Here is a 144,179-nt window from a genome sequence, read left to right as displayed (position 1 = left end):
CATACTTGTTGGCCAGATCCTTGGTTTTCTCTGGTTTGAATCACGTAATAACGTGGTACCACAGTGAAACAGTCAATTAAACCTGGTTTCGATCAATATTTTAGAGGATAACACCGGTTAGGTCTGGGTTAGGTCTGGGTTATGCCCGCATCTGGCTCATGATTTTACCTTCTTCGCGTACTTGTTGTACAGATCCTGGGTTTTCTCTGGTTTGAATCACGTAGTAATGTGGTACAACACTGAAATAGTCAACTAAACCTGGTTTCGATCCACATTTTCGAGGATTACACCGGCTAGGTCTGGGTTAGTTCTGGGTTATGCCCGCATCTGTCTCATGACTTTACCTTCTTCGCATACTTGTTGGCCAGATCCTTGGTTTTCTCTGGTTTGAATCACGTAATAATGTGGTACCACAGTGAAACAGTCAATTGAACCTGGTTTCGATCAATATTTTAGAGGATAACACCGGTTAGGTCTAGGTTAGGCCTGGGTTATGCCCGCATCTCGCTCATGATTTTGCCTCTTTCATGTACTTGTTGGCCAGATCTTGTGTTTTTTCGGGTTTGAATCATATAGTAATGTGGTACCACACTGAAACAGTCAATTATACCTGGATTCGGTCAGTATTTTAGTCGGTAACACCGGTTAGGTCTGGGTTAGGTCTGGGTTATGCCCGCATCTGGCTCACGATTTTGCCTATTCCGCATTCATGTTGGCCAGATCCTTGGTTTTCTTTGGTTTCAATCACGTAGTAATGTGGTACCACACTGAAATAGTCAACTAAACCTGGTTTCGATCCACATTTTCGAGCATTACACCGGCTAGGTCTGGGTTAGTTCTGGGTTATGCCCGCATCTGTCTCATGACTTTACCTTCTTCGCATACTTGTTGGCCAGATCCTTGGTTTTCTCTGGTTTGAATCACGTAATAATGTGGTACCACAGTGAAACAGTCAATTAAACCTGGTTTCGATCAATGTTTTAGAGGATAACACCGGTTAGGTCTGGGTTAGGTCTGGGTTATGCCCGCATCTGGCTCATGATTTTACCTTCTTCGCATACTTGTTGTACAGATCCTGGGTTTTTTCGGGTTTGAATCACGTAGTAATGTGGCACCAGACTGAAACAGTCCATTTAACTTGGTTTCGATGAATGTTTTAGAGGATTACAACGGTTAGGTCTGGGTTAGGTCTGGGTTATGCCCGCATCTGGCTCATGATTTTGCCTTCTTCGCATACTTGTTGGCCAGATCCTGGGTTTTTTAGGGTTCGAATCACGTAGTAATGTGGTTCCACACGGAGACAGTCCGTTAAACTTGGTTTCGATCAATATTTTAGAGGATAACTCCGGTTAGGTCTGGGTTACGTCTGGGTTATACCCGCATCTGACTCATGATTTTGCCTTGTCCGCATTATTGTTTGCCAGAGCCTTGGTTTTCTCTGGTTTGAATCACGTAGTAATGTGGAGCCACACAGTAACAGTCAATTATACATGGATTCGGTCAGTATTTTAGTCGGTAACACCGGTTCGGTCAGGGTTAGGCCTGGGAAATGCCCGCATCTGGCTCATGATTTTGCCTTCTTCGCATACTTGTTGGCCAGATCCTGGGTATTTTCGGGTTTGAATCACATAGTAATGTGGAACCACACAATAACAGTCAATTATACCTGGATTCGGTAAGTATTTTAGTCGGTAACACCGGTTAGGTCTGGGTTAAGCCTGCGAAATGCCCGCATCTGGCTCATGATTTTACCTTCTTCGCATACTTGTTGGACAGATCCTGCGTTTTTCCGGGTTTGAATCACGTAATAATGTGGTACCACACTGAAACAGTCCATTAAACTTGGTTTCGATCAATATTTTAGAGGATAACACCGGTTAGGTCTGGGTTAGGTCTGGGTTATGCCCGCATCTGGCTCATGATTTTGCCTTCTGCGCATGCATGTTGGCCAGATCCTAGGTTTTTTGGGGTTTGAATCACGTAGTATTGTGGTACCACACTGAAACAATCAATTAAACCTGGTTTCGATTCACATTTTTGAACATAACACCGGTTAGGTCTGGGTTAGGTCTGGGTTATGCCCGCATCTAGCTCATGATTTTGCCTACTTCGCAAACTTGTTGGCCAGATCCTGCGTTTTTTCGGGTTTGAATCACGTAGTAACGCGGTACCAAACAGTTACAGTCAATTAAACTGGGATTCGGTCAGTATTTTAGTCGGTAACACCGGTTAGGTCTGGGTTAGGTCTGGGTTATGTCTGCATCTGGCTCATGATTTTGTCTTCTTGGCATACTTGTTGGCCAGATCCTTGGTTTTCTCTGGTTTGAATCACGTAGTAATGTGGTACCACACTGAAACAGACAATTAAACCTGGTTTCGATCAATATTTTAGAGGATAACACCGGTTAGGTCTGGGTTAGGTCTGGGTTATGCTCGCATCTGGCTCATAATTTTGCATTCTTCGCATACTTGTTGGCCAGATCCTGCGTTTTTTCTGGTTTGAATCACGTAGTATTGTGGTACCAAACAGTTACAGTCAATTAAACTCGGATTCGGTCAGTATTTTAGTCGGTAACACCGGTTAGGTCTGGGTTAGGCCTGGGTAATGCCCGCATGTGGCTCATGATTTTGCCTTTTCCGCATACTTGTTGGCCAGATCCTTGGTTTTCTCTGGTTTGAATCACGTAATAATGTGGTACCACAGTGAAAGAGTCAATTAAACCTGGTGTCGATCAATATTATAGAGGATAACACCGGTTAGGTCTGGCTTAGGTCTGGGTTATGCCCGCATCTCGCTCATGATTTTGCCTTTTCCGCATACTTGTTGGCCAGATCCTTGGTTTTCTCTGGTTTGAATCACGTAGTAATGTGGTACCACACTGAAACAGACAATTAAACCTGGTTTGGATCAATATTTTAGAGGATAACACCGGGTAGGTCTGGGTTAGGTCTGGGTTATGCCCGCATCTGGCTCATGATTTTGCCTTCTTCGCAAACTTGTTGGCCAGATCCTGGGTTCTTTCGGGTTTGAATCACGTAGTAATGTGGTACCACACTGAAACAGTCAACTAAACCTGGTTTCGATCCACATTTTCGAGGATTACACCGGCTAGGTCTGGGTTAGTTCTGGGTTATGCCCGCATCTGTCTCATGACTTTACCTTCTTCGCATACTTGTTGGCCAGATCCTTGGTTTTCTCTGGTTTGAATCACGTAGTAATGTGGAACCAGACTGAAACAGTCCATTAAACTTGGTTTGGATGAATGTTTTAGAGGATAACACCGGTTAGGTGTGGGTTAGGTCTGGGTTATGCCCGCATCTGGCTCATGATTTTGCCTTCTTCGCATACTTGTTGGCCAGATCCTGGGTTTTTTCGGGTTTGAATCACATAGTAATGTGGAACCACACAATAACAGTCAATTATACCTGGATTCGGTAAGTATTTTAGTCGGTAACACCGGTTAGGTCTGGGTTAAGCCTGCGAAATGCCCGCATCTGGCTCATGATTTTACCTTCTTCGCATACTTGTTGGACAGATCCTGCGTTTTTCCGGGTTTGAATCACGTAATAATGTGGTACCACACCGAAACAGTCCATTAAACTTGGTTTCGATCAATATTTTAGAGGATAACACCGGTTAGGTCTGGGTTAGGTCTGGGTTATGCCCTCATCTGGCTCATGATTTTGCCTTCTGCGCATACATGTTGGCCAGATCCTAGGTTTTTTGGGGTTTGAATCACGTAGTATTGTGGTACCACACTGAAACAATCAATTAAACCTGGTTTCGATTCACATTTTTGAACATAACACCGGTTAGGTCTGGGTTAGGTCTGGGTTATGCCCGCATCTGGCTCATGATTTTGCCTTCTTCACATACTTGCTGGCCAGATCCTGGGTTTTTTTCGGGTTTGAATCACGTAGTAATGTGGAACCACACACTAACAGTCAATTAAAGCTGGATTCGGTCAGTATTTTAGTCGGTAACACCGGTTAGGTCTGGGTTAGGTCTGGGTTATGCCCTCATCTGGCTCATGATTTTGCCTTCTGCGCATACATGTTGGCCAGATCCCAGGTTTTTTGGGGTTTGAATCACGTAGTATTGTGGTACCACACTGAAACAATCAATTAAACCTGGTTTCGATTCACATTTTTGAACATAACACCGGTTAGGTCTGGGTTAGGTCTGGGTTATGCCCGCATCTGGCTCATGATTTTGCCTTCTTCGCATACTTGTTGGCCAGATCCTGGGTTTTTTTCGGGTTTCAATCACGTAGTAATGTGGAACCACACACTAACAGTCAATTAAAGCTGGATTCGGTCAGTATTTTAGTCGGTAACACCGGTTAGGTCTGGGTTACGTCTGGGTTATGCCCGCATCTTGCTCATGATTTTGCCTTCTGCGCATACATGTTGGCCAGATCCTAGGTTTTTTGGGGTTTGAATCACGTAGTATTGTGGTACCACACTGAAACAATCAATCAATCCTGGTTTCGATCAATATTTTAGAGGATAACACCGGGTAGGTCTGGGTTAGGTCTGGGTTATGCCCTCATCTGGCTCATGATTTTGCCTTCTGCGCATACATGTTGGCCAGATCCCAGGTTTTTTGGGGTTTGAATCACGTAGTATTGTGGTACCACACTGAAACAATCAATTAAACCTGGTTTCGATTCACATTTTTGAACATAACACCGGTTAGGTCTGGGTTAGGTCTGGGTTATGCCCGCATCTGGCTCATGATTTTGCCTTCTTCGCAAACTTGTTGGCCAGATCCTGCGTTTTTTCGGGTTTGAATCACGTAGTAACGTGGTACCAAACAGTTACAGTCAATTAAACTGGGATTCGGTCAGTATTTTAGTCGGTAACACCGGTTAGGTCTGGGTTAGGTCTGGGTTATGTCTGCATCTGGCTCATGATTTTGCCTTCTTGGCATACTTGTTGGCCAGATCCTTGGTTTTCTCTGGTTTGAATCACGTAGTAATGTGGTACCACACTGAAACAGACAATTAAACCTGGTTTCGATCAATATTTTAGAGGATAATACCGGTTAGGTCTGGGTTAGGTCTGGGTTATGCCCTCATCTGGCTCATGATTTTGCCTTCTGCGCATACATGTTGGCCAGATCCCAGGTTTTTTGGGGTTGGAATCACGTAGTATTGTGGTACCACACTGAAACAATCAATTAAACCTGGTTTCGATTCACATTTTTGAACATAACACCGGTTAGGTCTGGGTTAGGCCTGGGTAATGCCCGCATGTGGCTCATGATTTTGCCTTTTCCGCATACTTGTTGGCCAGATCCTTGGTTTTCTCTGGTTTGAATCACGTAATAATGTGGTACCACAGTGAAAGAGACAATTAAACCTGGTTTCGATCAATATTATAGAGGATAACACCGGTTAGGTCTGGCCTAGGTCTGGGTTATGCCCGCATCTCGCTCATGATTTTGCCTTTTCCGCATACTTGTTGGCCAGATCCTTGGTTTTCTCTGGTTTGAATCACGTAGTAATGTGGTACCACACTGAAACAGACAATTAAACCTGGTTTCGATCAATATTTTAGAGGATAACACCGGGTAGGTCTGGGTTAGGTCTGGGTTATGCCCGCATCTGGCTCATGATTTTGCCTTCTTCGCAAACTTGTTGGCCAGATCCTGGGTTCTTTCGGGTTTGAATCACGTAGTAATGTGGTACCACACTGAAACAGTCAATTCAACCTGGTTTCGATCAATATTTTAGAGGATAACACTGGTTAGGTCTGGCTTAGGTCTGGGGATTGCCAGCATCTGGCTCATACATTTGCCTTCTTCGCATACTTCTTGGCCAGATCCTGGGTTTTTTCGGGTTTGAATCACGTAGTATTGTGGTACCACACTGAAACAATCAATTAAACCTGGTTTCGATTCACATTTTTGAACATAACACCGGTTAGGTCTGGGTTAGGTCTGGGTTATGCCCGCATCTGCCTCATGATTTTGCCTATTCCGCATTCTTGTTGGCCAGATCCTTGGTTTTCTCTGGTTTGAATCACGTAGTAATGTGGTACCACACTGAAATAGTCAACTAAACCTGGTTTCGATCCACATTTTCGAGGATTACACCGGCTAGGTCTGGGTTAGTTCTGGGTTATGCCCGCATCTGTCTCATGACTTTACCTTCTTCGCATACTTGTTGGCCAGATCCTTGGTTTTCTCTGGTTTGAATCACGTAATAATGTGGTACCACAGTGGAACAGTCAATTAAACCTGGTTTCGATCAATATTTTAGAGGATAACACCGGTTAGGTCTGGGTTAGGTCTGGGTTATGCCCGCATCTGGCTCATGATTTTACCTTCTTCGCATACTTGTTGGACAGATCCTGCGTTTTTCCGGGTTTGAATCACGTAATAATGTGGTACCACACCGAAACAGTCCATTAAACTTGGTTTCGATCAATATTTTAGAGGATAACACCGGTTAGGTCTAGGTTAGGCCTGGGTTATGCCCGTATCTCGCTCATGATTTTGCCTCTTTCATGTACTTGTTGGCCAGATCTTGTGTTTTTTCGGGTTTGAATCATATAGTAATGTGGTACCACACTGAAACAGTCAATTATACCTGGATTCGGTCAGTATTTTAGTCGGTAACACCGGTTAGGTCTGGGTTAGGTCTGGGTTATGCCCGCATCTGACTCACGATTTTGCCTATTCCGCATTCATGTTGGCCAGATCCTTTGTTTTCTTTGGTTTCAATCACGTATTAATGTGGTACCACAGTGAAACAGTCAATTAAACCTGGTTTCGATCAATATTTTAGAGGATAACACCGGTTAGGTCTGGGTTAGGTCTGGATTATGCCCGCATCTGGCTCATGATTTTACCTTCTTCGCATACTTGTTCTACAGATCCTGGGATTTTTCGGGTTTGAATCACGTAGTAATGTGGAACCAGACTGAAACAGTCCATTAAACTTGGTTTGGATGAATGTTTTAGAGGATAACACCGGTTAGGTCTGGGTTAGGTGTGGGTTATGCCCGCATCTGGCTCATGATTTTGCCTTCTTCGGATACTTGTTGGCCAGAACCTGGGTTTTTTAGGGTTCGAATCACGTAGTAATATGGTTCCACACGGAGACAGTCCATTAAACTTGGTTTCGATCAATATTTTAGAGGATAACTCCGGTTAGGTCTGGGTTACGTCTGGGTTATACCCGCATCTGGCTCATGATTTTGCCTTGTCCGCATTATTGTTTGCCAGAGCCTTGGTTTTCTCTGGTTTGAATCACGTAGTAATGTGGAACCACACAGTAACAGTCAATTATACCTGGATTCGGTCAGTATTTTAGTCGGTAACACCGGTTTGGTCAGGGTTAGGCCTGGGAAATGCCCGCATCTGGCTCATGATTTTGCTTTCTTCGCAAGCTTGTTGGCCAGATTCTGGGTTCTTTCGGGTTTGAATCACGTAGTAATGTGGTAAAACATTGAAACAGTCAATTAAACCTGGTTTCGATCAATATTTTAGAGGACAACAAAGGTTAGGGCTGGGTTAGGCCTGGGAAATGCGAGCATCTAGCTCATGATTTTGCCTTCTTCGCATACTTGTTGGCCAGATCCTGGGTCTTTTCGGGTTTGATTCACATAGTAATGTGGAACCACACAGTAACAGTCAATTATACGTGGATTCGGCCAGTATTTTAGTCGGTAACACCGGTTAGGTGTGGGTTAGGTCTGGGTTATGTCTGCATCTGGCTCATGATTTTGCCTTCGTGGCATACTTGTTGGCCAGATCCTTGGTTTTCTCTGGTTTGAATCACGTAGTAATGTGGTACCACACTGAAACAGCCAATTAAACCTGGTTTCGATCAATATTTTAGAGGATAACACCGGTTAGGTCTGGGTTAGGTCTGGGTTATGCCCGCATCTGGCTCATGATTTTGCCTTCTTCGCAAACTTGTTGGCCAGATCCTGGGTTCTTTCGGGTTTGAATCACGTAGTAATGTGGTACCACACTGAAACAGTCAATTAAACCTGGTTTCGATCAATATTTTAGAGGATAACACTGGTTAGGTCTGGCTTAGGTCTGGGTAATGCCAGCATCTGGCTCATAAATTTGCCTTCTTCGCATACTTGTTGGCCAGATCCTGGGTTTTTTCGGGTTTGAATCACGTAGTATTGTGGTACCACACTGAAACAATCAATTAAACCTGGTTTCGATTCACATTTTTGAACATAACACCGGTTAGGTCTGCGTTAGGTCTGGGTTATGCCCTCATCTGGCTCATGATTTTGCCTATTCCGCATTCTTGATGGCCAGATCCTTGGTTTTCTCTGGTTTGAATCACGTAGTAATGTGGTACCACACTGAAATAGTCAACTAAACCTGGTTTCGATCCACATTTTCGAGGATTACACCGGCTAGGTCTGGGTTAGTTCTGGGTTATGCCCGCATCTGTCTCATGACTTTACCTTCTTCGCATACTTGTTGGCCAGATCCTTGGTTTTCTCTGGTTTGAATCACGTAATAATGTGGTACCACAGTGAAACAGTCAATTAAACCTGGTTTCGATCAATATTTTAGAGGATAACACCGGTTAGGTCTAGGTTAGGCCTGGGTTATGCCCGCATCTCGCTCATGATTTTGCCTCTTTCATGTACTTGTTGGCCAGATCTTGTGTTTTTTCGGGTTTGAATCATATAGTAATGTGGTACCACACTGAAACAGTCAATTATACCTGGATTCGGTCAGTATTTTAGTCGGTAACACTGGTTAGGTCTGGGTTAGGCCTGGGAAATGCCCGCATCTGGCTCATGATTTTACCTTCTTCGCATACTTGTTGGCCAGATCCTGGGTTTTTTCGGGTTTGAATCACGTAGTATTGTGGTACCACACTGAAACAATCAATTAAACCTGGTTTCGATTCACATTTTTGAACATAACACCGGTTAGGTCTGGGTTAGGCCTGGGAAATGCCCGCATCTGGCTCATGATTTTACCTTCTTCGCATACTTGTTGGCCAGATCCTGGGTTTTTTCGGGTTTGAAACACGTAGTATTGTGGTACCACACTGAAACAATCAATTAAACCTGGTTTCGATTCACATTTTTGAACATAACACCGGTTAGGTCTGGGTTAGGTCTGGGTTATGCCCTCATCTGGCTCATGATTTTGCCTATTCCGCATTCTTGATGGCCAGATCCTTGGTTTTCTCTGGTTTGAATCACGTAATAATGTGGTACCACAGTGAAACAGTCAATTAAACCTGGTTTCGATCAATATTTTAGAGGATAACACCGGTTAGGTCTGGGTTAGGTCTGGGTTATGCCCGCATCTAGCTCATGATTTTACCTTCTTCGCATACTTGTTGTACAGATCCTGGGTTTTTTCGGGTTTGAATCACGTAGTAATGTGGCACCAGACTGAAACAGTCCATTTAACCTGATTTCGATGAATATTTTAGAGGATAACACCGGTTAGGTCTGGGTTAGGTCTGGGTTATGCCCGCATCTGGCTCATGATTTTGCCTTCTTCGCATACTTGTTTGCCAGAGCCTTGGTTTTCTCTGGTTTGAATCACGTAGTAATGTGGAACCACACAGTAACAGTCAATTATACCTGGATTCGGTCAGTATTTTAGTCGGTAACACCGGTTAGGTCAGGGTTAGGCCTGGGAAATGCCCGCATCTGGCTCATGATTTTGCCTTCTTCGCAAACTTGTTGGCCAGATTCTGGGTTCTTTCGGGTTTGAATCACGTAGTAATGTGGTAACACATTGAAACAGTCAATTAAACCTGGTTTCGATCAATATTTTCGAGGATAACAAAGGTTAGGTCTGGGTTAGGCCTGGGAAATGCCGGCATCTAGCTCATGATTTTGCCTTCTTCGCATACTCGTTGGCCAGATCCTGGGTTTTTTCGGGTTTGATTCACATAGTAATGTGGAACCACACAGTAACAGTCAATTATACGTGGATTCGGTCAGTATTTTAGTCGGTAACACCGGTTAGGTCAGGGTTAGGCCTGGGAAATGCCCGCATCTAGCTCATGATTTTGCCTTTTCCGCATACTTGTTGGCCAGATCCTGTGTTTTGTCGGGTTTGAATCACGTAGTAACGTGGTACCAAACAGTTACAGTCAATTAAACTCGGATTCGGTCAGTATTTTAGTCGGTAACACAGGTTAGGTCTGGGTTAGGTCTGGGTTATGCCCTCATCTGGCTCATGATTTTGCCTATTCCGCATTCTTGATGGCCAGATCCTTGGTTTTCTCTGGTTTGAATCACATAGTAATGTGGTACCACACTGAAATAGTCAACTAAACCTGGTTTCGATCAATATTTTCGAGGATTACACCGGCTAGGTCTGGGTTAGGTCTGGGTTATGCCCGCATCTGTCGCATGACTTTACCTTCTTCGCATACTTGTTGGCCAGATCCTTGGTTTTCTCTGGTTTCAAACACGTAATAATGTGGTACCACAGTGAACCAGTCAACTAAACCTGGTTTCGATCAATATTTTAGAGGATAACACCGCTTAGGTCTTGGTTAGGCCTGGGTTATGCCCGCATCTCGCTCATGATTTTGCCTTTTTCATGTACTTGTTGGCCAGATCTTGTGTTTTTTCGGGTTTGAATCATATTGTAATGTGGTACCACACTGAAACAGTCAATTATAGCTGGATGCGGTCAGTATTTTAGTCGGTAACACCGGTTAGGTCTGGGTTAGGTCTGGGTTATGCCCGCATCTGGCTCACGATTTTGCCTATTCAGCATTCATGTTGGCCAGATCCTTGGTTTTCTTTGGTTTGAATCACGTAGTAACGTGGTACCACACTGGAACACTCTACTAAACTTGGTTTCGATGAATATTTTAGAGGATAACACCGGTTAGGTCTGGGTTAGGTCTGGGTTATGCCCGCATCTGGCTCATGATTTTACCTTCTTCGCATACTTGTTGTACAGATCCTTGGTTTTCTCTGGTTTGAATCACGTTGTAATGTGGTACCACACTGAAATAGTCAACTAAACCTGGTTTCGATCCACATTTTCGAGGATTACACCGGCTAGGTCTGGGTTAGGTCTGGGTTATGCCCGCATCTGTCGCATGACTTTACCTTCTTCGCATACTTGTTGGCCAGATGCTTGGTTTTCTCTGGTTTGAATCACGTAATAATGTGGTACCACAATGAAACAGTCAATTAAACCTGGTTTCGATCAATATTTTAGAGGATAACACCGGTTAGGTCTAGGTTAGGCCTGGGTTATGCCCGCATCTCGCTCATGATTTAGCCTTTTTCATGTAATTGTTGGCCAGATCTTGTGTTTTTTCGGGTTTGAATCATATTGTAATGTGGTACCACACTGAAACAGTCAATTATACCTGAATTCGGTCAGTATTTTAGTCGGTAACACCGGTTTGGTCTGGGTTAGGTCTGGGTTATGCCCGCATCTGGCTCATGATTTTGCCTTCTTCGCAAACTTGTTGGCCAGATCCTGGGTTCTTTCGGGTTTGAATCACGTAGTAATGTGGTACCACACTGAAACAGTCAATTAAACCAGGTTTCGATCAATATTTTAGAGGATAACACTGGTTAGGTCTGGCTTAGGTCTGGGTAATGCCAGCATCTAGCTCATGATTTTGCCTTCTTCGCTTACTTGTTGGCCAGATCCTGTGTTTTGTCAGGTTTGAATCACGTAGTAACGTGGTACCAAACAGTTACAGTCAATTAAACTCGGATTCGGTCAGTATTTTAGTCGGTAACACCGGTTAGGTCTGGGTTAGGTCTGGGTTATGTCTGCATCTGGCTCATGATTTTGCCTTCTTGGCATAATTGTTGGCCAGATCCTTGGTTTTCTCTGGTTTGAATCACGTTGTAATGTGGTACCACACTGAAACAGACAATTAAACCTGGTTTCGATCAATATTTTAGAGGATAACACCGGTTAGGTCTGGGTTAGGTCTGGGTTATGCCCGCATCTGGCTCATGATTTTGCCTTCTTCGCAAACTTGTTGGCCAGATCCTGGGTTCTTTCGGGTTTGAATCACGTAGTAATGTGGTACCACACTGAAACAGTCAATTAAACCTGGTTTCGATCAATATTTTAGAGGATAACACTGGTTAGGTCTGGCTTAGGTCTGGGTAATGCCAGCATCTGGCTCATAAATTTGCCTTCTTCATATACTTGTTGGCCAGATCCTGGGTTTTTTCGGGTTTGAATCACGTAGTATTGTGGTACCACACTGAAACAATCAATTAAACCTGGTTTCGATTCACATTTTTGAACATAACACCGGTTAGGTCTGGGTTAGGTCTGGGTTATGCCTTCATCTGGCTCATGATTTTGCCTATTCCGCATTCTTCATGGCCAGATCCTTGGTTTTCTCTGGTTTGAATCACGTAGTAATGTGGTACCACACTGAAACAGACAACTAAACCTAGTTTCGATCCACATTTTCGAGGATAACACCGGTTAGGTCTGGGTTAGGCCTGGGAAATGCCAGCATCTGGCTCATGATTTTGCCTTCTTCGACTACTTGTTGGCCAGATCCTGGGTTTTTTCGGGTTTGAATCACATAGTAATGTGGAACCACACAGTAACAGTCAATTATACGTGGATTCGGTCAGTATTTTAGTCGGTAACTCCGGTTAGGTCTGGGTTAGGCCTGGGAAATGCCCGCATCTGGCTCATGATTTTACCTTCTTCGCATACTTGTTGGACAGATCCTGCGTTTTTTCGTGTTTGAATCACGTAATAATGTGGTTCCACACAGAATCAGTCCACTAAACTAGGTTTCGATCAATATTTTAGAGGATAAAACCGGTTAGGTATGGTGTTAGGTCTAGGTTGTGCCTGCATCTGGCTCATGATTTTGCCTTCTTCGCAAACTTGTTGGCCAGATCCTGGGTTCTTTCGGGTTTGAATCACGTAGTAATGTGGTACCACACAGAAACAGTCAATTAAACCTGGTTTCGATCAATATTTTAGAGGATAACACTGGTTAGGTCTGGGTTAGGTCTGGGTAATGTTTGCATCTGGCTCATGATTTTGCCTTCTTGGCATACTTGTTGGCCAGATCCTTGGTTTTCTCTGGTTTGAATCACGTAGTAATGTGGTACCTCACTGAAACAGACAATTAAACCTGGTTTCGATCAATATTTTAGAGGATAACACCGGTTAGGTCTGGGTTAGGTCTGGGTTATGCACGCATCTGGCTCATGATTTTGCCTTCTTCGCAAACTTTTTGGCCAGATCCTGGGTTCTTTCGGGTTTGAATCACGTAGTAATGTGGTACCACACTGAAACAGTCAATTAAACCTGGTTTCGATCAATATTTTAAAGGATAACACTGGTTAGGTCTGGCTTAGGTCTGGGTAATGCCAGCATCTGGCTCATAAATTTGCCTTCTTCGCATACTTGTGGCCAGATCCTGGGTTTTTTCGGGTTTGAATCACGTAGTATTGTGGTACCACACTGAAACAATCAATTAAACCTGGTTTCGATCAATATTTTAGAGGATAACACCGGTTAGGTCTGGGTTACGTCTGGGTTATGCCCGCATCTGGCTCATGATTTTGCCTTCTTCGCATACTTGTTGGCCAGATCCTGGGTTTTTTCGGGATTGAATCACGTAGTAATGTGGTACCACATTGAAACAGTCTATTAAGCCTGGTTTCGATCAATATTTTAGAGGATAACACTGGTTAGGTCTGGGTTAGGTCTGGGTTATGCCCTCATCTGGCTCATGACTTTGCCTATTCCGCATTCCTGTTGGCCAGAACCTTGGTTTTCTCTGGTTTGAATCACGTAGTAATGTGGTACCACACTGGAACAGTCCATTAAACTTGGTTTCGATCAATATTTTAGAGGATAACACCGGTGAGGTGTGGGTTAGGTCTGGGAAATGCCAGCATCTGGCTCATGATTTTGCCTTCTTCGCATACTTGTTGGCCAGATCCTGGGTTTTTTCGGGTTTGAATCACATAGTAATGTGGAACCACACAGTAACAGTCAATTATACGTGGATTCGGTCAGTATTTTAGTCGGTGACACCGGTTAGGTCTGGGTTAGGCCTGGGAAATGCCCGCATCTGGCTCATGATTTTACCTTCTTCGCATACTTGTTGGACAGATCCTGCGTTTTTTCGTGTTTGAATCACGTAATAATGTGGACCCACACTGAAACAGTCCATTAAACTAGGTTTCGATCAATATTTTCGAGGATTACACCGGCTAGGTCTGGGTTAGGTCTGGGTTATGCCCGCATCTGTCGCATGACTTTACCTTCTTCGCATACTTGTTGGCCAGATCCTTGGTTTTCTCTGGTTTCAAACACGTAATAATGTGGTACCACAGTGAACCAGTCAACTAAACCTGGTTTCGATCAATATTTTAGAGGATAACACCGCTTAGGTCTAGGTTAGGCCTGGGTTATGCCCGCATCTCGCTCATGATTTTGCCTTTTTCATGTACTGGTTGGCCAGATCTTGTGTTTTTTCGGGTTTGAATCATATTGTAATGTGGTACCACACTGAAACAGTCAATTATAGCTGGATGCGGTCAGTATTTTAGTCGGTAACACCGGTTAGGTCTGGGTTAGGTCTGGGTTATGCCCGCATCTGGCTCACGATTTTGCCTATTCAGCATTCATGTTGGCCAGATCCTTGGTTTTCTTTGGTTTGAATCACGTAGTAATGTGGTACCACACTGGAACAGTCTACTAAACTTGGTTTCGATGAATATTTTAGAGGATAACACCGGTTAGGTCTGGGTTAGGTCTGGGTTATGCCCGCATCTGGCTCATGATTTTACCTTCTTCGCATACTTGTTGTACAGATCCTTGGTTTTCTCTGGTTTGAATCACGTTGTAATGTGGTACCACACTGAAATAGTCAACTAAACCTGGTTTCGATCGACATTTTCGAGGATTACACCGGCTAGGTCTGGGTTAGGTCTGGGTTATGCCCGCATCTGTCGCATGACTTTACCTTCTTCGCATACTTGTTGGCCAGAACCTTGGTTTTCTCTGGTTTGAATCACGTAATAATGTGGTACCACAATGAAACAGTCAATTAAACCTGGTTTCGATCAATATTTTAGAGGATAACACCGGTTAGGTCTAGGTTAGGCCTGGGTTATGCCCGCATCTCGCTCATGATTTAGCCTTTTTCTTGTAATTGTTGGCCAGATCTTGTGTTTTTTCGGGTTTGAATCATATTGTAACGTGGTACCACACTGAAACAGTCAATTATACCTGAATTCGGTCAGTATTTTAGTCGGTAACACCGGTTTGGTCTGGGTTAGGTCTGGGTTATGCCCGCATCTGGCTCATGATTTTGCCTTCTTCGCAAACTTGTTGGCCAGATCCTGGGTTCTTTCGGGTTTGAATCACGTAGTAATGTGGTACCACACTGAAACAGTCAATTAAACCAGGTTTCGATCAATATTTTAGAGGAAAACACTGGTTAGGTCTGGCTTAGGTCTGGGTAATGCCAGCATCTAGCTCATGATTTTGCCTTCTTCGCTTACTTGTTGGCCAGATCCTGTGTTTTGTCAGGTTTGAATCACGTAGTAACGTGGTACCAGACAGTTACAGTCAATTAAACTCGGATTCGGTCAGTATTTTAGTCGGTAACACCGGTTAGGTCTGGGTTAGGTCTGGGTTATGTCTGCATCTGGCTCATGATTTTGCCTTCTTGGCATAATTGTTGGCCAGATCCTTGGTTTTCTCTGGTTTGAATCACGTAGTAATGTGGTACCACACTGAAACAGACAATTAAACCTGGTTTCGATCAATATTTTAGAGGATAACACCGGTTAGGTCTGGGTTAGGTCTGGGTTATGCCCGCATCTGGCTCATGATTTTGCCTTCTTCGCAAACTTGTTGGCCAGATCCTGGGTTCTTTCGGGTTTGAATCACGTAGTAATGTGGTACCACACTGAAACAGTCAATTAAACCTGGTTTCGATCAATATTTTAGAGGATAACACTGGTTAGGTCTGGCTTAGGTCTGGGTAATGCCAGCATCTGGCTCATAAATTTGCCTTCTTCATATACTTGTTGGCCAGATCCTGGGTTTTTTCGGGTTTGAATCACGTAGTATTGTGGTACCACACTGAAACAATCAATTAAACCTGGTTTCGATTCACATTTTTGAACATAACACCGGTTAGGTCTGGGTTAGGTCTGGGTTATGCCCTCATCTGGCTCATGATTTTGCCTATTCCGCATTCTTCATGGCCAGATCCTTGGTTTTCTCTGGTTTGAATCACGTAGTAATGTGGTACCACACTGAAACAGACAACTAAACCTAGTTTCGATCCACATTTTCGAGGATAACACCGGTTAGGTCTGGGTTAGGCCTGGGAAATGCCAGCATCTGGCTCATGATTTTGCCTTCTTCGACTACTTGTTGGCCAGATCCTGGGTTTTTTCGGGTTTGAATCACATAGTAATGTGGAACCACACAGTAACAGTCAATTATACGTGGATTCGGTCAGTATTTTAGTCGGTAACTCCGGTTAGGTCTGGGTTAGGCCTGGGAAATGCCCGCATCTGGCTCATGATTTTACCTTCTTCGCATACTTGTTGGACAGATCCTGCGTTTTTTCGTGTTTGAATCACGTAATAATGTGGTTCCACACAGAATCAGTCCACTAAACTAGGTTTCGATCAATATTTTAGAGGATAAAACCGGTTAGGTATGGTGTTAGGTCTAGGTTGTGCCTGCATTTGGCTCATGATTTTGCCTTCTTCGCAAACTTGTTGGCCAGATCCTGGGTTCTTTCGGGTTTGAATCACGTAGTAATGTGGTACCACACAGAAACAGTCAATTAAACCTGGTTTCGATCAATATTTTAGAGGATAACACTGGTTAGGTCTGGGTTAGGTCTGGGTAATGTTTGCATCTGGCTCATGATTTTGCCTTCTTGGCATACTTGTTGGCCAGATCCTTGGTTTTCTCTGGTTTGAATCACGTAGTAATGTGGTACCTCACTGAAACAGACAATTAAACCTGGTTTCGATCAATATTTTAGAGGATAACACCGGTTAGGTCTGGGTTAGGTCTGGGTTATGCACGCATCTGGCTCATGATTTTGCCTTCTTCGCAAACTTTTTGGCCAGATCCTGGGTTCTTTCGGGTTTGAATCACGTAGTAATGTGGTACCACACTGAAACAGTCAATTAAACCTGGTTTCGATCAATATTTTAAAGGATAACACTGGTTAGGTCTGGCTTAGGTCTGGGTAATGCCAGCATCTGGCTCATAAATTTGCCTTCTTCGCATACTTGTGGCCAGATCCTGGGTTTTTTCGGGTTTGAATCACGTAGTGTTGTGGTACCACACTGAAACAATCAATTAAACCTGGTTTCGATCAATATTTTAGAGGATAACACCGGTTAGGTCTGGGTTACGTCTGGGTTATGCCCGCATCTGGCTCATGATTTTGCCTTCTTCGCATACTTGTTGGCCAGATCCTGGGTTTTTTCGGGATTGAATCACGTAGTAATGTGGTACCACATTGAAACACTCTATTAAACCTGGTTTCGATCAATATTTTAGAGGATAACACTGGTTAGGTCTGGGTTAGGTCTGGGTTATGCCCTCATCTGGCTCATGACTTTGCCTATTCCGCATTCCTGTTGGCCAGAACCTTGGTTTTCTCTGGTTTGAATCACGTAGTAATGTGGTACCACACTGGAACAGTCCATTAAACTTGGTTTCGATCAATATTTTAGAGGATAACACCGGTGAGGTGTGGGTTAGGTCTGGGAAATGCCAGCATCTGGCTCATGATTTTGCCTTCTTCGCATACTTGTTGGCCAGATCCTGGGTTTTTTCGGGTTTGAATCACATAGTAATGTGGAACCACACAGTAACAGTCAATTATACGTGGATTCGGTCAGTATTTTAGTCGGTGACACCGGTTAGGTCTGGGTTAGGCCTGGGAAATGCCCGCATCTGGCTCATGATTTTACCTTCTTCGCATACTTGTTGGACAGATCCTGCGTTTTTTCGTGTTTGAATCACGTAATAATGTGGACCCACACTGAAACAGTCCATTAAACTAGGTTTCGATCAATATTTTAGAGGATAACACCGGTTAGGTCTGGGTTAGGTCTGGGTTATGCCACCCATCTGGCTCATAATTTTGCCTTCTGCGCATACATGTTGGCCAGATCCTGGGTTTTATCGGGTTTGAATCACATAGTAATGTGGAACCACACAGTAACAGTCAATTATACCTGGATTCGGTCAGTATTTTAGTCGGTAACACCGGTTAGGTCTGGGTTAGGCCTGGGAAATGCCAGCATCTGGCTCATGATTTTGCCTTCTTCGCATACTTGTTGGCCAGATCCTGGGTTTTTTCGAGTTTGAATCACATAGTAATGTGGAACCACACAGTAACAGTCAATTATACGTGGATTCGGTCAGTATTTTAGTCGCTAACACCGGTTAGGTCTGGGTTAGGCCAGTGAAATGCCCGCATCTGGCTAATGATTTTACCTTCTTCGCATACTTGTTGGACAGATCCTGCGTTTTTTCGGGTTTGAATCACGTAATAATGTGGTACCACACTGAAACAGTCCTTTAAACTAGGTTTCGATCAATATTTTAGGGGATAACACCGGTTAGGTCTGGGTTAGGTCTGGGTTATGCCCCCATCTGGCTCATGATTTTGCATTCTGCGCATACATGTAGGCCAGATCCTGGGTTTTTTTCGGGTTTGAATCACGTAGTAGTGTGGTACCACATTGAAACAGTCTATTAAACCTGGTTTCGATCAATATTTTATAGAATAAAACCGGTTAGGTCTGGGTTAGGTATGGTTTATGTCCACATCTGGCTCATAATTTTGCCTTTTCCGCATTCCTGTTGGCCAGAACCTTGGTTTTCTCTGGTTTGAATCACGTCGTAATGTGGTACCACACTGGAACAGTCCATTAAACTTGGTTTCGATCAATATTTTAGAGGATTACACCGGTTAGGTCTGGGTTAGGTCTGGGTTATGCCCTCATCGGGCTCATGATTTTGCCTATTCCGCATTCTTTATGGCCAGATCCTTGGTTTTCTCTGGTTTGAATCACGTAGTAATGTGGTACCACACTGAAACAGACAACTAAACCTAGTTTTGATCCACATTTTCGAGGATAACACCGGTTAGGTCTGGGTTAGGCCTGGGAAATGCCAGCATCTGGCTCATGATTTTGCCTTCTTCGACTACTTGTTGGCCAGATCCTGGGTTTTTTCGGGTTTGAATCACATAGTAATGTGGAACCACACAGTAACAGTCAATTATACGTGGATTCGGTCAGTATTTTAGTCGGTAACTCCGGTTAGGTCTGGGTTAGGCCTGGGAAATGCCCGCATCTGGCTCATGATTTTACCTTCTTCGCATACTTGTTGGACAGATCCTGCGTTTTTTCGTGTTTGAATCACGTAATAATGTGGTTCCACACAGAATCAGTCCACTAAACTAGGTTTCGATCAATATTTTAGAGGATAAAACCGGTTAGGTATGGTGTTAGGTCTAGGTTGTGCCTGCATCTGGCTCATGATTTTGCCTTCTTCGCAAACTTGTTGGCCAGATCCTGGGTTCTTTCGGGTTTGAATCACGTAGTAATGTGGTACCACACTGAAACAGTCAATTAAACCTGGTTTCGATCAATATTTTAGAGGATAACACTGGTTAGGTCTGGGTTAGGTCTGGGTAATGTTTGCATCTGGCTCATGATTTTGCCTTCTTGGCATACTTGTTGGCCAGATCCTTGGTTTGCTCTGGTTTGAATCACGTAGTAATGTGGTACCTCACTGAAACAGACAATTAAACCTGGTTTCGATCAATATTTTAGAGGATAACACCGGTTAGGTCTGGGTTAGGTCTGGGTTATGCATGCATCTGGCTCATGATTTTGCCTTCTTCGCAAACTTGTTGGCCAGATCCTGGGTTCTTTCGGGTTTGAATCACGTAGTAATGTGGTACCACACTGAAACAGTCAATTAAACCTGGTTTCGATCAATATTTTAGAGGATAACACTGGTTAGGTCTGGCTTAGGTCTGGGTAATGCCAGCATCTGGCTCATAAATTTGCCTTCTTCGCATACGTGTGGCCAGATCCTGGGTTTTTTCGGGTTTGAATCATGTAGTATTGTGGTACCACACTGAAACAATCAATTAAACCTGGTTTCGATTCACATTTTTGAACATAACACCGGTTAGGTCTGGGTTAGGTCTGGGTTATGCCCTCATCTGGCTCATGATTTTGCCTATTCCGCATACTTGTTGGCCAGATCCTGGGTTTTTTCGGGTTTGAATCACATAGTAATGTGGAACCACACAGTAACAGTCAATTATACGTGGATTCGGTCAGTATTTTAGTCGGTAACTCCGGTTAGGTCTGGGTTAGGCCTGGGAAATGCCCGCATCTGGCTCATGATTTTACCTTCTTCGCATACTTGTTGGACAGATCCTGCGTTTTTTCGTGTTTGAATCACGTAATAACGTGGTTCCGCACAGAATCAGTCCACTAAACTAGGTTTCGATCAATATTTTAGAGGATAAAACCGGTTAGGTATGGTGTTAGGTCTAGGTTGTGCCTGCATCTGGCTCATGATTTTGCCTTCTTCGCAAACTTGTTGGCCAGATCCTGGGTTCTTTCGGGTTTGAATCACGTAGTAATGTGGTACCACACTGAAACAGCCAATTAAACCTGGTTTCGATCAATATTTTAGAGGATAACACCGGTTAGGTCTGGGTTAGGCCTGGGAAATGCCAGCATCTAGCTCATGATTTTGCCTTCTTCGCATACTTGTTGGCCAGATCCTGTGTTTTGTCGGGTTTGAATCACGTAGTAACGTGGTACCAAACAGTTACAGTCAATTAAACTCGGATTCGGTCAGTATTTTAGTCGGTAACACCGGTTAGGTCTGGGTTAGGTCTGGGTAATGTCTGCATCTGGCTCATGATTTTGCCTTCTTGGCATACTTGTTGGCCAGATCCTTGGTTTTCTCTGGTTTGAATCACGTAGTAATGTGGTACCTCACTGAAACAGACAATTAAACCTGGTTTCGATCAATATTTTAGAGGATAACACCGGTTAGGTCTGGGTTAGGTCTGGATTATGCACGCATCTGGCTCATGATTTTGCCTTCTTCGCAAACTTGTTGGCCAGATCCTGGGTTCTTTCGGGTTTGAATCACGTAGTAATGTGGTACCACAGTGAAACAGAAAATTAAACCTGGATTCGGTCAGTATTTTAGTTGGTAACACCGGTAAGGTCTGTGTTAGGTCTGGCTTATGCCCGAATGTGACTCATGATTTTGCCTTCTTCGCAAACTTGTTGGCCAGATCCTGGGTTCTTTCGGGTTTGAATCACGTAGTAATGTGGTACCACATTGAAACAGTCAATTAAACCTGGTTTCGATCAATATTTTAGAGGATAACACCGGTTAGGTCTGGGTTAAGCCTGGGAAATGCCAGCATCTGGCTCATGATTTTGCCTTCTTCGCATACTTGTTGGCCAGATCCTGGGTTTTTTCGGGTTTGAATCACATAGTAATCTGGGACCACACAGTAACAGTCAATTATACGTGGATTCGGTCAGTATTTTAGTCGGTAACACCGGTTAGGTCTGGGTTACGTCTGGGTTATGCCCGCATCTGGCTCATGATTTTGCCTTCTTCGCATTCTTGTAGGCCAGATCCTTGGTTTTCTCTGGTTTGAATCATGTAGTAATGTGGTACCACACTGAAACAGTCAATTAAACCTGGTTTCGATCAATATTTTAGAGGATAACACCGGTTAGGTCTGGGTTAGGTCTGGGTTATGCACGCATCTGGCTCATGATTTTGCCTTCTTCGCAAACTTGTTGGCCAGATCCTGGGTTCTTGCGGGTTTGAATCACGTAGTAATGTGGTACCACACTGAAACAGTCAATTAAACCTGGTTTCGATCAATATTTTAGAGGATAACACCGGTTAGGTCTGGGTTAGGTCTGGGTTATGCCACCCATCTGGCTCATAATTTTGCCTTCTGCGCATACATGTTGGCCAGATCCTGGGTTTTTTCGGGTTTGAATCACACAGTAATGTGGAACCACACAGTAACAGTCAATTATACCTGGATTCGGTCAGTATTTTAGACGGTAACACCGGTTAGGTCTGGGTTAGGCCTGGGAAATGCCAGCATGTGGCTCATGATTTTGCCTTCTTCGCATACTTGTTGGCCAGATCCTGGGTTTTTTCGGGTTTGAATCACATAGTAATGTGGGACCACACAGTAACAGTCAATTATACGTGGATTCGGTCAGTATTTTAGTCGGTAACACCGGTTAGGTCTGGGTTAGGCCTGTGAAATGCCCGCATCTGGCTCATGATTTTACCTTCTTCGCATACTTGTTGGACAGATCCTGCGTTTTGTCGGGTTTGAATCACGTAGTAACGTGGTACCAAATAGTTACAGTCAATTAAACTCGGATTCGGTCAGTATTTTAGTCGGTAACACCGGTTAGGTCTGGGTTATGCCCTCATCTGGCTCATGATTTTGCCTATTCCGCATTCTTGATGGCCAGATCCTTGGTTTTCTCTGGTTTCAAACACGTAATAATGTGGTACCACAGTGAAACAGTCAACTAAACCTGGTTTCGATCAATATTTTAGAGAATAACACCGGTTAGGTCTAGGTTAGGCCTGGGTTATGCCAGCATCTCGCTCATGATTTAGCCTTTTTCATGTAATTGTTGGCCAGATCTTGTGTTTTTTCGGGTTTGAATCATATTGTAATGTGGTACCACACTGAAACAGTCAATTATACCTGGATTCGGTCAGTATTTTAGTCGGTAACACCGGTTAGGTCTGGGTTAGGTCTGGGTTATGCCCGCATCTGGCTCATGATTTTGCCTTCTTCGCAAACTTGATGGCCAGATCCTGGGTTCTTTCGGGTTTGAATCACGTAGTAATGTGGTACCACACTGAAACAGTCAATTAAACCTGGTTTCGATCAATATTTTAGAGGATAACACTGGTTAGGTCTGGCTTAGGTCTGGGTAATGCCCGCATCTGGCTCATGATTTTGCCTTCTTCGCAAACTTGTTGGCCAGATCCTGGGTTCTTTCGGGTTTGAATCACGTAGTAATGTGGTTCCACACAGAATCAGTCCATTAAACTAGGTTTCGATCAATATTTTAGAGGATAAAACCGGTTAGGTATGGTGTTAGGTCTAGGTTGTGCCTGCATCTGACTCATGATTTTGCCTTCTTCGCATACTTGTTGGCCAGATCCTGTGTTTTGTCAGGTTTGAATCACGTAGTAACGTGGTACCAAACAGTTACAGTCAATTAAACTCGGATTAGGTCAGTATTTTAGTCGGTAACACCGGTTAGGTCTGGGTTAGGTCTGGGTTATGTCTGCATCTGGCTCATGATTTTGCCTTCTTGGCATACTTGTTGGCCAGATCCTTGGTTTTCTCTGGTTTGAATCACGTAGTAATGTGGTACCACATTGAAACAGTCAATTAAACCTGGCTTCGATCAATACTTTAGAGGATAACACCGGTTAGGTCTGGGTTATGTCTGGGTTATGCCCGCATCTGGCTCATAATTTTGCCTTCTGCGCATACATGTTGGCCAGATCCTGGGTTTTATCGGGTTTGAATCACATAGTAATGTGGAACCACACAGTAACAGTCAATTATACCTGGATTCGGTCAGTATTTTAGTCGGTAACACCGGTTAGGTCTGGGTTAGGCCTGGGAAATGCCAGCATCTGGCTCATGATTTTGCCTTCTTCGCATACTTGTTGGCCAGATCCTGCGTTTTTCCGGGTTTGAATCACGTAATAATGTGGACCCACACTGAAACAGTCCATTAAACTAGGTTTCGATCAATATTTTAGAGGATAACACCGGTTAGGTCTGGGTTAGGTCTGGGTTATGCCACCCATCTGGCTCATAATTTTGCCTTCTGCGCATACATGTTGGCCAGATCCTGGGTTTTATCGGGTTTGAATCACATAGTAAAGTGGAACCACACAGTAACAGTCAATTATACCTGGATTCGGTCAGTATTTTAGTCGGTAACACCGGTTAGGTCTGGGTTAGGCCTGGGAAATGCCAGCATCTGGCTCATGATTTTGCCTTCTTCGCATACTTGTTGGCCAGATCCTGGGTTTTCTCTGGTTTGAATCACGTAGTAATGTGGTACCACATTGAAACAGTCAATTAAACCTGGTTTCGATCAATACTTTAGAGGATAACACCGGTTAGGTCTGGGTTATGTCTGGGTTATGCCCGCATCTGGCTCATAATTTTGCCTTCTGCGCATACATGTTGGCCAGATCCTGGGTTTTATCGGGTTTGAATCACATAGTAATGTGGAACCACACAGTAACAGTCAATTATACCTGGATTCGGTCAGTATTTTAGTCGGTAACACCGGTTAGGTCTGGGTTAGGCCTGTGAAATGCCCGCATCTGGCTCATGATTTTACCTTCTTCGCATACTTGTTGGACAGATCCTGCGTTTTTTCGGGTTTGAATCACGTAATAATGTGGTACCACACTGAAACAGTCCATTAAACTAGGTTTCGATCAATATTTTAGAGGATAACACCGGTTAGGTATGGTGTTAGGTCTAGGTTGTGCCTGCATCTGGCTCATGATTTTGCCTTTTCCGCATACTTGTTGGCCAGATCCTGTGTTTTGTCGGGTTTGAATCACGTAGTAACGTGGTACCAAATAGTTACAGTCAATTAAACTCGGATTCGGTCAGTATTTTAGTCGGTAACACCGGTTAGGTCTGGGTTATGCCCTCATCTGGCTCATGATTTTGCCTATTCCGCATTCTTGATGGCCAGATCCTTGGTTTTCTCTGGTTTCAAACACGTAATAATGTGGTACCACAGTGAAACAGTCAACTAAACCTGGTTTCGATCAATATTTTAGAGAATAACACCGGTTAGGTCTAGGTTAGGCCTGGGTTATGCCCGCATCTCGCTCATGATTTAGCCTTTTTCATGTAATTGTTGGCCAGATCTTGTGTTTTTTCGGGTTTGAATCATATTGTAATGTGGTACCACACTGATACAGTCAATTATACCTGGATTCGGTCAGTATTTTAGTCGGTAACACCGGTTAGGTCTGGGTTAGGTCTGGGTTATGCCCGCATCTGGCTCATGATTTTGCCTTCTTCGCAAACTTGATGGCCAGATCCTGGGTTCTTTCGGGTTTGAATCACGTAGTAATGTGGTACCACACTGAAACAGTCAATTAAACCTGGTTTCGATCAATATTTTAGAGGATAACACTGGTTAGGTCTGGCTTAGGTCTGGGTAATGCCCGCATCTGGCTCATGATTTTGCCTTCTTCGCAAACTTGTTGGCCAGATCCTGGGTTCTTTCGGGTTTGAATCACGTAGTAATGTGGTTCCACACAGAATCAGTCCATTTAACTAGGTTTCGATCAATATTTTAGAGGATAAAACCGGTTAGGTATGGTGTTAGGTCTAGGTTGTGCCTGCATCTGACTCATGATTTTGCCTTCTTCGCATACTTGTTGGCCAGATCCTGTGTTTTGTCAGGTTTGAATCACGTAGTAACGTGGTACCAAACAGTTACAGTCAATTAAACTCGGATTAGGTCAGTATTTTAGTCGGTAACACCGGTTAGGTCTGGGTTAGGCCTGGGAAATGCCAGCACCTGGCTCATGATTTTGCCTTCTTCGCATACTTGTTGGCCAGATCCTGGGTTTTCTCTGGTTTGAATCACGTAGTAATGTGGTACCACATTGAAACAGTCAACTAAACCTGGTTTCGATCAATACTTTAGAGGATAACGCCGGTTAGGTCTGGGTTAGGCCAGTGAAATGCCCGCATCTGGCTAATGATTTTACCTTCTTCGCATACTTGTTGGACAGATCCTGCGTTTTTTCGGGTTTGAATCACGTAGTAATGTGGTACCACACTGGAACAGTCCATTAAACTTGGTTTCGATCAATATATTAGAGGATAACACCGGTTAGGTCTGGGTTAGGTCTGGGTTATGCCCGCATCTGGCTCATGATTTTGCCTTCTTGGCATACTTGTTGGCCAGATCCTTGGTTTTCTCTGGTTTGAATCACGTAGTAATGTGGTACCACATTGAAACAGTCAATTAAACCTGGTTTCGATCAATACTTTAGAGGATAACGCCGGTTAGGTCTGGGTTATGTCTGGGTTCTGCCCGCATCTGGCTCCTGATTTTACCTTCTTCGCATACTTGTTGGACAGATCCTGCGTTTTTCCGGGTTTGAATCACGTAATAATGTGGTACCACACTGAAACAGTCCATTAAACTTGGTTTCGATCAATATTTTAGAGGATAACACCGGTTAGGTCTGGGTTAGGTCTGGGTTATGACCCCATCTGGCTCATGATTTTGCCTTCTGCGCATACATGTTGGCCAGATCCTAGGTTTTTTCGGGTTTGAATCACGTAGTAATGTGGCACCACATTGAAACAGTCAATTAAACATGGTTTCGATCAACATTTTAGAGGATAAAACCGGTTAGGTCTGGGTTGGGTATGGGTTATGTCCACATCTGGCTCATGATTTTGCCTTTTCCGCATTCCTGTTGGCCAGAACCTTGGTTTTCTCTGGTTTGAATCACGTAGTAATGTGGTACCACACTGAAACAGACAATTAAACCTGGTTTCGTTCAATATTTTAGAGGATAACACCGGTTAGGTCTGGGTTAGGTCTGGGTTATGCCCGCATCTGGCTCATGATTTTACCTTCTTCGCATACTTGTTGGACAGATCCTGCGTTTTTCCGGGTTTGAATCACGTAATAATGTGGTACCACACTGGAACAGTCCATTAAACTTGGTTTCGATCAATATTTTAGAGGATAACACCGGCTAGGTCTGGGTTACGTCTGGGTTATGCCCGCATCTGGCTCATGATTTTGCCTTCTTCGCATTCTTGTAGGCCAGATCCTTGGTTTTCTCTGGTTTGAATCACGTAGTAATGTGGTACCACACTGAAACAGTCAATTAAACCTGGTTTCGATCAATATTTTAGAGGATAACACCGGTTAGGTCTGGGTTAGGTCTGGGTTATGCCCGCATCTCGCTCATGATTTTGCCTTCTTCGCATACTTGTTGGCCAGATCCTTGGTTTTCTCTGGTTTGAATCACGTAATAATGTGGTACCACAGTGAAACAGTCAATTAAACCTGGATTCGGTCAGTATTTTAGTTGGTAACACCGGTAAGGTCTGTGTTAGGTCTGGCTTATGCCCGCATCTGTCTCATGACTTTACCTTCTTCGCATACTTGTTGGCCAGATCCTTGGTTTTCTCTGGTTTGAATCACGTAATAATGTGGTACCACATTGAAACAGTCCATTAAACTAGGTTTCGATCAATATTTTAGACGATAACACCGGTTAGGTCTGGGTTAGGTCTGGGTTATGCCACCCATCTGGCTCATAATTTTGCCTTCTGCGCATACATGTTGGCCAGATCCTGGGTTTTTTCGGGTTTGAATCACACAGTAATGTGGAACCACACAGTAACAGTCAATTATACCTGGATTCGGTCAGTATTTTAGACGGTAACAACGGTTAGGTCTGGGTTAGGCCTGGGAAATGCCAGCATCTGGCTCATGATTTTGCCTTCTTCGCATACTTGTTGGCCAGATCCTGGGTTTTTTCGGGTTTGAATCACATAGTAATGTGGGACCACACAGTAACAGTCAATTATACGTGGATTCGGTCAGTATTTTAGTCGGTAACACCGGTTAGGTCTGGGTTAGGCCTGTGAAATGCTCGCATCTGGCTCATGATTTTACCTTCTTCGCATACTTGTTGGACAGATCCTGCGTTTTTTCGGGTTTGAATCACGTAATAATGTGGTACCACACTGAAACAGTCCATTAAACTTGGTTTCGATCAATATTTTAGAGGATAACACCGGTTAGGTCTGGGTTAGGTCTGGGTTATGCCCGCATCTGGCTCATGATTTTACCTTCTTCGCATACTTGTTGGCCAGATCCTTGGTTTTCTCTGGTTTGAATCACGTAATAATGTGGTACCACAGTGAAACAGTCAATTAAACCTGGATTCGGTCAGTATTTTAGTTGGTAACACCGGTAAGGTCTCTGTTAGGTCTGGGTTATGCCCGCATCTCGCTCATGATTTTACCTTCTTCGCATACTTGTTGGACAGATCCTGCGTTTTCCGGGTTTGAATCACGCAGTAATGTGGCACCACATTGAAACAGTCAATTAAACATGGTTTCGATCAACATTTTAGAGGATAAAACCGGTTAGGTCTGGGTTGGGTATGGGTTATGTCCACATCTGGCTCATGATTTTGCCTTTTCCGCATTCCTGTTGGCCAGAACCTTGGTTTTCTCTGGTTTGAATCACGTAGTAATGTGGTACCACACTGAAACAGACAATTAAACCTGGTTTCGATCAATATTTTAGAGGATAACACCGGTTAGGTCTGGGTTAGGTCTGGGTTATGCCCGCATCTGGCTCATGATTTTACCTTCTTCGCATACTTCTTGGACAGATCCTGCGTTTTTCCGGGTTTGAATCACGTAATAATGTGGTACCACACTGAAACAGTCCATTAATCTTGGTTTCGATCAATATTTTAGAGGATACCACCGGTTAGGTCTGGGTTACGTCTGGGTTATGCCCGCATCTGGCTCATGATTTTGCCTTCTTCGCATTCTTGTAGGCCAGATCCTTGGTTTTCTCTGGTTTGAATCACGTAGTAATGTGGTACCACACTGAAACAGTCAATTAAACCTGGTTTCGATCAATATTTTAGAGGATAACACCGGTTAGGTCTGGGTTAGGTCTGGGTTATGCCCGCATCTCGCTCATGATTTTGCCTTCTTCGCATACTTGTTGGCCAGATCCTTGGTTTTCTCTGGTTTGAATCACGTAATAATGTGGTACCACAGTGAAACAGTCAATTAAACCTGGATTCGGTCAGTAGTTTAGTTGGTAACACCGGTAAGGTCTGTGTTAGGTCTGGCTTATGCCCGCATCTGTCTCATGACTTTACCTTCTTCGCATACTTGTTGGCCAGATCCTTGGTTTTCTCTGGTTTGAATCACGTAATAATGTGGTACCACATTGAAACAGTCAATTAAACCTGGTTTCGATCAATATTTTAGAGGATAACACCGGTTAGGTCTGGGTTAAGCCTGGGAAATGCCAGCATCTGGCTCATGATTTTGCCTTCTTCGCATACTTGTTGACCAGATCCTGGGTTTTTTCGGGTTTGAATCACATAGTAATGTGGAACCACACAGTAACAGTCAATTATACGTGGATTCGGTCAGTATTTTAGTCGGTGACACCGGTTAGGTCTGGGTTAGGCCAGGGAAATGCCCGCATCTGGCTCATGATTTTACCTTCTTCGCATACTTGTTGGACAGATCCTGCGTTTTTCGTGTTTGAATCACGTAATAATGTGGATCCACACTGAAACAGTCCATTAAACTAGGTTTCGATCAATATTTTAGAGGATAACACCGGTTAGGTCTGGGTTAGGTCTGGGTTATGCCACCCATCTGGCTCATAATTTTGCCTTCTGCGCATACATGTTGGCCAGATCCTGGGTTTTTTCGGGTTTGAATCACATAGTAATGTGGAACCACACAGTAACAGTCAATTATACGTGGATTCGGTCAGTATTTTAGTCGGTGACACCGGTTAGGTCTGGGTTAGGTATGGGTTATGTCCACATCTGGCTCATGATTTTGCCTTTTCCGCATTCCTGTTGGCCAGAACCTTGGTTTTCTCTGGTTTGAATCACGTAGTAATGTGGTACCACACTGAAACAGACAATTGAACATGGTTACGATCAATATTTTAGAGGATAACACCGGTTAGGTCTGAGCTAGGTCTGGGTTATGCTCGCATCTGGCTCATGATTTTGCCTTGTCCGCATTCTTGTTTGCCAGAGCCTTGGTTTTCTCTGGTTTCAATCTCGTAGTAATGTGGAACCACACACTAACAGCCAATTATACCTGGATTCGGTCAGTATTTTAGTCGGTAACACCGGTTAGGTCAGGGTTAGGCCTGGGAAATGCCCGCATCTGGCTCATGATTTTGCCTTCTTCGCATACTTGTTGGCCAGATCCTCGGGTTTTTCGGGTTTGAATCACATAGTAATGTGGTACCACACTGAAACAGACAATTAAACCTGGTTTCGATCAATATTTGAGAGGATAACACCGGTTAGGTCTGGGTTAGGTCTGGGTTATGCCCGCATCTGGCTCATGATTTTACCTTCTTCGCATACTTATTGGACAGATCCTGCGTTTTCCGGGTTTGAATCACGTAATAATGTGGTACCACACTGAAGCAGTCCATTAAACTTGGTTTCGATCAATATTTTAGAGGATAACACCGGTTAGGTCTGGGTTACGTCTGGGTTATGCCCGCATCTGGCTCATGATTTTGCCTTCTTCGCATTCTTGTAGGCCAGATCCTTGGTTTTCTCTGGTTTGAATCACGTAGTAATGTGGTACCACACTGAAACAGTCAATTAAACCTGGATTCGGTCAGTATTTTAGTTGGTAACACCGGTAAGGTCTGTGTTAGGTCTGGCTTATGCCCGCATCTGGCTCATGATTTTGCCTTCTTCGCATACATGTTGACCAGATCCTGGGTTTTTTCGGGTTTGAATCACATAGTAATGTGGAACCACACAGTAACAGTCAATTATACCTGGATTCGGTCAGTATTTTAGACGGTAACACCGGTTAGGTCTGGGTTAGGCCTGGGAAATGCCAGCATCTGGCTCATGATTTTGCCTTCTTCGCATACTTGTTGGCCAGATCCTGGGTTTTTTCGGGTTTGAATCACATAGTAATGTGGGACCACACAGTAACAGTCAATTATACGTGGATTCGGTCAGTATTTTAGTCGTTAACACCGGTTAGGTCTGGGTTAGGCCTGTGAAATGCCCGCATCTGGCTCATGATTTTACCTTCTTCGCATACTTGTTGGACAGATCCTGCGTTTTTTCGTGTTTTAATCACGTAATAATGTGGATCCACACTGAAACAGTCCATTAAACTAGGTTTCGATCAATATTTTAGAGCATAACACCGGTTAGGTCTGGGTTAGGTCTGGGTTATGCCCCCATCTGGCTCATGATTTTGCCTTCTGCGCATACATGTTGGCCAGATCCTGGGTTTTTTTCGGGTTTGAATCACGTAGTAATGTGGTACCACATTGAAACAGTCTATTAAACCTGGTTTCGATCAATATTTTACAGCATAAAACCGGTTAGGTCTGGGTTAGGTATGGTTTATGTCCACATCTGGCTCATGATTTTGCCTTTTCCGCATTCCTGTTGGCCAGAACCTTGGTTTTCTCTGGTTTGAATCACGTAGTAATGTGGTACCACACTGGAACAGTCCATTAAACTTGGTTTCGATCAACATTTTAGAGGATAACACCGGTTAGGACTGGGATAGGTCTGGGTTATGCCCGCATCTGGCTCAAGATTTTGCCTTCTTGGCATACTTGTTGGCCAGATCCTTGGTTTTCTCTGGTTTGAATCACGTAGTAATGTGGTACCACATTGAAACAGTCAATTAAACCTGGTTTCGATCAATACTTTAGAGGATAACACCGGTTAGGTCTGGGATAGGTCTGGGTTATGCCCGCATCTGGCTCATGATTTTGCCTTCTTGGCATACTTGTTGGCCAGATCCTTGGTTTTCTCTGGTTTGAATCACGTAGTAATGTGGTACCACACTGAAACAGACAATTAAACATGGTTACGATCAATATTTTAGAGGATAACACCGGTTAGGTCTGGGTTAGGTCTGGGTTACGCTCGCATCTGGCTCATGATTTTGCCTTGTCCGCATTCTTGTTTGCCAGAGCCTTGGTTTTCTCTGGTTTGAATCACGTAATAATGTGGTACGACACTGAAACAGTCCATTTAACTTGGTTTCGATCAATATTTTAGAGGATAACACCGGTTAGGTCTGGGTTAGGTCTGGGTTATGCCACCATCTGGCTCATAATTTTGCCTTCTGCGCATACATGTTGGCCAGATCCTGGGTTTTTTTCGGGTTTGAATCACATAGTAATGTGGAACCACACAGTAACAGTCAATTATACGTGGATTCGGTCAGTATTTTAGTAGGTAACACCGGTTAAGTCTGGGTTAGGCCTGTGAAATGCCCGCATCTGGCTCATGATTTTACCTTCTTCGCATACTTGTTGGACAGATCCTCGGTTTTTTAGGGATCGAATCACGTAGTAATGTGGTTCCACACTGTAACAGTCCATTAAACTTGGTTTCGATGAATATTTTAGTGGATAACTCCGGTTAGGTTTTGGTTACGTCTGGGTTATACCCGCATCTGGCTCATGATTTTGCCTTGTCCACATTCTTGTTTGCCAGATCCTTGGTTTTCTCTGGTTTGAATCACGTAGTACTGAGGAACCACACAGTAACAGCCAATTATACGTGGATTCGGTCAGTATTATAGTCGGTAACACCAGACAGGTCTGGGTTAGGTCTGGGTTATGCCCGCATCTGGTTCATGATATTGCCTTCTTCGCATACTTGTTGACCAGATCCTGGGTTTTTTCGGGTTTGAATCACATAGTAATGTGAGACCACACAGTAACAGTCAATTATACGTGGATTCGGTCAGTATTTTAGTCGGTGACACCGGTTAGGTCTGGGTTAGGCCTGGGAAATGCCCGCATCTGGCTCATGATTTTGCCTTCTTCGCATACTTGTTGGCCAGATCCTCGGGTTTTTCGGGTTTGAATCACATAGTAATGTGGTACCACACTGAAACAGACAATTAAACCTGGTTTCGATCAATATTTTAGAGGATAACACCGGTTAGGTCTGGGTTAGGTCTGGGTTATGCCCGCATCTCGCTCATGATTTTGCCTTCTTCGCATACTTGTTGGCCAGATCCTTGGTTTTCTCTGGTTTGAATCACGTAATAATGTGGTACCACAGTGAAACAGTCAATTAAACCTGGATTCGGTCAGTATTTTAGTTGGTAACACCGGTAAGGTCTGTGTTAGGTCTGGCTTATGCCCGCATCTGGCTCATGATTTTGCCTTCTTCGCATACATGTTGACCAGATCCTGGGTTTTTTCGGGTTTGAATCACATAGTAATGTGGAACCACACAGTAACAGTCAATTATACGTGGATTCGGTCAGTATTTTAGTCGGTGACACCGGTTAGGTCTGGGTTAGGCCTGGGAAATGCCCGCATCTGGCTCATGATTCTACCTTCTTCGCATACTTGTTGGACAGATCCTGCGTTTTTTCGTGTTTGAATCACGTAATAATGTGGATCCACACAGAAACAGTCCATTAAACTAGGTGTCGATCAATATTTTAGAGGATAACACCGGTTAGGTCTGGGTTAGGTCTGGGTTATGCCACCCATCTGGCTCATAATTTTGCCTTCTGCGCATACATGTTGGCCAGATCCTGGGTTTTTTCGGGTTTGAATCACACAGTATAGTGGAACCACACAGTAACAGTCAATTATACCTGGATTCGGTCAGTATTTTAGACGGTAACACCGGTTAGGTCTGGGTTAGGCCTGGGAAATGCCAGCATCTGGCTCATGATTTTGCCTTCTTCGCATACTTGTTGGCCAGATCCTGGGTTTTTTCGGGTTTGAATCACATAGTAATGTGGGACCACACAGTAACAGTCAATTATACGTGGATTCGGTCAGTATTTTAGTCGTTAACACCGGTTAGGTCTGGGTTAGGCCTGTGAAATGCCCGCATCTGGCTCATGATTTTACCTTCTTCGCATACTTGTTGGACAGATCCTGCGTTTTTTCGTGTTTTAATCACGTAATAATGTGGATCCACACTGAAACAGTCCATTAAACTAGGTTTCGATCAATATTTTAGAGCATAACACCGGTTAGGTCTGGGTTAGGTCTGGGTTATGCCCCCATCTGGCTCATGATTTTGCCTTCTGCGCATACATGTTGGCCAGATCCTGGGTTTCTTTCGGGTTTGAATCACGTAGTAATGTGGTACCACATTGAAACAGTCTATTAAACCTGGTTTCGATCAATATTTTAAAGCATAAAACCGGTTAGGTCTGGGTGAGGTATGGTTTATGTCCACATCTGGCTCATGATTTTGCCTTTTCCGCATTCCTGTTGGCCAGAACCTTGGTTTTCTCTGGTTTGAATCACGTAGTAATGTGGTACCACATTGAAACAGACAATTAAACATGGTTACGGTCAATATTTTAGAGGATAACACCGGTTAGGTCTGGGTTAGGTCTGGGTTATGCTCGCATCTGGCTCATGATTTTGCCTTGTCCGCATTCTTGTTTGCCAGAGCCTTGGTTTTCTCTGGTTTGAATCACGTAATAATGTGGTACGACACTGAAACAGTCCATTTAACTTGGTTTCGATCAATATTTTAGAGGATAACACCGGTTAGGTCTGGGTTAGGTCTGGGTTATGCCACCATCTGGCTCATAATTTTGCCTTCTGCGCATACATGTTGGCCAGATCCTGGGTTTTTTTCGGGTTTGAATCACATAGTAATGTGGAACCACACAGTAACAGTCAATTATACGTGGATTCGGTCAGTATTTTAGTAGGTAACACCGGTTAAGTCTGGGTTAGGCCTGTGAAATGCCCGCATCTGGCTCATGATTTTACCTTCTTCGCATACTTGTTGGACAGATCCTCGGTTTTTTAGGGATCGAATCACGTAGTAATGTGGTTCCACACTGTAACAGTCCATTAAACTTGGTTTCGATGAATATTTTAGTGGATAACTCCGGTTAGGTTTTGGTTACGTCTGGGTTATACCCGCATCTGGCTCATGATTTTGCCTTGTCCACATTCTTGTTTGCCAGATCCTTGGTTTTCTCTGGTTTGAATCACGTAGTACTTTGGAACCACACAGTAACAGCCAATTATACGTGGATTCGGTCAGTATTATAGTCGGTAACACCGGACAGGTCTGGGTTAGGTCTGGGTTATGCCCGCATCTGGTTCATGATATTGCCTTCTTCGCATACTTGTTGACCAGATCCTGGGTTTTTTCGGGTTTGAATCACATAGTAATGTGAGACCACACAGTAACAGTCAATTATACGTGGATTCGGTCAGTATTTTAGTCGGTAACACCGGTTAGGTCTGGGTTAGGCCTGTGAAATGCTCGCATCTGGCTCATGATTTTACCTTCTTCGCATACTTGTTGGACAGATCCTGCGTTTTTTCGGGTTTGAATCACGTAATAATGTGGAACCACACAGTAACAGTCAATTATACGTGGATTCGGTCAGTATTTTAGTCGGTGACACCGGTTAGGTCTGGGTTAGGCCTGGGAAATGCCCGCATCTGGCTCATGATTTTACCTTCTTCGCATACTTGTTGGACAGATCCTGCGTTTTTTCGGGTTTGAATCACGTAATAAAGTGGTACCACACTGAAACAGTCCATTAAACTAGGTTTCGATTAATTTTTTGGAGGATAACATTGGTTAGGTCTGGGTTAGGTCTGGGTTATGCCCGCATCTGGCTCATAATTTTGCATTCTTCGCATACTTGTTGGCCAGATCCTGGGTTTTTTCGGGTTTGAATCTCGTAGTATTGTGGTACCACACTGAAACAGACAATTAACCCTGGTTTCGACCAATATTTTAGAGGATAACACCGGTTAGCTCTGGCTTAGGTCTGGGTTATGCCCGCATCGGGCTCATGATTTTGCCTTTTCCGCATACTTGTTGGCCAGATCGTTGGTTTTCTCTGTTTTGAATCACGTAGTAATGCGGTACCACAGCGAAACAGTCAATTAAACCTGGTTTCGATCCACATTTTAGAGGATAACACCGGTTAGGTCTGGCTTAGATCTGGGTTATGCCCGCATCGGGCTCATGATTTTGCCTTTTCCGCATACTTGTTGGCCAGATCCATGGTTTTCTCTGGTTTGAATCACGTAGTAATGTGGTACCACAATGAAACAATCAATTAAACCGGGTTTCGATCAATATTATAGTGGATAACACCGGTTTGGTCTGGCTTAGGTCTGGGTTATGCCCGCATCGGGCTCATGATTTTGCCTATTCCGCATACTTGTTGGCCAGATCCTTGGTTTTCTCTGTTTTGAATCACGTAGCAATGTGGTACCACAGCGAAACAGTCAATTAAACCTGGTTTCGATCAATACTTTAGAGGATAACACCGGTTAGGTCTGGGATAGGTCTGGGTTATGCCCGCATCTGGCTCATGATTTTGCCTTCTTGGCATACTTGTTGGCCAGATCCTTGGTTTTCTCTGGTTTGAATCACGTAGTAATGTGGTACCACACTGAAACAGACAATTAAACATGGTTACGATCAATATTTTAGAGGATAACACCGGTTAGGTCTGGGTTAGGTCTGGGTTATGCTCGCATCTGGCTCATGATTTTGCCTTGTCCGCATTCTTGTTTGCCAGAGCCTTGGTTTTCTCTGGTTTGAATCACGTAATAATGTGGCACGACACTGAAACAGTCCATTTAACTTGGTTTCGATCAATATTTTAGAGGATAACACCGGTTAGGTCTGGGTTAGGTCTGGGTTATGCCACCATCTGGCTCATAATTTTGCCTTCTGCGCATACATGTTGGCCAGATCCTGGGTTTTTTTCGGGTTTGAATCACATAGTAATGTGGAACCACACAGTAACAGTCAATTATACCTGGATTCGGTCAGTATTTTAGTCGGTAACACCGGTTAGGTCTGGGTTAGGCCTGGGAAATGCCAGAATCTGGCTCATGATTTTGCCTTCTTCGCATACTTGTTGGCCAGATCCTGGGTTTTTTCGGGTTTGAATCACATAGTAATGTGGAACCACACAGTAACAGTCAATTATACGTGGATTCGGTCAGTATTTTAGTAGGTAACACCGGCTAAGTCTGGGTTAGGCCTGTGAAATGCCCGCATCTGGCTCATGATTTTACCTTCTTCGCATACTTGTTGGACAGATCCTCGGTTTTTTAGGGATCGAATCACGTAGTAATGTGGTTCCACACTGTAACAGTCCATTAAACTTGGTTTCGATGAATATTTTAGTGGATAACTCCGGTTAGGTTTTGGTTACGTCTGGGTTATACCCGCATCTGGCTCATGATTTTGCCTTGTCCACATTCTTGTTTGCCAGATCCTTGGTTTTCTCTGGTTTGAATCACGTAGTACTGAGGAACCACACAGTAACAGCCAATTATACGTGGATTCGGTCAGTATTATAGTCGGTAACACCGGACAGGTCTGGGTTAGGTCTGGGTTATGCCCGCATCTGGTTCATGATATTGCCTTCTTCGCATACTTGTTGACCAGATCCTGGGTTTTTTCGGGTTTGAATCACATAGTAATGTGGGACCACACAGTAACAGTCAATTATACGTGGATTCGGTCAGTATTTTAGTCGGTAACACCGGTTAGGTCTGGGTTAGGCCTGTGAAATGCTCGCATCTGGCTCATGATTTTGCCTTTTCCGCATACTTGTTGGCCAGATCCTTGGTTTTCTCTGGTTTGAATCACGTAATAATGTGGTACCACAGTGAAACAGTCAATTAAACCTGGATTCGGTCAGTATTTTAGTTGGGAACACCGGTTGGGTCTGGGTTAGGTCTGGGTTATGCCCGTATTTGGCTCATGATTTTGCCTTCTTCGCAAACTTGTTGGACAGATCCTGGGTTCTTTCGGGTTTGAATCACGGAGTAATGTGGGACCACACAGTAACAGCCAATTATACGTGGATTCGGTCAGTATTATAGTCGGTAACACCGGACAGGTCTGGGTTAGGTCTGGGTTATGCCCGCATCTGGCTCATGATTTTACCTTCTTCGCATACTTGTTGGACAGATCCTCGGTTTTTTAGGGATCGAATCACGTAGTAATGTGGTACCACACTGAAACAGACAATCAAACCTGGTTTCGATCAATATTTTAGAGGATAACACCGGTTAGGTCTGGGTTAGGTCTGGGTTATGCCCGCATTTGGCTCATGATTTTGCCTTCTTCGCAAACTTGTTGGCCAGATCCTGGGTTCTTTCGGGTTTGAATCACGTAGTAATGTGGTACCACACTGAAACAATCAATTAAACCTGGATTCGATCAATATTTTAGAGGATAACACTGGTTATGTCTGGCTTAGGTCTGGGTAATGCCCGCATCTGGCTCATAAATTTGCCTTCTTAGCATACTTGTTGGCCAGATCCTTGGTTTTTTCGGGTTTGAATCACGTAGTATTGTGGTACCACACTGAAACAATCAATTAAACCTGGTTTCGATTCACATTTTTGAACATAACACCGGTTAGGTCTGTGTTAGGTCTGGGTTATGCCCGCATCTGGCTCATGATTTTGCCTTCTTCGCATACTTGTTGGCCAGATCCTGGGTTTTTTAGCGTTCAAATCACTTAGTAATATGGTTCCACACGGAGACAGTCCATTAAACTTGGTTTCGATCAATATTTTAGAGGATAACTCCGGTTAGGTCTGGGTTACGTCTGGGTTATTTCCCGCATCTGGCTCATGATTTTGCCTTGTCCGCATTATTGTTTGCCAGAGCCTTGGTTTTCTCTGGTTTGAATCACGTAGTAATGTGGAACCACACAGTAACAGTCAATTATACCTGGATTCGGTCAGTATTTTAGTCGGTAACACCGGTTTGGTCAGGGTTAGGCCTGGGAAATGCCCGCATCTGGCTCATGATTTTGCCTTCTTCGCAAGCTTGTTGGCCAGATTCTGGGTTCTTTCGGGTTTGAATCACGTAGTAATGTGGTAAAACATTGAAACAGTCAATTAAACCTGGTTTCGATCAATATTTTAAAGGATAACAAAGGTTAGGGCTGGGTTAGGCCTGGGAAATGCCAGCATCTAGCTCATGATTTTGCCTTCTTCGCATACTTGTTGGCCAGATCCTGGGTCTTTTCGGGTTTGATTCACATAGTAATGTGGAACCACACAGTAACAGTCAATTATACGTGGAATCGGTCAGTATTTTAGTCGGTAACACCGGTTAGGTGTGGGTTAGGTCTGGGTTATGTCTGCATCTGGCTCATGATTTTGCCTTCGTGGCATACTTGTTGGCCAGATCCTTGGTTTTCTCTGGTTTGAATCACGTAGTAATGTGGTACCACACTGAAACAGCCAATTAAACCTGGTTTCGATCAATATTTTAGAGGATAACACCGGTTAGGTCTGGGTTAGGTCTGGGTTATGCCCGCATCTGGCTCATGATTTTGCCTTCTTCGCAAACTTGTTGGCCAGATCCTGGGTTCTTCCGGGTTTGAATCACGTAGTAATGTGGTACCACACTGAAACAGTCAATTAAACCTGGTTTCGATCAATATTTTAGAGGATAACACTGGTTAGGTCTGGCTTAGGTCTGGGTAATGCCAGCATCTGGCTCATAAATTTGCCTTCTTCGCATACTTGTTGGCCAGATCCTGGGTTTTTTCGGGTTTGAATCACGTAGTATTGTGGTACCACACTGTAACAATCAATTAAACCTGGATTCGATTCACATTTTTGAACATAACACCGGTTAGGTCTGGGTTAGGTCTGGGTTATGCCCTCATCTGGCTCATGATTTTGCCTATTCCGCATTCTTGATGGCCAGATCCTTAGTTTTCTCTGGTTTGAATCATGTAGTAATGTGGTACCACACTGAAACAGACAATTAAACCTAGTTTCGATCCACATTTTCGAGGATAACACCGGTTAGGTCTGGGTTAGGCCTGGGAAATGCCAGCATCTGGCTCATGATTTTGCCTTCTTCGCATACTTGTTGGCCAGATCCTGGGTTTTTTCGGGTTTGAATCACATAGTAATGTGGAACCACACAGTAACAGTCAATTATACGTGGATTCGGTCAGTATTTTAGTCGGTAACACCGGTTAGGTCTGGGTTAGGCCTGGGAAATGCCCGCATCTGGCTCATGATTTTACCTTCTTCGCATACTTGTTGGCCAGATCCTGGGTTTTTTCGGGTTTGAATCACGTAGTATTCTGGTACCACACTGAAACAATCAATTAAACCTGGTTTCGATTCACATTTTCGAGGATTACACCGGCTAGGTCTGGGTTAGTTCTGGGTTATGCCCGCATCTGTCTCATGACTTTACCTTCTTCGCATACTTGTTGGCCAGATCCTTGGTTTTCTCTGGTTTGAATCACGTAATAATGTGGTACCACAGTGAAACAGTCAATTAAACCTGGTTTCGATCAATATTTTAGAGGATAACACCGGTTAGGTCTAGGTTAGGCCTGGGTTATGCCCGCATCTCGCTCATGATTTTGCCTCTTTCATGTACTTGTTGGCCAGATCTTGTGTTTTTTCGGGTTTGAATCATATAGTAATGTGGTACCACACTGAAACAGTCAATTATACCTGGATTCGGTCAGTATTTTAGTCGGTAACACCGGTTAGGTCTGGGTTAGGTCTGGGTTATGCCCGCATCTGGCTCACGATTTTGCCTATTCCGCATTCATGTTGGCCAGATCCTTGGTTTTCTTTGGTTTCAATCACGTAGTAATGTGGTACCACACTGAAATAGTCAACTAAACCCGGTTTCGATCCACATTTTCGAGGATTACACCGGCTAGGTCTGGGTTAGTTCTGGGTTATGCCGGCATCTAGCTCATGATTTTACCTTCTTCGCATACTTGTTGGCCAGATCCTTTGTTTTCTCTGGTTTGAATCACGTAATAATGTGGTACCACAGTGAAACAGTCAATTAAACCTGGTTTCGATCAATATTTTAGAGGATAACACCGGTTAGGTCTGGGTTAGGTCTGGGTTATGCCCGCATCTGGCTCATGATTTTACCTTCTTCGCATACTTGTTGTACAGATCCTGGGCTTTTTCGGGTTTGAATCACGTAGTAATGTGGCACCAGACTGAAACAGTCCATTTAACTTGGTTTCGATGAATATTTTAGAGGATAACACCGGTTAGGTCTGGGTTAGGTCTGGGTTATGCCCGCATCTGGCTCATGATTTTGCCTTCTTCGCATACTTGTTTGCCAGAGCCTTGGTTTTCTCTGGTTTGAATCACGTAGTAATGTGGAACCACACAGTAACAGTCAATTATACCTGGATTCGGTCAGTATTTTAGTCGGTAACACCGGTTAGGTCAGGGTTAGGCCTGGGAAATGCCCGCATCTGGCTCATGATTTTGCCTTCTTCGCAAACTTGTTGGCCAGATTCTGGGTTCTTTCGGGTTTGAATCACGTAGTAATGTGGTACCACACTGAAACAGTCAATTAAACCTGGTTTCGATCAATATTTTAGAGGATAACACTGGTTAGGTCTGGCTTAGGTCTGGGTAATGCCAGCATATGGCTCATAAATTTGCCTTCTTCGCATACTTGTGGCCAGATCCTGGGTTTTTTCGGGTTTGAATCACATAGTATTGTGGTACCACACTGAAACAATCAATTAAACCTGGTTTCGATTCACATTTTTGAACATAACACCGGTTAGGTCTGGGTTAGGTCTGGGTTATGCCCTCATCTGGCTCATGATTTTGCCTATTCCGCATTCTTGATGGCCAGATCCTTGGTTTTCTCTGGTTTGAATCACGTAGTAATGTGGTACCACACTGAAACAGACAATTAAACCTAGTTTCGATCCACATTTTCGAGGATATCACCGGTTAGGTCTGGGTTAGGCCTGGGAAATGCCAGCATCTGGCTCATGATTTTGCCTTCTTCGCATACTTGTTGGCCAGATCCTGGGTTTTTTCGGGTTTGAATCACATGGTAATGTGGAACCACACAGTAACAGTCAATTATACGTGGATTCGGTCAGTATTTTAGTCGGTAACTCCGGTTAGGTCTGGGTTAGGCCTGGGAAATGCCCGCATCTGGCTCATGATTTTACCTTCTTCGCATACTTGTTGGACAGATCCTGCGTTTTTTCGTGTTTGAATCACGTAATAATGTGGTTCCACACAGAATCAGTCCACTAAACTAGGTTTCGATCAATATTTTAGAGGATAAAACCGGTTAGGTATGGTGTTAGGTCTAGGTTGTGCCTGCATCTGGCTCATGATTTTGCCTTCTTCGCAAACTTGTTGGCCAGATCCTGGGTTCTTTCGGGTTTGAATCACGTATTAATGTGGTACCACACTGAAACAGTCAATTACACCTGGTTTCGATCAATATTTTAGAGGATAACACCGGTTAGGTCTGGGTTAGGCCTGGGAAATGCCAGCATCTAGCTCATGATTTTGCCTTCTTCGCATACTTGTTGGCCAGATCCTGTGTTTTGTCGGGTTTGAATCACGTAGTGACGTGGTACCAAACAGTTACAGTCAATTAAACTCGGATTTGGTCAGTATTTTAGTCGGTAACACCGGTTAGGTCTGGGTTAGGTCTGGGTAATGTCTGCATCTGGCTCATGATTTTGCCTTCTTGGCATACTTGTTGGCCAGATCCTTGGTTTTCTCTGGTTTGAATCACGTAGTAATGTGGTACCTCACTGAAACAGACAATTAAACCTGGTTTCGATCAATATTTTAGAGGATAACACCGGTTAGGTCTGGGTTAGGTCTGGGTTATGCACGCATCTGGCTCATGATTTTGCCTTCTTCGCAAACTTGTTGGCCAGATCCTGGGTTCTTTCGGGTTTGAATCACATAGTAATGTGGAACCACACAGTAACAGTCAATTATACGTGGATTCGGTCAGTATTTTAGTCGGTAACTCCGGCTAGGTCTGGGTTAGGCCTGGGAAATGCCCGCATCTGGCTCATGATTTTACCTTCTTCGCATACTTGTTGGACAGATACTGCGTTTTTTCGTGTTTGAATGACGTAATAATGTGGTTCCACACAGAATCAGTCCATTAAACTAGGTTTCGATCAATATTTTAGAGGATAACACTGGTTAGGTCTGGGTTAGGTCTGGGTTATGCCACCATCTGGCTCATAATTTTGCCTTCTGCGCATACATGTTGGCCAGATCCTGGGGTTTTTCGGGTTTGAATCACATAGTAATATGGAACCACACAGTAACAGTCAATTATACGTGGATTCGGTCAGTATTTTAGTCGGTAACTCCGGTTAGGTCTGGGTTAGGCCTGGGAAATGCCAGCATCTGGCTCATGATTTTGCCTTCTTCGCATACTTGTTGGCCAGATCCTGGGTTTTTTTGGGTTTGAAACACGTAGTATTGTGGTACCACACTGAAACAATCAATTAAACCTGGTTTCGATTCACATTTTTGAACATAACACCGGTTAGGTCTGGGTTAGGTCTGGGTTATGCCCTCATCTGGCTCATGATTTTGCCTATTCCGCATTCTTGATGGCCAGATCCTTGGTTTACTCCGGTTTGAATCACGTAGTAATTTGGTACCACATTGAAACAGTCAATTAAACCTGGTTTCGACCCACATTTTCGAGGATTACACCGGTTAGGTCTGGGTTAGGTCTGGGTTATGCCCCCATCTGGCACATGATTTTGCCTTCTGCGCATACATGTTGGCCAGATCCTGGGTTTTTTCGGGTTTGAATCACGTAGTAATGTGGTACCACATTGAAACAGTCTATTAAACCTGGTTTCGATCAATATTTTAGAGGATAACACTGGTTAGGTCTGGGTTAGGTCTGGGTTATGCCCTCATCTGGCTCATGATTTTGCCTATTCCGCATTCTTGATGGCCAGATCCTTGGTTTTCTCTGGTTTGAATCACGTAGTAATGTGGTACCACATTGAAACAGTCAATTAAACCTGGTTTCGATCAATATTTTAGGGAATAAAACCGGTTAGGTCTAGGTTAGGTATGGTTTATGTCCACATCTGGCTCATGATTTTGCCTTTTCCGCATTCCTGTTGGCCAGAACCTTGGTTTTCTCTGGTTTGAATCACGTAGTAATGTGGTACCACACTGGAACAGTCCATTAAACTTGGTTTCGATCAATTTTTTAGAGGATAACACCGGTTAGGTGTGGGTTAGGTCTGGGAAATGCCAGCATCTGGCTCATGATTTTGCCTTCTTCGCATACTTGTTGGCCATATCCTGGGTTTTTTCGGGTTTGAATCACATAGTAATGTGGAACCACACAGTAACAGTCAATTATACGTGGATTCGGTCAGTATTTTAGTCGGTGACACCGGTTAGGTCTGGGTTAGGCCTGGGAAATGCCAGCATCTGGCTCATGATTTTGCCTTCTTCGCATACTTGTTGGCCAGATCCTGGGTTTTTTTGGGTTTGAAACACGTAGTATTGTGGTACCACACACTAACAGCCAATTATACCTGGATTCGGTCAGTATTTTAGTCGGTAACACCGGTTAGGTCAGGGTTAGGCCTGGGAAATGCCCGCATCTGGCTCATGATTTTGCCTTCTTCGCATACTTGTTGGCCAGATCCTGACTTTTTCGGGTTTGAATCACATAGTAATGTGGAAGCACACAGTATCAGTCAATTATACCTGGATTCGGTCAGTAGTTTAGTCGGTAACACCGGTTAGGTCTGGGTTAGGCCTGGGAAATGGCCGCATCTGGCTCATGATTTTACCTTCTTCGCATACTTGTTGGACAGATCCTGCATTTTTCCGGGTTTGAATCACGTAATAATGTGGTACCACACTGAAACAGTCCATTAAACTAGGTTTCGATCATTATTTTAGAGGATAACACCGGTTAGGTCTGGGTTAGGTCTGGGTTATGCCCCCATCTGGCTCATGATTTTGCCTTCTGCGCATACATGTTGGCCAGATCCTGGGTTTTTTTCGGGTTTGAATCACGTAGTAATGTGGTACCACATTGAAACAGTCTATTAAACCTGGTTTCGATCAATATTTTAGAGAATAAAACCGGTTAGGTCTGGGTTAGGTATGGTTTATGTCCACATCTGGCTCATGATTTTGCCTTTTCCGCATTCCTGTTGGCCAGAACCTTGGTTTTCTCTGGTTTGAATCACGTAGTAATGCGGTACCACACTGGAACAGTCCATTAAACTTGGTTTCGATCAATATTTTAGAGGATAACACCGGTTAGGTCTGGGTTAGGTCTGGGTTATGCCCGCATCTGGCTCATGATTTTGCCTTCTTGGCATACTTGTTGGCCAGATCCTTGGTTTTCTCTGGTTTGAATCACGTAGTAATGGGGTACCACATTGAAACACTCAATTAAACCTGGTTTCGATCAATACTTTAGAGGATAACACCGGTTAGGTCTGGGTTAGGTCTGGGTTATGCCCCCATCTGGCTCATGATTTTGCCTTCTACGCATACATGTTTGCCAGATCCTAGTTTTTTTCTGGTTTGAATCACGTAGTAATTTGGTACCACATTGAAACAGTCAATTAAACCTGGTTTCGATCGACATTTTAGAGGATAAAACCGGTTAGGTCTGGGTTAGGTATGGGTTATGTCCACATCTGGCTCATAGATGCCAGATTCAGCACCCGGTGCGATACTCACACATGGCAGATCACGCGTACGTGAGCTCGTGGAGTTTCGGAAAGTCGACAAAGGCAAACTGACACATGCCCTCTTTCTCGATTATTCCGAAGCTGCCCGAAGTAATTTCGGTCCGCCTCGTGGGAGGAGAGAGAGAAAGGCTCACATTTGCCTTCTCGCTCTTAACAACTGAAATCCGACCTCCCGTCTACGGCATACGATTTGGAATCTCGAGCCGTGATTCTCGACTGCCCAGGCATTTTTATTTTCCGACCTATGTAGGCGCACATAAGCAAAGTACCCATAATGGAAAAAAAATTTTGTAAAATTTATTTTACGGAAATACACGTTTTGAGACCCCCTGATCATATTTTAATTATTGAAAAAAAAGAAATTTTTTTTTATTATTCCTATGTATGAGTGTACATATGTATATTATTAATACGATTGAGTATAAATGGCTGAATGAATTTAAATGAAACTTTACATTTAAGTTTTATGTTCTCATTTCAAAGTCCGATTAGTCTTTGACTATAATCAGCCCATGGATAATAATGATTATATCCCTTGTTTCATAGTTGTTCCGATACATAGGCGTAATTTATAAAAGATCTTTTAAATGTTTCATATAAATCTTGAGAAGAATTCAATTTTATGTAAAAAAAATTAAATAAACTTTTTCTTTATTTTCTCTAGAGAAGAAAAACTTAAATGAAATCTTATACATTATATGCTTACTTAAATCGCATTGAAAACGAATACCACAAATGTTTTAGAATAATGTGCAAAATGGTTTTACTCGCAAAGGGTTAATTGAGAAATAAATGCTTGGTAATTAAAAACAGCAGTAAGCAGCTTAACCGGCTGGGATTTTCGCTAAAACAAATTGAAAACTCGATTCTAATAAGGGAAAGTTGAAATGGTACCCGATTTTGGGTTAAGTTTTACTGCAAGATATTATTAAAGTTATTACAGCTACTTATCTTCAAAAATAGAACCAAATTCACCAATAAGTAGTATGGTGTGAATGATGGGGTGTTTGGCTGTAAGTTTGAGCTTCTTTTGCTGTGCAGGTTCGGACCCTGCAAAAAGAAATCCTTTTTTTTTTAATAATATTTTAATCGTACACTAAATGTGACATTATATTTTTGTCTGATCTTCGAATATTCTTTTTTAAAGTTGAATTTACCAATTACATTTAACATATGTTATTTTCAATATATGAAGTACATGAATCTGGATGGTATTTTTCGTAAAAACAGTCAAAACATAAAAATTTTAAACACCACATACATCTAATGAAAATTCTGTTTTCACAGAAATTACAAAATTTTGTATTTAACTCTGATGGAAAGACCGCTTCATTTACATTGATATAATGTGAATGATTTTCGGATTTCGATTTACTTGTACCTCGTACTTTTTACCTTGTACTTCAGGTAAAAAGGGATATAACTGGCTAAAACAGTTTTATGATAGTACCTGCTAACTCATGTTACTGTTCTAAAATGAAATGCTATGTTTTGTACCTTTAAAAATATTCGACTATGTCCTTTTCAAATTTAAAATCCAACCCATACTTTGTATCATACTGGCAAACGGGATCACTATTCCTTTGTTTTTAAACGGTTTGATGGTGGGGATCTCGTGACTATTGCTCGTATGTACATTAATAAAAAATTAATGTATCTACGAGCTCTTTTTTCATTACATTAGTTTAAACATTTCAATATTGCACATTGCATAATTAAATAACAATTTTTTACATTTCCCTCCTGATGGAAGAGACCACCACTTTCCCGTGGTTTCCATTGAACGGTATTGTGCACGTTATTACTTTTATGGATCGATACAATCATTTTTTTATGCAGAATTAAGCCAAATCAAACATATAATATTTAGTTCGTCATAACAAATTGATACGGTTAACTCAAAATATATCGAGGAAAATCATTATTTTTTAATTTCCGCAACTATTAATTCTACTTTTTTGTTTATGTTATAAAAATAAGAACTCTTCTTATTGAAAAATGCCACAACGTGCACGATACTGGCAAAGAGTGGACTCTCATTTTAATTTATTAATTTTCAATCTTAAAGAATTTTGATTTTGAAAAATCGTATTATTAATATACATATGGACGCTCATACATGGGTATAATAAAAAAAAAATTTCTTTTTTTTCAATAATTAAAATATGATCAGGGGGTCTTAAAACGTGTATTTCCGTAAAATAAATTTTACAAAATTTTTTTTCCATTATGGGTACTTTGCTTATGTGCGCCTACATAGGTCGGAAAATAAAAATGCCTGGGCAGTCGAGAATCACGGCTCGAGATTCCAAATCGTATGCCGTAGACGGGAGGTCGGATTTCAGTTGTTAAGAGCGAGAAGGCAAATGTGAGCCTTTCTCTCTCTCCTCCCACGAGGCGGACCGAAATTACTTCGGGCAGCTTCGGAATAATCGAGAAAGAGGGCATGTGTCAGTTTGCCTTTGTCGACTTTCCGAAACTCCACGAGCTCACGTACGCGTGATCTAGCATAGTGTGAGAAAGCACCTTCGGTGCTTTTCTGGCATCTCTGATCTGGCTCATGATTTTGCCTTGTCCGCATTCTTGTTTGCCAGAGCCTTGGTTTTCTCTGGTTTGAATCTCGTAGTAATGTGGAACCACACACTAAGAGCCAATTATACCTGGATTCGGTCAGTATTTTAGTCGGTAACACCGGTTAGGTCAGGGTTAGGCCTGGGAAATGCCCGCATCTGGCTCATGATTTTGCCTTCTTCGCATACTTGTTGGCCAGATCCTGGGTTTTTTCGGGTTTGAATCACATAGTAATGTGGAAGCACACAGTAACAGTCAATTATACCTGGATTCGGTCAGTAGTTTAGTCGGTAACACCGGTTAGGTCTGGGTTAGGCCTGGGAAATGCCCGCATCTGGCTCATGATTTTACCTTCTTCGCATACTTGTTGGACAGATCCTGCGTTTTTCCGGGTTTGAATCACGTAATAATGTGGTACCACACTGAAACAGTCCATTAAACTTGGTTTCGATCAATATTTTAGCGGATAACACCGGTTAGGTCTGGGTTAGGTCTGGGTTATGACCCCATCTGGCTCATGATTTTGCCTTCTGCGCATACATGTTGGCCAGATCCTAGGTTTTTTCGGGTTTGAATCACGTAGTAATGTGGCACCACATTGAAACAGTCAATTAAACATGGTTTCGATCAACATTTTAGAGGATAAAACCGTTTAGGTCTGGGTTGGGTATGGGTTATGTCCACATCTGGCTCATGATTTTGCATTTTCCGCATTCCTGTTGGCCAGAACCTTGGTTTTCTCTGGTTTGAATCACGTAGTAATGTGGTACCACACTGAAACAGACAATTAAACATGGTTTCGATCAATATTTTAGAGGATAACACCGGTTAGGTCTGGGTTAGGTCTGGGTTATGCCCGCATCTCGCTCATGATTTTGCGTTCTTCGGATACTTGTTGGCCAGATCCTTGGTTTTCTCTGGTTTCAATCACGTAATAATGTGGTACCACAGTGAAACAGTCAATTAAACCTGGATTCGGTCAGTATTTTAGTTGGTAACACCGGTAAGGTCTGTGTTAGGTCTGGCTTATGCCCGCATCTGTCTCATGACTTTACCTTCTTCGCATACTTGTTGGCCAGATCCTTGATTTTCTCTGGTTTGAATCACGTAATAATGTGGATCCACACTGAAACAGTCCATTAAACTAGGTTTCGATCAATATTTTAGAGGATAACACCGGTTAGGTCTGGGTTAGGTCTGGGTTATGCCACCCATCTGGCTCATAATTTTGCCTTCTGCGCATACATGTTGGCCAGATCCTGGGTTTTTTCGGGTTTGAATCACACAGTTATGTGGAACCACACAGTAACAGTCAATTATACCTGGATTCGGTCAGTATTTTAGACGGTAACACCGGTTAGGTCTGGGTTAGGCCTGGGAAATGCCAGCATCTGGCTCATGATTTTGCCTTCTTCGCATACTTGTTGGCCAGATCCTGGGTTTTTTCGGGTTTGAATCACATAGTAATGTGGGAGCACACAGTAACAGTCAATTATACGTGGATTCGGTCAGTATTTTAGTCGGTAACACCGGTTAGGTCTGGGTTAGGCCTGTGAAATGCCCGCATCTGGCTCATGATTTTACCTTCTTCGCATACTTGTTGGACAGATCCTGCGTTTTTTCGGGTTTGAATCACGTAATAATGTGGTACCACACTGAAACAGTCCATTAAACTAGGTTTCGATCAATATTTAAGAGGATAACACCGGTTAGGTCTGGGTTAGGTCTGGGTTATGCCCCCATCTGGCTCATGATTTTGCATTCTGCGCATACATGTAGGCCAGATCCTGGGTTTTTTTCGGGTTTGAATCACGTAGTAATGTGGTACCACATTGAAACAGTCTATTAAACCTGGTTTCGATCAATATTTTAGAGAATAAAACCGGTTAGGTCTGGGTTAGGTATGGGTTATGTCCACATCTGGCTCATGATTTTGCCTTTTCCGCATTCCTGTTGGCCAGAACCATGGTTTTCTCTGGTTTGAATCACGTAGTAATGTGGTACCACACTGAAACAGACAATTGAACATGGTTGCGATCAATATTTTAGGGGATAACACCGGTTATGTCTGGGTTAGGTCTGGGTTATGCTTGCATCTGGCTCATGATTTTGCCTTGTCCGCATTCTTGTTTGCCAGAGCCTTGGTTTTCTCTGGTTTCAATCTCGTAGTAATGTGGAACCACACACTAACAGCCAATTATACCTGGATTCGGTCAGTATTTTAGTCGGTAACACCGGTTAGGTCAGGGTTAGGCCTGGGAAATGCCCGCATCTGGCTCATGAATTTGCCTTCTTCGCATACTTGTTGGCCAGATCCTGGGGTTTTTCGGGTTTGAATCACATAGTAATGTGGTACCACACTGAAACAGACAATTAAACCTGGTTTCGATCAATATTTTAGAGGATAACACCGGTTAGGTCTGGGTTAGGTCTGGGTTATGCCCGCATCTCGCTCATGATTTTGCCTTCTTCGCATTCTTGTAGGCCAGATCCTTGGTTTTCTCTGGTTTGAATCACGTAGTAATGTGGTACCACACTGAAACAGTCAATTAAACCTGGTTTCGATCAATATTTTAGAGGATAGCACCGGTTAGGTCTGGGTTAGGTCTGGGTTATGCCCGCATCTCGCTCATGATTTTACCTTCTTCGCATACTTGTTGGCCAGATCCTTGGTTTTCTCTGGTTTGAATCACGTAATAATGTGGTACCACAGTGAAACAGTCAATTAAACCTGGATTTGGTCAGTATTTTAGTTGGTAACACCGGAAAGGTCTGTGTTAGGTCTGGCTTATGCCCGAATCTGACTCATGATTTTGCCTTCTTCGCAAACTTGTTGGCCAGATCCTGGGTTCTTTCGGGTTTGAATCACATAGTAATGTGGAACCACACAGTAACAATCAATTATACGTGGATTCGGTCAGTATTTTAGTCGGTGACACTGGTTAGGTCTGGGTTAGGCCTGGGAAATGCCCGCATCTGGCTCATGATTTTACCTTCTTCGCATACTTGTTGGACAGATCCTGCGTTTTTTCGTGTTTGAATCACGTAATAATGTGGATCCACACTGAAACAGTCCATTAAACTAGGTTTCGATCAATATTTTAGAGCATAACACCGGTTAGGTCTGGGTTAGGTCTGGGTTATGCCCCCATCTGGCTCATGATTTTGCCTTCTGCGCATACATGTTGGCCAGATCCTGGGTTTTTTTCGGGTTTGAATCACGTAGTAATGTGGTACCACATTGAAACAGTCTATTAAACCTGGTTTCGATCAATATTTTACAGCATAAAACCGGTTAGGTCTGGGTTAGGTATGGTTTATGTCCACATCTGGCTCATGATTTTGCCTTTTCCGCATTCCTGTTGGCCAGAACCTTGGTTTTCTCTGGTTTGAATCACGTAGTAATGTGGTACCACACTGAAACAGACAATTAAACATGGTTACGATCAATATTTTAGAGGATAACACCGGTTAGGTCTGGGTTAGGTCTGGGTTATGCTCGCATCTGGCTCATGATTTTGCCTTGTCCGCATTCTTGTTTGCCAGAGCCTTGGTTTTCTCTGGTTTGAATCACGTAATAATGTGGTACGACACTGAAACAGTCCATTTAACTTGGTTTCGATCAATATTTTAGAGGATAACACCGGTTAGGTCTGGGTTAGGTCTGGGTTATGCCACCATCTGGCTCATAATTTTGCCTTCTGCGCATACATGTTAGCCAGATCCTGGGTTTTTTCGGGTTTGAATCACATAGTAATGTGGAACCACACAGTAACAGTCAATTATACCTGGATTCGGTCAGTATTTTAGTCGGTAACACCGGTTAGGTCAGGGTTAGGCCTGGGAAATGCCAGAATCTGGCTCATGATTTTGCCTTCTTCGCATACTTGTTGGCCAGATCCTGGGTTTTTTCGGGTTTGAATCACATAGTAATGTGGAACCACACAGTAACAGTCAATTATACGTGGATTCGGTCAGTATTTTAGTAGGTAACACCGGTTAGTTCTGGGTTAGGCCTGTGAAATGCCCGCATCTGGCTCATGATTTTACCTTCTTCGCATACTTGTTGGACAGATCCTCGGTTTTTTAGGGAGCGAATCACGTAGTAATGTGGTTCCACACTGTAACAGTCCATTAAACTTGGTTTCGATGAATATTTTAGTGGATAACTCCGGTTAGGTTTTGGTTACGTCTGGGTTATACCCGCATCTGGCTCATGATTTTGCCTTGTCCACATTCTTGTTTGCCAGATCCTTGGTTTTCTCTGGTTTGAATCACGTAGTACTGAGGAACCACACAGTAACAGCCAATTATACGTGGATTCGGTCAGTATTATAGTCGGTAACACCGGACAGGTCTGGGTTAGGTCTGGGTTATGCCCGCATCTGGTTCATGATATTGCCTTCTTCGCATACTTGTTGGCCAGATCCTGGGTTTTTTCGGGTTTGAATCACATAGAAATGTGGAACCACACAGTAACAGTCAATTATACGTGGATTCGGTCAGTATTTTAGTCGGTAACACCGGTTAGGTCTGGGTTAGGCCTGGGAAATGCCCGCATCTGGCTCATGATTTTACCTTCTTCGCTTACTTGTTGGACAGATCCTGCGTTTTTTCGGGTTTGAATCACGTAATAAAGTGGTACCACACTGAAACAGTCTATTAAACCTGGTTTCGATCAATATTTTACAGCATAAAACCGGTTAGGTCTGGGTTGGGTATGGTTTATGTCCACATCTGGCTCATGATTTTGCCTTTTCCGCATTCCTGTTGGCCAGAACCTTGGTTTTCTCTGGTTTGAATCACGTAGTAATGTGGTACCACACTGGAACAGTCCATTAAACTTGGTTTCGATCAATATTTTAGAGGATAACACCGGTTAGGTCTGGGTTAGGTCTGGGTTATGCCCGCATCTGGCTCATAATTTTGCATTCTTCGCATACTTGTTGGCCAGATCCTGGGTTTTTTCGGGTTTGAATCTCGTAGTATTGTGGTACCACACTGAAACAGACAATTAACCCTGGTTTCGACCAATGTTTTAGAGGATAACACCGGTTAGCTCTGGATTAGGTCTGGGTTATGCCCGTATCGGGCTCATGATTTTGCCTTTTCCGCATACTTGTTGGCCAGATCGTTGGTTTTCTCTGTTTTGAATCACGTAGTAATGCGGTACCACAGCGAAACAGTCAATTAAACCTGGTTTCGATCCACATTTTAGGGGATAACACCGGTTAGGTCTGGCTTAGATCTGGGTTATGCCCGCATCGGGCTCATGATTTTGCCTTTTCCGCATACTTGTTGGCCAGATCCATGGTTTTCTCTGGTTTGAATCACGTAGTAATGTGGTACCACAATGAAACAATCAATTAAACCTGGTTTCGATCAATATTATAGTGGATAACACCGGTTAGGACTGGCTTAGGTCTGGGTTATGCCCGCATCGGGCTCATGATTTTGCCTTTTCCGCATACTTGTTGGCCAGATCCTTGGTTTTCTCTGTTTTGAATCACGTAGCAATGTGGTACCACAGCGAAACAGTCAATTAAACCTGGTTTCGATCAATATTTTAGTGGATAACACCGGTTAGGTCTGGGTTAGGTCTCGGTTATGCCCGCATCTGGCTCATGATTTTGCCTTCTTCGCATACTTGTCGGCCAGATCCTGTATTTTGTCGGGTTTGAATCACGTAGTAACGTGGTACCCAACAGTTACAGTCGATTAAACTCGGATTCGGTCAGTATTTTAGTCGGTAACACCGGTTAGGTCTGGGTTAGGTCTGGGTTATGTCTGCATCTGGCTCATGATTTTGCCTTCTTGGCATACTTGTTGGCCAGATCCTTGGTTTCCTCTGGTTTGAATCACGTAGTAATGTGGTACCACACAGAAACAGTCAATTAAACCTGGTTTCGATCAATATTTTAGAGGATAACACCGGTTAGGTCTGGGATATGCCCACATCTCGCTCATGATTTTGCCATCTTCGCATACTTGTTGGCCAGATCCTTGGTTTTCTCAGATTTGAATCACGTAATAATGTGGTACCACACTGAAGCAGTCCATTTAACTAGGTTTCGATCAATATTTTACGGGGTAACACCGGTTAGATCTGGGTTAGGTCTGGGTTATGCCCGCATCTGGCTCATGATTTTGCCTTCTTGGCATACTTGTTGGCCAGATCCTTGGTTTCCTCTGGTTTGAATCACGTAGTAATGTGGTACCACACAGAAACAGTCAATTAAACCTGGTTTCGATCAATATTTTAGAGGATAACACCGGTTAGGTCTGGGATATGCCCACATCTCGCTCATGATTTTGCCATCTTCGCATACTTGTTGGCCAGATCCTTGGTTTTCTCAGATTTGAATCACGTAATAATGTGGTACCACACTGAAGCAGTCCATTTAACTAGGTTTCGATCAATATTTTACGGGGCAACACCGGTTAGATCTGGCTTAGGTCTGGGTTATGCCCGCATCGGGCTCATGATTTTGCCTTTTCCGCATACTTGTTGGCCAGATCGTTGGTTTTCTCTGTTTTGAATCACGTAGTAATGCGGTACCACAGCGAAACAGTCAATTAAACCTGGTTTCGATCCACATTTTAGGGGATAACACCGGTTAGGTCTGGCTTAGATCTGGGTTATGCCCGCATCGGGCTCATGATTTTGCCTTTTCCGCATACTTGTTGGCCAGATCCATGGTATTCTCTGGTTTGAATCACGTAGTAATGTGGTACCACAATGAAACAATCAATTAAACCTGGTTTCGATCAATATTATAGTGGATAACACCGGTTAGGTCTGGCTTAGGTCTGGGTTATGCCCGCATCTGGCTCATGATTTTGCATTTTCCGCATACTCGTTGGCCAGATCCTTGGTTTTCTCTGGTTTGAATCACGTAATAATGTGGTACCACAGTGAAACAGTCAATTAAACCTGGATTCGGTCAGTATTTTAGTTGGGAACACCGGTTAGATCTGGGTTAGGTCTGGGTTATGCCCGCATCTGGCTCATGATTTTGCTTTTTCCGCATACTTGTTGGCCAGATCCTTGGTTTTCTCTGGTTTGAATCACGTAATAATGTGGTACCACACTGAAACAGTCCATTAAACTAGGTTTCGATCAATATTTTAGAGGATAACACCGGTTAGGTCTGGGTTAGGTCTGGGTTATGCCCGCATCTGGCTCATGATTTTGCCTTCTTGGCATACTTGTTGGCCAGATCCTGGGTTTTTTCGGGTTTGAATCACATAGTAATGTGGAACCACACAGTAACAGTCAATTATAACTGGATTCGGTCAGTATTTTAGTCGGTAACACCGGTTAGGTCTGGGTTAGGCCTGGGAAATGCCAGAATCTGGCTCATGATTTTGCCTTCTGCGCATACATGTTGGCCAGATCCTGGGTTTTTTTCGGGTTTGAATCACGTAGTAATGTGGTACCACATTGAAACAGTCTATTAAACCTGGTTTCGATCAATATTTTACAGCATAAAACCGGTTAGGTCTGGGTTAGGTATGGTTTATGTCCACATCTGGCTCATGATTTTGCCTTTTCCGCATTCCTGTTGGCCAGAACCTTGGTTTTCTCTGGTTTGAATCACGTAGTAATGTGGTACCACACTGAAACAGACAATTAAACATGGTTACGATCAATATTTTAGAGGATAACACCGGTTAGGTCTGGGTTAGGTCTGGGTTATGCTCGCATCTGGCTCATGATTTTGCCTTTTCCGCATTCCTGTTGGCCAGAACCTTGGTTTTCTCTGGTTTGAATCACGTAGTAATGTGGTACCACACTGAAACAGACAATTAAACATGGTTACGATCAATATTTTAGAGGATAACACCGGTTAGGTCTGGGTTAGGTCTGGGTTATGCCACCATCTGGCTCATAATTTTGCCTTCTGCGCATACATGTTGGCCAGATCCTGGGTTTTTTCGGGTTTGAATCACATAGTAATGTGGAACCACACAGTAACAGTCAATTATACCTGGATTCGGTCAGTATTTTAGTCGGTAACACCGGTTAGGTCTGGGTTAGGCCTGGGAAATGCCAAAATCTGGCTCATGATTTTGCCTTCTTCGCATACTTGTTGGCCAGATCCTGGGTTTTTTCGGGTTTGAATCACATAGTAATGTGGAACCACACAGTAACAGTCAATTATACGTGGATTCGGTCAGTATTTTAGTAGGTAACACCGGTTAGTTCTGGGTTAGGCCTGTGAAATGCCCGCATCTGGCTCATGATTTTACCTTCTTCGCATACTTGTTGGACAGATCCTCGGTTTTTTAGGGAGCGAATCACGTAGTAATGTGGTTCCACACTGTAACAGTCCATTAAACTTGGTTTCGATGAATATTTTAGTGGATAACTCCGGTTAGGTTTTGGTTACGTCTGGGTTATACCCGCATCTGGCTCATGATTTTGCCTTGTCCACATTCTTGTTTGCCAGATCCTTGGTTTTCTCTGGTTTGAATCACGTAGTACTGAGGAACCACACAGTAACAGCCAATTATACGTGGATTCGGTCAGTATTATAGTCGGTAACACCGGACAGGTCTGGGTTAGGTCTGGGTTATGCCCGCATCTGGTTCATGATATTGCCTTCTTCGCATACTTGTTGGCCAGATCCTGGGTTTTTTCGGGTTTGAATCACATAGAAATGTGGAACCACACAGTAACAGTCAATTATACGTGGATTCGGTCAGTATTTTAGTCGGTAACACCGGTTAGGTCTGGGTTAGGCCTGGGAAATGCCCGCATCTGGCTCATGATTTTACCTTCTTCGCTTACTTGTTGGACAGATCCTGCGTTTTTTCGGGTTTGAATCACGTAATAAAGTGGTACCACACTGAAACAGTCTATTAAACCTGGTTTCGATCAATATTTTACAGCATAAAACCGGTTAGGTCTGGGTTGGGTATGGTTTATGTCCACATCTGGCTCATGATTTTGCCTTTTCCGCATTCCTGTTGGCCAGAACCTTGGTTTTCTCTGGTTTGAATCACGTAGTAATGTGGTACCACACTGGAACAGTCCATTAAACTTGGTTTCGATCAATATTTTAGAGGATAACACCGGTTAGGTCTGGGTTAGGTCTGGGTTATGCCCGCATCTGGCTCATAATTTTGCATTCTTCGCATACTTGTTGGCCAGATCCTGGGTTTTTTCGGGTTTGAATCTCGTAGTATTGTGGTACCACACTGAAACAGACAATTAACCCTGGTTTCGACCAATGTTTTAGAGGATAACACCGGTTAGCTCTGGATTAGGTCTGGGTTATGCCCGTATCGGGCTCATGATTTTGCCTTTTCCGCATACTTGTTGGCCAGATCGTTGGTTTTCTCTGTTTTGAATCACGTAGTAATGCGGTACCACAGCGAAACAGTCAATTAAACCTGGTTTCGATCCACATTTTAGGGGATAACACCGGTTAGGTCTGGCTTAGATCTGGGTTATGCCCGCATCGGGCTCATGATTTTGCCTTTTCCGCATACTTGTTGGCCAGATCCATGGTTTTCTCTGGTTTGAATCACGTAGTAATGTGGTACCACAATGAAACAATCAATTAAACCTGGTTTCGATCAATATTATAGTGGATAACACCGGTTAGGACTGGCTTAGGTCTGGGTTATGCCCGCATCGGGCTCATGATTTTGCCTTTTCCGCATACTTGTTGGCCAGATCCTTGGTTTTCTCTGTTTTGAATCACGTAGCAATGTGGTACCACAGCGAAACAGTCAATTAAACCTGGTTTCGATCAATATTTTAGTGGATAACACCGGTTAGGTCTGGGTTAGGTCTCGGTTATGCCCGCATCTGGCTCATGATTTTGCCTTCTTCGCATACTTGTCGGCCAGATCCTGTATTTTGTCGGGTTTGAATCACGTAGTAACGTGGTACCCAACAGTTACAGTCGATTAAACTCGGATTCGGTCAGTATTTTAGTCGGTAACACCGGTTAGGTCTGGGTTAGGTCTGGGTTATGTCTGCATCTGGCTCATGATTTTGCCTTCTTGGCATACTTGTTGGCCAGATCCTTGGTTTCCTCTGGTTTGAATCACGTAGTAATGTGGTACCACACAGAAACAGTCAATTAAACCTGGTTTCGATCAATATTTTAGAGGATAACACCGGTTAGGTCTGGGATATGCCCACATCTCGCTCATGATTTTGCCATCTTCGCATACTTGTTGGCCAGATCCTTGGTTTTCTCAGATTTGAATCACGTAATAATGTGGTACCACACTGAAGCAGTCCATTTAACTAGGTTTCGATCAATATTTTACGGGGTAACACCGGTTAGATCTGGGTTAGGTCTGGGTTATGCCCGCATCTGGCTCATGATTTTGCCTTCTTGGCATACTTGTTGGCCAGATCCTTGGTTTCCTCTGGTTTGAATCACGTAGTAATGTGGTACCACACAGAAACAGTCAATTAAACCTGGTTTCGATCAATATTTTAGAGGATAACACCGGTTAGGTCTGGGATATGCCCACATCTCGCTCATGATTTTGCCATCTTCGCATACTTGTTGGCCAGATCCTTGGTTTTCTCAGATTTGAATCACGTAATAATGTGGTACCACACTGAAGCAGTCCATTTAACTAGGTTTCGATCAATATTTTACGGGGCAACACCGGTTAGATCTGGCTTAGGTCTGGGTTATGCCCGCATCGGGCTCATGATTTTGCCTTTTCCGCATACTTGTTGGCCAGATCGTTGGTTTTCTCTGTTTTGAATCACGTAGTAATGCGGTACCACAGCGAAACAGTCAATTAAACCTGGTTTCGATCCACATTTTAGGGGATAACACCGGTTAGGTCTGGCTTAGATCTGGGTTATGCCCGCATCGGGCTCATGATTTTGCCTTTTCCGCATACTTGTTGGCCAGATCCATGGTATTCTCTGGTTTGAATCACGTAGTAATGTGGTACCACAATGAAACAATCAATTAAACCTGGTTTCGATCAATATTATAGTGGATAACACCGGTTAGGTCTGGGTTAGGTCTCGGTTATGCCCGCATCTGGCTCATGATTTTGCCTTCTTCGCATACTTGTCGGCCAGATCCTGTATTTTGTCGGGTTTGAATCACGTAGTAACGTGGTACCCAACAGTTACAGTCGATTAAACTCGGATTCGGTCAGTATTTTAGTCGGTAACACCGGTTAGGTCTGGGTTAGGTCTGGGTTATGCCCGCATCTGGCTCATGATTTTGCCTTCTTGGCATACTTGTTGGCCAGATCCTTGGTTTCCTCTGGTTTGAATCACGTAGTAATGTGGTACCACACAGAAACAGTCAATTAAACCTGGTTTCGATCAATATTTTAGAGGATAACACCGGTTAGGTCTGGGATATGCCCACATCTCGCTCATGATTTTGCCATCTTCGCATACTTGTTGGCCAGATCCTTGGTTTTCTCAGATTTGAATCACGTAATAATGTGGTACCACACTGAAGCAGTCCATTTAACTAGGTTTCGATCAATATTTTACGGGGTAACACCGGTTAGATCTGGGTTAGGTCTGGGTTATGCCCGCATCTGGCTCATAATTTTGCATTCTTCGCATACTTGTTGGCCAGATCCTGGGTTTTTTCGGGTTTGAATCTCGTAGTATTGTGGTACCACACTGAAACAGACAATTAACCCTGGTTTCGACCAATGTTTTAGAGGATAACACCGGTTAGCTCTGGATTAGGTCTGGGTTATGCCCGTATCGGGCTCATGATTTTGCCTTTTCCGCATACTTGTTGGCCAGATCGTTGGTTTTCTCTGTTTTGAATCACGTAGTAATGCGGTACCACAGCGAAACAGTCAATTAAACCTGGTTTCGATCCACATTTTAGGGGATAACACCGGTTAGGTCTGGCTTATATCTGGGTTATGCCCGCATCGGGCTCATGATTTTGCCTTTTCCGCATACTTGTTGGCCAGATCCATGGTTTTCTCTGGTTTGAATCACGTAGTAATGTGGTACCACAATGAAACAATCAATTAAACCTGGTTTCGATCAATATTATAGTGGATAACACCGGTTAGGACTGGCTTAGGTCTGGGTTATGCCCGCATCGGGCTCATGATTTTGCCTTTTCCGCATACTTGTTGGCCAGATCCTTGGTTTTCTCTGTTTTGAATCACGTAGCAATGTGGTACCACAGCGAAACAGTCAATTAAACCTGGTTTCGATCAATATTTTAGTGGATAACACCGGTTAGGTCTGGGTTAGGTCTCGGTTATGCCCGCATCTGGCTCATGATTTTGCCTTCTTCGCATACTTGTCGGCCAGATCCTGTATTTTGTCGGGTTTGAATCACGTAGTAACGTGGTACCCAACAGTTACAGTCGATTAAACTCGGATTCGGTCAGTATTTTAGTCGGTAACACCGGTTAGGTCTGGGTTAGGTCTGGGTTATGTCTGCATCTGGCTCATGATTTTGCCTTCTTGGCATACTTGTTGGCCAGATCCTTGGTTTCCTCTGGTTTGAATCACGTAGTAATGTGGTACCACACAGAAACAGTCAATTAAACCTGGTTTCGATCAATATTTTAGAGGATAACACCGGTTAGGTCTGGGATATGTCCACATCTCGCTCATGATTTTGCCATCTTCGCATACTTGTTGGCCAGATCCTTGGTTTTCTCAGATTTGAATCACGTAATAATGTGGTACCACACTGAAGCAGTCCATTTAACTAGGTTTCGATCAATATTTTACGGGGTAACACCGGTTAGATCTGGGTTAGGTCTGGGTTATGCCCGCATCTGGCTCATGATTTTGCCTTCTTGGCATACTTGTTGGCCAGATCCTTGGTTTCCTCTGGTTTGAATCACGTAGTAATGTGGTACCACACAGAAACAGTCAATTAAACCTGGTTTCGATCAATATTTTAGAGGATAACACCGGTTAGGTCTGGGATATGCCCACATCTCGCTCATGATTTTGCCATCTTCGCATACTTGTTGGCCAGATCCTTGGTTTTCTCAGATTTGAATCACGTAATAATGTGGTACCACACTGAAGCAGTCCATTTAACTAGGTTTCGATCAATATTTTACGGGGCAACACCGGTTAGATCTGGCTTAGGTCTGGGTTATGCCCGCATCGGGCTCATGATTTTGCCTTTTCCGCATACTTGTTGGCCAGATCGTTGGTTTTCTCTGTTTTGAATCACGTAGTAATGCGGTACCACAGCGAAACAGTCAATTAAACCTGGTTTCGATCCACATTTTAGGGGATAACACCGGTTAGGTCTGGCTTAGATCTGGGTTATGCCCGCATCGGGCTCATGATTTTGCCTTTTCCGCATACTTGTTGGCCAGATCCATGGTATTCTCTGGTTTGAATCACGTAGTAATGTGGTACCACAATGAAACAATCAATTAAACCTGGTTTCGATCAATATTATAGTGGATAACACCGGTTAGGTCTGGCTTAGGTCTGGGTTATGCCCGCATCTGGCTCATGATTTTGCATTTTCCGCATACTCGTTGGCCAGATCCTTGGTTTTCTCTGGTTTGAATCACGTAATAATGTGGTACCACAGTGAAACAGTCAATTAAACCTGGATTCGGTCAGTATTTTAGTTGGGAACACCGGTTAGATCTGGGTTAGGTCTGGGTTATGCCCGCATCTGGCTCATGATTTTGCTTTTTCCGCATACTTGTTGGCCAGATCCTTGGTTTTCTCTGGTTTGAATCACGTAATAATGTGGTACCACACTGAAACAGTCCATTAAACTAGGTTTCGATCAATATTTTAGAGGATAAAACCGGTTAGGTCTGGGTTAGGTCTGGGTTATGCCCGCATCTGGCTCATGATTTTGCCTTCTTGGCATACTTGTTGGCCAGATCCTGGGTTTTTTCGGGTTTGAATCACATAGTAATGTGGAACCACACAGTAACAGTCAATTATAACTGGATTCGGTCAGTATTTTAGTCGGTAACACCGGTTAGGTCTGGGTTAGGCCTGGGAAATGCCAGAATCTGGCTCATGATTTTGCCTTCTGCGCATACATGTTGGCCAGATCCTGGGTTTTTTTCGGGTTTGAATCACGTAGTAATGTGGTACCACATTGAAACAGTCTATTAAACCTGGTTTCGATCAATATTTTACAGCATAAAACCGGTTAGGTCTGGGTTAGGTATGGTTTATGTCCACATCTGGCTCATGATTTTGCCTTTTCCGCATTCCTGTTGGCCAGAACCTTGGTTTTCTCTGGTTTGAATCACGTAGTAATGTGGTACCACACTGAAACAGACAATTAAACATGGTTACGATCAATATTTTAGAGGATAACACCGGTTAGGTCTGGGTTAGGTCTGGGTTATGCTCGCATCTGGCTCATGATTTTGCCTTTTCCGCATTCCTGTTGGCCAGAACCTTGGTTTTCTCTGGTTTGAATCACGTAGTAATGTGGTACCACACTGAAACAGACAATTAAACATGGTTACGATCAATATTTTAGAGGATAACACCGGTTAGGTCTGGGTTAGGTCTGGGTTATGCCACCATCTGGCTCATAATTTTGCCTTCTGCGCATACATGTTGGCCAGATCCTGGGTTTTTTCGGGTTTGAATCACATAGTAATGTGGAACCACACAGTAACAGTCAATTATACCTGGATTCGGTCAGTATTTTAGTCGGTAACACCGGTTAGGTCTGGGTTAGGCCTGGGAAATGCCAAAATCTGGCTCATGATTTTGCCTTCTTCGCATACTTGTTGGCCAGATCCTGGGTTTTTTCGGGTTTGAATCACATAGTAATGTGGAACCACACAGTAACAGTCAATTATACGTGGATTCGGTCAGTATTTTAGTAGGTAACACCGGTTAGTTCTGGGTTAGTTCTGGTAACACCTGTGAAATGCCCGCATCTGGCTCATGATTTTACCTTCTTCGCATACTTGTTGGACAGATCCTCGGTTTTTTAGGGAGCGAATCACGCAGTAATGTGGTTCCACACTGTAACAGTCCATTAAACTTGGTTTCGATGAATATTTTAGTGGATAACTCCGGTTAGGTTTTGGTTACGTCTGGGTTATACCCGCATCTGGCTCATGATTTTGCCTTGTCCACATTCTTGTTTGCCAGATCCTTGGTTTTCTCTGGTTTGAATCACGTAGTACTGAGGAACCACACAGTAACAACCAATTATACGTGGATTCGGTCAGTATTATAGTCGGTAACACCGGACAGGTCTGGGTTAGGTCTGGGTTATGCCCGCATCTGGTTCATGATTTTGCCTTCTTCGCATACTTGTTGGCCAGATCCTGGGTTTTTTCGGGTTTGAATCACATAGTAATGTGGAACCACACAGTAACAGTCAATTATACGTGGATTCGGTCAGTATTTTAGTCGGTAACACCGGTTAGGTCTGGGTTAGGCCTGGGAAATGCCCGCATCTGGCTCATGATTTTACCTTCTTCGCTTACTTGTTGGACAGATCCTGCGTTTTTTCGGGTTTGAATCACGTAATAAAGTGGTACCACACTGAAACAGTCCATTAAACTAGGTTTCGATCAATATTTTAGAGGATAACATCGGTTAGGTCTGGGTTAGGTCTGGGTTATGCCCGCATCTGGCTCATAATTTTGCATTCTTCGCATACTTGTTGGCCAGATCCTGGGTTTTTTCGGGTTTGAATCTCGTAGTATTGTGGTACCACACTGAAACAGACAATTAACCCTGGTTTCGACCAATGTTTTAGAGGATAACACCGGTTAGCTCTGGATTAGGTCTGGGTTATGTCTGCATCTGGCTCATGATTTTGCCTTCTTGGCATACTTGTTGGCCAGATCCATGGTTTCCTCTGGTTTGAATCACGTAGTAATGTGGTACCACACAGAAACAGTCAATTAAACCTGGTTTCGATCCACATTTTAGAGGATAACACCGGTTAGGTCTGGCTTAGATCTGGGTTATGCCCGCATCGGGCTCATTATTTTGCCTTTTCCGCATACTTGTTGGCCAGATCCTTGGTTTTCTCTGTTTTGAATCACATAGCAATGTGGTACCACAGCGAAACAGTCAATTAAACCTGGTTTCGATCAATATTTTAGAAGATAACACCGGTTAGGTCTGGGTTAAGTCTGGGTTATGCCCGCATCTCGCTCATGATTTTGCCATCTTCGCATACTTGTTGGCCAGATCCTTGGTTTTCTCAGGTTTGAATCACGTAATAATGTGGTACCACACTGTAACAGTCCATTAAACTTGGTTTCGATGAATATTTTAGTGGATAACTCCGGTTAGGTTTTGGTTACGTCTGGGTTATACCCGCATCTGGCTCATGATTTTGCCTTGTCCACATTCTTGTTTGCCAGATCCTTGGTTTTCTCTGGTTTGAATCACGTAGTACTGAGGAACCACACAGTAACAACCAATTATTCGTGGATTCGGTCAGTATTATAGTCGGTAACACCGGACAGGTCTGGGTTAGGTCTGGGTTATGCCCGCATCTGGTTCATGATATTGCCTTCTTCGCATACTTGTTGGCCAGATCCTGGGTTTTTTCGGGTTTGAATCACATAGAAATGTGGAACCACACAGTAACAGTCAATTAAACCTGGTTTCGATCAATTCTTTAGAGGATAACACCGGTTAGGTCTGGCTTAGATCTGGGTTATGCCCGCATCGGGCTCATGATTTTGCCTTTTCCGCATACTTGTTGGCCAGATCCTTGGTTTTCTCTGTTTTGAATCACATAGCAATATGGTACCACAGCGAAACAGTCAATTAAACCTGGTTTCGATCAATATTTTAGAAGATAACACCGGTTAGGTCTGGGTTAAGTCTGGGTTATGCCCGCATCTCGCTCATGATTTTGCCATCTTCGCATACTTGTTGGCCAGATCCTTGGTTTTCTCAGGTTTGAATCACGTAATAATGTGGTACCACACTGAAGCAGTCCATTTAACTAGGTTTCGATCAATATTTTACGGGGTAACACCGGTTAGATCTGGGTTAGGTCTGGGTTATGCCCGCATCTGGCTCATGATTTTGCCTTTTCCGCATACTTGTTGGCCAGATCCTTGGTTTTCTCTGGTTTGAATCACGTAATAATGTGGTACCACACTGAAACAGTCCATTAAACTAGGTTTCGATCAATATTTTAGAGGATAACACCGGTAAGGTCTGTGTTAGGTCTGGCTTATGCCCGCATCTGACTCATGATTTTGCCTTCTTCGCATACTTGTTGGCCAGATCCTTGGTTTTCTCAGGTTTGAATCACGTAATAATGTGGTACCACACTGAAGCAGTCCATTTAACTAGGTTTCGATCAATATTTTACGGGGTAACACCGGTTAGATCTGGGTTAGGTCTGGGTTATGCCCGCATCTGGCTCATGATTTTGCCTTTTCCGCATATTTGTTGGCCAGATCCTTGGTTTTCTCTGGTTTGAATCACGTAATAATGTGGTACCACACTGAAACAGTCCATTAAACTAGGCTTCGATCAATATTTTAGAGGATAACACCGGTTAGGTCTGGGTTAGGTCTGGGTTATGCCCGCATCTGGCTCATGATTTTGCCTTCTTGGCATACTTGTTGGCCAGATCCTTGGTTTTCTCTGGTTTGAATCACGTAGTAATGTGGTACCACATTGAAACACTCAATTAAACCTGGTTTCGATCAATACTTTAGAGGATAACACCGGTTAGGTCTGGGTTAGGTCTGGGTTATGCCCGCATCTGGCTCATGATTTTGCCTTTTCCGCATACTTGTTGGCCAGATCCTTGGTTTTCTCTGGTTTGAATCACGTAATAATGTGGTACCACAGTGAAACAGTCAACTAAACCTGGATTCGGTCAGTATTTTAGTTGGGAACACCGGTAAGGTCTGTGTTAGGTCTGGCTTATGCCCGCATCTGACTCATGATTTTGCCTTCTTCGCATACTTGTTGGCCAGATCCTTGGTTTTCTCAGGTTTGAATCACGTAATAATGTGGTACCACACTGAAGCAGTCCATTTAACTAGGTTTCGATCAATATTTTACGGGGTAACACCGGTTAGATCTGGGTTAGGTCTGGGTTATGCCCGCATCTGGCTCATGATTTTGCCTTTTCCGCATATTTGTTGGCCAGGTCCTTGGTTTTCTCTGGTTTGAATCACGTAATAATGTGGTACCACACTGAAACAGTCCATTAAACTAGGCTTCGATCAATATTTTAGAGGATAACACCGGTTAGGTCTGGGTTAGGTCTGGGTTATGCCCGCATCTGGCTCATGATTTTGCCTTCTTGGCATACTTGTTGGCCAGATCCTTGGTTTTCTCTGGTTTGAATCAGGTAGTAATGTGGTACCACATTGAAACACTCAATTAAACCTGGTTTCGATCAATACTTTAGAGGATAACACCGGTTAGGTCTGGGTTAGGTCTGGGTTATGCCCCCATCTGGCTTATGATTTTGCCTTCTACGCATACATGTTGGCCAGATCCTAGGTTTTTTCTGGTTTGAATCACGTAGTAATTTGGTACCACATTGAAACAGTCAATTAAACCTGGTTTCGATCGACATTTTAGAGGATAAAACCGGTTAGGTCTGGGTTAGGTATGGGTTATGTCCACATCTGGCTCATGATTTTGCCTTTTCCGCATTCCTGTTGGCCAGAACCTTGGTTTTCTCTGGTTTGAATCATGTAGTAATGTGGTACCAGACTGAAACAGACAATTAAACATGGTTACGATCAATATTTTAGAGGATAACACCGGTTAGGTGTGGGTTAGGTATGGGTTATGTTTGCATCTGGCTCATGATTTACCCTTGTCCGCATTCTTGTTTGCCAGAGCCTTGGTTTTCTCTGGTTTGAATCTCGTAGTAATGTGGAACCACAGCGAAACAGACAATTAACCCTGGTTTCGACCAATGTTTTAGAGGATAACACCGGTTAGCTCTGGATTAGGTCTGGGTTATGTCTGCATCTGGCTCATGATTTTGCCTTCTTGGCATACTTGTTGGCCAGATCCTTGGTTTCCTCTGGTTTGAATCACGTAGTAATGTGGTACCACACAGAAACAGTCAATTAAACCTGGTTTCGATCCACATTTTAGAGGATAACACCGGTTAGGTCTGGCTTAGATCTGGGTTATGCCCGCATCGGGCTCATGATTTTGCCTTTTCCGCATACTTGTTGGCCAGATCCTTGGTTTTCTCTGTTTTGAATCACATAGCAATGTGGTACCACAGCGAAACAGTCAATTAAACCTGGTTTCGATCAATATTTTAGAAGATAACACCGGTTAGGTCTGGGTTAAGTCTGGGTTATGCCCGCATCTCGCTCATGATTTTGCCATCTTCGCATACTTGTTGGCCAGATCCTTGGTTTTCTCAGGTTTGAATCACGTAATAATGTGGTACCACACTGAAGCAGTCCATTTAACTAGGTTTCGATCAATATTTTACGGGGTAACACCGGTTAGATCTGGGTTAGGTCTGGGTTATGCCCGCATCTGGCTCATGATTTTGCCTTTTCCGCATACTTGTTGGCCAGATCCTTGGTTTTCTCTGGTTTGAATCACGTAATAATGTGGTACCACAGTGAAACAGTCAACTAAACCTGGATTCGGTCAGTATTTTAGTTGGGAACACCGGTAAGGTCTGTGTTAGGTCTGGCTTATGCCCGCGTCTGACTCATGATTTTGCCTTCTTCGCATACTTGTTGGCCAGATCCTTGGTTTTCTCAGGTTTGAATCACGTAGTAATGTGGTACCACATTGAAACACTCAATTAAACCTGGTTTCGATCAATACTTTAGAGGATAACACCGGTTAGGTCTGGCTTAGATCTGGGTTATGCCCGCATCGGGCTCATGATTTTGCCTTTTCCGCATACTTGTTGGCCAGATCCTTGGTTTTCTCTGTTTTGAATCACATAGCAATGTGGTACCACAGCGAAACAGTCAATTAAACCTGGTTTCGATCAATATTTTAGAAGATAACACCGGTTAGGTCTGGGTTAAGTCTGGGTTATGCCCGCATCTCGCTCATGATTTTGCCATCTTCGCATACTTGTTGGCCAGATCCTTGGTTTTCTCAGGTTTGAATCACGTAATAATGTGGTACCACACTGAAGCAGTCCATTTAACTAGGTTTCGATCAATATTTTACGGGGTAACACCGGTTAGATCTGGGTTAGGTCTGGGTTATGCCCGCATCTGGCTCATGATTTTGCCTTTTCCGCATACTTGTTGGCCAGATCCTTGGTTTTCTCTGGTTTGAATCACGTAATAATGTGGTACCACACTGAAACAGTCCATTAAACTAGGTTTCGATCAATATTTTAGAGGATAACACCGGTTAGGTCTGGGTTATGCCCGCATCTGGCTCATGATTTTGCCTTCTTGGCATACTTGTTGGCCAGATCCTGGGTTTTTTCGGGTTTGAATCACATAGTAATGTGGAACCACACAGTAACAGTCAATTATAACTGGATTCGGTCAGTATTTTAGTCGGTAACACCGGTTAGGTCTGGGTTAGGCCTGGGAAATGCCAGAATCTGGCTCATGATTTTGCCTTCTGCGCATACATGTTGGCCAGATCCTGGGTTTTTTTCGGGATTGAATCACGTAGTAATGTGGTTCCACATTGAAACAGTCTATTAAACCTGGTTTCGATCAATATTTTACAGCATAAAACCGGTTAGGTCTGGGTTAGGTATGGTTTATGTCCACATCTGGCTCATGATTTTGCCTTTTCCGCATTCCTGTTGGCCAGAACCTTGGTTTTCTCTGGTTTGAATCACGTAGTAGTGTGGTACCACACTGAAACAGACAATTAAACATGGTTACGATCAATATTTTAGAGGATAACACCGGTTAGGTCTGGGTTAGGTCTGGGTTATGCTCGCATCTGGCTCATGATTTTGCCTTTTCCGCATTCCTGTTGGCCAGAACCTTGGTTTTCTCTGGTTTGAATCACGTAGTAATGTGGTACCACACTGAAACAGACAATTAAACATGGTTACGATCAATATTTTAGAGGATAACACCGGTTAGGTCTGGGTCAGGTCTGGGTTATGCCACCATCTGGCTCATAATTTTGCCTTCTGCGCATACATGTTGGCCAGATCCTGGGTTTTTTCGGGTTTGAATCACATAGTAATGTGGAACCACACAGTAACAGTCAATTATACCTGGATTCGGTCAGTATTTTAGTAGGTAACACCGGTTAGTTCTGGGTTAGGCCTGTGAAATGCCCGCATCTGGCTCATGATTTTACCTTCTTCGCATACTTGTTGGACAGATCCTCGGTTTTTTAGGGAGCGAATCACGTAGTAACGTGGTTCCACACTGTAACAGTCCATTAAACTTGGTTTCGATGAATATTTTAGTGGATAACTCCGGTTAGGTTTTGGTTACGTCTGGGTTATACCCGCATCTGGCTCATGATTTTGCCTTGTCCACATTCTTGTTTGCCAGATCCTTGGTTTTCTCTGGTTTGAATCACGTAGTACTGAGGAACCACACAGTAACAACCAATTATTCGTGGATTCGGTCAGTATTATAGTCGGTAACACCGGACAGGTCTGGGTTAGGTCTGGGTTATGCCCGCATCTGGTTCATGATTTTGCCTTTTCCGCATACTTGTTGGCCAGATCCTTGGTTTTCTCTGTTTTGAATCACATAGCAATGTGGTACCACAGCGAAACAGTCAATTAAACCTGGTTTCGATCAATATTTTAGAAGATAACACCGGTTAGGTCTGGGTTAAGTCTGGGTTATGCCCGCATCTCGCTCATGATTTTGCCATCTTCGCATACTTGTTGGCCAGATCCTTGGTTTTCTCAGGTTTGAATCACGTAATAATGTGGTACCACACTGAAGCAGTCCATTTAACTAGGTTTCGATCAATATTTTACGGGGTAACACCGGTTAGATCTGGGTTAGGTCTGGGTTATGCCCGCATCTGGCTCATGATTTTGCCTTTTCCGCATACTTGTTGGCCAGATCCTTGGTTTTCTCTGGTTTGAATCACGTAATAATGTGGTACCACAGTGAAACAGTCAACTAAACCTGGATTCGGTCAGTATTTTAGTTGGGAACACCGGTAAGGTCTGTGTTAGGTTTGGCTTATGCCCGCATCTGACTCATGATTTTGCCTTCTTCGCATACTTGTTGGCCAGATCCTTGGTTTTCTCAGGTTTGAATCACGTAGTAATGTGGTACCACATTGAAACACTCAATTAAACCTGGTTTCGATCAATACTTTAGAGGATAACACCGGTTAGGTCTGGCTTAGATCTGGGTTATGCCCGCATCGGGCTCATGATTTTGCCTTTTCCGCATACTTGTTGGCCAGATCCTTGGTTTTCTCTGTTTTGAATCACATAGCAATGTGGTACCACAGCGAAACAGTCAATTAAACCTGGTTTCGATCAATATTTTAGAAGATAACACCGGTTAGGTCTGGGTTAAGTCTGGGTTATGCCCGCATCTCGCTCATGATTTTGCCATCTTCGCATACTTGTTGGCCAGATCCTTGGTTTTCTCAGGTTTGAATCACGTAATAATGTGGTACCACACTGAAGCAGTCCATTTAACTAGGTTTCGATCAATATTTTACGGGGTAACACCGGTTAGATCTGGGTTAGGTCTGGGTTATGCCCGCATCTGGCTCATGATTTTGCCTTTTCCGCATACTTGTTGGCCAGATCCTTGGTTTTCTCTGGTTTGAATCACGTAATAATGTGGTACCACAGTGAAACAGTCAACTAAACCTGGATTCGGTCAGTATTTTAGTTGGGAACACCGGTAAGGTCTGTGTTAGGTCTGGCTTATGCCCGCATCTGACTCATGATTTTGCCTTCTTCGCATACTTGTTGGCCAGATCCTTGGTTTTCTCAGGTTTGAATCACGTAATAATGTGGTACCACACTGAAGCAGTCCATTTAACTAGGTTTCGATCAATATTTTACGGGGTAACACCGGTTAGATCTGGGTTAGGTCTGGGTTATGCCCGCATCTGGCTCATGATTTTGCCTTTTCCGCATATTTGTTAGCCAGATCCTTGGTTTTCTCTGGTTTGAATCACGTAATAATGTGGTACCACACTGAAACAGTCCATTAAACTAGGCTTCGATCAATATTTTAGAGGATAACACCGGTTAGGTCTGGGTTAGGTCTGGGTTATGCCCGCATCTGGCTCATGATTTTGCCTTCTTGGCATACTTGTTGGCCAGATCCTTGGTTTTCTCTGGTTTGAATCACGTAGTAATGTGGTACCACATTGAAACACTCAATTAAACCTGGTTTCGATCAATACTTTAGAGGATAACACCGGTTAGGTCTGGGTTAGGTCTGGGTTATGCCCGCATCTGGCTCATGATTTTGCCTTTTCCGCATACTTGTTGGCCAGATCCTTGGTTTTCTCTGGTTTGAATCACGTAATAATGTGGTACCACAGTGAAACAGTCAACTAAACCTGGATTCGGTCAGTATTTTAGTTGGGAACACCGGTAAGGTCTGTGTTAGGTCTGGCTTATGCCCGCATCTGACTCATGATTTTGCCTTCTTCGCATACTTGTTGGCCAGATCCTTGGTTTTCTCAGGTTTGAATCACGTAATAATGTGGTACCACACTGAAGCAGTCCATTTAACTAGGTTTCGATCAATATTTTACGGGGTAACACCGGTTAGATCTGGGTTAGGTCTGGGTTATGCCCGCATCTGGCTCATGATTTTGCCTTTTCCGCATATTTGTTGGCCAGATCCTTGGTTTTCTCTGGTTTGAATCATGTAGTAATGTGGTACCAGACTGAAACAGACAATTAAACATGGTTACGATCAATATTTTAGAGGATAACACCGGTTAGGTGTGGGTTAGGTATGGGTTATGTTTGCATCTGGCTCATGATTTACCCTTGTCCGCATTCTTGTTTGCCAGAGCCTTGGTTTTCTCTGGTTTGAATCTCGTAGTAATGTGGAACCACACACTAACAGCCAATTATACCTGGATTCGGTCAGTATTTTAGTCGGTAACACCGGTTAGGTCTGGGTTAGGCCTGGGAAATGCCCGCATCTGGCTCATGATTTTACCTTCTTCGCATACTTGTTGGACAGATCCTGCGTTTTTCCGGGTTTGAATCACGTAATAATGTGGTACCACACTGAAGCAGTCCATTAAACTTGGTTTCGATCAATATTTTAGAGGATAACACCGGTTAGGTCTGGGTTACATCTGGGTTATGCCCGCATCTGGCTCATGATTTTGCCTTCTTCGCATTCTTGTAGGCCAGATCCTTGGTTTTCTCTGGTTTGAATCACGTAGTAATGTGGTACCACACTGAAACAGTCAATTAAACCTGGTTTCGATCAATATTTTAGAGGATAACACCGGTTAGCTCTGGATTAGGTCTGGGTTATGCCCGCATCGGGCTCATGATTTTGCCTTTTCCGCATACTTGTTGGCCAGATCGTTGGTTTTCTCTGTTTTGAATCACGTAGTAATGCGGTACCACAGCGAAACAGTCAATTAAACCTGGTTTCGATCCACATTTTAGAGGATAACACCGGTTAGGTCTGGCTTAGATCTGGGTTATGCCCGCGTCGGGCTCATGATTTTGCCTTTTCCGCATACTTGTTGGCCAGATCCATGGTTTTCTCTGGTTTGAATCACGTAGTAATGTGGTACCACAATGAAACAATCAATTAAACCTGGTTTCGATCAATATTATAGTGGATAACACCGGTTAGGTCTGGCTTAGGTCTGGGTTATGCCCGCATCGGGCTCATGATTTTGCCTTTTCCGCATACTTGTTGGCCAGATCCTTGGTTTTCTCTGTTTTGAATCACGTAGCAATGTGGTACCACAGCGAAACAGTCAATTAAACCTGGTTTCGATCAATATTTTAGTGGATAACACCGGTTAGGTCTGGGTTAGGTCTCGGTTATGCCCGCATCTGGCTCATGATTTTGCCTTCTTCGCATACTTGTCGGCCAGATCCTGTGTTTTGTCGGGTTTGAATCACGTAGTAACGTGGTACCCAACAGTTACAGTCGATTAAACTCGGATTCGGTCAGTATTTTAGTCGGTAACACCGGTTAGGTCTGGGTTAGGTCTGGGTTATGTCTGCATCTGGCTCATGATTTTGCCTTCTTGGCATACTTGTTGGCCAGATCCTTGGTTTCCTCTGGTTTGAATCACGTAGTAATGTGGTACCACACAGAAACAGTCAATTAAACCTGGTTTCGATCCACATTTTAGAGGATAACACCGGTTTGGTCTGGCTTAGATCTGGGTTATGCCCGCATCGGGCTCATGATTTTGCCTTTTCCGCATACTTGTTGGCCAGATCCATGGTTTTCTCTGGTTTGAATCACGTAGTAATGTGGTACCACAATGAAACAATCAATTAAACCTGGTTTCGATCAATATTATAGTGGATAACACCGGTTAGGTCTGGCTTAGGTCTGGGTTATGCCCGCATCGGGCTCATGATTTTGCCTTTTCCGCATACTTGTTGGCCAGATCCTTGGTTTTCTCTGGTTTGAATCACGTAATAATGTGGTACCACAGTGAAACAGTCAATTAAACCTGGATTCGGTCAGTATTTTAGTTGGGAACACCGGTAAGGTCTGTGTTAGGTCTGGCTTATGCCCGCATCTGACTCATGATTTTGCCTTCTTCGCATACTTGTTGGCCAGATCCTTGGTTTTCTCAGGTTTGAATCACGTAATAATGTGGTACCACACTGAAGCAGTCCATTTAACTAGGTTTCGATCAATATTTTACGGGGTAACACCGGTTAGATCTGGGTTAGGTCTGGGTTATGCCCGCATCTGGCTCATGATTTTGCCTTTTCCGCATACTTGTTGGCCAGATCCTTGGTTTTCTCTGGTTTGAATCACGTAATAATGTGGTACCACACTGAAACAGTCCATTAAACTAGGCTTCGATCAATATTTTAGAGGATAACACCGGTTAGGTCTGGGTTAGGTCTGGGTTATGCCCGCATCTGGCTCATGATTTTGCCTTCTTGGCATACTTGTTGGCCAGATCCTTGGTTTTCTCTGGTTTGAATCACGTAGTAATGTGGTACCACATTGAAACACTTAATTAAACCTGGTTTCGATCAATACTTTAGAGGATAACACCGGTTAGGTCTGGGTTAGGTCTGGGTTATGCCCCCATCTGGCTTATGATTTTGCCTTCTACGCATACATGTTGGCCAGATCCTAGTTTTTTTCTGGTTTGAATCACGTAGTAATTTGGTACCACATCGAAACAGTCAATTAAACCTGGTTTCGATCGACATTTTAGAGGATAAAACCGGTTAGGTCTGGGTTAGGTATGGGTTATGTCCACATCTGGCTCATGATTTTGCCTTTTCCGCATTCCTGTTGGCCAGAACCTTGGTTTTCTCTGGTTTGAATCACGTAGTAATGTGGTACCAGACTGAAACAGACAATTAAACATGGTTACGATCAATATTTTAGAGGATAACACCGGTTAGGTGTGGGTTAGGTATGGGTTATGTTTGCATCTGGCTCATGATTTACCCTTGTCCGCATTCTTGTTTGCCAGAGCCTTGGTTTTCTCTGGTTTGAATCTCGTAGTAATGTGGAACCACACACTAACAGCCAATTATACCTGGATTCGGTCAGTATTTTAGTCGGTAACACCGGTTAGGTCTGGGTTAGGCCTGGGAAATGCCCGCATCTGGCTCATGATTTTACCTTCTTCGCATACTTGTTGGACAGATCCTGCGTTTTTCCGGGTTTGAATCACGTAATAATGTGGTACCACACTGAAGCAGTCCATTAAACTTGGTTTCGATCAATATTTTAGAGGATAACACCGGTTAGGTCTGGGTTACGTCTGGGTTATGCCCGCATCTGGCTCATGATTTTGCCTTCTTCGCATTCTTGTAGGCCAGATCCTTGGTTTTCTCTGGTTTGAATCACGTAGTAATGTGGTACCACACTGAAACAGTCAATTAAACCTGGTTTCGATCAATATTTTAGAGGATAACACCGGTTAGGTCTGGGTTAGGTCTGGGTTATGCCCGCATCTCGCTCATGATTTTGCCTTCTTCGCATACTTGTTGGCCAGATCCTTGGTTTTCTCTGGTTTGAATCACGTAATAATGTGGTACCACAGTGAAACAGTCAATTAAACCTGGATTCGGTCAGTATTTTAGAGGATAACACCGGTTAGGTCTGGGTTAAGCCTGGGAAATGCCAGCACCTGGCTCATGATTTTGCCTTCTTCGCATACTTGTTGACCAGATCCTGGGTTTTTTCGGGTTTGAATCACATAGTAATATGGAACCACACAGTAACAGTCAATTATACGTGGATTCGGTCAGTATTTTAGTCGGTGACACCGGTTAGGTCTGGGTTAGGCCTGGGAAATGCCCGTATCTGGCTGATGATTTTACCTTCTTCGCATACTTGTTGGACAGATCCTGCGTTTTTTCGTGTTTGAATCACGTAATAATGTGGATCCACACTGAAACAGTCCATTAAACTAGGTTTCGATCAATATTTTAGAGGATAACACCGGTTAGGTCTGGGTTAGGTCTGGGTTATGCCACCCATCTGGCTCATAATTTTGCCTTCTGCGCATACATGTTGGCCAGATCCTGGGTTTTTTCGGGTTTGAATCACACAGTAATGTGGAACCACACAGTAACAGTCAATTTTACCTGGATTCGGTCAGTATTTTAGAGGATAACACCGGTTAGGTCTGGGTTAGGTCTGGGTTATGCCCGCATCTGGCTCATGATTTTACCTTCTTCGCATACTTGTTGGACAGATCCTGCGTTTTCCGGGTTTGAATCACGTAATAATGTGGTACCACACTGAAACAGTCCAATAAACTTGGTTTCGATCAATATTTTAGAGGATAACACCGGTTAGGTCTGGGTTACGTCTGGGTTATGCCCGCATCTGGCTCATGATTTTGCCTTCTTCGCATTCTTGTAGGCCAGATCCTTGGTTTTCTGTGGTTTGAATCACGTAGTAATGTGGTACCACACTGAAACAGTCAATTAAACCTGGTTTCGATCAATATTTTAGAGGATAACACCGGTTAGGTCAGGGATAGGTCTGGGTTATGCCCGCATCTCGCTCATGATTTTGCCTGCTTCGCATACTTGTTGGCCAGATCCTTGGTTTTCGCTGGTTTGAATCACGTAATAATGTGATACCACAGTGAAACAGTCAATTAAACCTGGATTCGGTCAGTATTTTAGTTGGTAACACCGGTAAGGTCTGTGTTAGGTCTGGCTTATGCCCGAATCTGACTCATGATTTTGCTTTCTTCGCAAACTTGTTGGCCAGATCCTGGGTTCTTTCGGGTTTGAATCACGTAGTAATGTGGTACCACATTGAAACAGTCAATTAAACCTGGTTTCGATCAATATTTTAGAGGATAACACCGGTTAGGTCTGGGTTAAGCCTGGGAAATGCCAGCATCTGGCTCATGATTTTGCCTTCTTCGCATTCTTGTAGGCCAGATCCTTGGTTTTCTCAGGTTTGAATCACGTAGTAATGTGGTACCACACTGAAACAGTCAATTAAACCTGGTTTCGATCAATATTTTAGAGGATAACACCGGTTAGGTCTGGGTTAGGTCTGGGTTATGCCCGCATCTCGCTCATGATTTTGCCTTCTTCGCATACTTGTTGGCCAGATCCTTGGTTTTCTCAGGTTTGAATCACGTAGTAATGTGGTACCACATTGAAACACTCAATTAAACCTGGTTTCGATCAATACTTTAGAGGATAACACCGGTTAGGTCTGGCTTAGATCTGGGTTATGCCCGCATCGGGCTCATGATTTTGCCTTTTCCGCATACTTGTTGGCCAGATCCTTGGTTTTCTCTGTTTTGAATCACATAGCAATGTGGTACCACAGCGAAACAGTCAATTAAACCTGGTTTCGATCAATATTTTAGAAGATAACACCGGTTAGGTCTGGGTTAAGTCTGGGTTATGCCCGCATCTCGCTCATGATTTTGCCATCTTCGCATACTTGTTGGCCAGATCCTTGGTTTTCTCAGGTTTGAATCACGTAATAATGTGGTACCACACTGAAGCAGTCCATTTAACTAGGTTTCGATCAATATTTTACGGGGTAACACCGGTTAGATCTGGGTTAGGTCTGGGTTATGCCCGCATCTGGCTCATGATTTTGCCTTTTCCGCATACTTGTTGGCCAGATCCTTGGTTTTCTCTGGTTTGAATCACGTAATAATGTGGTACCACAGTGAAACAGTCAACTAAACCTGGATTCGGTCAGTATTTTAGTTGGGAACACCGGTAAGGTCTGTGTTAGGTCTGGCTTATGCCCGCATCTGACTCATGATTTTGCCTTCTTCGCATACTTGTTGGCCAGATCCTTGGTTTTCTCAGGTTTGAATCACGTAATAATGTGGTACCACACTGAAGCAGTCCATTTAACTAGGTTTCGATCAATATTTTACGGGGTAACACCGGTTAGATCTGGGTTAGGTCTGGGTTATGCCCGCATCTGGCTCATGATTTTGCCTTTTCCGCATATTTGTTAGCCAGATCCTTGGTTTTCTCTGGTTTGAATCACGTAATAATGTGGTACCACACTGAAACAGTCCATTAAACTAGGCTTCGATCAATATTTTAGAGGATAACACCGGTTAGGTCTGGGTTAGGTCTGGGTTATGCCCGCATCTGGCTCATGATTTTGCCTTCTTGGCATACTTGTTGGCCAGATCCTTGGTTTTCTCTGGTTTGAATCACGTAGTAATGTGGTACCACATTGAAACACTCAATTAAACCTGGTTTCGATCAATACTTTAGAGGATAACACCGGTTAGGTCTGGGTTAGGTCTGGGTTATGCCCGCATCTGGCTCATGATTTTGCCTTTTCCGCATACTTGTTGGCCAGATCCTTGGTTTTCTCTGGTTTGAATCACGTAATAATGTGGTACCACAGTGAAACAGTCAACTAAACCTGGATTCGGTCAGTATTTTAGTTGGGAACACCGGTAAGGTCTGTGTTAGGTCTGGCTTATGCCCGCATCTGACTCATGATTTTGCCTTCTTCGCATACTTGTTGGCCAGATCCTTGGTTTTCTCAGGTTTGAATCACGTAATAATGTGGTACCACACTGAAGCAGTCCATTTAACTAGGTTTCGATCAATATTTTACGGGGTAACACCGGTTAGATCTGGGTTAGGTCTGGGTTATGCCCGCATCTGGCTCATGATTTTGCCTTTTCCGCATATTTGTTGGCCAGATCCTTGGTTTTCTCTGGTTTGAATCATGTAGTAATGTGGTACCAGACTGAAACAGACAATTAAACATGGTTACGATCAATATTTTAGAGGATAACACCGGTTAGGTGTGGGTTAGGTATGGGTTATGTTTGCATCTGGCTCATGATTTACCCTTGTCCGCATTCTTGTTTGCCAGAGCCTTGGTTTTCTCTGGTTTGAATCTCGTAGTAATGTGGAACCACACACTAACAGCCAATTATACCTGGATTCGGTCAGTATTTTAGTCGGTAACACCGGTTAGGTCTGGGTTAGGCCTGGGAAATGCCCGCATCTGGCTCATGATTTTACCTTCTTCGCATACTTGTTGGACAGATCCTGCGTTTTTCCGGGTTTGAATCACGTAATAATGTGGTACCACACTGAAGCAGTCCATTAAACTTGGTTTCGATCAATATTTTAGAGGATAACACCGGTTAGGTCTGGGTTACATCTGGGTTATGCCCGCATCTGGCTCATGATTTTGCCTTCTTCGCATTCTTGTAGGCCAGATCCTTGGTTTTCTCTGGTTTGAATCACGTAGTAATGTGGTACCACACTGAAACAGTCAATTAAACCTGGTTTCGATCAATATTTTAGAGGATAACACCGGTTAGCTCTGGATTAGGTCTGGGTTATGCCCGCATCGGGCTCATGATTTTGCCTTTTCCGCATACTTGTTGGCCAGATCGTTGGTTTTCTCTGTTTTGAATCACGTAGTAATGCGGTACCACAGCGAAACAGTCAATTAAACCTGGTTTCGATCCACATTTTAGAGGATAACACCGGTTAGGTCTGGCTTAGATCTGGGTTATGCCCGCGTCGGGCTCATGATTTTGCCTTTTCCGCATACTTGTTGGCCAGATCCATGGTTTTCTCTGGTTTGAATCACGTAGTAATGTGGTACCACAATGAAACAATCAATTAAACCTGGTTTCGATCAATATTATAGTGGATAACACCGGTTAGGTCTGGCTTAGGTCTGGGTTATGCCCGCATCGGGCTCATGATTTTGCCTTTTCCGCATACTTGTTGGCCAGATCCTTGGTTTTCTCTGTTTTGAATCACGTAGCAATGTGGTACCACAGCGAAACAGTCAATTAAACCTGGTTTCGATCAATATTTTAGTGGATAACACCGGTTAGGTCTGGGTTAGGTCTCGGTTATGCCCGCATCTGGCTCATGATTTTGCCTTCTTCGCATACTTGTCGGCCAGATCCTGTGTTTTGTCGGGTTTGAATCACGTAGTAACGTGGTACCCAACAGTTACAGTCGATTAAACTCGGATTCGGTCAGTATTTTAGTCGGTAACACCGGTTAGGTCTGGGTTAGGTCTGGGTTATGTCTGCATCTGGCTCATGATTTTGCCTTCTTGGCATACTTGTTGGCCAGATCCTTGGTTTCCTCTGGTTTGAATCACGTAGTAATGTGGTACCACACAGAAACAGTCAATTAAACCTGGTTTCGATCCACATTTTAGAGGATAACACCGGTTTGGTCTGGCTTAGATCTGGGTTATGCCCGCATCGGGCTCATGATTTTGCCTTTTCCGCATACTTGTTGGCCAGATCCATGGTTTTCTCTGGTTTGAATCACGTAGTAATGTGGTACCACAATGAAACAATCAATTAAACCTGGTTTCGATCAATATTATAGTGGATAACACCGGTTAGGTCTGGCTTAGGTCTGGGTTATGCCCGCATCGGGCTCATGATTTTGCCTTTTCCGCATACTTGTTGGCCAGATCCTTGGTTTTCTCTGGTTTGAATCACGTAATAATGTGGTACCACAGTGAAACAGTCAATTAAACCTGGATTCGGTCAGTATTTTAGTTGGGAACACCGGTAAGGTCTGTGTTAGGTCTGGCTTATGCCCGCATCTGACTCATGATTTTGCCTTCTTCGCATACTTGTTGGCCAGATCCTTGGTTTTCTCAGGTTTGAATCACGTAATAATGTGGTACCACACTGAAGCAGTCCATTTAACTAGGTTTCGATCAATATTTTACGGGGTAACACCGGTTAGATCTGGGTTAGGTCTGGGTTATGCCCGCATCTGGCTCATGATTTTGCCTTTTCCGCATACTTGTTGGCCAGATCCTTGGTTTTCTCTGGTTTGAATCACGTAATAATGTGGTACCACACTGAAACAGTCCATTAAACTAGGCTTCGATCAATATTTTAGAGGATAACACCGGTTAGGTCTGGGTTAGGTCTGGGTTATGCCCGCATCTGGCTCATGATTTTGCCTTCTTGGCATACTTGTTGGCCAGATCCTTGGTTTTCTCTGGTTTGAATCACGTAGTAATGTGGTACCACATTGAAACACTTAATTAAACCTGGTTTCGATCAATACTTTAGAGGATAACACCGGTTAGGTCTGGGTTAGGTCTGGGTTATGCCCCCATCTGGCTTATGATTTTGCCTTCTACGCATACATGTTGGCCAGATCCTAGTTTTTTTCTGGTTTGAATCACGTAGTAATTTGGTACCACATCGAAACAGTCAATTAAACCTGGTTTCGATCGACATTTTAGAGGATAAAACCGGTTAGGTCTGGGTTAGGTATGGGTTATGTCCACATCTGGCTCATGATTTTGCCTTTTCCGCATTCCTGTTGGCCAGAACCTTGGTTTTCTCTGGTTTGAATCACGTAGTAATGTGGTACCAGACTGAAACAGACAATTAAACATGGTTACGATCAATATTTTAGAGGATAACACCGGTTAGGTGTGGGTTAGGTATGGGTTATGTTTGCATCTGGCTCATGATTTACCCTTGTCCGCATTCTTGTTTGCCAGAGCCTTGGTTTTCTCTGGTTTGAATCTCGTAGTAATGTGGAACCACACACTAACAGCCAATTATACCTGGATTCGGTCAGTATTTTAGTCGGTAACACCGGTTAGGTCTGGGTTAGGCCTGGGAAATGCCCGCATCTGGCTCATGATTTTACCTTCTTCGCATACTTGTTGGACAGATCCTGCGTTTTTCCGGGTTTGAATCACGTAATAATGTGGTACCACACTGAAGCAGTCCATTAAACTTGGTTTCGATCAATATTTTAGAGGATAACACCGGTTAGGTCTGGGTTACGTCTGGGTTATGCCCGCATCTGGCTCATGATTTTGCCTTCTTCGCATTCTTGTAGGCCAGATCCTTGGTTTTCTCTGGTTTGAATCACGTAGTAATGTGGTACCACACTGAAACAGTCAATTAAACCTGGTTTCGATCAATATTTTAGAGGATAACACCGGTTAGGTCTGGGTTAGGTCTGGGTTATGCCCGCATCTCGCTCATGATTTTGCCTTCTTCGCATACTTGTTGGCCAGATCCTTGGTTTTCTCTGGTTTGAATCACGTAATAATGTGGTACCACAGTGAAACAGTCAATTAAACCTGGATTCGGTCAGTATTTTAGAGGATAACACCGGTTAGGTCTGGGTTAAGCCTGGGAAATGCCAGCACCTGGCTCATGATTTTGCCTTCTTCGCATACTTGTTGACCAGATCCTGGGTTTTTTCGGGTTTGAATCACATAGTAATATGGAACCACACAGTAACAGTCAATTATACGTGGATTCGGTCAGTATTTTAGTCGGTGACACCGGTTAGGTCTGGGTTAGGCCTGGGAAATGCCCGTATCTGGCTGATGATTTTACCTTCTTCGCATACTTGTTGGACAGATCCTGCGTTTTTTCGTGTTTGAATCACGTAATAATGTGGATCCACACTGAAACAGTCCATTAAACTAGGTTTCGATCAATATTTTAGAGGATAACACCGGTTAGGTCTGGGTTAGGTCTGGGTTATGCCACCCATCTGGCTCATAATTTTGCCTTCTGCGCATACATGTTGGCCAGATCCTGGGTTTTTTCGGGTTTGAATCACACAGTAATGTGGAACCACACAGTAACAGTCAATTTTACCTGGATTCGGTCAGTATTTTAGAGGATAACACCGGTTAGGTCTGGGTTAGGTCTGGGTTATGCCCGCATCTGGCTCATGATTTTACCTTCTTCGCATACTTGTTGGACAGATCCTGCGTTTTCCGGGTTTGAATCACGTAATAATGTGGTACCACACTGAAACAGTCCAATAAACTTGGTTTCGATCAATATTTTAGAGGATAACACCGGTTAGGTCTGGGTTACGTCTGGGTTATGCCCGCATCTGGCTCATGATTTTGCCTTCTTCGCATTCTTGTAGGCCAGATCCTTGGTTTTCTGTGGTTTGAATCACGTAGTAATGTGGTACCACACTGAAACAGTCAATTAAACCTGGTTTCGATCAATATTTTAGAGGATAACACCGGTTAGGTCAGGGATAGGTCTGGGTTATGCCCGCATCTCGCTCATGATTTTGCCTGCTTCGCATACTTGTTGGCCAGATCCTTGGTTTTCGCTGGTTTGAATCACGTAATAATGTGATACCACAGTGAAACAGTCAATTAAACCTGGATTCGGTCAGTATTTTAGTTGGTAACACCGGTAAGGTCTGTGTTAGGTCTGGCTTATGCCCGAATCTGACTCATGATTTTGCTTTCTTCGCAAACTTGTTGGCCAGATCCTGGGTTCTTTCGGGTTTGAATCACGTAGTAATGTGGTACCACATTGAAACAGTCAATTAAACCTGGTTTCGATCAATATTTTAGAGGATAACACCGGTTAGGTCTGGGTTAAGCCTGGGAAATGCCAGCATCTGGCTCATGATTTTGCCTTCTTCGCATTCTTGTAGGCCAGATCCTTGGTTTTCTCAGGTTTGAATCACGTAGTAATGTGGTACCACACTGAAACAGTCAATTAAACCTGGTTTCGATCAATATTTTAGAGGATAACACCGGTTAGGTCTGGGTTAGGTCTGGGTTATGCCCGCATCTCGCTCATGATTTTGCCTTCTTCGCATACTTGTTGGCCAGATCCTTGGTTTTCTATGGTTTGAATCACGTAATAATGTGGTACCACAGTGAAACAGTCAATTAAACCTGGATTCGGTCAGTATTTTAGTTGGTAACACCGGTAAGGTCTGTGTTAGGTCTGGCTTATGCCCGAATCTGACTCATGATTTTGCCTTCTTCGCAAACTTGTTGGCCAGATCCTGGGTTCTTTCGGGTTTGAATCACGTAGTAATGTGGTACCACATTGAAACAGTCAATTAAACCTGGTTTCGATCAATATTTTAGAGGATAACACCGGTTAGGTCTGGGTTAAGCCTGGGAAATGCCAGCATCTGGCTCATGATTTTGCCTTCTTCGCATACTTGTTGGCCAGATCCTGGGTTTTTTCGGGTTTGAATCACATAGTAATGTGGAACCACACAGTAACAGTCAATTATACGTGGATTCGGTCAGTATCTTAGTCGGTGACACTGGTTAGGTCTGGGTTAGACCTGGGAAATGCCCGCATCTGGCTCATGATTTTACCTTCTTCGCATACTTGTTGGACAGATCCTGCGTTTTTTCGTGTTTGAATCACGTAATAATGTGGATCCACACTGAAACAGTCCATTAAACTAGGTTTCGATCAATATTTTAGAGCATAACACCGGTTAGGTCTGGGTTAGGTCTGGGTTATGCCCCCATCTGGCTCATGATTTTGCCTTCTGCGCATACATGTTGGCCAGATCCTGGGTTTTTTCGGGTTTGAATCACGTAGTAATGTGGTACCACATTGAAACAATCAATTAAACCTGGTTTCGATCAATATTATAGTGGATAACACCGGTTAGGTCTGGCTTAGGTCTGGGTTATGCCCGCATCGGGCTCATGATTTTGCCTTTTCCGCATACTTGTTGGCCAGATCCTTGGTTTTCTCTGTTTTGAATCACGTAGCAATGTGGTACCACAGCGAAACAGTCAATTAAACCTGGTTTCGATCAATATTTTAGTGGATAACACCGGTTAGGTCTGGGTTAGGTCTCGGTTATGCCCGCATCTGGCTCATGATTTTGCCTTCTTCGCATACTTGTCGGCCAGATCCTGTGTTTTGTCGGGTTTGAATCACGTAGTAACGTGGTACCCAACAGTTACAGTCGATTAAACTCGGATTCGGTCAGTATTTTAGTCGGTAACATCGGTTAGGTCTGGGTTAGGTCTGGGTTATGTCTGCATCTGGCTCATGATTTTGCCTTCTTGGCATACTTGTTGGCCAGATCCTTGGTTTCCTCTGGTTTGAATCACGTAGTAATGTGGTACCACACAGAAACAGTCAATTAAACCTGGTTTCGATCCACATTTTAGAGGATAACACCGGTTTGGTCTGGCTTAGATCTGGGTTATGCCCGCATCGGGCTCATGATTTTGCCTTTTCCGCATACTTGTTGGCCAGATCCATGGTTTTCTCTGGTTTGAATCACGTAGTAATGTGGTACCACAATGAAACAATCAATTAAACCTGGTTTCGATCAATATTATAGTGGATAACACCGGTTAGGTCTGGCTTAGGTCTGGGTTATGCCCGCATCGGGCTCATGATTTTGCCTTTTCCGCATACTTGTTGGCCAGATCCTTGGTTTTCTCTGTATTGAATCACGTAGCAATGTGGTACCACAGCGAAACACTCAATTAAACCTGGTTTCGATCAATATTTTAGAAGAGAACACCGGTTAGGTCTGGGTTAAGTCTGGGTTATGCCCGCATCTCGCTCATGATTTTGCCATCTTCGCATACTTGTTGGCCAGATCCTTGGTTTTCTCAGGTTTGAATCACGTAATAATGTGGTACCACACTGAAGCAGTCCATTTAACTAGGTTTCGATCAATATTTTACGGGGTAACACCGGTTAGATCTGGGTTAGGTCTGGGTTATGCCCGCATCTGGCTCATGATTTTGCCTTTTCCGCATACTTGTTGGCCAGATCCTTGGTTTTCTCTGGTTTGAATCACGTAATAATGTGGTACCACAGTGAAACAGTCAATTAAACCGGGATTCGGTCAGTATTTTAGTTGGGAACACCGGTAAGGTCTGTGTTAGGTCTGGCTTATGCCCGCATCTGACTCATGATTTTGCCTTCTTCGCATACTTGTTGGCCAGATCCTTGGTTTTCTCAGGTTTGAATCACGTAATAATGTGGTACCACACTGAAGCAGTCCATTTAACTAGGTTTCGATCAATATTTTACGGGGTAACACCGGTTAGATCTGGGTTAGGTCTGGGTTATGCCCGCATCTGGCTCATGATTTTGCCTTTTCCGCATACTTGTTGGCCAGATCCTTGGTTTTCTCTGGTTTGAATCACGTAATAATGTGGTACCACAGTGAAACAGTCAATTAAACCGGGATTCGGTCAGTATTTTAGTTGGGAACACCGGTAAGGTCTGTGTTAGGTCTGGCTTATGCCCGCATCTGACTCATGATTTTGCCTTCTTCGCATACTTGTTGGCCAGATCCTTGGTTTTCTCAGGTTTGAATCACGTAATAATGTGGTACCACACTGAAGCAGTCCATTTAACTAGGTTTCGATCAATATTTTACGGGGTAACACCGGTTAGATCTGGGTTAGGTCTGGGTTATGCCCGCATCTGGCTCATGATTTTGCCTTTTCCGCATACTTGTTGGCCAGATCCTTGGTTTTCTCTGGTTTGAATCACGTAATAATGTGGTACCACACTGAAACAGTCCATTAAACTAGGCTTCGATCAATATTTTAGAGGATAACACCGGTTAGGTCTGGGTTAGGTCTGGGTTATGCCCGCATCTGGCTCATGATTTTGCCTTCTTGGCATACTTGTTGGCCAGATCCTTGGTTTTCTCTGGTTTGAATCACGTAGTAATGTGGTACCACATTGAAACACTCAATTAAACCTGGTTTCGATCAATACTTTAGAGGATAACACCGGTTAGGTCTGGGTTAGGTCTGGGTTATGCCCCCATCTGGCTTATGATTTTGCCTTCTACGCATACATGTTGGCCAGATCCTAGTTTTTTTCTGGTTTGAATCACGTAGTAATTTGGTACCACATTGAAACAGTCAATTAAACCTGGTTTCGATCGACATTTTAGAGGATAAAACCGGTTAGGTCTGGGTTAGGTATGGGTTATGTCCACATCTGGCTCATGATTTTGCCTTTTCCGCATTCCTGTTGGCCAGAACCTTGGTTTTCTCTGGTTTGAATCACGTAGTAATGTGGTACCAGACTGAAACAGACAATTAAACATGGTTACGATCAATATTTTAGAGGATAACACCGGTTAGGTGTGGGTTAGGTATGGGTTATGTTTGCATCTGGCTCATGATTTACCCTTGTCCGCATTCTTGTTTGCCAGAGCCTTGGTTTTCTCTGGTTTGAATCTCGTAGTAATGTGGAACCACACACTAACAGCCAATTATACCTGGATTCGGTCAGTATTTTAGTCGGTAACACCGGTTAGGTCTGGGTTAGGCCTGGGAAATGCCCGCATCTGGCTCATGATTTTACCTTCTTCGCATACTTGTTGGCCAGATCCTTGGTTTTCTCTGGTTTGAATCACGTAATAATGTGGTACCACAGTGAAACAGTCAATTAAACCTGGATTCGGTCAGTATTTTAGAGGATAACACCGGTTAGGTCTGGGTTAAGCCTGGGAAATGCCAGCATCTGGCTCATGATTTTGCCTTCTTCGCATACTTGTTGACCAGATCCTGGGTTTTTTCGGGTTTGAATCACATAGTAATATGGAACCACACAGTAACAGTCAATTATACGTGGATTCGGTCAGTATTTTAGTCGGTGACACCGGTTAGGTCTGGGTTAGGCCTGGGAAATGCCCGTATCTGGCTGATGATTTTACCTTCTTCGCATACTTGTTGGACAGATCCTGCGTTTTTTCGTGTTTGAATCACGTAATAATGTGGATCCACACTGAAACAGTCCATTAAACTAGGTTTCGATCAATATTTTAGAGGATAACACCGGTTAGGTCTGGGTTAGGTCTGGGTTATGCCACCCATCTGGCTCATAATTTTGCCTTCTGCGCATACATGTTGGCCAGATCCTGGGTTTTTTCGGGTTTGAATCACACAGTAATGTGGAACCACACAGTAACAGTCAATTTTACCTGGATTCGGTCAGTATTTTAGAGGATAACACCGGTTAGGTCTGGGTTAGGTCTGGGCTATGCCCGCATCTGGCTCATGATTTTACCTTCTTCGCATACTTGTTGGACAGATCCTGCGTTTTCCGGGTTTGAATCACGTAATAATGTGGTACCACACAGTAACAGTCAATTATACGTGGATTCGGTCAGTATCTTAGTCGGTGACACTGGTTAGGTCTGGGTTAGACCTGGGAAATGCCCGCATCTGGCTCATGATTTTGCCTTCTTCGCATTCTTGTAGGCCAGATCCTTGGTTTTCTGTGGTTTGAATCACGTAGTAATGTGGTACCACACTGAAACAGTCAATTAAACCTGGTTTCGATCAATATTTTAGAGGATAACACCGGTTAGGCCTGGGATAGGTCTGGGTTATGCCCGCATCTCGCTCATGATTTTGCCTTCTTCGCATACTTGTTGGCCAGATCCTTGGTTTTCTCTGGTTTGAATCACGTAATAATGTGGTACCACAGTGAAACAGTCAATTAAACATGGATTCGGTCAGTATTTTAGTTGGTAACACCGGTAAGGTCTGTGTTAGGTCTGGCTTATGCCCGAATCTGACTCATGATTTTGCTTTCTTCGCAAACTTGTTGGCCAGATCCTGGGTTCTTTCGGGTTTGAATCACGTAGTAATGTGGTACCACATTGAAACAGTCAATTAAACCTGGTTTCGATCAATATTTTAGAGGATAACACCGGTTAGGTCTGGGTTAAGCCTGGGAAATGCCAGCATCTGGCTCATGATTTTGCCTTCTTCGCATTCTTGTAGGCCAGATCCTTGGTTTTCTCAAGTTTGAATCACGTAGTAATGTGGTACCACACTGAAACAGTCAATTAAACCTGGTTTCGATCAATATTTTAGAGGATAACACCGGTTAGGTCTGGGTTAGGTCTGGGTTATGCCCGCATCTCGCTCATGATTTTGCCTTCTCGCATACTTGTTGGCCAGATCCTTGGTTTTCTCTGGTTTGAATCACGTAATAATGTGGTACCACAGTGAAACAGTCAATTAAACCTGGATTCGGTCAGTATTTTAGTTGGTAACACCGGTAAGGTCTGTGTTAGGTCTGGCTTATGCCCGAATCTGACTCATGATTTTGCCTTCTTCGCAAACTTGTTGGCCAGATCCTGGGTTCTTTCGGGTTTGAATCACGTAGTAATGTGGTACCACATTGAAACAGTCAATTAAACCTGGTTTCGATCAATATTTTAGAGGATAACACCGGTTAGGTCTGGGTTAAGCCTGGGAAATGCCAGCATCTGGCTCATGATTTTGCCTTCTTCGCATACTTGTTGGCCAGATCCTGGGTTTTTTCGGGTTTGAATCACATAGTAATGTGGAACCACACAGTAACAGTCAATTATACGTGGATTCGGTCAGTATCTTAGTCGGTGACACTGGTTAGGTCTGGGTTAGACCTGGGAAATGCCCGCATCTGGCTCATGATTTTACCTTCTTCGCATACTTGTTGGACAGATCCTGCGTTTTTTCGTGTTTGAATCACGTAATAATGTGGATCCACACTGAAACAGTCCATTAAACTAGGTTTCGATCAATATTTTAGAGCATAACACCGGTTAGGTCTGGGTTAGGTCTGGGTTATGCCCCCATCTGGCTCATGATTTTGCCTTCTGCGCATACATGTTGGCCAGATCCTGGGTTTTTTCGGGTTTGAATCACGTAGTAATGTGGTACCACATTGAAACAGTCTATTAAACCTGGTTTCGATCAATATTTTACAGCATAAAACCGGTTAGGTCTGGGTTAGGTATGGTTTATGTCCACATCTGGCTCATGATTTTGCCTTTTCCGAATTCCTGTTGGCCATAACCTTGGTTTTCTCTGGTTTGAATCACGTAGTAATGTGGTACCACGCTGGAACAGTCCATTAAACTTGGTTTCGATCAATATTTTAGAGGATAACACCGGTTAGGTCTGGGATAGGTCTGGGTTATGCCCGCATCTGGCTCATGATTTTGCCTTCTTGGCATACTTGTTGGCCAGATCCTTGGTTTTCTCTGGTTTGAATCACGTAGTAATGTGGTACCACATTGAAACAGTCAATTAAACCTGGTTTCGATCAATACTTTAGAGGATAACACCGGTTAGGTCTGGGTTAGGTCTGGGTTATGCCCGCATCTGGCTCATGATTTTGCCTTTTCCGCATTCCTGTTGGCCAGAACCTTGGTTTTCTCTGGTTTGAATCACGTAGTAATGTGGTACCACACTGAAACAGACAATTAAACATGGTTACGATCAATATTTTAGAGGATAACACCGGTTAGGTCTGGGTTAGGTCTGGGTTATGCTCGCATCTGGCTCATGATTTTGCCTTGTCCGCATTCTTGTTTGCCAGAGCCTTGGTTTTCTCTGGTTTGAATCACGTAATAATGTGGTACCGCACTGAAACAGTCCATTTAACTTGTTTTCGATCAATATTTTAGAGGATAACACCGGTTAGGTCTGGGTTAGGTCTGGGTTATGCCACCATCTGGCTCATAATTTTGCCTTCTGCGCATACATGTTGGCCAGATCCTGGGTTTTTTCGGGTTTGAATCACATAGTAATGTGGAACCACACAGTAACAGTCAATTATACGTGGATTCGGTCAGTATTTTAGTAGGTAACACCGGTTAGGTCTGGGTTAGGCCTGTGAAATGCCCGCATCTGGCTCATGATTTTACCTTCTTCGCATACTTGTTGGCCAGATCCTGGGTTTTTTCGGGTTTGAATCACATAGTAACGTGGAACCACACAGTAACAGTCAATTATACGTGGATTCGGTCAGTATTTTAGTAGGTAACACCGGTTAGGTCTGGGTTAGGCCTTTTTTTTTTTTTTTTTTTTTTTTTTTTTTTGTCGTGGGGAAAATCTTCGAAAGACTCCCTCCCACCTCCTTGGGGAGAGGTGGGAGGGGTGTGTGGGATTCCCCGCGCCCGTACAACGACAGGCGCGGGACCTACCCACTAAAAACCCCACGGTGACCCTTCGGCACGCTTTGGGAGGATACCGGGAATCGCTCGAAGCATTCTTCCGGTATCCTCCCCGTGCCCGCGCTTTCGCGCCCATCCCCCGGGGGGACAATCGGTCCCCCCAGTAGACACACTGCCTCATAGCGGCGGGACGGGGCCACTCCATCCCGCCGCTATCCGTCCCGGGGCCGCGTTTAGTGGCGGCTGCGAGCCCCAACTCGCAACCGCCCGCGACCCCGTTTCCACCCCTCGGCGGCCGGGCGTTCTTGGCCGCACCAGACCGCCGAGGGTGCCTCCCCTTGCGTCGGACCGGTATGGGGAGGCACTCCTACCCCCAACCGGTCCGACCCGGCGCCGCCTGGCGGGAGGAGGGTCCGCTCAGGACCCCCCTCCCAGCCTAGGTCATCCGCCACGCCGAGGCGGCCGCCCGCGACGCCTCGCGACCGGGCGACGACCTCGGGCCACCGCACGAGCGCGCGCTTCAGCACGCCGCTGAAGCTCGCGCTCCCTCCCCGCGGCCTCCTTCTGCAACATTACGTTCTCGCAGAAGGAGGCCACGGCCCTCCACTTCTCCTCGCTGCCGAGCATGGCGCGCACCACGCCCGGCAGCGAGACATCCCGCCCGACGACGCCGACCAGGACACGGCGCTCCCCCTCCCACGCGGGGCATACCTCCAGGGTATGATCCGCCGTGTCCTCCTCAGCGTCGCAGTGGCAGCAACGCGCCGTCGGCTCCTTCCCTATCCGGCACAGGTATCTTCCGAAGCTCCCATGCCCGGAAAACACCTGTGCCAGCCGGTAGGTGAAGCTGCCATGGCCTCTGTCCAGCCACTCCTTCAGGAGTGGCCGAACAGCCCCGACAGTCCGGTGCCCCGCGGTTGGCAGAGCCAGCCGCTCCTGCCACGCGAGCAACACGGACTGCCGGGCCTGGCGCTTCAAATCGCCCCAAGCAGGTTCCTGCCCGCCCGGGACCGCCGCCACCCCCGCGCGACGGTCGACGCGGTGCCGGTACATCACCGCGTGCGACCGCGCGAGCAGGTCCATGGGCGGCATCCCCGCTAGCACCGTCGCCGCCTCATGTGACACGGTCCGATACCCGCGGACGACCCTGAGCGCCATGCGCCTCTGCACCCGACGCAGCATAGTCATGCTGCGCCGGGAGGCAGCCAGGTCGTCCGCCCAGACGGGGGCCCCGTATAGGGCCACCGACTGGACCATTGCCACATAGAGGCGACGAACTCGGCCCGCCGGGCCCCCCAGGTTGGGCAGGATCCGGCCCAGAGCCGCAACCATCCTTTCCAACCGGGGGACCAGGCAGCGGAAATGCTCCACGAAACGCCAGTGGCTATCGAGGATCAGCCCCAGATACCTGATCTGGGGCTTCACCTCGATGTCAGCCCCACCCACCCGGATCAGAGGGGGTGGCGGACCCTGCCGAGGTGAATGAAACGCAATCACCTCGGTCTTATGGACCGCCACCGTCATCCCCATCCCCCTGATCTGGTCGACGACGCGTTGCGACCCCTCCTCCGCGCGACGCATGGCCCTCCCCCAGTGCGCCCCGACGGCCAGCACCAGTGTGTCATCCGCATAACACACCGTGCTGACGCCGTCGGGGAGGCCGGCCCGCAACACCGAGTCGTACGCGATGTTCCACAGGAGTGGCCCGAGGACCGACCCCTGCGGAACACCGCAGTACACCTCCCTCCGCATATCACCATCCTGGCCCGGATACTCGATCCACCTGCCGCGAAGATAATCCCCGACGACCGCCCTGAGACAAGGGGGGACTCGATGATATTCGAGTCCCCTCCTTATCTCTTCCCAGGGGAGGGTGTTAAAGGCATTGGCAATATCCAAGGATATTGCCAATGCCACCCCTCCCCGGGAGACGGCCGCCTCCGAGAGGGCCCTCACACGACCTATCGCGTCGATAGTCGATCGGCCCCCCCGGAAACCGAACTGGCAGTCGGCCAGACCGGGATCACCCCGCGACAGGTGCTCGACGAGGCGGGCAGCAATCACACGCTCGAAGAGCTTGCCCACCTCGTCGAGGAGACAAATGGGCCGGTATGCGGAGGGAGACTCCGCGGGCCGGCCCTCCTTCCGGAGGAGGACCATCCTCGCCACCTTCCAACTGGGGGGGAATCGCCCGTCCCTCAGGCAGCGGTCGAACAACCGCCTGAGGTCGGCCCCAAGGACGCCCTGGGTCAAGACCCAAACCCGGCCGGACACACCATCCGGACCCGGGGCCGTGTTACGAACCCCGAGCCGTCTGATGGCCGCTGCCAGCTCCTCCTGCGTGACCCCCAGCTCGGCCGTCCACTCCACTGGGACAGCCGCCGCCGCCGGAGGACGCGGTCCCCTCTCCCCAATTGGGAAGAGTGTATTGACCACGTCCTCCAGCAGCCGGGGGTCAAGACCCTCGGTGACGGGGGGCGCCCACGGGCGGAGCTTATTCAGCACCACCTTATATGGGCGCCCCCATGGATCGTCATCAAGGGTCTGGAGGAGCTCCTTCCATGCCTGGGTCTTGGCCCGTTTGATGGCGACCTGCAGAGCAACCCGCGCCACGCGGTATGCTCCATACAGGTCATCAGCTGCCCTCGCTCGCGCCACGCTGTCGCCTGTACGTTGACGACGGCGCGCGCGGGTGTACTGGCGTCGGGCGCGGACAGTCGCGACTCGCAACTCCGCGATCGCGTCCGACCACCAGTACACCGCCCGGCGAGGAGAAGCCCGCCCGACCCGAGGCATCGCCGCGTCGCAAATACCCGCGACCAATGCCCCGAGCCGGGCGACCTCCTCCTCTATGCTCGGCAACTCGGCCGCTCCCTGCGGCCAAGTTGAAGCGAGGGCAGCTGCCATCAGGGCGTCCTTATCCAGGCGCCGAAGCGCCCAGCGGCGTGGTGGGGTGCCACGCAGGCGGCCGTGTCGGGATGCACTCGCGGCGGCAGAGACCTCCATCCGGATGTACCGGTGATCGGAGAGTGTCTCTGCCCCCGCGACCACGTGCCAACCCGACACCATGCGCACGGCATTGGGGGTCGCGAATCCAACATCCACGATGGACCCCCCATATCGCCGCACGCATGTGTGCTCCGACCCCCGGTTCAATACCCGGAGGTCGAGCCCCGCCGCCCAATCGCCCAGGATCCCGCCGCGAACGGAGGTCCTGGGGGATCCCCAAGCCACCGACTTGGCATTAAAATCCCCCAGGACCAGCACCGGCCGGGCCGCGTAGCGCTGCACGCATGCCGCGACCTCGGCCAAGTACAGCTCGGACGCAGCGTGACCGCTACGGGGCGAAATGTAGCACCCCACCACAGCGACTCCCCCCCAGTCCACGGCGACGAATCCCCGACCGCGCTCCAACAAGGAGAACGGTGGGGACCCGTCGCCCCCTCCCCATACCGTCGCCACCAAGCCGTCCGCGTCGCCCACCCAATGAGGGTGATCAGGGACGCGGTACGGCTCGGCGGCGACCGCCAGGCCAACCCCCCACTCCGCGAGGACTTGGGACATCAAGTCCTGTGCCGCGCGGCAGTGGTTGAGGTTGGCCTGGAGGAGGAGGCGGGGCGGCATTAATTAATGGCCGCGCCAGCCTCCTCCCGGCCGTCCGTCCCCGTAGCACCGTCCACCTCCATGAAGGACGGTGCCACCGCCCTCGGCACCGGAGCCGGTGCAGCCCGCCTCTTCCTCTCCTTCCGGGAGGGGGGGGAGCACTTCTTGCTCCCCACCCTGTGATCGGCTGGCCTCCCCATGTCCGCACACAGCGGGCAGTGGGGGGCCGCCGAGCACTGGCTCGCACGGTGCTCTTTGGCACCGCAGCGGTAACACTGACCGCTGCGGTCCACCGGCGAGGTGCACCACTGCCTCACGTGCCCCAATTCGAGGCAGCGGTGACACTGGAGCGGGCGCGGCGCGAGGATTTCCACTCGCGCCGAAACCCACCCCACCAACACCCTCCCGGATTCCGCCACCTTACGGGCGGCGGAGAGGGGGCACCGGGCCCACACCGACCCGAGGCCGGAGGGCGACCTGCGGATCTCTCCGATCCGCAGGTCCTCCACAGGACAGTCCCCCGCCCTCGCAAGGGCACGGGACACATCCTGTGCGCTGACCGAGTCGTCCAGCCCACAAACGCGCATCTCCGTGCGCTTCGTGGGCCGGGCGACCCGGACACCTCGCTCGCCCAGCTGCTCCCGGAGCCTCTGGGCGAGACGATCCGCCTTCGCGCCGCCCTCTGCACCGGGGATCTCCAGCAAGAGACCCCCGGTCACGGCCCTCTTCGCCCTCACGGAGGCGATGCCCAGCTCTTCCAGGGAGATATTCTCCCTGGCGAGCCGCATCGCATCCGCGAGGGTCAGGTCGCCCCCCTGCGCAACGGTCAGCGTCACCGCTGCCGTTTTTGGGGGACGACCTGGTCGTGCCTTCCCGACCTTCGCGGCCTTTACCTTGGCCGCCGGCGGCGGAGGCGGAGGCTGCGGTTGCGAGGCCTTCCTCGCCGCCCGCTTCGCCTTCCGCCCCACCACCTCACTCCACGCCACCCCCCCTTGGGAGGGTGCCGTGGAGGACGCGACCACCGCGACCACGGGTACACCACCCCCCTTGGGGGTCGCGACCCGGGGCCCTGGTGCCGCAACGCTGGGCGGAGCCTTCACTCCGCCCTTCTTTGCCTTCCCCGACTGTACCGGAACAGGTCGGGGAGGCACCGCCTTCCTGCTGACCGCTCTTCCGGCGAGGAGCTCCTCCCGGAAGGCGGCCAGCTTGCCATCAATCATGTCCCCAATCCTCCTCAGAAGATCGTCTTCTGAGGAGGACGGGGACTTCTTCACGGGCGGAGTGCGGGTGGAGGGGCCCGCTGTGCCCCGCACCACTGCCGCCGCACTCCGCTTATTTACCTCCGCCGAGGGACGCGGCGGTGGAGGAGGAGGGAGGATGGGAGGGAGGGCCGCGCTGTTCCACAGCGCCTCTGCCCTCCTCCTCCCCTGTCGCTCCTCCTCCAACAGGAGCTGCAGACGGGCGTTCCGCCCTCTGAGCTCCCGCGCCGCCTCCCTCATTTCCTCCGCCGCGGCCTTCAGGGCCTCCGCGCCACCGCTTTTCTGCCCCTTAAAGGCGCAGGCAGCGGCGACTTTCTCCACCCGCCTCAGGGACGAGGAGATCCTCTCCGATATCTCCTCGGTCACCTCGTCCCTGAGGCAACTCAGCCTCACCGACGGGCTCATCGCCCCGCCCACCTCGACGACGGCCTGCCCCGTCCTCTTCCTCTTAGAGCCTATGTGGCTCGTGCTGGAGGAGAAGGACGAGACCGACGCCGTCTCGTCGTCCTCCTCCACCCTCCACGAAGCCGGACCTGGCGCTGAGTGGGGCGCGAGCGCCGCCACCCTAACCCCAGCCCCATCTCCGTCCTCCCCAACCGACAAAACCCGCCCCATCCCCATTTTATTTTCTGTGTCCATAAAAATCCCACGAGATGGTCGGAAATAAAGGTCCGCCCGGGCAGAGCCGCCTTACCCGGGTAAGCCTAATACTCCGGGGGTTCGGCAGGTTCCCCGGAGGTGGTCGCTTGGGATTGGGCCTTCTCGCCCAACCATGCATCCCATCGCCGCGCACCATAGCTTAGGATTGGAGGGCGATTTTATAGAGTCGCCATACTCGTGGCCCAGGCGGTTAAGCCAAGACCCCCGTTCCTCCTGCCGTCACGTACCATTCACAAAACCAATAGGGAATTGTGAATGGGTCGTTGTGACGACCAACAGGAGGCTTACGGTGTGTGTATGACTCGGGTACCCCGGGTTCGTTAAGCCCGTACTGCAGCTGAAAGGCTGGCAGCCCCTGAGGGTCTGGGTTAGGCCTGTGAAATGCCCGCCTCTGGCTCATGATTTTACCTTCTTCCGTTACTTGTTGGACAGATCCTCGGTTTTTTAGGGATCGAATCACGTAGTAATGTGGTTCCACACTGTAACAGTCCATTAAACTTGGTTTCGATGAATATTTTAGTGGATAACTCCGGTTAGGTTTTGGTTACGTCTGGGTTATACCCGCATCTGGCTCATGATTTTGCCTTGTCCACATTCTTGTTTGCCAGATCCTTGGTTTTCTCTGTTTTGAATCACGTAGTAATGCGGTACCACAGCGAAACAGTCAATTAAACCTGGTTTCGATCCACATTTTAGAGGATAACATTGGTTAGGTCTGGGTTAGGTCTGGGTTATGCCCCCATCTGGCTCATGATTTTGCCTTCTGCGCATACATGTTGGCCAGATCCTGGGTTTTTTCGGGTTTGAATCACGTAGTAATGTGGTACCACATTGAAACAGTCAATTAAACCTGGTTTCGATCAATATTTTAGAGGATAAAACCGGTTAGGTCTGGGTTAGGTATGGGTTATGTCCACATCTGGCTCATGATTTTGCCTTTTCCGCATTCCTGTTGGCCAGAACCTTGGTTTTCTCTGGTTTGAATCACGTAGTAATGTGGTACCACACTGGAACAGTCCATTAAACTTGGTTTCGATCAATATTTTAGAGGATAACACCGGTTAGGTCTGGGTTAGGTCTGGGTTATGCCCGCATCTGGCTCATAATTTTGCATTCTTCGCATACTTGTTGGCCAGATCCTGGGTTTTTTCGGGTTTGAATCTCGTAGTATTGTGGTACCACACTGAAACAGACAATTAACCCTGGTTTCGACCAATATTTTAGAGGATAACACCGGTTAGCTCTGGGTTAGGTCTGGGTTATGCCCGCATCGGGCTCATGATTTTGCCTTTTCCGCATACTTGTTGGCCAGATCGTTGGTTTTCTCTGTTTTGAATCACGTAGTAATGCGGTACCACAGCGAAACAGTCAATTAAACCTGGTTTCGATCCACATCTTAGAGGATAACACCGGTTAGGTCTGGCTTAGATCTGGGTAATGCCCGCATCGGGCTCATGATTTTGCCTTTTCCGCATACTTGTTGGCCAGATCCATGGTTTTCTCTGGTTTGAATCACGTAGTAATGTGGTACCACAAGGAAACAATCAATTAAACCTGGTTTCGATCAATATTATAGTGGATAACACCGGTTAGGTCTGGCTTAGGTCTGGGTTATGCCCGCATCGGGCCCATGATTTTGCCTTTTCCGCATACTTGTTGGCCAGATCCTTGGTCTTCTCTGTTTTGAATCACGTAGCAATGTGGTACCACAGCGAAACAGTCAATTAAACCTGGTTTCGATCAATATTATAGTGGATAACACCGGTTAGGTCTGGGTTAGGTCTCGGTTATGCCCGCATCTGGCTCATGATTTTGCCTTCTTCGCATACTTGTTGGCCAGATCCTGTGTTTTGTCGGGTTTGAATCACGTAGTAACGTGGTACCCAACAGTTACAGTCAATTAAACTCGGATTCGGTCAGTATTTTAGTCGGTAACACCGGTTAGGTCTGGGTTAGGTCTGGGTTATGTCTGCATCTGGTTCATGATTTTGCCTTCTTGGCATACTTGTTGGCCAGATCCTTGGTTTCCTCTGGTTTGAATCACGTAGTAATGTGGTACCACACAGAAACAGTCAATTAAACCTGGTTTCGATCAATATTTTAGAGGATAACACCGGTTAGGTCTGGGTTAGGTCTGGGTTATGCCCGCATCTCGCTCATGATTTTGCCCTCTTCGCATACTTCTTGGCCAGATCCTTGGTTTTCTCTGGTTTGAATCACGTAATAATGTGGTACCACAGTGAAACAGTCAATTAAACCTGGATTCGGTCAGTATTTTAGTTGGTAACACCGGTAAGGTCTGTGTTAGGTCTGGCTTATGCCCGAATCTGACTCATGATTTTGCCTTCATCGCAAACTTGTTGGCCAGATCCTGGGTTCTTTCGGGTTTGAATCACGTAGTAATGTGGTACCACATTGAAACAGTCAATTAAACCTGGTTTCGATCAATATTTTAGAGGATAACACCGGTTAGGTCTGGGTTAGGTCTGGGTTATGCCCGCATCTCGCTCATGATTTTGCCTTCTTCGCATACTTGTTGGCCAGATCCTTGGTTTTCCCTGGTTTGAATCACGTAATAATGTGGTACCACAGTGAAACAGTCAATTAAACCTGGATTCGGTCAGTATTTTAGTTGGTAACACCGGTAAGGTCTGTGTTAGGTCTGGCTTATGCCCGAATCTGACTCATGATTTTGCCTTCTTCGCAAACTTGTTGGCCAGATCCTGGGTTCTTTCGGGTTTGAATCACGTAGTAATGTGGTACCACATTGAAACAGTCAATTAAACCTGGTTTCGATCAATATTTTAGAGGATAACACCGGTTAGGTCTGGGTTAAGCCTGGGAAATGCCAGCATCTGGCTCATGATTTTGCCTTCTTCGCATACTTGTTGGCCAGATCCTGGGTTTTTTCGGGTTTGAATCACATAGTAATGTGGAACCACACAGTAACAGTCAATTATACGTGGATTCGGTCAGTATTTTAGTCGGTGACACTGGTTAGGTCTGGGTTAGGCCTGGGAAATGCCCGCATCTGGCTCATGATTTTACCTTCTTCGCATACTTGTTGGACAGATCCTGCGTTTTTTCGTGTTTGAATCACGTAATAATGTGGATCCACACTGAAACAGTCCATTAAACTAGGTTTCGATCAATATTTTATAGCATAACACCGGTTAGGTCTGGGTTAGGTCTGGGTTATGCCCCCATCTGGCTCATGATTTTGCCTTCTGCGCATACATGTTGGCCAGATCCTGGGTTTTTTTCGGGTTTGAATCACGTAATAATGTGGTACCACAGTGAAACAGTCAATTAAACATGGATTCGGTCAGTATTTTAGTTGGTAACACCGGTAAGGTCTGTGTTAGGTCTGGCTTATGCCCGAATCTGACTCATGATTTTGCTTTCTTCGCAAACTTGTTGGCCAGATCCTGGGTTCTTTCGGGTTTGAATCACGTAGTAATGTGGTACCACATTGAAACAGTCAATTAAACCTGGTTTCGATCAATACTTTAGAGGATAACACCGGTTAGGTCTGGGTTAGGTCTGGGTTATGCCCCCATCTGGCTCATGACTTTGCCTTTTCCGCATTCCTGTTGGCCAGAACCTTGGTTTTCTCTGGTTTGAATCACGTAGTAATGTGGTACCACACTGAAACAGACAATTAAACATGGTTACGATCAATATTTTAGAGGATAACACCGGTTAGGTCTGGGTTAGGTCTGGGTTATGCTCGCATCTGGCTCATGATTTTGCCTTGTCCGCATTCTTGTTTGCCAGAGCCTTGGTTTTCTCTGGTTTGAATCACGTAATAATGTGGTACGACACTGAAACAGTCCATTTAACTTGGTTTCGATCAATATTTTAGAGGATAACACCGGTTAGGTCTGGGTTAGGTCTGGGTTATGCCACCATCTGGCTCATAATTTTGCCTTCTGCGCATTCATGTTGGCCAGATCCTGGGTTTTTTCGGGTTTGAATCACATAGTAATGTGGAACCACACAGTAGCAGTCAATTATACGTGGATTCGGTCAGTATTTTAGTAGGTAACACCGGTTAGGTCTGGGTTAGGCCTGTGAAATGCCCGCATCTGGCTCATGATTTTACCTTCTTCGCATACTTGTTGGCTAGATCCTGGGTTTTTTCGGGTTTGAATCACATAGTAATGTGGAACCACACAGTAACAGTCAATTATACGTGGATTCGGTCAGTATTTTAGTAGGTAACACCGGTTAGGTCTGGGTTAGGCCTGTGAAATGCCCGCATCTGGCTCATGATTTTACCTTCTTCGCATACTTGTTGGACAGATCCTCGGTTTTTTAGGGATCGAATCACGTAGTAATGTGGTTCCACACTGTAACAGTCCATTAAACTTGGTTTCGTGGAATATTTTAGTGGATAACTCCGGTTAGGTTTTGGTTACGTCTGGGTTATACCCGCATCTGGCTCATGATTTTGCCTTGTCCACATTCTTGTTTGCCAGATCCTTGGTTTTCTCTGGTTTGAATCACGTAGTACTGAGGAACCACACAGTAACAGCAAATTATACGTGGATTCGGTCAGTATTATAGTCGGTAACACCGGACAGGTCTGGGTTAGGTCTGGGTTATGCCCGCATCTGGTTCATGATATTGCCTTCTTCGCATACTTGTTGGCCAGATCCTGGGTTTTTTCGGGTTTGAATCACATAGAAATGTGGAACCACACAGTAACAGTCAATTATTCCTGGATTCGGTCAGTATTTTAGTCGGTAACACCGGTTAGGTCTGGGTTAGGCCTGGGAAATGCCAGCATCTGGCTCATGATTTTGCCTTCTTCGCATACTTGTTGGCCAGATCCTGGGTTTTTTCGGGTTTGAATCACATAGTAATGTGGAACCACACAGTAACAGTCAATTATACGTGGATTCGGTCAGTATTTTAGTCGGTAACACCGGTTAGGTCTGGGTTAGGCCTGGGAAATGCCCGCATCTGGCTCATGATTTTACCTTCTTCGCTTACTTGTTGGACAGATCCTGCGTTTTTTCGGGTTTGAATCACGTAATAAAGTGGTACTACACTGAAACAGTCCATTAAACTAGGTTTCGATCAATATTTTAGAGGATAACATTGGTTAGGTCTGGGTTAGGTCTGGGTTATGCCCCCATCTGGCTCATGATTTTGCCTTCTGCGCATACATGTTGGCCAGATCCTGGGTTTTTTCGGGTTTGAATCACGTAGTAATGTGGTACCACATTGAAACAGTCAATTAAACCTGGTTTCGATCAATATTTTAGAGGATAAAACCGGTTAGGTCTGGGTTAGGTATGGGTTATGTCCACATCTGGCTCATGATTTTGCCTTTTCCGCATTCCTGTTGGCCAGATCCTTGGTTTTCTCTGGTTTGAATCACGTAGTAATGTGGTACCACACTGGTACAGTCCATTAAACTTGGTTTCGATCAATATTTTAGAGGATAACACCGGTTAGGTCTGGGTTAGGTCTGGGTTATGCCCGCATCTGGCTCATAATTTTGCATTCTTCGCATTTTTGTTGGCCAGATCCTGGGTTTTTTCGGGTTTGAATCTCGTAGTATTGTGGTACCACACTGAAACAGACAATTAACCCTGGTTTCGACCAATATTTTAGAGGATAACACCGGTTAGCTCTGGGTTAGGTCTGGGTTATGCCCGCATCGGGCTCATGATTTTGCCTTTTCCGCATACTTGTTGGCCAGATCGTTGCTTTTCTCTGTTTTGAATCACGTAGTAATGCGGTACCACAGCGAAACAGTCAATTAAACCTGGTTTCGATCCACATTTTAGAGGATAACACCGGTTAGGTCTGGCTTAGATCTGGGTTATGCCCGCATCGGGCTCATGATTTTGCCTTTTCCGCATACTTGTTGGCCAGATCCATGGTTTTCTCTGGTTTGAATCACGTAGTAATGTGGTACCACAATGAAACAATCAATTAAACCTGGTTTCGATCAATATTATAGTGGATAACACCGGTTAGGTCTGGCTTAGGTCTGGGTTATGCCCGCATCGGGCTCATGATTTTGCCTTTTCCGCATACTTGTTGGCCAGATCCTTGGTTGTCTCTGTTTTGAATCACGTAGCAATGTGGTACCACAGCGAAACAGTCAATTAAACCTGGTTTCGATCAATATTTTAGTGGATAACACCGGTTAGGTCTGTGTTAGGTCTGGCTTATGCCCGCATCTGACTCATGATTTTGCCATCTTCGCATACTTGTTGGCCAGATCCCTGGTTTTCTCAGGTTTGAACCACGTAATAATGTGGTACCACACTGAAGCAGTCCATTTAACTAGGTTCCGATCAATATTTTACGGGGTAACACCGGTTAGATCAGGGTTAGGTCTGGGTTATGCCCGCATCTGGCTCATGATTTTGCCTTTTCCGCATACTTGTTGGCCAGATCCTTGGTTTTCTCTGGTTTGAATCACGTAATAATGTGGTACCACACTGAAACAGTCCATTAAACTAGGTTTCGATCAATATTTTAGAGGATAACACCGGTTAGGTCTGGGTTAGGTCTGGTTTATGCCCCCATCTGGCTCATGATTTTGCCTTCTGCGCATACGTGTTGGCCAGATCCTGGGTTTTTTCGGGTTTGAATCACGTAGTAATGTGGTACCACATTGAAACAGTCAATTAAACCTGGTTTCGATCAATATTTTAGAGGATAAAACCGGTTAGGTCTGGGTTAGGTATGGGTTATGTGGGCAGGCGGCGTCGCCGACCGTAAGACACTCCACCGCTCCCCGTGGCAGGGGGAGCGCGAAGGGGTCGGTGATGGTGTTTGTGGTGCGAGGTAAGGGACTTAATCCCCTCTTTCCCCCTCGCACTCAGCCCATCACCGTACCAGGGGCCCGTGGCAGGGGCCCCGTCTAGCGGGGCGGCAGTTTTAGCCGGCCCCGCAGCCGTGGTCGCGATCGGGTGGGGGCCCGGTCGCGGCTAGTAGCAACGGCACGAGTGGGGGCGACGTAGCGTGTGACCGCGCCGCGTCGCCGGGGGGCAATCAGCTTAGTTTGCCCCCCATTGGGGGAGGAGGATCACATCTCCTCCCCCAGGAAGGGCCCGTAATAGGGCGTTGCGCCAACGAGGAGAGTCACGGTAGTATCGCTAGTTTGGTTCCCGTGACTCTCCCCAGATACAGGGCGCAGGCGGTCACCGTGGTGTTTTAGCCGGTAAGAGTCCGGCACTACCCCGGCCTCCCCCCTAGGGAGCCGGGGTGTCCATGAGGATTTCACCACGTTAAAAAAAAAAAAAAAAGGTACGGGTTATGTCCACATCTGGCTCATGATTTTGCCTTTTCCGCAATCCTGTTGGCCAGAACCTTGGTTTTCTCTGGTTTGAATCACGTAGTAATGTGGTACCACAGTGGAACAGTCCATTAAACTTGGTTTCGATCAATATTTTAGAGGATAACACCGGTTAGGTCTGGCTTAGGTCTGGGTTATGCCCGCATCTGGCTCATGATTTTGCCTTCTTCGCAAACTTGTTGGCCAGATCCTGGGTTCTTTCGGGTTTGAATCATGTAGTAATGTGGTACCACATTGAAACAGTCAATTAAACCTGGTTTCGATCAATATTTTAGAGGATAACACCGGTTAGGTCTGGGTTAGGTCTGGGTTATGCCCGCAACTGGCTCATAATTTTGCATTCTTCGCATACTTGTTGGCCAGATCCTGGGTTTTCTCGGGTTTGAATCTCGTAGTATTGTGGTACCACACTGAAACAGACAAGTAAACCTGGTTTCGATCAATATTTTGGAGGATAACACCGGTTAGCTCAGGGTTAGGTCTGGGTTATGCCCGCATCTGGCTCATGATTTTGCCTTCTTCGCAAACTTGTTGGCCAGATCCTGGATTTTTTCGGGTTTGAATCACGTAGTATTGTGGTACCAAACAGTTACAGTCAATTAAACTCGGATTCGGTCAGTATTTTAGTCTGTAACACCGGTTAGGTCTGGGTTATGCCTGGGTTATGCCCGCATCTGGCTCATGATTTTGCCTTTTCCGCATACTTGTTGGCCAGATCCTTGGTTTTCTCTGGTTTGAATCACGTAGTAATGTGGTACCACACTGAAACAGTCAATTAAACCTGGTTTCGATCAATATTATAGAGGATAACACCGGTTAGGTCTGGCATAGGTCTGGGTTATGCCCGCATCTCGCTCATGATTTTGCCTTTTCCGCATACTTGTTGGCCAGATCCTGGGTTTTCTCGGGTTTGAATCTCGTAGGATTGTGGTACCACACTGAAACAGACAATTAAACCTGGTTTCGATCAATATTTTAGAGGATAACACCGGTTAGCTCAGGGTTAGGTCTGGGTTATGCCCGCATCTGGCTCATGATTTTGCCTTCTTCGCAAACTTGTTGGCCAGATCCTGGATTTCTTCGGGTTTGAATCACGTAGTATTGTGGTACCAAACAGTTACAGTCAATTAAACTCGGATTCGGTCAGTATTTTAGTCTGTAACACCGGTTAGGTCTGGGTTAGGCCTGGGTTATGCCCGCATCTGGCTCATGATTTTGCCTTTTCCGCATACTTGTTGGCCAGATCCTTGGTTTTCTCTGGTTTGAATCACGTAGTAATGTGGTACCACACTGAAACAGTCAATTAAACCTGGTTTCGATCAATATTATAGAGGATAACACCGGCTAGGTCTGGCATAGGTCTGGGTTATGCCCGCATCTCGCTCATGATTTTGCCTTTTCCGCATACTTGTTGGCCAGATCCTGGGTTTTCTCGGGTTTGAATCTCGTAGTATTGTGGTACCACACTGAAACAGACAATTAAACCTGGTTTCGATCTATATTTTAGAGGATAACACCGGTTAGCTCAGGGTTAGGTCTGGGTTATGCCCGCATCTGGCTCATGATTTTGCCTTCTTCGCAAACTTGTTGGCCAGATCCTGGATTTTTTCGGGTTTGAATCACGTAGTATTGTGGTACCAAACAGTTACAGTCAATTAAACTCGGATTCGGTCAGTATTTTAGTCTGTAACACCGGTTAGGTCTGGGTTAGGCCTGGGTTATGCCCGCATCTGGCTCATGATTTTGCCTTTTCCGCATACTTGTTGGCCAGATCCTTGGTTTTCTCTGGTTTGAATCACGTAGTAATGTGGTACCACACTGAAACAGTCAATTAAACCTGGTTTCGATCAATATTATAGAGGATAACACCGGTTAGGTCTGGCTTAGGTCTGGGTTATGCCCGCATCTCGCTCATGATTTTGCCTTTTCCGCATACTTGGTGGCCAGATCCTTGGTTTTCTCTGGTTTGAATCACGTAGTAATGTGGTACCACACTGAAACAGTCAATTAAACCTGGTTTCGATCAATACTTTAGAGGATAAAACCGGTTAGGTATGGGTTAGGTCTAGGTTGTGCCTGCATCTGGCTCATGATTTTGCCTTTTCCGCATACTTGTTGGCCAGATCCTGTGTTTTGTCGGGTTTGAATCTCGTAGTATTGTGGTACCACACTGAAACAGACAATTAAACCTGGTTTCGATCTATATTTTAGAGGATAACACCGGTTAGCTCAGGGTTAGGTCTGGGTTATGCCCGCATCTGGCTCATGATTTTGCCTTCTTCGCAAACTTGTTGGCCAGATCCTGGATTTTTTCGGGTTTGAATCACGTAGTATTGTGGTACCAAACAGTTACAGTCAATTAAACTCGGATTCGGTCAGTATTTTAGTCTGTAACACCGGTTAGGTCTGGGTTAGGCCTGGGTTATGCCCGCATCTGGCTCATGATTTTGCCTTTTCCGCATACTTGTTGGCCAGATCCTTGGTTTTCTCTGGTTTGAATCACGTAGTAATGTGGTACCACACTGAAACAGTCAATTAAACCTGGTTTCGATCAATATTATAGAGGATAACACCGGTTAGGTCTGGCTTAGGTCTGGGTTATGCCCGCATCTCGCTCATGATTTTGCCTTTTCCGCATACTTGGTGGCCAGATCCTTGGTTTTCTCTGGTTTGAATCACGTAGTAATGTGGTACCACACTGAAACAGTCAATTAAACCTGGTTTCGATCAATACTTTAGAGGATAAAACCGGTTAGGTATGGGTTAGGTCTAGGTTGTGCCTGCATCTGGCTCATGATTTTGCCTTTTCCGCATACTTGTTGGCCAGATCCTGTGTTTTGTCGGGTTTGAATCACGTAGTAATGTGGTACCACACAGAAACAGTCAATTAAACCTGGTTTCGATCAATATTTTAGAGGATAACACCGGTTAGGTCTGGGTTAGGTCTGGGTTATGCCCGCATCTCGCTCATGATTTTGCCCTCTTCGCATACTTCTTGGCCAGATCCTTGGTTTTCTCTGGTTTGAATCACGTAATAATGTGGTACCACAGTGAAACAGTCAATTAAACCTGGATTCGGTCAGTATTTTTGTTGGTAACACCGGTAAGGTCTGTGTTAGGTCTGGCTTATGCCCGAATCTGACTCATGATTTTGCCTTCATCGCAAACTTGTTGGCCAGATCCTGGGTTCTTTCGGGTTTGAATCACGTAGTAATGTGGTACCACATTGAAACAGTCAATTAAACCTGGTTTCAATCAATATTTTAGAGGATAACACCGGTTAGGTCTGGGTTAGGTCTGGGTTATGCCCGCATCTCGCTCATGATTTTGCCTTCTTCGCATACTTGTTGGCCAGATCCTTGGTTTTCCCTGGTTTGAATCACGTAATAATGTGGTACCACAGTGAAACAGCCAATTAAACCTGGATTCGGTCAGTATTTTAGTTGGTAACACCGGTAAGGTCTGTGTTAGGTCTGGCTTATGCCCGAATCTGACTCATGATTTTGCCTTCTTCGCAAACTTGTTGGCCAGATCCTGGGTTCTTTCGGGTTTGAATCACGTAGTAATGTGGTACCACATTGAAACAGTCAATTAAACCTGGTTTCGATCAATATTTTAGAGGATAACACCGGTTAGGTCTGGGTTAAGCCTGGGAAATGCCAGCATCTGGCTCATGATTTTGCCTTCTTCGCATACTTGTTGGCCAGATCCTGGGTTTTTTCGGGTTTGAATCACATAGTAATGTGGAACCACACAGTAACAGTCAATTATACGTGGATTCGGTCAGTATTTTAGTCGGTGACACTGGTTAGGTCTGGGTTAGGCCTGGGAAATGCCCGCATCTGGCTCATGATTTTACCTTCTTCGCATACTTGTTGGACAGATCCTGCGTTTTTTCGTGTTTGAATCACGTAATAATGTGGATCCACACTGAAACAGTCCATTAAACTAGGTTTCGATCAATATTTTAGAGGATAACACCGGTTAGGTCTGGGTTAGGTCTGGGTTATGCCCGCATCTCGCTCATGATTTTGCCTTCTTCGCATACTTGTTGGCCAGATCCTTGGTTTTCCCTGGTTTGAATCACGTAATAATGTGGTACCACAGTGAAACAGCCAATTAAACCTGGATTCGGTCAGTATTTTAGTTGGTAACACCGGTAAGGTCTGTGTTAGGTCTGGCTTATGCCCGAATCTGACTCATGATTTTGCCTTCTTCGCAAACTTGTTGGCCAGATCCTGGGTTCTTTCGGGTTTGAATCACGTAGTAATGTGGTACCACATTGAAACAGTCAATTAAACCTGGTTTCGATCAATATTTTAGAGGATAACACCGGTTAGGTCTGGGTTAAGCCTGGGAAATGCCAGCATCTGGCTCATGATTTTGCCTTCTTCGCATACTTGTTGGCCAGATCCTGGGTTTTTTCGGGTTTGAATCACATAGTAATGTGGAACCACACAGTAACAGTCAATTATACGTGGATTCGGTCAGTATTTTAGTCGGTGACACTGGTTAGGTCTGGGTTAGGCCTGGGAAATGCCCGCATCTGGCTCATGATTTTACCTTCTTCGCATACTTGTTGGACAGATCCTGCGTTTTTTCGTGTTTGAATCACGTAATAATGTGGATCCACACTGAAACAGTCCATTAAACTAGGTTTCGATCAATATTTTAGAGCATAACACCGGTTAGGTCTGGGTTAGGTCTGGGTTATGCCCCCATCTGGCTCATGATTTTGCCTTCTGCGCATACATGTTGGCCAGATCCTGGGTTTTTTTCGGGTTTGAATCACGAAGTAATGTGGTACCACATTGAAACAGTCTATTAAACCTGGTTTCGATCAATATTTTAGAGGATAACACCGGTTAGGTCTGGGATAGGTCTGGGTTATGCCCGCATCTGGCTCATGATTTTGCCTTCTTGGCATACTTGTTGGCCAGATCCTTGGTTTTCTCTGGTTTGAATCACGTAGTAATGTGGTACCACATTGAAACAGTCAATTAAACCTGGTTTCGATCAATACTTTAGAGGATAACACCGGTTAGGTCTGGGTTAGGTCTGGGTTATGCCCCCATCTGGCTCATGACTTTGCCTTTTCCGCATTCCTGTTGGCCAGAACCTTGGTTTTCTCTGGTTTGAATCACGTAGTAATGTGGTACCACACTGAAACAGACAATTAAACATGGTTACGATCAATATTTTAGAGGATAACACCGGTTAGGTCTGGGTTAGGTCTGGGTTATGCTCGCATCTGGCTCATGATTTTGCCTTGTCCGCATTCTTGTTTGCCAGAGCCTTGGTTTTCTCTGGTTTGAATCACGTAATAATGTGGTACGACACTGAAACAGTCCATTTAACTTGGTTTCGATCAATATTTTAGAGGATAACACCGGTTAGGTCTGGGTTAGGTCTGGGTTATGCCACCATCTGGCTCATAATTTTGCCTTCTGCGCATTCATGTTGGCCAGATCCTGGGTTTTTTCGGGTTTGAATCACATAGTAATGTGGAACCACACAGTAGCAGTCAATTATACGTGGATTCGGTCAGTATTTTAGTAGGTAACACCGGTTAGGTCTGGGTTAGGCCTGTGAAATGCCCGCATCTGGCTCATGATTTTACCTTCTTCGCATACTTGTTGGCCAGATCCTGGGTTTTTTCGGGTTTGAATCACATAGTAATGTGGAACCACACAGTAACAGTCAATTATACGTGGATTCGGTCAGTATTTTAGTAGGTAACACCGGTTAGGTCTGGGTTAGGCCTGTGAAATGCCCCCATCTGGCTCATGATTTTACCTTCTTCGCATACTTGTTGGACAGATCCTCGGTTTTTTAGGGATCGAATCACGTAGTAATGTGGTTCCACACTGTAACAGTCCATTAAACTTGGTTTCGATGAATATTTTAGTGGATAACTCCGGTTAGGTTTTGGTTACGTCTGGGTTATACCCGCATCTGGCTCATGATTTTGCCTTGTCCACATTCTTGTTTGCCAGATCCTTGGTTTTCTCTGGTTTGAATCACGTAGTACTGAGGAACCACACAGTAACAGCAAATTATACGTGGATTCGGTCAGTATTATAGTCGGTAACACCGGACAGGTCTGGGTTAGGTCTGGGTTATGCCCGCATCTGGTTCATGATATTGCCTTCTTCGCATACTTGTTGGCCAGATCCTGGGTTTTTTCGGGTTTGAATCACATAGAAATGTGGAACCACACAGTAACAGTCAATTATTCCTGGATTCGGTCAGTATTTTAGTCGGTAACACCGGTTAGGTCTGGGTTAGGCCTGGGAAATGCCAGCATCTGGCTCATGATTTTGCCTTCTTCGCATACTTGTTGGCCAGATCCTGGGTTTTTTCGGGTTTGAATCACATAGTAATGTGGAACCACACAGTAACAGTCAATTATACGTGGATTCGGTCAGTATTTTAGTCGGTAACACCGGTTAGGTCTGGGTTAGGCCTGGGAAATGCCCGCATCTGGCTCATGATTTTACCTTCTTCGCTTACTTGTTGGACAGATCCTGCGTTTTTTCGGGTTTGAATCACGTAATAAAGTGGTACTACACTGAAACAGTCCATTAAACTAGGTTTCGATCAATATTTTAGAGGATAACATTGGTTAGGTCTGGGTTAGGTCTGGGTTATGCCCCCATCTGGCTCATGATTTTGCCTTCTGCGCATACATGTTGGCCAGATCCTGGGTTTTTTCGGGTTTGAATCACGTAGTAATGTGGTACCACATTGAAACAGTCAATTAAACCTGGTTTCGATCAATATTTTAGAGGATAAAACCGGTTAGGTCTGGGTTAGGTATGGGTTATGTCCACATCTGGCTCATGATTTTGCCTTTTCCGCATTCCTGTTGGCCAGATCCTTGGTTTTCTCTGGTTTGAATCACGTAGTAATGTGGTACCACACTGGTACAGTCCATTAAACTTGGTTTCGATCAATATTTTAGAGGATAACACCGGTTAGGTCTGGGTTAGGTCTGGGTTATGCCCGCATCTGGCTCATAATTTTGCATTCTTCGCATTTTTGTTGGCCAGATCCTGGGTTTTTTCGGGTTTGAATCTCGTAGTATTGTGGTACCACACTGAAACAGACAATTAACCCTGGTTTCGACCAATATTTTAGAGGATAACACCGGTTAGCTCTGGGTTAGGTCTGGGTTATGCCCGCATCGGGCTCATGATTTTGCCTTTCCGCATACCTGTTGGCCAGATCGTTGGTTTTCTCTGTTTTGAATCACGTAGTAATGCGGTACCACAGCGAAACAGTCAATTAAACCTGGTTTCGATCCACATTTTAGAGGATAACACCGGTTAGGTCTGGCTTAGATCTGGGTTATGCCCGCATCGGGCTCATGATTTTGCCTTTTCCGCATACTTGTTGGCCAGATCCATGGTTTTCTCTGGTTTGAATCACGTAGTAATGTGGTACCACAATGAAACAATCAATTAAACCTGGTTTCGATCAATATTATAGTGGATAACACCGGTTAGGTCTGGCTTAGGTCTGGGTTATGCCCGCATCGGGCTCATGATTTTGCCTTTTCCGCATACTTGTTGGCCAGATCCTTGGTTTTCTCTGTTTTGAATCACGTAGCAATGTGGTACCACAGCGAAACAGTCAATTAAACCTGGTTTCGATCAATATTTTAGTGGATAACACCGGTTAGGTCTGTGTTAGGTCTGGCTTATGCCCGCATCTGACTCATGATTTTGCCATCTTCGCATACTTGTTGGCCAGATCCCTGGTTTTCTCAGGTTTGAACCACGTAATAATGTGGTACCACACTGAAGCAGTCCATTTGACTAGGTTCCGATCAATATTTTACGGGGTAACACCGGTTAGATCTGGGTTAGGTCTGGGTTATGCCCGCATCTGGCTCATGATTTTGCCTTTTCCGCATACTTGTTGGCCAGATCCTTGGTTTTCTCTGGTTTGAATCACGTAATAATGTGGTACCACACTGAAACAGTCCATTAAACTAGGTTTCGATCAATATTTTAGAGGATAACACCGGTTAGGTCTGGGTTAGGTCTGGTTTATGCCCCCATCTGGCTCATGATTTTGCCTTCTGCGCATACGTGTTGGCCAGATCCTGGGTTTTTTCGGGTTTGAATCACGTAGTAATGTGGTACCACATTGAAACAGTCAATTAAACCTGGTTTCGATCAATATTTTAGAGGATAAAACCGGTTAGGTCTGGGTTAGGTATGGGTTATGTGGGCAGGCGGCGTCGCCGACCGTAAGACACTCCACCGCTCCCCGTGGCAGGGGGAGCGCGAAGGGGTCGGTGATGGTGTTTGTGGTGCGAGGTAAGGGACTTAATCCCCTCTTTCCCCCTCGCACTCAGCCCATCACCGTACCAGGGGCCCGTGGCAGGGGCCCCGTCTAGCGGGGCGGCAGTTTTAGCCGGCCCCGCAGCCGTGGTCGCGATCGGGTGGGGGCCCGGTCGCGGCTAGTAGCAACGGCACGAGTGGGGGCGACGTAGCGTGTGACCGCGCCGCGTCGCCGGGGGGCAATCAGCTTAGTTTGCCCCCCATTGGGGGAGGAGGATCACATCTCCTCCCCCGGGAAGGGCCCGTAATAGGGCGTTGCCCCAACGGGGAGAGTCACGGTAGTATCGCTAGGTTGGTTCCCGTGACTCTCCCCAGATACAGGGCGCAGGCGGTCACCGTGGTGTTTTAGCCGGTAAGAGTCCGGCACTACCCCGGCCTCCCCCCTAGGGAGCCGGGGTGTCCATGAGGATTTCACCACGTTAAAAAAAAAAAAAAAAGGTACGGGTTATGTCCACATCTGGCTCATGATTTTGCCTTTTCCGCAATCCTGTTGGCCAGAACCTTGGTTTTCTCTGGTTTGAATCACGTAGTAATGTGGTACCACAGTGGAACAGTCCATTAAACTTGGTTTCGATCAATATTTTAGAGGATAACACCGGTTAGGTCTGGCTTAGGTCTGGGTTATGCCCGCATCTGGCTCATGATTTTGCCTTCTTCGCAAACTTGTTGGCCAGATCCTGGGTTCTTTCGGGTTTGAATCATGTAGTAATGTGGTACCACATTGAAACAGTCAATTAAACCTGGTTTCGATCAATATTTTAGAGGATAACACCGGTTAGGTCTGGGTTAGGTCTGGGTTATGCCCGCAACTGGCTCATAATTTTGCATTCTTCGCATACTTGTTGGCCAGATCCTGGGTTTTCTCGGGTTTGAATCTCGTAGTATTGTGGTACCACACTGAAACAGACAATTAAACCTGGTTTCGATCAACATTATAGAGGATAACACCGGTTAGGTCTGGCATAGGTCTGGGTTATGCCCGCATCTCGCTCATGATTTTGCCTTTTCCGCATACTTGTTGGCCAGATCCTGGGTTTTCTCGGGTTTGAATCTCGTAGGATTGTGGTACCACACTGAAACAGACAATTAAACCTGGTTTCGATCAATATTTTAGAGGATAACACCGGTTAGCTCAGGGTTAGGTCTGGGTTATGCCCGCATCTGGCTCATGATTTTGCCTTCTTCGCAAACTTGTTGGCCAGATCCTGGATTTTTTCGGGTTTGAATCACGTAGTATTGTGGTACCAAACAGTTACAGTCAATTAAACTCGGATTCGGTCAGTATTTTAGTCTGTAACACCGGTTAGGTCTGGGTTAGGCCTGGGTTATGCCCGCATCTGGCTCATGATTTTGCCTTTTCCGCATACTTGTTGGCCAGATCCTTGGTTTTCTCTGGTTTGAATCACGTAGTAATGTGGTACCACACTGAAACAGTCAATTAAACCTGGTTTCGATCAATATTATAGAGGATAACACCGGTTAGGTCTGGCATAGGTCTGGGTTATGCCCGCATCTCGCTCATGATTTTGCCTTTTCCGCATACTTGTTGGCCAGATCCTGGGTTTTCTCGGGTTTGAATCTCGTAGTATTGTGGTACCACACTGAAACAGACAATTAAACCTGGTTTCGATCTATATTTTAGAGGATAACACCGGTTAGCTCAGGGTTAGGTCTGGGTTATGCCCGCATCTGGCTCATGATTTTGCCTTCTTCGCAAACTTCTTGGCCAGATCCTGGATTTTTTCGGGTTTGAATCACGTAGTATTGTGGTACCAAACAGTTACAGTCAATTAAACTCGGATTCGGTCAGTATTTTAGTCTGTAACACCGGTTAGGTCTGGGTTAGGCCTGGGTTATGCCCGCATCTGGCTCATGATTTTGCCTTTTCCGCATACTTGTTGGCCAGATCCTTGGTTTTCTCTGGTTTGAATCACGTAGTAATGTGGTACCACACTGAAACATTCAATTAAACCTGGTTTCGATCAATATTATAGAGGATAACACCGGTTAGGTCTGGCTTAGGTCTGGGTTATGCCCGCATCTCGCTCATGATTTTGCCTTTTCCGCATACTTGGTGGCCAGATCCTTGGTTTTCTCTGGTTTGAATCACGTAGTAATGTGGTACCACACTGAAACAGTCAATTAAACCTGGTTTCGATCAATATTTTAGAGGATAAAACCGGTTAGGTATGGGTTAGGTCTAGGTTGTGCCTGCATCTGGCTCATGATTTTGCCTTTTCCGCATACTTGTTGGCCAGATCCTGTGTTTTGTCGGGTTTGAATCACGTAGTAACGTGGTACCAAACAGTTACAGTCAATTAAACTCGGATTCGGTCACTATTTTAGTCGGTAACACCGGTTGGGTCTGGGTTAGGTCTGGGTTATGCCCGCATTTGGCTCATGATTTTGCCATCTTCGCAAACTTGTTGGACAGATCCTGGGTTCTTTCGGGTTTGAATCACGTAGTAATGTGGTACCACACAGAAACAATCAATTAAACCTGGTTTCGATCAATATTTTAGAGGATAACACTGGTTAGGTCTGGCTTAGGTCTGGGTAATGCCCGCATCTGGCTAATAAATTTGCCTTCTTCGCATACTTGTTGACCAGATCCTTGGTTTTTTCGGGTTTGAATCACGTAGTATTGTGGTACCACACTGAAACAATCAATTAAACCTGGTTTCGATTCACATTTTTGAACATAACACCGGTTAGGTCTGTGTCAGGTCTGGGTTATGCCCGCATCTGGCTCATGATTTTGCCTTCTTCGCATACTTGTTGGCCAGATCCTTGGTTTTCACTGGTTTGAATCACGTAGTAATGTGGTACCACAGCGGAACAGTCATTTAAACCTGGTTTCGATCAATATTTTAGAGGATAACACCGGTTAGGTCTGGGTTAGGTCTCGGTTATGCCCGCATCTGGCTCATGATTTTGCCTTTTCCGCATACTTGGTGGCCAGATCCTTGGTTTTCTCTGGTTTGAATCACGTAGTAATGTGGTACCACACTGAAACAGTCAATTAAACCTGGTTTCGATCAATATTTTAGAGGATAAAACCGGTTAGGTATGGGTTAGGTCTAGGTTGTGCCTGGATCTGGCTCATGATTTTGCCTTTTCCGCATACTTGTTGGCCAGATCCTGTGTTTTGTCGGGTTTGAATCACGTAGTAACGTGGTACCAAACAGTTACAGTCAATTAAACTCGGATTCGGTCAGTATTTTAGTCGGTAACACCGGTTAGGTCTGGGTTAGGTCTGGGTTATGCCCACATTTGGCTCATGATTTTGCCTTCTTCGCAAACTTGTTCGACAGATCCTGGGTTCTTTCGGGTTTGAATCACGTAGTAATGTGGTACCACACTGAAACAATCAATTAAACCTGGTTTCGATCAATATTTTAGAGGATAACACTGGTTAGGTCTGGCTTAGGTCTGGGTAATGCCCGCATCTGGCTCATAAATTTGCCTTCTTCGCATACTTGTTGGCCAGATCCTGGGTTTTTTCGGGTTTGAATCACGTAGTATTGTGGTACCACACTGAAACAATCAATTAAACCTGGTTTCGATTCACATTTTTGAACATAACCTGGATTCGATCAATATTTTAGAGGATAAAACCGGATAGGTATGGGTTAAGTCTAGGTAGTGCCTGCATCTGGCTCATGATTTTGCCTTTTCCGCATACTTGTTGGCCAGATCCTGTGTTTTGTCGGGTTTGAATCACGTAGTAACGTGGTACCAAACAGTTACAGTCAATTAAACTCGGATTCGGTCAGTATTTTAGTCGGTAACACCGGTTAGGTCTGGGTTAGGTCTGGGTTATGTCTGCATCTGGCTCATGATTTTGCCTTCTTGGCATACTTGTTGGCCAGATCCTTGGTTTTCTCTGGTTTGAATCACGTAGTAATGTGGTACCACACTGAAACAGACAATTAAACCTGGTTTCGATCAATATTTTGGAGGATAACACCGGTTAGGTCTGGGTTAGGTCTGGGTTATGCCGGATTTGGCTCTTGATTTTGCCTTCTTCGCAAACTTGTTGGCCAGATCCTGGGTTCTTTCGGGTTTGAATCACGTAGTAATGTGGTACCACATTGAAACAGTCAATTAAACCTGGTTTCGATCAATATTTTAGAGGATAAAACCGGATAGGTATGGGTTAGGTCTAGGTTGTGCCCGCATCTGGCTCATGATTTTGTCTTCTTCGCAAACTTGTTGGCCAGATCCTGCGTTTTTCCGGGTTTGAATCACGTAATAATGTGGTACCACACTGAAACAGTCCATTAAACTTGGTTTCAATCAATATTTTAGAGGATAACTCCGGTTAGGACTGGGTTACGTCTGGGTTATACCCGCATCTGGCTCATGATTTTGCCTTGTCCGCATTCTTGTTTGCCAGAGCCTTGGTCTTCTCTGGTTTGAATCACGTAGTAATGTGGTACCACACTGAAACAGACAATTAAACCTGGTTTCCATCAATATTTTAGAGGATAACACCGGTTAGGTCTGGGTTAGGTCTGGGTTATGCCCGCATTTGGCTCATGATTTTGCCTTCTTCGGAAACTTGTTGGACAGATCCTGGGTTCTTTCGGGTTTGAATCACGTAGTAATGTGGTACCACACTGAAACAATCAATTAAACCTGGTTTCGCTCAATATTTTAGAGGATAACACTGGTTAGGTCTGGCTTAGGTCTGGGTAATGCCCGCATTTGGCTCTTGATTTTGCCTTCTTCGCAAACTTGTTGGCCAGATCCTGGGTTCTTTCGGGTTTGAATCACGTAGTAATGTGGAACCACACTGAAACAGTCAATTAAACCTGGTTTCGATCAATATTTTAGAGGATAACACTGGTTAGGTCTGGCTTAGGTCTAGGTTATGCCAGCATCTGGCTCATAAATTAGCCTTCTTGGCATACTTGTTGGCCAGATCCTTGGTTTTTTCGGGTTTGAATCACATAGTAATGTGGAACCACACAGTAACAGTCAATTATACCTGGATTCGGTCAGTAGTTTAGTTGGTAACACCGGTTAGGTCTGGGTTAGGCCTGGGAAATGCCCGCATCTGGCTCATGATTTTACCTTCTTCGCATACTTGTTGGACAGATCCTTGGTTTGCTCTGGTTCGAATCACGTAGTAATGTGGTACCACACTGAAGCAGACAATTAAACCTGGTTTCGATCAATATTTTAGAGGATAACACCGGTTAGGTCTGGGTTAGGCCTGGGAAATGCCCGCATATGGCTCATGATTTTCCCTTCTTCGCATACTTGTTGGAGAGATCCTGCGTTTTTCCGGGTTTGAATCACGTAATAATGTGGTACCACACTGAAACAGTCCATTAAACTTGGTTTCGATCAATATTTTAGAGGATAACACCGGTTAGGTCTGGGTTTGGTCTGGGTTATGCCCTCATCTGGCTCATGATTTTGCCTTCTGCGCATACATGTTGGCCAGATCCTAGGTTTTTTGGGGTTTGAATCACGTAGTAATGTGGTACCACATTGAAACAGTCAATTAAACCTGGTTTCGATCAGTATTTTAGAGGATAACACCGGTTAGGTCTGGGTTAGGTCTGGGTTATGCCCTCATCTGGCTCATGATTTTGCCTTCTTCCCATACTTGTTGGCCAGATCCTGGGTTTTTTCGGGTTTGAATCACGTAGTAATGTGGTACCACACTGAGACAGGCCATTGAACTTGATTTCGATGCATATTTTAGAGGATAACACCGGCTAGGTCCGGGTTAGGTCTGGGTTATGCCCGCATCTGGCTCATGATTTTGCCTTCTTCGCATTCTTGTGGGCCAGATCCTGGGTTTTTTTCGGGTTTGAATCACGTGGTAATGTGGAACCACACACTAACAGTCAATTAAAGCTGGATTCGATCAATATTTTAGTCGGTAACACCGGTTAGGTCTGGGTTAGGTCTGGGTTATGCCCGCATCTGGTTCATGATTTTGCCTTTTCCGCATACTTGTAGGCCAGATCCCTGGTTTCCTCTGGTTCGAATCACGTAGTAATGTGGTACCACACTGAAGCAGACAATTAAACCTGGTTTCGATCAATATTTTAGAGGATAACACCGGTTAGGTCTGGGTTAGGCCTGGGAAATGCCCGCATCTGGCTCATGATTTTACCTTCTTCGCATACTTGTTGGAGAGATCCTGCGTTTTTCCGGGTTTGAATCACGTAATAATGTGGTACCACACTGAAACAGTCCATTAAACTTGGTTTCGATCAATATTTTAGAGGATAACACCGGTTAGGTCTGGGTTTGGTCTGGGTTATGCCCTCATCTGGCTCATGATTTTGCCTTCTGCGCATACATGTTGGCCAGATCCTAGGTTTTTTGGGGTTTGAATCACGTAGTAATGTGGTACCACATTCAAACAGTCAATTAAACCTGGTTTCGATCAGTATTTTAGAGGATAACACCGGCTAGGTCCGGGTTAGGTCTGGGTTATGCCCGCATCTGGCTCATGATTTTGCCTTCTTCGCATTCTTGTGGGCCAGAACCTGGGTTTTTTCGGGTTTGAATCACGTGGTAATGTGGAACCACACACTAACAGTCAATTAAAGCTGGATTCGATCAATATTTTAGTCGGTAACACCGGTTAGGTCTGGGTTAGGTCTGGGTTATGCCCGCATCTGGCTCATGATTTTGCCTTTTCCGCATACTTGTAGGCCAGATCCTTGGTTTCCTCTAGTTGGAATCACGTAGTAATGTGGTACCACACAGAAACTGTCAATTAAACCTGGTTTCGATCAATATTTTAGAGGATAACACCGGTTAGGTCTGGGTTAGGTCTGGGTAATGCCCGCATCTGGCTCATGATTTTGCCTTTTCCGCATACTTGTAGGCCAGATCCTTGGTTTTCTCTGGTTTGAATCACGTAGTAATGTGGTACCACACTGAAACAGTCAATTAAACCTGGTTTCGATCAATATTTTAGAGGATAAAACCGGTTAGGTATGGGTTAGGTCTAGGTTGTGCCTGCATCTGGCTCATGATTTTGCCTTTTCCGCATACTTGTTGGCCAGATCCTGTGTTTTGTCGGGTTTGAATCACGTAGTAACGTGGTACCAAACAGTTACAGTCAATTAAACTCGGATTCGGTCAGTATTTTAGTCGGTAACACCGGTTAGGTCTGGGTTAGGTCTGGGTTATGCCCGCATTTGGCTCATGATTTTGCCTTCTTCGCAAACTTGTTGGACAGATCCTGGGTTCATTCGGGTTTGAATCACGTAGTAATGTGGTACCACACTGAAACAATCAATTAAACCTGGTTTCGATCAATATTTTAGAGGATAAACCTGGTTAGGTCTGGCTTAGGTCTGGGTATTGCCCGCATCTGGCTCATAAATTTGCCTTCTTCGCATACATGTTGGCCAGATCCTTGGTTTTTTCGGGTTTGAATCACGTAGCATTGTGGTACCACACTGAAACAATCAATTAAACCTGGTTTCGATTCACATTTTTGAACATAACACCGGTTAGGTCTGTGTTAGGTCTGGGTTATGCCCGCATCTGGCTCATGATTTTGCCTTCTTCGCATACTTGTTGGCCAGATCCTGGGTTTTTTAGGGTTCAAATCACGTAGTAATGTGGTTCCACACGGAGACAGTCCATTAAACTTGGTTTCGATCAATATTTTAGAGGATAACTCCGGTTAGGTCTGGGTTACGTCTTGGTTATACCCGCATGTGGCTCATGATTTTGCCTCGTCCGCATTCTTGTTTGCCAGAGCCTTGGTCTTCTCTGGTTTGAATCACGTAGCAATGTGGTACCACAGCGAAACAGTCAATTAAACCTGGTTTCGATCAATATTTTAGAGGATAACACCGGTTAGGTCTGGGTTAGGTCTCGGTTATGCCCGCATCTGGCTCATGATTTTGCCTTCTTCGCATACTTGTTGGCCAGATCCTGTGTTTTGTCGGGTTTGAATCACGTAGTAACGTGGTACCAAACAGTTACAGTCAATTAAACACGGATTCGGTCAGTATTTTAGTCGGTAACACCGGTTAGGTCTGGGTTAGGTCTGGGTTATGTCTGTATCTGGCTCATGATTTTGCCTTCTTCGCATACCTGTTGGCCAGATCCGTGGTTTTCTCTGGTTTGAATCACGTAGTAATGTGGTACCACACTGAAACAGACAATTAAACCTGCTTTCGATCAATATTTTAGAGGATAACACCGGTTTGGTCTGGGTTAGGTCTGGGTTGTGCCCGCATTTGGCTCATGATTTTGCCTTCTTCGCATACTTGTTGGCCAGATCCTGGGTTTTTTAGGGTTCGAATCACGTAGTAATGCGGTTCCACACGGAGACAGTCCATTAAACTTGGTTTCGATCAATATTTTAGAGGATAACACCGGTTAGGTCTGGCTTAGGTCTGGGTTATGCCCGCATCTCGCTCATGATTTTGCCTTTTCCGCATACTTGTTGGCCAGTTCCTGTGTTTTGTCGGGTTTGAATCACGTAGTAACGTGGTACCAAACAGTTACAGTCAATTAAACTCGGATTCGGTCAGTATTTTAGTCGGTAACACCGGTTAGGTCTGGGTTAGGTCTGGGTTATGCCCGCATCTGGCTCATGATTTTGCCGTCTCCGCATACTCGTAGGCCAGATCCTTGGTTTTCTCTGGGTTGAATCACGCAGTAATGTGGTACCACACTGAAACAGTCAATTAAACCTGGTTTCGATCAATATTTTAGTCGGTAACACCGGTTAGGTCTGGGTTAGGTCTGGGTTATGCCCGCATCTGGCTCATGATTTTGCCGTCTCCGCATACTTGTGGGCCAGATCCTTGGTTTTCTCTGGGTTGAATCACGCAGTAATGTGGTACCACACTGAAACAGTCAATTAAACCTGGTTTCGATCAATATTTTAGTCGGTAACACCGGTTAGGTCTGGGTTAGGTCTGGGTTATGCCCGCATCTGGCTCTAGATTTTGCCTTTTCCGCATACTTGTTGGCCAGATCCTTGGTTTTCTCTGGTTTGAATCACGTAATAATGTGGTACCACAGTGAAACAGTCAATTAAACCTGGATTCGGTCAGTATTTTAGTTGGTAACACCGGTAAGGTCTGTGTTAGGTCTGGCTTATGCCCGCATCAGACGCATGATTTTGCCTTCTTCGCATACTTGTAGGCCAGATCCTGGGTTTTTTCGGGTTTGAATCACGTAGTAATGTGGTACCACACTGAAACAGGCCATTAAACTTGATTTCGATCAATATTATAGAGGATAACACCGGCTAGGTCCGGGTTAGGTCTGGGTTATGCCCGCATCTGGCTCATGATTTTGCCTTCTTCGCATTCTTGTGGGCCAGATCCTGGGTTTTTTCGGGTTTGAATCACGTGGTAATGTGGAACCACACACTAACAGTCAATTAAAGCTGGATGCGGTCAGTATTTTAGTCGGTAACACCGGTTAGGTCTGGGATACGTCTGGGTTATGCCCGCATCTGGCTCATGATTTTGCCGTCTCCGCATACTTGTAGGCCAGATCCTTGGTTTTCTCTGGGTTGAATCACGCAGTAATGTGGTACCACACTGAAACAGTCAATTAAACCTGGTTTCGATCAATATTTTAGTCGGTAACACCGGTTAGGTCTGGGTTAGGTCTGGGTTATGCCCGCATCTGGCTCTAGATTTTGCCTTTTCCGCATACTTGTTGGCCAGATCCTTGGTTTTCTCTGGTTTGAATCACGTAATAATGTGGTACCACAGTGAAACAGTCAATTAAACCTGGATTCGGTCAGTATTTTAGTTGGTAACACCGGTAAGGTCTGTGTTAGGTCTGGCTTATGCCCGCATCTGACGCATGATTTTGCCTTCTTCGCATACTTGTAGGCCAGATCCTGGGTTTTTTCGGGTTTGAATCACGTAGTAATGTGGTACCACACTGAAACAGGCCATTAAACTTGGTTTCGATGAATATTTTAGAGGATAACACCGGCGAGGTCTGGGTTAGGTCTGGGTTATGCCCGCATCTGGCTCATGATTTTGCCTTCTTCGCATACTTGTTGGCCAGATCCTGGGTTTTTTTCGGGTTTGAATTACGTAGTAATGCGGAACCACAGCGAAACAGTCAATTAAACCTGGTTTCGATCAATATTATAGAGGATAACACCGGTTAGGTCTGGCTTAGGTCTGGGTTATGCCCGCATCTCGCTCATGATTTTGCCTTTTCCGCATACTTGTTGGCCAGATCCTGTGTTTTGTCGGGTTTGAATCACGTAGTAACGTGGTAACAAACAGTTACAGTCAATTAAACTCGGATTCGGTCAGTATTTTAGTCGGTAACACCGGTTAGGTCTGGGTTAGGTCTGGGTTATGTCTGCATCTGGCTCATGATTTTGCCTTCTTGGCATACTTGTTGGCCAGATCCTTGGTTTTCTCTGGTTTGAATCACGTAGTAATGTGGTACCACACTGAAACAGACAATTAAACCTGGCTTCGATCAATATTTTAGAGGATAACACCGGTTAGGTCTGGCTTAGGTCTGGGTTATGCCCGCATCTCGCTCATGATTTTGCCTTTCCGCATACTTGGTGGCCAGATCCTTGGTTTTCTCTGGTTTGAATCACGTAGTAATGTGGTACCACACTGAAACAGTCAATTAAACCTGGTTTCGATCAATATTTTAGAGGATAAAACCGGTTAGGTATACGTTAGGTCTAGGTTGTGCCTACATCTGGCTCATGATTTTGCCTTCTCCGCATACTTGTTGGCCAGATCCTGTGTTTTGTCGGGTTTGAATCACGTAGTAACGTGGTACCAAACAGTTACAGTCAATTAAACTCGGCTTCGGTCAGTATTATAGTCGGTAACACCGGTTAGGTCTGGGTTAGGTCTGGGTTATGCCCGCATGTGGCTCATGATTTTGCCTTCTTCGCAAACTTGTTGGACAGATCCTGGGTTCTTTCGGGTTTGAATCACGTAGTAATGTGGTACCACACTGAAACAATCAATTAAACCTGGTTTCGATCAATATTTTAGAGGATAACACTGGTTAGGTGTGGCTTAGGTCTGGGTAATGCCCGCATCTGGCTCATAAATTTGCCTTCTTCGCATACTTGTTGGCCAGATCGTGGGTTTTTTCGGGTTTGAATCACGTAGTATTGTGGTACCACACTGAAACAATCAATTAAACCTGGTTTCGATTCACATTTTTGAACATAACCTGGTTTCGATCAATATTTTAGAGGATAAAACCGGATAGGTATGGGTTAGGTCTAGGTTGTGCCTGCATCTGGCTCATGATTTTGCCTTTTCCGCATACTTGTTGGCCAGATCCTGTGTTTTGTCGGGTTTGACTCACGTAGTAACGTGGTACCAAACAGTTACAGTCAATTAAACTCGGATTCGGTCAGTATTTTAGTCGGTAACACCGGTTAGGTCTGGGTTAGGCCTGGGTTATGCCCGCATCTGGCTCATGATTTTGCCTTTTCCGCATACTTGTTGGCCAGATCCTTGGTTTCCTCTGGTTTGAATCACGTAGTAATGTGGTACCACACTGAAACAGTCAATTAAACCTGGTTTCGATCAATACTATAGAGGATAGCACCGGTTAGGTCTGGCTGAGGTCTGGGTTATGCCCGCATCTCGCTCATGATTTTGCCTTTTCCGCATACTTGGTGGCCAGATCGTTGGTTTTCTCTGGTTTGAATCACGTAGTAATGTGGTACCACACTGAAACAGTCAATTAAACCTGGTTTCGATCAATATTTTAGAGGATAAAACCGGGTTAGGTATGGGTTAGGTCTAGGTTGTGCCTGCATCTGGCTCATGATTTTGCCTTCTCCGCATACTTGTTGGCCAGATCCTGTGTTTTGTCGGGTTTGAATCACGTAGTAACGTGGTACCAAACAGTTACAGTCAATTAAACTCGGATTCGGTCAGTATTTTAGTCGGTAACAACGGTTAGGTCTGGGTTAGGTCTGGGTTATGCCCGCATTTGGCTCTTGATTTTGCCTTCTTCGCAAACTTGTTGGCCAGATCCTGGGTTCTTTCGGGTTTGAATCACGTAGTAATGTGGTACCACACTGAAACAGTCAATTAAACCTGGTTTCAATCAATATTTTAGAGGATAACATTGGTTAGGTCTGGGTTAGGTCTGGGTTATGCCCGCATCTGGCTCATGATTTTGCCTTCTTCGCATACTTGTTGGCCAGATCCTGGGTTTTTTCGGGTTTGAATCACATAGTAATGTGGAACCACACAGTAACAGTCAATTATACCTGGATTCGGTCAGTAGTTTAGTCGGTAACACCGGTTAGGTCTGGGTTAGGCCTGGGAAATGCCCGCATCTGGCTCATGATTTTACCTTCTTCGCATACTTGTTGGACAGATCCTGCGTTTTTCCGGGTTTGAATCACGTAATAATGTGGTACCACACTGAAACAGTCCATTAAACTTGGTTTCGATCAATATTTTAGAGGATAACTCCGGTTAGGTCTGGGTTACGTCTGGGTTATACCCGCATGTGGCTCATGATTTTGCCTTGTCCGCATTCTTGTTTGCCAGAGCCTTGGTCTTCTCTGGTTTGAATCACGTAGTTATGTGGAACCACACAGTAACAGTCAATTATACCTAGATTAGGTCTGTATTTTAGCCCGTAACAACGGTTAGGTCAGGGTTAGGCCTGGGAAATGCCCGCATCTGGCTCATGATTTTGCCTTCTTCGCATACTTGTTGGCCAGATCCTGGATTTTTTCGGGTTTGAATCACGTAGTATTGTGGTACCAAACAGTTACAGTCAATTAAACTCGGATTCGGTCAGTATTTTAGTCGGTAACACCGGTTAGGTCTGGGTTAGGCCTGGGTTATGCCCGCATCTGGCTCATGATTTTGCCTTTTCCGCATACTTGTTGGCCAGATCCTTGGTTTCCTCTGGTTTGAATCACGTAGTAATGTGGTACCACACTGAAACAGTCAATTAAACGTGGTTTCGATCAATATTATAGAGGATAACACCGGTTAGGTCTGGCTTAGGTCTGGGATATGCTGGCATCTCGCTCATGATTTTGCCTTTTCCGCATACTTGGTGGCCAGATCCTTGGTTTTCTCTGGTTTGAATCACGTAGTAATGTGGTACCACACTGAAACAGTCAATTAAACCTGGTTTCGATCAATATTATAGAGGATAGCACCGGTTAGGTCTGGCTTAGGTCTGGGTTATGCCCGCATCTCGCTCATGATTTTGCCTTTTCCGCATACTTGGTGGCCAGATCCTTGGTTTTCTCTGGTTTGAATCACGTAGTAATGTGGTACCACACTGAAACAGTCAATTAAACCTGGTTTCGATCAATATTTTAGAGGATAAAACCGGTTAGGTATGGGTTAGGTCTAGGTTGTGCCTGCATCTGGCTCATGATTTTGCCTTTTCCGCATACTTGTTGGCCAGATCCTGTGTTTTGTCGGGTTTGAATCACGTAGTAACGTGGTACCAAACAGTTACAGTCAATTAAACTCGGATTCGGTCAGTATTTTAGTCGGTAACACCGGTTAGGTCTGGGTTAGGTCTGGGTTATGCCCGCATGTGGCTCATGATTTTGCCTTCTTCGCAAACTTGTTGGACAGATCCTGGGTTCTTTCGGGTTTGAATCACGTAGTAATGTGGTACCACACTGAAACAATCAATTAAACCTGGTTTCGATCAATATTTTAGAGGATAACACTGGTTAGGTCTGGCTTAGGTCTGGGTAATGCCCGCATCAGGCTCATAAATTTGCCTTCTTCGCATACTTGTTGGCCAGATCGTGGGTTTGTTCGGGTTTGAATCACGTAGTATTGTGGTACCACACTGAAACAATCAATTAAACCTGGTTTCGATTCACATTTTTGAACATAACCTGGTTTCGATCTATATTTTAGAGGATAACACCGGTTAGCTCAGGGTTAGGTCTGGGTTATGCCCGCATCTGGCTCATGATTTTGCCTTCTTCGCAAATTTGTTGGCCAGATCCTGGATTTTTTCGGGTTTGAATCACGTAGTATTGTGGTACCAAACAGTTACAGTCAATTAAACTCGGATTCGGTCAGTATTTTAGTCTGTAACACCGGTTAGGTCTGGGTTAGGCCTGGGTTATGCCCGCATCTGGCTCATGATTTTGCCTTTTCCGCATACTTGTTGGCCACATCCTTGGTTTTCTCTGGTTTGAATCACGTAGTAATGTGGTACCACACTGAAACAGTCAATTAAACCTGGTTTCGATCAATATTATAGGGGATAACACCGGTTAGGTCTGGCTTAGGTCTGGGTTATGCCTGCATCTCGCTCATGATTTTGCCTTTTCCGCATACTTGGTGGCCAGATCCTTGGTTTTCTCTGGCTTGAATCACGTAGTAATGTGGTACCACACTGAAACAGTCAATTAAACCTGGTTTCGATCAATATTTTAGAGGATAAAACCGGTTAGGTATGGGTTAGGTCTAAGTTGTGCCTTCATCTGGCTCATGATTTTGCCTTCTCCGCATACTTGTTGGCCAGATCCTGTGTTTTGTCGGGTTTGAATCACGTAGTAACGTGGTACCAAACAGTTACAGTCAATTAAACTCGGATTCGGTCAGTATTTTAGTCGGTAACACCGGTTAGGTATGGGTTAGGTCTAGGTTGTGCCTGCATCTGGCTCATGATTTTGCCTTTTCCGCATACTTGTTGGCCAGATCCTGTGTTTTGTCGGGTTTGAATCACGTAGCAACGTGGTACCAAACAGTTACAGTCAATTAAACTCGGATTCGGTCAGTATTTTAGTCGGTAACACCGGTTAGGTCTGGGTTAGGCCTGGGTTATGCCCGCATCTGGCTCATGATTTTGCCTTTTCCGCATACTTGTTGGCCAGATCCTTGGTTTCCTCTGGTTTGAATCACGTAGTAATGTGGTACCACACTGAAACAGTCAATTAAACCTGGTTTCGATCAATATTTTAGAGGATAAAACCGGTTAGGTATGGGTTAGGTCTAGGTTGTGCCTGCATCTGGCTCATGATTTTGCCTTCTCCGCATACTTGTTGGCCAGATCCTGTGTTTTGTCGGGTTTGAATCACGTAGTAACGTGGTACCAAACAGTTACAGTCAATTAAACTCGGATTCGGTCAGTATTTTAGTCGGTAACACCGGTTAGGTCTGGGTTAGGTCTGGGTTATGCCCGCATTTGGCTCATGATTTTGCCTTCTTCGCAAACTTGTTGGACAGATCCTGGGTTCTTTCGGGTTTGAATCACGTAGTAATGTGGTACCACACTGAAACAATCAATTAAACCTGGTTTCAATCAATATTTTAGAGGATAACATTGGTTAGGTCTGGGTTAGGTCTGGGTTATGCCCGCATCTGGCTCATGATTTTGCCTTCTTCGCATACTTGTTGGCCAGATCCTGGGTTTTTTCGGGTTTGAATCACATAGTAATGTGGAACCACACAGTAACAGTCAATTATACCTGGATTCGGTCAGTAGTTTAGTCGGTAACACCGGTTAGGTCTGGGTTAGGCCTGGGAAATGCCCGCATCTGGCTCATGATTTTACCTTCTTCGCATACTTGTTGGACAGATCCTGCGTTTTTCCGGGTTTGAATCACGTAATAATGTGGTACCACACTGAAACAGTCCATTAAACTTGGTTTCGATCAATATTTTAGAGGATAACTCCGGTTAGGTCTGGGTTACGTCTGGGTTATACCCGCATCTGGCTCATGATTTTGCCTTGTCCGCATTCTTGTTTGCCAGAGCCTTGGTCTTCTCTGGTTTGAATCACGTAGTTATGTGGAACCACACAGTAACAGTCAATTATACCTAGATTAGGTCTGTATTTTAGCCCGTAACAACGGTTAGGTCAGGGTTAGGCCTGGGAAATGCCCGCATCTGGCTCATGATTTTGCCTTCTTCGCATACTTGTTGGCCAGATCCTGGATTTTTTCGGGTTTGAATCACGTAGTATTGTGGTACCAAACAGTTACAGTCAATTAAACTCGGATTCGGTCAGTATTTTAGTCGGTAACACCGGTTAGGTCTGGGTTAGGCCTGGGTTATGCCCGCATCTGGCTCATGATTTTGCCTTTTCCGCATACTTGTTGGCCAGATCCTTGGTTTCCTCTGGTTTGAATCACGTAGTAATGTGGTACCACACTGAAACAGTCAATTAAACCTGGTTTCGATCAATATTATAGAGGATAACACCGGTTAGGTCTAGCTTAGGTCTGGGTTATGCCCGCATCTCGCTCATGATTTTGCCTTTTCCGCATACTTGGTGGCCAGATCCTTGGTTTTCTCTGGTTTGAATCACGTAGTAATGTGGTACCACACTGAAACAGTCAATTAAACCTGGTTTCGATCAATATTTTAGAGGATAAAACCGGTTAGGTATGGGTTAGGTCTAGGTTGTGCCTGCATCTGGCTCATGATTTTGCCTTTTCCGCATACCTGTTGGCCAGATCCTGTGTTTTGTCGGGTTTGAATCACGTAGTAACGTGGTACCAAACAGTTACAGTCAATTAAACTGGGATTCGGTCAGTATTTTAGTCGGTAACACCGGTTAGGTCTGGGTTAGGTCTGGGTTATGTCTGCATCTGGCTCATGATTTTGCCTTCTTGGCATACTTGTTGGCCAGATCCTTGGTTTCCTCTGGTTTGAATCACGTAGTAATGTGGTACCACACTGAAACAGTCAATTAAACCTGGTTTCGATCAATATTTTAGAGGATAAAACCGGTTAGGTATGGGTTAGGTCTAGGTTGTGCCTGCATCTGGCTCATGATTTTGCCTTTTCCGCATACTTGTTTGCCAGAGCCTTGGTCTTCTCTGGTTTGAATCACGTAGTTATGTGGAACCACACAGTAACAGTCAATTATACCTAGATTAGGTCTGTATTTTAGCCCGTAACAACGGTTAGGTCAGGGTTAGGCCTGGGAAATGCCCGCATGTGGCTCATGATTTTGCCTTCTTGGCATACTTGGTGGCCAGATCCTTGGTTTTCTCTGGTTTGAATCACGTAGTAATGTGGTACCACACTGAAACAGTCAATTAAACCTGGTTTCGATCAATATTTTAGAGGATAAAACCGGTTAGGTATGGGTTAGGTCTAGGTTGTGCCTGCATCTGGCTCATGATTTTACCTTCTTCGCATACTTGTTGGACAGATCCTGCGTTTTTCCGGGTTTGAATCACGTAATAATGTGGTACCACACTGAAACAGTCCATTAAACTTGGTTTCGATCAATATTTTAGAGGATAACTCCGGTTAGGTCTGGGTTACGTCTGGGTTATACCCGCATCTGGCTCATGATTTTGCCTTGTCCGCATTCTTGTTTGCCAGAGCCTTGGTCTTCTCTGGTTTGAATCACGTAGTTATGTGGAACCACACAGTAACAGTCAATTATACCTAGATTAGGTCTGTATTTTAGCCCGTAACAACGGTTAGGTCAGGGTTAGGCCTGGGAAATGCCCGCATGTGGCTCATGATTTTGCCTTCTTCGCAAACTTGTTGGACTGATCCTGGGTTCCTTCGGGTTTGAATCACGTAGTAATGTGGTACCACACTGAAACAATCAATTAAACCTGGTTTCGATCAATATTTTAGAGGATAACACTGGTTGGGTCTGGCTTAGGTCTGGGTAATGCCCGCATCAGGCTCATAAATTTGCCTTCGTCGCATACTTGTTGGCCAGATCGTGGGTTTTTTCGGGTTTGAATCACGTAGTATTGTGGTACCACACTGAAACAATCAATTAAACCTGGTTTCGATTCACATTTTTGAACATAACCTGGTTTCGATCAATATTTTAGAGGATCAAAACCGGATAGGTATGGGTTAGGTCTAGGTTGTGCCTGCATCTGGCTCATGATTTTGCCTTTTCCGCATACTTGTTGGCCAGATCCTGTGTTTTGACGGGTTTGAATCACGTAGTAACGTGGTACCAAACAGTTACAGTCAATTAAACTCGGATTCGATCAGTATTTTAGTCGCTAACACCGGTTAGGTCTGGGTTAGGTCTGGGTTATGTCTGCATCTGGCTCATGATTTTGCCTTCTTGGCATACTTGTTGGCCAGATCCTTGGTTTTCTCTGGTTTGAATCACGTAGTAATGTGGTACCACACTGAAACAGACAATTAAACCTGGTTTCCATCAATATTTTAGAGGATAACACCTGTTAGGTCTGGGTTAGGTCTGGGTTATGCCCGCATTTGGCTCTTGATTTTGCCTTCTTCGCAAACTTGTTGGCCAGATCCTGGGCTCTTTCGGGTTTGAATCACGTAGTAATGTGGTACCACACTGAAACAGTCAATTAAACCTGGTTTCGATCAATATTTTAGAGGATAACACTGGTTAGGTCTGGGTTATGCCCGCATCTGGCTCATGATTTTGCCTTCTTCGCATACTTGTAGGCCAGATCCTGGGTTTTTTCGGGTTTGAATCACATAGTAATGTGGAACCACACAGTAACAGTCAATTATACCTGGATTCGGTCAGTAGTTTAGTCGGTAACACCGGTTAGGTCTGGGTTAGGCCTGGGAAATGCCCGCATCTGGCTCATGATTTTACCTTCTTCGCATACGTGTTGGACAGATCCTGCGTTTTACCGGGTTTGAATCACGTAATAATGTGGTACCACACTGAAACAGTCCATTAAACTTGGTTTCGATCAATATTTTAGAGGATAAAACCGGATAGGTATGGGTTAGGTCTAGGTTGTGCCTGCATCTGGCTCATGATTTTGCCTTTTCCGCATACTTGTTGGCCAGATCCTGTGTTTTGACGGGTTTGAATCACGTAGTAGCGTGGTACCAAACAGTTACAGTCAATTAAACTCGGATTCTGTCAGTATTTTAGTCGGTAACACCGGTTAGGTCTGGGTTAGGTCTGGGTTATGTCTGCATCTGGCTCATGATTTTGCCTTCTTGGCATACTTGTTGGCCAGATCCTTGGTTTTCTCTGGTTCGAATCAGGTAGTAATGTGGTACCACACTGAAACAGACAATTAAACCTGGTTTCCATCAATATTTTAGAGGATAACACCGGTAAGGTCTGGGTTAGGTCTGGGTTATGCCCGCATTTGGCTCTTGATTTTGCCTTCTTCGCAAACTTGTTGGCCAGATCCTGGGTTCTTTCGGGTTTGAATCACGTAGTAATGTGGTACCACACTGAAACAGTCAATTAAACCCGGTTTCGATCAATATTTTAGAGGATAACACTGGTTAGGTCTGGCCTAGGTCTAGGTTATGCCAGCATCTGGCTCATAAATTAGCCTTCTTGGCATACTTGTTGACCAGATCCTTGGTTTTCTCTGGTTTGAATCACGTAATAATGTGGTACCACACTGAAACAGTCCATTAAACTTGGTTTCGATCAATATTTTAGAGGATAAAAACGGATAGGTATGGGTTAGGTCTAGGTTGTGCCTGCATCTGGCTCATGATTTTGCCTTTTCGGCATATTTGTTGGCCAGATCCTGTGTTTTGTCGGGTTTGAATCACGTAGTAACGTGGTACCAAACAGTTACAGTCAATTAAACTCGGATTCGGTCGGTATTTTAGTCGGTAACACCGGTTAGGTCTGGGTTAGGTCTGGGTTATGCCCGCTTTTGGCTCATGATTTTGCCTTCTTCGCAAACTTGTTGGACAGATCCTGGGTTCTTTCGGGTTTGAATCACGTAGTAATGTGGTACCACACTGAAACAATCAATTAAACCTGGTTTCGATCAATATTTTAGAGGATAACACTGGTTTGGTCTGGCTTAGGTCTGGGTAATGCCCGCATCTGGCTCATAAATTTGCCTTCTTCGCATACTTGTTGGCCAGATCCTGGGTTTTTTCGGGTTTGAATCACGTAGTATTGTGGTACCACACTGAAACAATCAATTAAACCTGGTTTCGATTCACATTTTTGAACATAACCTGGTTTCGATCAATATTTTAGAGGATAAAACCGGATAGGTATGGGTTAGGTCTAGGTTGTGCCTGCATCAGGCTCATGATTTTGCCTTTTCCGCATACTTGTAGGCCAGATCCTGTGTTTTGTCGGGTTTGAATCACGTAGTAACGTGGTACCAAACAGTTACAGTCAATTAAACTCGGATTCGCTCAGTATTTTAGTAGGTAACACCGGTTAGGTCTGGGTTAGGTCTGGGTTATGTCTGCATTTGGCTCTTGATTTTGCCTTCTTCGCAAACTTGTTGGCCAGATCCTGGGTTCTTTGTGGTTTGAATCACCTAGTAATGTGGTACCATACTGAAACAGTCAATTAAACCTGGTTTCGATCAATATTTTAGAGGATAACACTGGTTAGGTCTGGCCTAGGTCTAGGTTATGCCAGCATCTGGCTCATAAATTAGCCTTCTTGGCATACTTGTTGGCCAGATCCTTGGTTTTCTCTGGTTTGAATCACGTAGTAATGTGGTACCATACTGAAACAGTCAATTAAACCTGGTTTCGATCAATATTTTAGAGGATAACACTGGTTAGGTCTGGCCTAGGTCTAGGTTATGCCAGCATCTGGCTCATAAATTAGCCTTCTTCGCATACTTGTAGGCCAGATCCTGGGTTTTCTCTGGTTTGAATCACGTAGTAATGTGGTACCACACTGAAACAGTCAATTAAACCTGGTTTCGATCAATATTTTAGAGGATAACACTGGTTAGGTCTGGGTTAGGTCTAGGTTGTGCCTGCATCAGGCTCATGATTTTGCCTTTTCCGCATACTTGTTGGCCAGATCCTGTGTTTTGTCGGGTTTGGATCACGTAGTAACGTGGTACCAAACAGTTACAGTCAATTAAACTCGGATTCGGTCAGTATTTTAGTCGGTAACACCGGTTAGGTCTGGGTTAGGTCTGGGTTATGTCTGCATCTGGCTCATGATTTTGCCTTCTTGGCATACTTGTTGGCCAGATCCTTGGTTTTCTCTGGTTTGAATCAGGTAGTAATGTGGTACCACACTGAAACAGACAATTAAACCTGGTTTCCATCAATATTTTAGAGGATAACACCGGTAAGGTCTGGGTTAGGTCTGGGTTATGCCCGCATTTGGCTCTTGATTTTGCCTTCTTCGCAAACTTGTTGGCCAGATCCTGGGTTCTTTCGGGTTTGAATCACGTAGTAATGTGGTACCACACTGAAACAGTCAATTAAACCTGGTTTCGATCAATATTTTAGAGGATAACACCGGTTTGGTCTGGCTTAGGTCTGGGTTATGCCCGCATCTCGCTCATGATTTTGCCTTTTCCGCATACTTGGTGGCCAGATCCTTGGTTTTCTCTGGTTTGAATCACGTAGTAATGTGGTACCACACTGAAACAGTCAATTAAACCTGGTTTCGATCAATATTTTAGAGGATAAAACCGGTTAGGTATGGGTTAGGTCTAGGTTGTGCTTGCATCTGGCTCATGATTTTGCCTTCTCCGCATATTTGTTGGCCAGATCCTGTGTTTTGTCGGGTTTGAATCACGTAGTAACGTCGTACCAAACAGTTACAGTCAATTAAACTCGGATTCGATCGGTATTTTAGTCGGTAACACCGGTTAGGTCTGGGTTAGGTCTGGGTTATGCCCGCTTTTGGCTCATGATTTTGCCTTCTTCGCAAACTTGTTGGACAGATCCTGGGTTCTTTCGGGTTTGAATCACGTAGTAATGTGGTACCACACTGAAACAATCAATTAAACCTGGTTTCGATCAATATTTTAGAGGATAACACTGGTTAGGTTTGGCTTAGGTCTTGGTAATGCCCGCATCTGGCTCATAAATTTGCCTTCTTCGCATACTTGTTGGCCAGATCCTGGGTTTTTTCGGGTTTGAATCACGTAGTATTGTGGTACCACACTGAAACAATCAATTAAACCTGGTTTCGATTCACATTTTTGAACATAACCTGGTTTCGATCAATATTTTAGAGGATAAAACCGGATAGGTATGGGTTAGGTCTAGGTTGTGCCTGCATCTGGCTCATGATTTTGCCTTTTCCGCATACTTGTTGGCCAAATACTGTGTTTTGACGGGTTTGAATCACGTAGTAACGTGGTACCAAACAGTTACAGTCAATTAAACTCGGATTCGGTCAGTATTTTAGTCGGTAACACCGGTTAGGTCTGGGTTAGGTCTGGGTTATGCCCGCATTTGGCTCTTGATTTTGCCTTCTTCGCAAACTTGTTGGCCAGATCCTGGGTTCTTTCGGGTTTGAATCACGTAGTAATGTGGCACCACACTGAAACAGTCAATTAAACCTGGTTTCGATCAATATTTTAGAGGATAACACTGGTTAGGTCTGGCCTAGGTCTAGGTTATGCCAGCATCTGTCTCATAAATTAGCCTTCTTGGCATACTTGTTGGCCAGATCCTTGGTTTTCTCTGGTTTGAATCACGTAGTAATGTGGTACCACACTGAAACAGACAATTAAACCTGGTTTCGATCAATATTTTTGAGGATAACACCGGTTACGTCTGGGTTAGGTCTGGGTTATGCCCGCATTTGGCTCTTGATTTTGCCTTCTTCGCAAACTTGTTGGCCAGATCCTGGGTTCTTTCGGGTTTGAATCACGTAGTAATGTGGTACCACACTGAAACAGACAATTAAACCTGGTTTCGATCAATATTTTTGAGGATAACACCGGTTACGTCTGGGTTAGGTCTGGGTTATGCCCGCATCTGGCTCATGATTTTGCCTTCTTCGCATACTTGTTGGCCAGATCCTGGGTTTTTTCGGGTTTGAATCACATAGTAATGTGGAACCACACAGTAACAGTCAATTATACCTGGATTCGGTCAGTAGTTTAGTCGGTAACACCGGTTAGGTCTGGGTTAGGCCTGGGAAATGCCCGCATCTGGCTCATGATTTTACCTTCTTCGCATACTTGTTGGACAGATCCTGCGTTTTTCCGGGTTTGAATCACGTAATAATGTGGTACCACACTGAAATAGTCCATTAAACTTGGTTTCGATCAATATTTTAAAGGATAACTCCGGTTAGGTCTGGGTTACGTCTGGGTTATACCCGCATCTGGCTCATGATTTTGCCTTGTCCGCATTCTTGTTTGCCAGAGCCTTCGTCTTCTCTGGTTTGAATCACGTAGTAATGTGGAACCACACAGTAACAGTCAATTATACCTAGATTCGGTCTGTATTTTAGTCCGTAACACCGGTTAGGTCAGGGTTAGGCCTGGGAAATGCCCGCATCTGGCTCATGATTTTGCCTTCTTCGCATACTTGTTGGACAGATCCTGCGTTTTTCCGGGTTTGAATCACGTAATAATGTGGTACCACACTGAAACAGGCCATTAAACTTGATTTCGATGCATATTTTAGAGGATAGCACCGGTTAGGTCTGGGTTAGGTCTGGGTTATGCCCGCATTTGGCTCATGATTTTGCCTTCTTCGCAAACTTGTTGGACAGATCCTGGGTTCTTTCGGGTTTGAATCATGTAGTAATGTGGTACCACACTGAAACAATCAATTAAACCTGGTTTCGATCAATATTTTAGAGGATAACACTGGTTAGGTCTGGCTTAGGTCTGGGTAATGCCCGCATCTGGCTCATAAATTTGCCTTCTTCGCATACTTGTTGCCCAGATCCCGGGTTTTTTCGGGTTTGAATCACGTAGTATTGTGGTACCACACTGAAACAATCAATTAAACCTGGTGTCGATTCACATTTTTGAACATAACCTGGTTTCGATCAATATTTTAGAGGATAAAACCGGATAGGTATGGGTTAGGTCTAGGTTGTGCCTGCATCTGGCTCATGATTTTGCCTTTTCCGCATACTTGTTGGCCAGATCCTGTGTTTTGTCGGGTTTGAATCACGTAGTAACGTGGTACCAAACAGTTACAGTCAATTAAACTCGGATTCGGTCAGTATTTTAGTCGGTAACACCGGTTAGGTCTGGGTTAGGTCTGGGTTATGTCTGCATTTGGTTCTTGATTTTGCCTTCTTCGCAAACTTGTTGGCCAGATCCTGGGTTCTTTCGGGTTTGAATCACGTAGTAATGTGGTACCACACTGAAACAGTCAATTGAACCTGGTTTCGATCAATATTTTAGAGGATAACACCGGTTAGGTCTGGCCTAGGTCTAGGTTATGCCATTCATCTGGCTCATAAATTAGCCTTCTTGGCATACTTGTTGGCCAGATCCTTGGTTTTCTCTGGTTTGAATCACGTAGTAATGTGGTACCACACTGAAACAGACAATTAAACCTGGTTTCGATCAATATTTTTGAGGATAACACCGGTTAGGTCTGGGTTAGGTCTGGGTTATGCCCGCATTTGGCTCGTGATTTTGCCTTCTTCGCAAACTTGTTGGCCAGATCCTGGGTTCTTTCGGGTTTGAATCACGTAGTAATGTGGTACCACACTGAAACAGTCAATTAAACCTGGTTTCGATCAGTATTTTAGTCGGTAACACCGGTTAGGTCAGGGTTAGGCCTGGGAAATGCCCGCATCTGGCTCACGATTTTGCCTTCTTCGCATACTTGTTGGCCAAATCCTGGGTTTTTTCGGGTTTGAATCACGTAGTAATGTGGTACCACACTAAAACAGGCCATTAAACTTAGTTTCGATGAATATTTTAGAGGATAACACCGGCTAGGTCCGGGTTAGGGCTGGTTTATGCCCGCATCTGGCTCATGATTTTGCCTTTTCCGCATACTTGTTGGCCAGATCCATGGTTTTCTCTGGTTTGAATCACGTAGTAATGTGGTACCAAACTGAAACAGTCAATTAAACCTGGTTTCGATCAATATTATAGAGGATAACACCGGTTAGGTCCGGCTTAGGTCTGGGTTATGCCCGCATCTCGCTCATGATTTTGCCTTTTCCGCATACTTGTTGGAAAGATCCTTGGTTTTCTCTGTTTTGAATCACGTAGCAATGTGGTACCACAGCGAAACAGTCAATTAAACCTGGTTTCGATCAATATTTTAGAGGATAACACCGGTTAGGTCTGTGTTAGGTCTCGGTTATGCCCGCATCTGGCTCATGATTTTGCCTTCTTCGCATACTTGTTGGCCAGATCCTGTGTTTTGTCGGGTTTGAATCACGTAGTAACGTGGTACCAAACAGTTACAGTCAATTAAACTCGGATTCGGTCAGTATTTTAGTCGGTAACACCGGTTAGGTCTGGGTTAGGTCTGGGCTATGTCTGCATCTGGCTCATGATTTTGCCTTGTTGGCATACTTGTTGGCCAGATCCTTGGTTTTCTCTGGTTTGAATCACGTAGTAATGTGGTACCACACTGAAACAGACAATTAAACCTGGTTTCGATCAATATTTTAGAGGATAACACCGGTTAGGTCAGGGTTAGTTCTGGGTTATGCCCGCATCTGGCTCATGATTTTGCCGTTTCCGCATACTTGTAGGCCAGATCCTTGGTTTTCTCTAGTTTGAATCACGTAGTAATGTGGTACCACACTGAAACAGTCAATTAAACCTGTTTTCGATCAATATTTTAGAGGATAACACCGGTTAGGTCTGGATTAGGCCCGGGTTATGCCCGCATCTGGCTCATGATTTTGCCTTCTTCGCATACTTGTTGGCCAGATCCTGGGTTTTTTCGGGTTTGAATCACGTAATAATGTGGTACCACACTGAAACAGTCCATTAAACTAGGTTTCGATCAATATTTTAGAGGATAACACTGGTTAGGTCTGGGTTAGGTCTGGGTTATGCCCCCATCTGGCTCATGATTTTGCCTCCTGCGCATACATGTTGACCAGATCCTGGGTTTTTTCGGGTTTGAATCACGTAGTAATGTGGTACCACATTGAAACAGTCAATTAAACCTGGTTTCGATCAATATTTTAGAGGATAAAACAGGTTAGGTCTGGGTTAGGCCTGGGTTATGTCCACATCTGGCTCATGATTTTGCCTTTTCCGCATTCCTGTTGGCCAGAACCTTGGTTTTCTCTGGTTTGAATCACGTAGTACTGTGGTACCACACTGGAACAGTCCATTAAACTTGGTTTCGATCAATATTTTAGAGGATAACACCGGTTAGGTCTGGGTTAGGTCTGGGTTATGCACGCATCTGGCTCATAATTTTGCATTCTTCGCATACTTGTTGGACAGATCCTGCGTTTTTTCGGGTTTGAATCACGTAGTAATGTGGTACCACACTGAAACAGACAATTAAACCTGGTTTCCATGTATATTTTAGAGGATAACACCGGTTAGGTCTGGGTTAGGTCTGGGTTATGCCCGCATTTGGCTCTTGATTTTGCCTTCTTCGCAAACTTGTTGGCCAGATCCTGGGTTCTTTCGGGTTTGAATCACGTAGTAATGTGGCACCACACTGAAACAGTCAATTAAACCTGGTTTCGATCAATATTTTAGAGGATAACACTGGTTAGGTCTGGCCTAGGTCTAGGTTATGCCAGCATCTGTCTCATAAATTAGCCTTCTTGGCATACTTGTTGGCCAGATCCTTGGTTTTCTCTGGTTTGAATCACGTAGTAATGTGGTACCACACTGAAACAGTCCATTAAACCTGGTTTCGATCAATATTTTAGAGGATAACACTGGTTAGGTCTGGGTTAGGTCTGGGTTATGCCCGCATCTGGCTCATGATTTTGCCTTCTTCGCATACTTGTAGGCCAGATCCTGGGTTTTTTCGGGTTTGAATCACATAGTAATGTGGAACCACACAGTAACAGTCAATTATACCTGGATTCGGTCAGTAGTTTAGTCGGTAACACCGGTTAGGTCTGGGTTAGGCCTGGGAAATGCCCGCATCTGGCTCATGATTTTACCTTCTTCGCATACTTGTTGGACAGATCCTGCGTTTTACCGGGTTTGAATCACGTAATAATGTGGTACCACACTGAAACAGTCCATTAAACTTGGTTTCGATCAATATTTTAGAGGATAAAACCGGATAGGTATGGGTTAGGTCTAGGTTGTGCCTGCATCTGGCCCATGATTTTGCCTTTTCCGCATACTTGTTGGCCAGATCCTGTGTTTTGACGGGTTTGAATCACGTAGTAGCGTGGTACCAAACAGTTACAGTCAATTAAACTCGGATTCGGTCAGTATTTTAGTCGGTAACACCGGTTAGGTCTGGGTTAGGTCTGGGTTATGTCTGCATCTGGCTCATGATTTTGCCTTCTTGGCATACTTGTTGGCCAGATCCTTGGTTTTCTCTGGTTTGAATCAGGTAGTAATGTGGTACCACACTGAAACAGACAATTAAACCTGGTTTCCATCAATATTTTAGAGGATAACACCGGTAAGGTCTGGGTTAGGTCTGGGTTATGCCCGCATTTGGCTCTTGATTTTGCCTTCTTCGCAAACTTGTTGGCCAGATCCTGGGTTCTTTCGGGTTTGAATCACGTAGTAATGTGGTACCACACTGAAACAGTCAATTAAACCTGGTTTCGATCAATATTTTAGAGGATAACACCGGTTTGGTCTGGCTTAGGTCTGGGTTATGCCCGCATCTCGCTCATGATTTTGCCTTTTCCGCATACTTGGTGGCCAGATCCTTGGTTTTCTCTGGTTTGAATCACGTAGTAATGTGGTACCACACTGAAACAGTCAATTAAACCTGGTTTCGATCAATATTTTAGAGGATAAAACCGGTTAGGTATGGGTTAGGTCTAGGTTGTGCTTGCATCTGGCTCATGATTTTGCCTTCTCCGCATATTTGTTGGCCAGATCCTGTGTTTTGTCGGGTTTGAATCACGTAGTAACGTCGTACCAAACAGTTACAGTCAATTAAACTCGGATTCGATCGGTATTTTAGTCGGTAACACCGGTTAGGTCTGGGTTAGGTCTGGGTTATGCCCGCTTTTGGCTCATGATTTTGCCTTCTTCGCAAACTTGTTGGCCAGATCCTGGGTTCTTTCGGGTTTGAATCACGTAGTAATGTGGTACCACACTGAAACAATCAATTAAACCTGGTTTCGATCAATATTTTAGAGGATAACACTGGTTAGGTTTGGCTTAGGTCTTGGTAATGCCCGCATCTGGCTCATAAATTTGCCTTCTTCGCATACTTGTTGGCCAGATCCTGGGTTTTTTCGGGTTTGAATCACGTAGTATTGTGGTACCACACTGAAACAATCAATTAAACCTGGTTTCGATTCACATTTTTGAACATAACCTGGTTTCGATCAATATTTTAGAGGATAAAACCGGATAGGTATGGGTTAGGTCTAGGTTGTGCCTGCATCTGGCTCATGATTTTGCCTTTTCCGCATACTTGTTGGCCAAATACTGTGTTTTGACGGGTTTGAATCACGTAGTAACGTGGTACCAAACAGTTACAGTCAATTAAACTCGGATTCGGTCAGTATTTTAGTCGGTAACACCGGTTAGGTCTGGGTTAGGTCTGGGTTATGCCCGCATTTGGCTCTTGATTTTGCCTTCTTCGCAAACTTGTTGGCCAGATCCTGGGTTCTTTCGGGTTTGAATCACGTAGTAATGTGGCACCACACTGAAACAGTCAATTAAACCTGGTTTCGATCAATATTTTAGAGGATAACACTGGTTAGGTCTGGCCTAGGTCTAGGTTATGCCAGCATCTGTCTCATAAATTAGCCTTCTTGGCATACTTGTTGGCCAGATCCTTGGTTTTCTCTGGTTTGAATCACGTAGTAATGTGGTACCACACTGAAACAGACAATTAAACCTGGTTTCGATCAATATTTTTGAGGATAACACCGGTTACGTCTGGGTTAGGTCTGGGTTATGCCCGCATTTGGCTCTTGATTTTGCCTTCTTCGCAAACTTGTTGGCCAGATCCTGGGTTCTTTCGGGTTTGAATCACGTAGTAATGTGGTACCACACTGAAACAGACAATTAAACCTGGTTTCGATCAATATTTTTGAGGATAACACCGGTTACGTCTGGGTTAGGTCTGGGTTATGCCCGCATCTGGCTCATGATTTTGCCTTCTTCGCATACTTGTTGGCCAGATCCTTGGTTTTCTCTGGTTTGAATCACGTAGTAATGTGGTACCACACTGAAACAGACAATTAAACCTGGTTTCGATCAATATTTTTGAGGATAACACCGGTTAGGTCTGGGTTAGGTCTGGGTTATGCCCGCATTTGGCTCGTGATTTTGCCTTCTTCGCAAACTTGTTGGCCAGATCCTGGGTTCTTTCGGGTTTGAATCACGTAGTAATGTGGTACCACACTGAAACAGTCAATTGAACCTGGTTTCGATCAATATTTTAGAGGATAACACCGGTTAGGTCTGGCCTAGGTCTAGGTTATGCCATTCATCTGGCTCATAAATTAGCCTTCTTGGCATACTTGTTGGCCAGATCCTTGGTTTTCTCTGGTTTGAATCACGTAGTAATGTGGTACCACACTGAAACAGACAATTAAACCTGGTTTCGATCAATATTTTTGAGGATAACACCGGTTAGGTCTGGGTTAGGTCTGGGTTATGCCCGCATTTGGCTCGTGATTTTGCCTTCTTCGCAAACTTGTTGGCCAGATCCTGGGTTCTTTCGGGTTTGAATCACGTAGTAATGTGGTACCACACTGAAACAGTCAATTAAACCTGGTTTCGATCAGTATTTTAGTCGGTAACACCGGTTAGGTCAGGGTTAGGCCTGGGAAATGCCCGCATCTGGCTCACGATTTTGCCTTCTTCGCATACTTGTTGGCCAAATCCTGGGTTTTTTCGGGTTTGAATCACGTAGTAATGTGGTACCACACTAAAACAGGCCATTAAACTTAGTTTCGATGAATATTTTAGAGGATAACACCGGCTAGGTCCGGGTTAGGGCTGGTTTATGCCCGCATCTGGCTCATGATTTTGCTTTTTCCGCATACTTGTTGGCCAGATCCATGGTTTTCTCTGGTTTGAATCACGTAGTAATGTGGTACCAAACTGAAACAGTCAATTAAACCTGGTTTCGATCAATATTATAGAGGATAACACCGGTTAGGTCCGGCTTAGGTCTGGGTTATGCCCGCATCTCGCTCATGATTTTGCCTTTTCCGCATACTTGTTGGAAAGATCCTTGGTTTTCTCTGTTTTGAATCACGTAGCAATGTGGTACCACAGCGAAACAGTCAATTTAACCTGGTTTCGATCAATATTTTAGAGGATAACACCGGTTAGGTCTGTGTTAGGTCTCGGTTATGCCCGCATCTGGCTCATGATTTTGCCTTCTTCGCATACTTGTTGGCCAGATCCTGTGTTTTGTCGGGTTTGAATCACGTAGTAACGTGGTACCAAACAGTTACAGTCAATTAAACTCGGATTCGGTCAGTATTTTAGTCGGTAACACCGGTTAGGTCTGGGTTAGGTCTGGGCTATGTCTGCATCTGGCTCATGATTTTGCCTTGTTGGCATACTTGTTGGCCAGATCCTTGGTTTTCTCTGGTTTGAATCACGTAGTAATGTGGTACCACACTGAAACAGACAATTAAACCTGGTTTCGATCAATATTTTAGAGGATAACACCGGTTAGGTCAGGGTTAGGTCTGGGTTATGCCCGCATCTGGCTCATGATTTTGCCGTTTCCGCATACTTGTAGGCCAGATCCTTGGTTTTCTCTAGTTTGAATCACGTAGTAATGTGGTACCACACTGAAACAGTCAATTAAACCTGTTTTCGATCAATATTTTAGAGGATAACACCGGTTAGGTCTGGATTAGGCCCGGGTTATGCCCGCATCTGGCTCATGATTTTGCCTTCTTCGCATACTTGTTGGCCAGATCCTGGGTTTTTTCGGGTTTGAATCACGTAATAATGTGGTACCACACTGAAACAGTCCATTAAACTAGGTTTCGATCAATATTTTAGAGGATAACACTGGTTAGGTCTGGGTTAGGTCTGGGTTATGCCCCCATCTGGCTCATGATTTTGCCTCCTGCGCATACATGTTGACCAGATCCTGGGTTTTTTCGGGTTTGAATCACGTAGTAATGTGGTACCACATTGAAACAGTCAATTAAACCTGGTTTCGATCAATATTTTAGAGGATAAAACAGGTTAGGTCTGGGTTAGGCCTGGGTTATGTCCACATCTGGCTCATGATTTTGCCTTTTCCGCATTCCTGTTGGCCAGAACCTTGGTTTTCTCTGGTTTGAATCACGTAGTACTGTGGTACCACACTGGAACAGTCCATTAAACTTGGTTTCGATCAATATTTTAGAGGATAACACCGGTTAGGTCTGGGTTAGGTCTGGGTTATGCACGCATCTGGCTCATAATTTTGCATTCTTCGCATACTTGTTGGACAGATCCTGCGTTTTTTCGGGTTTGAATCACGTCATAATGTGGTACCACACTGAAACAGTCAATTAATCCTGGTTTCGATCAATATTATAGAGGATAACACCGGTTAGGTCTGGCTTAGGTCTGGGTTATGCCCGCATCTCGCTCATGATTTTGCCTTTTCCGCATACTTGTTGGCCAGATCCTTGGTTTTCTCTGGTTTGAATCACGTAGTAATGTGGTACCGCACTGAAACAGTCAATTAAACCTGGTTTCGATCAATATTTTAGAGGATAAAACCGGTTAGGAATGGGTTAGGTCTAGGTTGTGCCTGCACCTGGCTCATGATTTTGCCTTTTCCGCATACTTGTTGGCCAGATCCCCTGTTTTGTCGGGTTTGAATCACGTAGTAACGTGGTACCAAACAGTTACAGTCAATTAAACTCAGATTCGGTCAGTATTTTAGTCGGTAACACCGGTTAGGTCTCGGTTAGGACTCGGTTATGCCCGCATCTGGCTCATGATTTTGCCTTCTTCGCAAACTTGTTGGCCAGATCCTGGGTTCTTTCGGGTTTGAATCACGTATTAATGTGGTACCACACTGAAACAATCAATTAAACCTGGTTTCGATTCACATTTTTGAACATAATACCGGTTAGGTCTGGGATAAGGTCTCGGTTATGCCCGCATCTGGCTCATGATTTTGCCTTCTTCGCATACTTGTTGGCCAGATCCTGTGTTTTGTCGGGTTTGAATCACGTAGTAACGTGGTACCAAACAGTTACAGTCAATTAAACTCAGATTCGGTCAGTATTTTAGACGGTAACACCGGTTAGGTCTCGGTTAGGTCTCGGTTATGCCCGCATCTGGCTCATGATTTTGCCGTCTTGGCACACTTGTTGGCCAGATCCTGTGTTTTGTCGGGTTTGAATCACGTAGTAACGTGGTACCAAACAGTTACAGTCAATTAAACTCGGATTCGGTCAGTATTTTAGTCGGTAACACCGGTTAGGTCTGGGTTAGGTCTGGGTTATGTCTGCATCTGGCTCATGATTTTGCCTTCTTGGCATACTTGTTGGCCAGATCCTTGGTTTTCTCTGGTTTGAATCACGTAGTAATGTGGTACCACACTGAAACAGACAATTAAACCTGGTTTCGATCAATATTTTTGAGGATAACACCGGTTAGGTCTGGGTTAGGTCTGGGAAATGCCCGCATCTGGCTCATGATTTTACCTTCTTCGCATACTTGTTGGACAGATCCTGCGTTTTTCCGGGTTTGAATCACGTAATAATGTGGTACCACACTGAAACAGTCCATTAAACTTGGTTTCGATCAATATTTTAGAGGATAACTCCGGTTAGGTCTGGGTTACGTCTGGGTTATACCCGCATCTGGCTCATGATTTTGCCATGTCCGCATTCTTGTTTGCCAAAGGCCTGGTTTTCTCTGGTTTGAATCACGTAGTAATGTGGAACCACACAGTAACAGTCAATCATACCTGGATTCGGTCAGTATTTTAGTCGGTAACACGGGTTAGGTCAGGGTTAGGCCTGGGAAATGCCCGCATCTGGCTCATGATTTTGCC

Source organism: Colletes latitarsis, chromosome 4 (assembly GCF_051014445.1).
Source record: "Colletes latitarsis isolate SP2378_abdomen chromosome 4, iyColLati1, whole genome shotgun sequence".
NCBI lineage: Eukaryota > Metazoa > Arthropoda > Insecta > Hymenoptera > Colletidae > Colletes > Colletes latitarsis.
Note: the sequence above shows the minus strand (reverse complement) of the source record.